The following is a 144,179-nucleotide window of genomic DNA, read 5'->3' as shown; positions in this document are numbered from 1 at the left end:
TTTAACATATTTTTAACACCTCTCTATGTTTTCGGTCGCAATGGACATCAAACTTCCACATATGAGTTTATGCTATTTTTAACACGCCCTCGCATCTTTGGGCCAAACTTTTACAAGTAAGATTGATAAGATAAAAGAAAAAAAAATATCAACTTAGATTCACTCTGATACTGTATTAGTAATGAGTCACCAACTCTCTTGAAAGGTTATAATACATATATATGCGATATAATTACTTAAGATTTAACATATAGGATTATATGAATTTAATTAGGTATAGATCGATTTCTTTATGTATTCTTTTCCGATGTAGACATTTTGAATAGTTAATTCATGGGTATCGCACATATTGTCTTATTGATATTCACACAGAATTTCAATTAATTAATAACAAGACCTGGTCATGACGATATAATATTTTAATACATGATAGTGAAATCGGATTAATCAATTTGATACGGAGTACTTAATTAAAAATAATCGTGCTAATATGAAAGTGACTAGCATAATTAATTTATGTACTTGGGTGGAAGATTTTATTAAAGGGGCAAAATCAAGGATTTGAATCATTTGATGTTGTGGTTAATATGTCATTTTAGAGCATCCAAAGATATGACCTATAGATTTAAATATTTATGTGGTCATCTCTATTTAGCTCTAACCGGTGCCGAGATTATATTAAAAAAAAGTTCTACAATTTTATGTACTTTAGTATTTTTTATTTAGATATTTTTAATCAGTAGTATAATTTATGCAGAAAATCCGCGCAATTTAATCTGCGGTACTACATTCTATAGTAAAATACTCATTTATATAGGAATATTCTCTAAAGGGTTTAACACTATCTGCTTATGATCAATTTATCAATTAAAAACAAACACCATTACTTAACACTATTTCCTTATGATGAATTTAGTAGGTAAATAAGCGGAAACTTAAAGATACATAACTTATTAGTTTTAATTTTTATAATTAATGTATTTAAAAATTTCATAAGATTTTTTATTTTAAATTTTTACTTTCTAAAAATTTAAGAAAAAGATAGAGAAAAAAGCTTTGACATAAAGTGATTGAAATAGTGAAGTGAAAAATATTATTTTAGAAAATTAAATTATAAGAAAAATATTATATCCAATACTAAAGAGATAGAGAAAATATCTTATACATCACTAATATATCTCATTTTTATGAAAGCCCAAAAATGACCTCAATGCATTTGGGGTATTTATGGTGCAAAATTGTGATGAATACTGAAAAAGTGATTACACCTTAGTCCATTGACTACCTTTTATATTTTTAAAGTCCACGGACTATTGGCGTACAAAATGCAAAGTCTAGGAACTACTGACGTGCAAAAATAAAAAATAAAAGAAATTTGACAAAAATAGCCTTTAAAGGACAAAGGGCATTTTAGTCTTAAAAAGTGCAAAAGTTCAATCCATCGATATTACTCAAAGATTAGAGACAGTGTGATAATTTTTAAAGAATAGGGGTCGCAAATAATAATATAGCAAAGTTTAGGAACTAAAAATGTACTCCCTCTATCCCATTAAAAATGAAACATTTTTCTTTTTGGATTGTCACATTAAAATTGAAACGTTTCTTAATATAGAAATAACTTTATCTCTACTTTTCCTTCTGTCTTACTTTACTCTCTCTGCTTTAACTCACAAAACAACACAGCATAAAATTTCGTGCCGCAAAGCAAATGTTTCATATTTATTGGGACGGATGGAGTAGTTCTCTCCCATAGATACCCTTAAGGTCAAAAAATATTTAAAGGGGCAAATAATTCATGAAATAGTTAAAAAGTCCTTTATTGATATTATATCAATGTCTACAAACACCTTGTGATATTTTTAAAAAGAGTGAACTAAACTAATAGTCCCTGAATTTGTCAAAAAATGCACCAATAGTCCCTAAAAACTTTTTATATCATTTTTAGTACAATAAGACTAAAGTAACCTTAGGCACCACTAGTGTGAATATTTAATGTTTGGGGGGCATTTTAAACCTTTCTACTCTCCCTTTAATTTTTATTGTTTTTTCTTCCATAATCATTTTCTTTTAAAAACTCAATTAAACCCTCAATTAAATAATATTTGATGCTTTATGATTGCAAAAATTTTAATAATAAACCAAATGTTTAAATTATGATTTATTTATTTTTATAATTAAATATTATTTATTATACAACTCAATCAATCTGTATATTTGCGAAGAAAAAATTAAATTTAATAGTTACATTTTTTTAATAAAAATATTAAAGGGAACTATAGAAAATTCAACTTAAATTTTTTAAATTTGAGAAGAAAAAAAATATTATAGTAAACTATAATAATTTTTCATTTAAAAAATATTATTTAAATAATACTCCCTAGGGAGATGATCAAAGTATAACTAATATTAAGTGTATAACTAGAGAACAAATCTTAGCCATTAGATCAAAATAATCTAGTTCACTATATGAGCGATTTAGTTCACTATAAGAGTGATTTAGTTCATTACAGTAAGGAGTGAACCAAAACACCATTATAGTGAAGTATTTAGTTCACTATAAAAGTGATTTAGTTCCCTACATGAAGGAGTGAACTAAATCACTCTTATAGTGAACTAAATTCGTATTCTCTCTCTATGCATTTAAGTAGTGGTTTCCCTAGATCACTACTCTTACTACCTATACTTAAGTGAAAATAAATATTTTAATTACGCTAATTAAAATATAGTATAGTAAAAAATATTATTTAAGTAAAATAATTAAAATTTAAGTGAATTATATCTAATGTAAATTAAAGCGAACTCTTGCAAGTAACATTTTTTACTAAAAATATTAAAGTAAGCTATAGTAACTTTTTCATTATAAAGTTTAATTTATACGTTATTCAAGTAATTATTTTAAAAAAATAAGTGAATTAATTCAAAAGGTGCTTTTGTGTATGTCCAAAAAAATTGTATAATTGAAGAGATACCAAAATTGTAATTTCTAAATACCGAAAATGCCCTCCATTGCATTTAGATTTTAGAAGATTTTTCAAATGTGAAGGGGTATAAAAGATTGTCAGGTACCAAAAATGTAATTTCTAGGGACAAAAAGGCTATAAAAAATTTTTTGGGACCATTAGTGCATTTTTTGACAAGATCAGGGACTATTAATGTAATTCACTCTTTTAAAAAATATGGACAACATATGATATTAGTATATTATCTAGGGATTGAAATTGTAATTCTCTCTATTATTTATAGTAAAAAGTAAATTGGATTTTTAATACAGACATATTAAAATGACAAACTAGAAATATTAATGACGAAGATAATATTATTTTTCTTCAATAAAAGAAAGATTATTGTTGGAAACGGTGAAAATCATTGTATCAGATGTTTTTATCCAAATTTTAAAAATGTGTATGTATATCCAAAGTTTTTATCTAGCAAACAGGCATGATCGTTTAGCCAAAATGACGACTTTTCCACTTATAAAAAGTCACATATTTACTAAGTAGATCAAATAATCACTATATTAGGAGCAAGTCACACTATTTTGCACACCACTTGCTAAAAAGGTTCCAAGCCTCCAGTTGATAGTAATACTATGCAAATAGAAATTTCTACATAAAAAGTTGTTTTTTTAATTCGTGTGCATATATTAGCCTACTAGTAACCAAAAAGTTTGAGCCCGGACCATTATGTTACGACCTTCAATTTTATGATCGTTTATCGATAATCTAGTAACTAGCACCCGGCCAAAAATTTTGAGCTCGAATCCATTATGATACGACCTTCAACTTTATAATCGTTTATCGATAAAAAAGATTAATTTCTTAACTCAACCACCAAAATCAACAATAAATAAATAAATAAAAACCCTACTCCGTATTTAATATAATAATACGAGTTAGTACAAGTAAATTAGATTAGTTAAGATCCCTTAACCCAGCTCAGTTCCTACCATGAAGGGACACTTGCTTAAAAATAAAAATTCCAATAGATTAATCTAATAGTGGGAGGTGGGTGTTCATATAAAACATCAAATGAAAATAATAATAATAATAATTATCAGAGACTTCATATTTCTTCTGTTCCTTACCAAACAGACAGATTAATTTCATTGAAAATTATTTTGAAAAGTAAAATTAGATGAGCTTCGGCGAAACTCTTTCCCATTTGTAAATAAGTACTACTAGTATAAATTTTTTAAAACAATAGCAATAAAATATTTTGTGAAATGAAAGGTTTTTTTAGTGCATATCCTCCAAAATTATGTCAAAGTAAGAATATTTTTCCGCTGATAACTCAAAAATTTGACAAATTGAAATCATGATACTTCCAATATTTATATTTATTGAAAATGTGATTTTGTTTCCGGCCTTTGAAAATTAGTTTTATGAAGGCATATATATTATCTTATATATACACTTATATGTGTTACTAGTCCCCCTACATAATTAAATTCTTATCTCTGTTTTATCATTGCAAAGAAAAAAAGTACTATACTTAATTTAGTAAATCTCTGAAATTGACAAACGAGAACAAATAAAATAATTAGTAGGTCGAAAAAAATCGATTTATTTTTTCCGAATAGTAGGTTTTATTCCAAACATTTTGTACAAGCAGACACACCATGTGAACTCGTTCATAGATTCCGTGGGCTGGGCCCTGCTTAATGAAAGTAGCTTTAATGGGCTCCGATGCGGGTCCAATGAAAGCGATCCGTTACAGCCAGATATAATGGAACCCACCTCATTTTCTTTCATAAAAATAGTATTTTAACTATTTTTCGTGCCTTTTGTTATTAGGATATTTATAATTAATGGAAATACTCATATTTAATATGTACACGGATTCAAGATAGTTTTTTTTTACGAAAACTTATATATTCTTCTGTTTAACTCTATCTTTCCCTCTTCTGTTTTATTTTCTCTCCTTTTTAACTTTAAAAAATTATTTCTTAAATTTCGTTAAAAATAAATGACTAACTACTTGTTGCAACTAAGGGAGTGCATGTTTTGATAAGATCAAATTAATAGTATGATGAGCAAATCATAATGTCACATCAACACGTTGAGGAATTCTTTTTAGTATAAATTGTTGCAAAAAATTAATCAATTTTTTTTACGACAATGATGTGCTTGGAACAAGTTCCTATATATTTTGACAAAAGTTTATCCATCTTGTTTTATACTTCTATTACTTGAGTCGTAGATTGATATATCAAGATAGGTGGATCATTTATAATTTTGATAAAAATTGACATTTTTATTTCTACTTTTATTTTTTATTTTCTTACTAATTTATTGTTTTATTTTTATTTTATTTTTCATTTAACAACTAATCATAATCATAAAAAAAGCACATGAAATGCTCCGTTTTTTTTATCATGGGAGGAGTGTCACTTAAAATTATTTACCTTCCAAAGAGTTCTGCGAAACACTATGCCTAAATTCAATATAAGAAGAGTATGAATATCATTTTATGATGAAAATTAGTTAATTGAAAATGCAACATATCATGTTTTTGAAATAATTTATTTTTATTTGAAGTTTAATTACAAAAACACCTTTTATAGTTTCTCCTACAACAGTATACAGTAGTGTTTTTTTCTCCTCTACGGTAGGTAAAAGGGTACACGAAATGGGATTGATAATTTTTTATTCGCCACGATAATCTGATACAAATTTGTATGTAAATAATGAATTTGGGTCAAGTTTTATTGGATTCATATTCTTATTGGGTTAACCAGTTAAGAATTTGATAATTTTAGATTGAATTCGAGTGGGATGCGAATAACCCCATTAAGAAATAATATTGCTATTATTTTCATTTTTTATTATTTAAAAAAATTTACTCCATGCTTTACTCTAGTATTTTATTTTTTTTATAAATAAGGTTTAAATCGTGGAAAATGGATTTTATCATGTAAATAAAGTTTAATCTTGTAATATTATATTTAATCGTGTAATATGAGGTTTTAATCATGTAACATCGGGTTCGTGTCGTATCAACTCATATTGTATCGTATTGTTAACGGATTGTGTCGGATTCAGGTCGTATTTGGGTTTGAGGGTAGCAGGTCGGGTTCATGTTCAAATTGACAATTTTCTTAACAGGTCTAACTCGAGTTAGACCTGATAATGACACAATCCCTACATTTGTCACCCCTAATAGGCAGACTGCACCCTATTTTTCCATCTCTCTTATTTTTGTTCTTTTTTTCATATTTTACTCATTTTCATATTCTTTTTTATTTTACTAATTTAACATTAAAAATAGTAATATTTATAAATATAAGATCTACATTTTCTTTTTCAAAATACTCGGAAAGCAGTAAGCTGTAAACAAGCTGCCCACATTTAAATAGTCCTCTTGCGGAGGTGGGCCCCATCAGCTGATCAGTCGCCAATCATGTTTGACTCTTTCTATATCCCTCCGTTCACAAAATGTTGTCCATGTTTTACTCGATACGGGTTTAAAAAAATATAAAAAAAAGTGAGTGGAAAAAGTTAGTGAAATGGAGACCCCATATTATATATTGGTTTTATTATAGAACATGAGTGTAATGAATTAATGAAAAGTGAGTTCTATTTACTAAAAATGAAAAAAAAGTATTTCATGGAGGGATCAAAATGGTAAAAATGGACATCTTTCACGGACGACGAGGAAGTACTATAAAAATGAAATAATAAAACTGAAAACTCAGTCTGCTGCCGGATAAGCCCATAATACCCTGAAGGTCAGACTTTGATTTTTTTAAGAGCTTCCTTTCTCAATTTAGCATTTCTATAAACATTCCGTAAATTTCAATAGACTATAGAGCAGTTTGGAATGTATGATGGCTTTGCGAGGAAGCCGAGCCACATAGGTTTCAGCCGAAACTAATACTCAAATAATAAAAAAAATATTCACAGTAATATATATAATATATCTATTAAATGCCTCGTATTTTCTTATTTGAATGAATTCTAGTCTCTCCTTCGTACAATATGAGTCATATTTAATATGTACACGGATTTTTAAGAAATATTACAAAGAATAATGGGTTTGAAAAATTAGTGGGATATGAGATCCACTTTTTTATATTAATTTTATAATATAATGTGAGTGAAGTAAGTTAGTAGAATGTGGGACCTACTTAACATTTATGGTAAAAGTGAAATGCGACGGATCGAAATGACAAATTTTGACTCTTATTGTGGGACGGAGGGAATAATAAAAATCTCATTTTGTTTTTGCTAATTTTAGTATGTGGATCCATATTCCACTGATATACTCAATTCACAAACTAATACTTATCTTGTTTCCTAAAAATAAAAACACTTTTATTTTTAGTAGTTTTCTAAAAATAAAAACTCTCTATTTTAGTAATTGGACCATACAATCAACTAACACTAATTACACTACTTTTTCTCTTCATCTCTCTTACTATATTCATTGTTTCCTCCATTTCTCTTGCTTTACCAATTTGCATTAAAAACTCGTGCCGTTTCCAAAGTTCCTATTTTTAGGAAACGAAAGGAGTATATAAATGGCTAAACGGCAAAAAAAAACATAAAGTTTAGTGAAATTCTAGTCTATCCTGTAAATTTAAAAAATGACTAATTATCTCATAATTTTGACATTTTTCTCAATTGTCATATAATAAATTATTTGGATAAAACTATGCATGCTTTTGGAAAACAAAAAATATTAGGCAAACAAAACATTCAGCTATTTAAACGACTTCATTTAATACGTTTAGTCAGTTAAATCTTTAATTTTTATATATGTGCACATTATGTTGATAAAATTAAGAAATAGAACATAATGAATTTTTTTCTATGGGACAATTGCGAAAAATATCAAAGTTATAATATGTACTTTTGAAAGTTGTGAGATAGACGAGAATTTGCAAAACTTCTTGGTTATTTTTGGCCATTTACCCTATATAAAAGTCAGGCAACACTCACAAACATTTTCCACTCATTTTTCTTCACAAAGTCAAACAATTTTTTAAAACTCACACTGATCAAATATTCAACATTTAATGGGGACCGATGAGAGTAGTTCCTAAACATTTTCTTAGATTTTAAACAATAGTCTCCTTATGCCATTTTAGTTCATCGCGTAAAATTAGTCTACTAATATTTTTGGAAAGTTTATCTTTTTGGGTCTCATTTGTCACTAACAATACTACAATCAATTTTTTTTATCTCTCTCATACTTTATAAATTTGGCATTAAGATATAAGTTGTCCACGATGTCTATATTTTTATGGGACAGAGGGATATATTTTACCCCTCGTTTAAGGCATTTACCCGAAAATAACTCACCGTTTATAAAATTATCATTTAGTATCTATCTTTAACAAACTCGTTAAACTCCCAATAGTCATGTAATTGGTTGAAAACTAAGGATTCGAGATAAAAGGCTTGACATTATGCACATCAAAGGACCAATATATAGAAATACGCGTTTATCAGTTGTATTGGTGGATCAAGAGTGGGGTGCACCAAATGAGAGAGCGAGAGTGGGTGCATCAGAGAAAAACATGAAGATATAAAGAGGGGATAGGGTGAGTGAAGACATGTGAAAGAGGACATTTGCGAGTAACAATGTGTAATACTCCCTCCGTTCCAACTAAGTTGATACAAAACTTTTGGGCATGGAGATTAATAAATTGTGTTGGAACGTACTTCCTCCGTTCTATAGTAATAGAGTCATTTTGCTATTTTGGTACGTTCCATAGTAATAGAGTCATTTCCCTTTTTAGTAAAAGTCAACACATTTTTCCACACCTACTTTACTCTCTCTTACTTTTTTTTTTCTCTTCATCTCTCTACCTTCTTCATTTTCCACTTTATTCTCCCTTTATTTAACTCACCTAACACAATTTTTCTTAATCTCCGTGCCAAAAAGAAACGTCTTCATTACTATGGAACGGAGGGAGTAGGAGAAAAGAATAAAGTAAAAAAGATAAAGAGAGAGTAAAGTAAGTAATGAGAAAAAGTAAAAGTGATTGGATGTTTTGTTTTTAGTTAAAAAATGAAATGACTCAACTTAGTTGGGACATCCCATAAAGGAATACGACTCAAATTAGTTGGGACGGAGGGAGTAGTATATATACAATTGCACTTGTTGGTGCAAATCGGAAGTAGTTGATTTAAGAAGTAGAATTAAAATGGAAGATAAAACTTGTATTGATCAATTGGTGTGTTGTGTTAAACGAATAAACAAACGATCGGATTTCGATCGAGCTGAAAACACAAAGAAAACTCTAACCTAATATGAAACAACTAAATACATTTTAAACAAATCAATAACCTAACAACTAGTTTCAATCCTACAGTTCAGATTAAATAATCCAATCAAAATCAGATCTAACTGCCCTTGAAGCTCCTCAACTGAAATGAGCTTTGGGCCTTCTTCCTTCCATAAACTCAATTCTTTCAAACCACAAAACCTCCCACAACAATTCAACAATCAATACCAATAACTCTCCACCTTGAAGGCTTAGTTGATGTCAATGTCCTTTCTACACCTTCAATTTCTACGTCTCGGTATCTGAAGGTTCTTGGATGGATCAGTTTGGGCTAACCTAACTTATGCTTTTGATGTATTGCCACTACTATTTTGATAGCCTTTCCTGGAAATTTGTTTTACTTAGTTTTTCTTTTGCTTATTCTAGTTATTGTTTGGTTTTTGATATCATGGTTGTACGCGACTTGTTAGCTTCTTGTTTTTAGTTCGTGCTCTGTTCTTGGGTTCAAGTCACTTATGGTTGAATTGTGTTTTGGATCGATATATTTTTAGTTTATTTGCGAGTTGGGGGTCTGTCTATACCCCTCACCCACGCTCGGTGTTTTTTTATTAAAAACAAATACTAAGAATTTAAACAACTAAAAGCATACTTGAAAATTATTTTATTTATTTATAAGAAAGCTTACCTTGGTCGCTTAAAGAGTTTTCTTTACTCGGACTACCGTACTCCGACCTTAAATGTCTCGTGGAAAAATATTCCTCTTTTTAATAAAAGTAATAACACATTTATCAAATCGAGAACACATCTAATTAGAATGCATGCACTAACTAAATTCCATTATTTCATAGTTAACCTTAAGAAATTTTAGGAAGGCTCGTGTCTCACGAATTTTTATTATTCACTGATGCTCCCAAAGTTGTACTCCCTTTGCACCCTTATAGTTGAGGCGAATTTTTTTTGCACGGAGTTTAAGAAAATGATGTTGAGTGTGTTAAATAAATAGATAAAAAAGTAAAAGAGAAAAAAGTAGAGATAATCAAGTAAAAAGTGAATAAAGTAAGAGAGAGTAAAGTAAGAAAGAGAAAAAAATGTTACTATATATGGAAATGACTCAACTATGAGGGAACTTCCCGAAATGGAAAGATGACTCAACTATAATTGAACGGAGTAATAACTAATCTCGGCCCAAGACATTTAACTAAAAACAGTTCTATCCAAAAACATTTAAAATTCGCAGCCCATCAATTAATTAAAACCAGCCAACTTCCCTCATAAAACTGCCAGCCCAAATCTAAATTAAATCACTTGGCCCATCTGTAATTAAATGGGAAAAAAATGAGGCCCGCCTCAATTGGGAGAAGTAGCACAAAACCGGTTCGCCGTCGCCATTCTTCGTTGCCCCGCCGATTCAGTGTGTCGTCGTCACTGTGGCCTTCGCCGCCATAAATTGGTGAATTGATTGGGAATTCAACAGGATTTAATTGCAATTCTTCACCATAAATCTGTGGCTAAATTGGGATTTAATTTGGGTATAATTGTGCACATCTACGGCTGGAGTGGTATTCCGCGCTGCAAAAGTGGAGGAAGAAATTGGACTTAAAGCATCTGCAGCGCTACTATTCCGCCAGAGCAGCCGCCATGCTCACCGCTGCACTCTTGCCGTCGGCTGGCCGTGTTCGATAGCAAGAGCACCGTCGTGCCGACGTCAACAGCACGAGCAACCGACGTGCATGCTCTGATTGGTGATTGATTTATCATTTTTTTATAAAAAAAATTCGAAAATATCTGAAAATTTCAGATTTAATAAAATAAAAAAAAATCTCACTTGCCAATAAAATATATCTATTTTTTCCACACTTTTAATTTATTTTTTCATTATTTTTATCCCAAAATTCACACTTTTATCTATAAATACCTCAATTTCAATACAAAAAAAATCACACTACACCAAACAACTCTCTCAACCTCAATTTTTAAGATTTTAATTATGTAATTTTTAATTTTTAGGAATTTAATTATGTGGTTTTTAAATTTTTAGTAATTTATAATAGTATTTCTGATATTTTTAATGCATTTTAATATTGGAGAAATGTTTTTAGTAATTGAAGTATTTAAATTGAATAATAGAATGGTGGGACCCTTGATCATGCTCTTGCGAAAGAGCATGAATGTGGGTGTTGTGCTCTTGCAGAAGAGTATGGAGTAAAAAATGAATAAAAGTGGGTCCGAGCCCACGTCCATACTCTTGCCAAAGAGCGTGGATGTGGATGATCTAAAGATGTTATTTCAAAATAAATCGTATTAAGCCCTATGACTGTATTTTTATTGAAACTAGTATCACATCCGTGCTATGCAAGATTCATTTTATTTTCATCAAAAATATGAAATATTTATTTAAAATAAAAAAATAATATTATTATAGATATACTATAAACGTATACACTAATACATTTGATAAAAATAGTAAAAAACAATTTTGACACCATAAAAATAGTAAATTTTATTAGCGTATAAATATTACTTATTCTTAAGAAATCTATTTGTAAAAAATATATTATTTAGTTTACTAATTCTAAATTATAGCTGTGTCATTTTTATTTTATTTTTATCTGAAATAATATTTATTTTTATAATTCATTATAAATAAGTTTATTTACACAAAAAATATATATAACTTATTATTTACTCATATTTTACTTTTATTGATATTGACTCATATTTTACTTTAATTGATATTGGCTATGCACGGTCCATTTTATTTTCATTAAAATATAAATATTTATTTAAAATAAAAAATAATATTATTGTATGGGTCTAAAATTGTAAATATACTATAAACTTATATAATAATACATTTGATAAAAATAGTAAAAAAAAATTGACACCATAAAAATAGTAAATTTTATTAGTGTATAAACATTACTTATTCTTAAGAACTCTATTTGTAAAAAAAGTATTATTTAGTTTATTAATTCTAAATTATAGTTGTGTCATTTTTATTTTATTTTTATCTGAAATAATATTTATTTTTATAATTTTATTATAAATAAGTTTATTTACAAAGAAAATACTTATAACTTATCATTTACTCATATTTTACTTTTATTGATATTGACTATGCAAAATGTCTATTTTTCATTATTGTCATAAAATTTAAGAGTTTTCCATACATTATTGCTTAAGATGATTCCAATGGCATTAAAAATCAAAACAAAAATTATGATATAATTCAAAAATAGATTTAACATCACCAAATTTGTAACGCCCTGTTTTTCTAAACCTAATTTTTGAACCCTAAAGTACTTGCAATTAATGAAATATTTATTACGAAGTCCGAGAATTTATTTGTTGAGTGAAATTGTTGCTGGATTAGAGTTTTACGGGTCACAAAAGCATGAAGTATTTCTTCGAGCAGAAAGATTTGAACATGCGGCAACGAAGATGGCTCGAGTTGGTGAAGGATTACGATTGTGACATCAATTACCACCCCGACAAAGCAAATGTAGTGGCATATGCTTTGAGCTGGAAAGACCATTCCTAACTGGCTACTTTTCTCACCAAGGAAGAAAGCCTGATTAGCTAGTTTAGCAAGATGCGTTTGAAAGTGGTGAGGGCACCTGAAACAGTGGAAGCCCGAATCGCCACCTTAGTTGTTGAACCTGATCTAAGGTCGAGCATCATTGAAGCACAACGGATGGATGTGAAATTGGAAGAAATTCGGGTAAAAGTGTGAACCGACGAATCTGGGAATTTTGGTGAAAAAGGTGACAATGCCCTTACTTTCGAAGGAAGAATATGTATACCAAATAACGAGGAACACAAAAACGAAGTTATGAGTGAAGCACATAAGACTCCTTACACCGCTCACCCAGGAAGTACGAAAATGTATCAAGATCTGAAGAAGTCCTTTTGGTGGAATGACATGAAGAAGGATATAGCGTCATTTGTTGAGAGATGTTAGTCTGCCAGCAAGTGAAGGCTCTACATCAACGACCGTACGAAAAGTTACAACCACTAGAGATTACTGAGTGGAAATGGGAGCACATCGCCATGGATTTCGTGACGGGATTGCCGAGTACTCTGCGAGGGAACACTGCCATTTGGGTAATTATAGATCGACTTACCAAGAGTGCGCACTTCATACCGATTCTCATAAGCTATGGGTCCAACAAGCTAGCTCAAATTTACATAAGGGAAATAGTTCGATTGCATAGAGTCCTAGTGACTATCACGTCCGACCGTGACCCAAAATTCACCTCAAGATTTTGGATAAGTCTACAGAAAAAGCTTGGAACTAAATTGAACTTCAGCACAGCATTTCACCCGCAAACCGATGGACAGTCCGAGAGAACGATCCAAACTCTCGAGGATATGTTGAGAGCCGTGTTACTTGACCGAGGAGGAAGTTGGGAGTGAGCACTATCATTGATTGAGTTCGCATACAACAACATTTTTCAGGCAACGATACACATGGCACCGTATGAGGCATTATACGGAAGAAAGTGTAGTTGAAGAAATGGTAGGAACCGTTCGGCAAATTCGTGAAAGAAAAAAAAAGAAGCTCAAGACAGACAGAAATCATACGCGGATGTCCGACGAAACGACTTACAATTCCAAACTGGCGACAAAGTTTTCCTGAAAGTATCCCCGTCGAAAGGGATAACATGATTTGGCGTAAAGGGTAAATTGAAGTCGCGATTTATTGGGCCTTACGAAATTCTTGAAGGAGTGGGCCCCGTCCCATATCGATTGGCGCTGCCACCAAGCCTTGGAAAAGTGCACAACGTTTTCCATGTGTCGCAGCTACAGAAATACGTGTTCGACCTAAAGCACGTGATCCGTTTTGAAGAAGTCGTATTGAATCCAGATTTGAGCTACGAGGAGAGACACCACTCTATTTTGGACCGAAAGATCCAGAATGTGAGAAATAAATCTGTTGATTGTGTGAAAGTACTTTGGGAAAATCATAGGCATGGAAATGAGGACAAGAAGATGGAATTGTACCCTGAACTCTTTACTTGATGATAACAAATTTCGGGACGAAATTTCTGTTAAGGTTGGTAGGATGTAACGCCCTGTTTTTCTAAACCTAATTTTTGAACCCTAAAGTACTTGCAATTAATGAAATATTTATTACGAAGTCCGTGAATTTATTTGTTGAGTGAAATTGTTGCTGGATTAGAGTCTTGTGAAATAAATTACTGCGAGAATTTAAAATAATTTCTCTCGGTGAGGAATAAATTTATTGGACTCAATCCGCGAGTTGGATAGGATAAATTGAATAAATAATATAAAAAAATTCAGTCTGTGATAAATAAATTGTGGACTGCACAATTAAATTAAAATACAAAGGACCGTGAATTAAACTAATCTAACTAAATCTTTTCTCTGTTGACTTGGACACCAAGCTGCATTAATTCAAATTTAATTAAAGTTTCTGCTGAGATTTTCCTCCTCCGTCATATATAAATAAAATGAAAAAAAACGTTGATTAAGATTGCGAAACTAACTACCCATATCCACCCCCTCATTCCACGTTAAAAACCGTCCCTTTCTTCCCCCACTCCATAAATCTCTCTCATATCTATCAACCACAACCACCTCCTCTCTGTACTACTCATTCACAATCGTTTTTTTTTCCTACTTTCAATTCTCTGCAAATCTGCAAGAACTCACAAGAACAAGGCCAATTCTTCTCAATCTCTTCTCGATCTAACTCAAGGTAATCTTGCTGAATTTCTCTCCTGCTATTCTACAATGTTTGGAAATCAACTCATTCATTCTTCTTGTCAGAAACCAAGAACTAAAGTGAGGGAGTTCCTGTTTCGTTCAGTTGCAAATCTGCAAAGTTAAGGTATACCCTTCTTCAATCCCAATTCCATACACTTGCATCCTCCATGCCTTAGATCGCTTAAGCTGTAATTATTTGAAAACAATCCAAAATTACGACAATTCGGGATTTCAATTCAGAATAAAGTTTGTAATTAAAAACTTACCAAAATTTTAGGACGGCTTTTATGTTGGAATGTGAGTTTCTGAATTCTTGATTAATATTGCAAGTGCTTGTTTTAAAAGGAAGAGTGTTTGTGTTGGAAAAATGGAGTATACGGCGTGTGTTTGGAGTGTGTCTTCTTTCTTCTTCTGTTTGTTTCTCATACTATTTCTTTGGGAGTATATGAATTGGTAGTGTTTGTAAGAACATGCGTAACGCAAGGGGCCGGGCCGCATCTCGCGAGTCCCGGCCCGTCCCATGCATTACACGGAAGGGCGGCACGGCTCAGGCCCGTCCCGGTGACGCGTGACCGGCCTGGGGAGCGTCCCGCGTCCCGGCCCGGGACGGGGTTGCACGGTGACGGGCCGCAAGTCCCGCGTCCCGGCCCAGCGTTACACGGTCTTCGGGCCGGTACGCAAATCCAATTTTGTATTTTTTTTTAAATTCGATGTCTATAAATACGAGCTTGCGTTCCATCCATTTCAATCCCGCGTTCCATTTCAATACTCTATTATACCCTTTGTTTCGGCGCCAATGGATTGGTTCAACAGCGATCAACGTGAGATGGAGGAGTTCGTTAACTCGAACAATTGGTACATACCGTCATCGCAACCATCGCAGACACAACCTAGTCCGGGAGTCGGTAGCAACGGCGACATTACATCGCCGGTCAACACCGACGAGTTCGAGGTCAGTGAGATGGAGCCCGCTCAAGAGCGGGGAAAGGAGAAGGTCGGGGAGGAGGATGGGCCGAAGATGTACACTCCGCCCGAGACAATGTGGCTTGCGAGGAACTACATCGACGTCTCCGAGGATCCTATCATCGGCAACCAGCAGAACGGCAAGGCTTTTTGGGAGCGGATTGCGCAGAAATATAACGCTGGCCGTCCGGAAGGGTCGAGCGAGTGTAGCTACGTGAAGCTGCGCAAGCATTGGGGCCGGGTCCAGGCGGATATGAGCAAGTGGAACGGAAAGTGGGCCAACGTAGTCCGTATGTGGCCGAGCGGGCACAGCGAGGCGGACCTCGTCGAGAAGGCAAAGGAAGCGTTCTTCACTGACGGGAAGAAGACCTTCAAGTACTTCGAAGTTTGGAAGCTCGTCGAGAAGAGCCCGAAGTACACCAGCGGTGCTGAGCCGGCGGCAACTGGGGCGGCGAAGAGAACCAAAGTTTCCGCCTCCGGAAACTACTCTTCGAGCGAAGGAGGTCCGGCGATCGACCTCAACGTGACGGACGACGATGTCTTCTACTCCTCTCCTAGCATTCAGAGCCGCCCGACAGGAACAAAGGCGGCCAAGAGGAAAGCAAAGGGGAAGGCAGCTGCGAGCAACTCCGCTATGGTGCCACCGCCGACCAATCCGTCTCTGGATAAGATGTCCGACACTTTGTCGGAGATGAATATTACATGGCGGATGAGCCAGCTGACGGAGTTGACAGCGAGGGATACATCGAAGATGTCGGACGAGGAGCTCGAGTTGCACCGTGAGATGATCGCCTACCTTCGCGCCCAAATGAAGAAGTAGTAGTCGTGGCCCGGGTTTCTTGTATTTTAAATTTGCTTCGTCTAGTAATGTAATGTTAATTTCGAATGAACAATGCATTTTCCCGGTTTCAATTGTTCAACGAATTGCGTTTTCGAGTTAAATAGGTTGGAGTTGTGAATAGTGTCATTTATTAGTTGCGGCCCGAGTTGCGGCCTGCAGGGTTACAGCAGTTGGGGCCTGGGCCGCAACTGTAGAGGAATGATGACGTGGAGGGGACTTGGGGCCGGAAATGGGGACGGGGTTACTGATGCCCTAAAATGAAAAGAAAGAGGTGTACGTGTAACTTGGAATTGGACTATTTGTTTCATTCATTTATTTTATCCTAATCCTTTACTCTAGTGGTGGCCGTATTTCCATAAAAGTGGCAGGTAAGGGGGTACGTGTGTTGTGTAGGCTTGGGAGTTTTGTCATGCTAACTATTGGACTAGGTAGTGTGTTTAAAAGCTGAGGCAGTACCGTGAAATAAAAAAAAGGAAAAAGAAAAGAGTATTTGTTTTTTTATATTTGATGATTGAGAGGCAGTACGTGTTCTTATAAAAAAAGTATTTGTGTTATTTGTTTTTTTCTTCCTTTCTCTTTATTCTTGTTTAATTTTGATGAAAAGTGGAAAGGGTGGAAATGGGTGTGTATGTGTTTTGTAAAGGAGTATACGTGTAGTAGCTAGGAGGGGGAGTAATTGTTTAATTGTGTATTTCTTCCAATTCTTTCTACTTTATCATACGAAAGGGATGGTGATATTTTTTTTAATGTGAGGGTGCCGTGTAAATAAATGGGAGTATATTATTTCTTTATTTAGGTCTCTTAATTTATTTGGTTTGTGCTTGTTTCTAATATAATTGGGTGGGTCGTGAGTAGCCGAAATTAATTGAAAACAACTGATTAGGAAAAATTTATAATCTTGAGCGAGGAAAATAATTTGGAGACATAGGATGCATGCATTTTATTTCTTTATTTGAAAAGTGTGTTGATTTATGTATTATCTAAATGCTAAAGGTGAATCCTCGCAAATGAATCGTGATACCAAGGGGAAGAAAGTACTTGAGAATTAAGCAGTCGAGGTGGGCTTTCTTTTACTGAAACTCTTTAACGTTTTCAAAAGTATGATTATGGTGTAATAAGGGTGGTTTAAACTGTTATGTCATGCCATGTTTGTTTTGATGATGAGATTGTCGCCTGATGCCTAGTTTGTGAGTTCGCTCCATTAGGCTATAGGGCTATGTTGAGATTGTTGCCTGATGCCTAGTTTGTGAGTTCGCTCCATTAGGCTATAGGGCTATGTTAAACGAATTCGGGTCTGAGTAGGGCCGCAAACCCTATCAGGCTGTGTACACAGGTGGGATCGTGAGCCGTCCTTGCTAGTCGGCCGGTCTCGTGGGCGAATAGTGTGGCCACACTTTCGTCGCACTATGGAAAGAGGATGTGATTGAATGATTGTTGAGAAAGTGGGGAGATTGTTTTGACTGGCCAGTCTAGGAAATTGTGTTGTGATACTCGATGATATTTCTTTTCTAAATGTAAAACTCGAGTTCACTGTGGTATGGATGACATAACTTTCATCAAATATTTTCGGCATAAGCCCACTGAGTATATTAAGTACTCAGCCCTGCATGTGTTTTCCCTATGTGCAGGTTGAGCGACGACGAACAATTGGTGGTGTTGAGCAATTTAAAATGGAAGCATGGTTTGGTTAGTTGTGAACAACGAGTGTCGTTGTGTCTCCACACATGACGTCCCTCTTTCTCTTGAACGCTTCCGCTGAGACATTGATTTTACTCTTCATTCATTTAGCTTTGAACCTAATTATTTGGATAATGTCAACCTCTTGGCCCCTTCTTTTATTTAAATATTAATTATTGGTCAAACTCTTTATTGAAACCCTAGTTTCCTTCGTCTGTTTATTAAGTTCTTTTAATCACGATCGCCCGTATTTATTAACCCTAAAGGGCGGTCGTGACAAAATTATTTCTCACGGACTTTAAGCTTTAAAATGGTCTTAGACGTACAACTTTTTTGAGTTAATAATTTGGTTTTCATATACATACAATTTTTAAAATAAATAAGTATATCTTGCTATGAGGAATTGTAAGTTTATAACATTGTATTTAAATAGGTATGTTATATAAAATTATACTTTGCAAGTTTGGGTACATAAAATATTTTTAGTAGATCAACAAAATATTTGTTGTATCCAAATAGAAGATTAAAATTGTGGTGAAATTAAAATTATGGAATCATTCTAGTATATTGTCTGTAGTAAAATTATGAGAATTACTTAATTAATATTCTATTTAAATAACCTACTTTATTGTTGGACCATTGAGTGAGAAACAATTTATTTTTCTAATAGTAACACATTCACAAGTAAACATCTGTTTGCAAGTGAATTAAATTGGTGTCACACACACATAGTTCTAGACAAATTCTTCAAAAACTTTTCCACTTTTCACTTTATTTAATTATCAAAAAGTTGAATATGGAGTAAAACTTCACTTTCTCGATTCTAATAAAAATAGTACTAATAAATTGTGTAAAGATGAGCATGTTTTAGGGATGTCCCAATTCTCTTAAGAATTGTCAGAAATATTTAGATAAAATTCTTTAATCATATACCGACGATACTCTAATTATTACTATTAAAGAAAAAATAATCGTAAAGGGAGCGAAAATTACAATATAAAAAAATGAACTATAAGTCGAGTTGAGGAAAAAACCCTCTTTGCACAATACAAATTATGTTGTGCTGGTGCTCCTCGGATTGACATATTATCTCCAAATATAAAACGACTTCCTCCTAGCATGTAGAAGCACCTCAAACCCGCTAGACACCAATAAAGTTGATGGAGCTCTGAGAATCAAGCAATACAGTAATTTTAAAATACACAATTAGTAAAGGGCTTGGGGGATGAGGGAGAATGCTTTTCTTGGTGTGTAATACATATACAATTCCAAGCCTTTTATAGGCACAAAATGAGAATATAGAAAGACATGAAATTAAAACACCATAAACAATAAAATTAAGATAATGAAGGTTATAAGAAGGGAAATGCCAAAGGGCTCCCTACTGGGGTTTGGTGCCCCTTGCACAGCGGAAGACATGCATTCACAAATAAATCAGATCTACAGATATATTTGACCGATTATGGGATCAATTTATCACATGTTAACACAGAATTGCATTCCAATAACGCACATAATTCATGTAAAAGGAATTAAAACCTAAAACATGAATTCCTACGATTTAGAATTACCGATCTGATTCTCCAAAGAATCGTCGATTGTTTGCGCCTTCTTCATGTGATGTTATTCGTACTCAACCACGAACCTTCTAATTTGTATCCCGAACTCATATTATGACCTTTGGGTGGGCAAAGCTTGTCAAAATTGAAAATGGGCTTGATTAGAAAGGAGACAGGATATCAGTTTTGTCAAAAAACCATTTTTTCGTCCACTCCCAAAGTGGAGCACGAAAATTATGTTAAATCTCATTTCTAATCTCCTTTTATATAGAGTTATGGTGGGCCAGATTAGGGATCCATAGAGGTTGGACTTGTGCCAAACCTATTGGACTATTACTAATTAAATTGAGCCCCAATTTAATTCAAATACAAACAGAATATTATTATCATCCACTATAGTATAATAATATTGACTGCCCGTCTAATCTCAAATTACGAGTAATCTGGGCTTTACCTCTTTAATTTATTATTTCCCATGTTTAAGATATAAATATCCATTAATTAATTTAAGTCTGCTATTTGACTTTAATTAATTAATATCTTTTTCCAAGAGTTGTCTAGTTCAAAATCTTTATTTATTATTCTGGAATAAATTCCAACCGGTCGGGTTTCTGAATAATAAAACATTTTTTGAACACCTCTTGATGATATTATCAAACTACACTCACCCAACACACGATTCATTGCAATAACAATATTAGAACCTCTAGACATTGATCACCACTATCCAAGATATCAGGATTTTTGGATTGCGAAAAATCTGCACCATTTGATAAAATCAAAGTAGTGCATAATCAATAGTGGTGGGGAAACGGTTCTCGGTTCTTGGTTAACCGATAACCGAACCTTATTTTTTCGGTTATCGGTTAACCGAGAACCAAAATATAAGGTTAAGGTTCGGTTAGGGTAGTAGGTTTTGGATTTAGGCGGTTCTCGGTTCTAACCGAGAACCGAAGGGTTAGAACCGAAGAACCGCGATTAGTGGATTGAAATTTAATTTTCACTATATTCATTTTAATTTATCATTTATAAAAAACTTAAAAGTAAAATGTAAAATGGTTAAAACCCTAAATTATTAAGATTCTGCTCTCTCCGCTTCTACAAACTTCACTGCAAACTAATTTTGACTTCAAACTAATTTTTGGTGTGTGATTGCAAACTCCAAAATTAGATAATGATCGTGAATAGTCCCAAAGTTTGTTCTCCCCATTTCAAAAGTAACAAGCTCACCTTGTCACTAAGATAATATGATCATGAATAGTCTAAACAACCACTAACTCACACAAGCAGCTCCCAGCGTAGGTGGTAAGCTTCTGTTGAATCTATCCTTCTTCTTCACCAAAGATCGAGCCCAACAATAACAGGCTCCGTTATTTTTTATTTTTACAGAATGTATTGCATTTGATTTCGGTTCCTTTCGTTGGAACCGAAGACCCTGTCGGTTTTAACCGATTGGTTCCTTAAGGAACCGAACCGACAAAGGGTTCGGTTTCGGTTCTGGATTTCAGAAGAAATGGGAGTCGGTTGACCGACTAATCGGTTCAGTTCTAACCGAACCGACCGAATCCCCACCCCTAATAATCAATATCGTATGTTCAATGTTATGTCAACAATGATTAAGAAATAACAATCATCGAGACCTCATCTATCAGTAAATAGCAAGAAAGAATTATCTCAACTGTTAGATCCTTTAGTGCTATACCACACCAATGTCATTTATTTCCTAAGGTAAGGAAACATGCGAACTGGCACTACAACCTTTCACGATAGGTAGTTAAAGCCTATCTAGGCTGTGAAATTATATTTATCTTCTACAAAGGACTGACTGCGTCACCTTCTGTGAACGTCGTTCACTACCAGTCTACTATGCAGAAGAATTATACTTGTTTGTTTCTTATGCATTTAAATGTTTGAGAAACATCTTATAAATGCATAAGCAAACACCAATGCGATAAAATTACTTCTTCTCGCCTTGGGTTAAAAAATGGATTGTAGAGTTTATTGTATACAAGCAATTATATCCATGCAATATGCTCGAAATATGCTTTTCAGTATACCAATTCTAACACTCCCATGATCACATACCATTACTCACGCCATTCATGCAATTTTCAATTCGGGATTCCTTTTTATTTTCATGAAACGCAGTTTAATGGAGTATTTTAGTTTTAACCGTACGTGTAACTAAGTTATTAATCATAGAATTAGGTTTAATTAAATTATATTTTTAATTTCAAATAGCAGTTTTATAAATATTTCCAAAACTCCCTTTTTTATATATTTTTAATATATTTTTAACCGTACGTGTAACTAAGTTATTAATCATATAATTAGGTTTAATTAAATTATATTTTTAATTTCAAATAGCAGTTTTACAAATATTTCCAAAACTCTCTTTTTATATATTTATAGATTATTTAGGCCCAAAGTGTAATATATTAATTTGGACTCTAAATTTTTTTATGTGATCAAACCACATATAGTTTAATTGGACTTTGATTTAAGTTACCAAATTCCAATGAAAGTTGAAGACTTGAAGTTAATCGAAGAAAGTCTCCAATCAATCGATTATCATTTCTTATCCCAAACTCTCCAATCACCTCTTCTAAACCAGCAAAAATAAATTTGCATACATAGAACTCTTTAGCTTAGGTCTCAGAGCATCCGCAACGCGGCGCGGAACCGTCCCGCGTTCCGTGCCGGAGGGACGGAACCCCCGCGCGACGCGTTGCGGCACACCGTCCCGCCCCAGAACCGTTCCCATCTTATCCCGTAACCCGTCCCTGCGAGACGCGGGACGGGCTGTCACGCCACGCGCCATGGCGACATGGCGCGCCCCTGCGCCATGCGTGACGCCCACTCGCCTGCCCGCGAGTGGGCGTCGTCACGATGACGCAATAAATCTTTTTTTAAATTTGAATTTAAAAAAATATTAAAAAAACTGTAAACGGTAATATTACCGTTTATATCCGCTTTATCTTTTTTAAAAAAAAATTATATTTTTTACTCTATATATACTCCTAATTCATCCTCATTTCACACACAACTACACATCTATTCTTCCTAAATCAACTTCATTTCCTCTCCAATTTTCATCTAACATCTCATCACAAAATGTCCGGCGACGACAACTACGGCGGTGGCGGCTCCGGTGGGTGGGGTCTCAACACGTTTAACGATTGGGAGACCATGTACAACACACTGGGTGGTTCCGGTTCGTCGACGCCGGGTGGGTACCAACCACCCACTTTTGACGTGGATGCATACGCTCGTCCCTCCGCCCCGCGGTATATGCAGGGATTATCCCAGATTCAGGAGGATTTCCCCGTTGAACCCACTCTGGGAGTAGGCCGAGGCAGGGGAGGAGGCCGAGGCGGTGGAAGCTCTAGGGCGGAGTCGGAGGCGGGCGAGGAGGAGGAGGAAGAGGAGGATCTAGGACGGTATCCGTACGGCAACAACGAAACGATGGCAGTGTACAACGCCTGGATCACCATCTCGTACGATCCCGTCGTCGGGAATCAACAACCCAAAAAGTGCTTCTGGGAAAAGGTCACCGAGATCTACCACCAGATTAAGCCGAAAGGGTCCCGAAAGCGCACATATACGATGCTTCGCTCTCACTTTGGCCGAGTCGACAAACATGTCAAAATATTCTGCGGCATCTACTCGACCGAAGCGACGCACTACCAAAGCGGAGCTTCGGGAGCCGACATTCTGAGGGCGGCTTTGCGCGTCTACAACCAGGACACCGGTAAACAATTCAAATATGTTGATATTTGGCAGGTCGTCAAGGACGAGGAAAGGTGGGCCGGTGGTGTCCGCTCCAGCTCGGGCTCAACCTCAAAGTGCATGAAGCACACGGCGAGTGGCCAATACTCGTCTGGTGACACCGGTGAGGGCAGCGGCGCACAAGAGGGTGCACCGCAGGAGTTTGCGGGCACGGCCAGCGATGCCGCGGTATCCAGCCGTCGGCCGCAAGGGACGAAGGCGGCGAAAGCGGCTAGAGCGAGGAAGGGCCGAGGCGAATCAAGCAAGGCGGGCTCGGGGGGAGGCTCGAACACCCTTATGGCGGTGTACATGGCCGCCACAATGGCGGACACTTCCCGCTTCCCGCCCTCCCAATACCAAGCCTGGTGGAACGGAATTGTGTATATGGCAGCACAACTTGGCCTTCCGCCTCCTATTGCACCTCCACCGCCTTCGAGGGATGATTCGCCCCCGGAGTAGTTTTTTTTCTTTAAATTTGTATTTTAAATTATGCAACTTTTAATTTTTTAGGATTTTAATTATGTATTTTTTATTTTTTAAAATTTTAAGTTGTACTTTTTTTTATGTTGTGTGTTTTTTAATGAAGTGTGTTTGTTTTAATTGAATTGGGTTGGAAATAAAAATAAAAAATGAAATTGAATGAATAGTAATATAAAGAACGGTTAAGGAATGGATAAGGAACGGAGGGTTGCAGTTTTCGTTCCTTAGTTAAGGAATGAAGTAAAAAAGTACAGTGGGGTCTGCAAATAATAGTTTAAGGAACAGTATAGCAACAACGTTGTGGATGACCTCAATCCAACGACCATTTCCCCATCAAAGGTATGTCCTCCTTTTCTATTGTTCTTTAGAAGATATACTCCACCAAGGCAATCATGCATACAATAAGTAAGAGAAATAGTTTCTGCCCAACTGAATTGACATAGCCAAGTATCACAATTCACAAACAGGTTTAGAAAGTGATCACTTAAATGCATGCCAGAACACGTATAATGCTAAGAAATTAAACTCTGATTCATGAAATTACTAAAAATACGACTCATATTCTACTAACATTTTCAACTCACTTTTATTACAGTTTTTAAAATTCGTGCCAAGTCAAAGCGTGACAATGTACTATACTATCATGTTTTGAAGTTCAGAGATGTATTGCTGACAAGTTATCACAACTGTCATGAAAAGAGGAATGGTTTTTGTGAAATCATACTACGACCATGGAGCATTCAAATCAATATTATGAGAATGTTAAATTGTTATGTCAAATCTGAATGCAGGTGTTTAAATTTGTAGATGATTTGATGTTTTATTAGCATATTGGGGTTTATGAGTTTTATAGTTTGTTATTAATATTACAAAATTTAGGTGTAATTTGTTCGTACTTTTGTAAAATAGAATGAAATAGGTGTTGAGGTTTTCCATTTTTGTATATGTTGGAATATAATTGAATAAACAATTGTATAAAGCTCTCTATGATGATTAATCAAGAACGATGGAGAAGGAACAGAAACTGTAAAGTGAAAGTTTACCTTAATCCATATTGAGTTGAACAGTAAAATTACTTTGCAGCATCTATGCATCTTCCAAACGATCAGAGACGTCCTTCACAATAGTCTGTCGAGAGAATATAGAGATATTGAACGTTCTTCTGACGTCTGGGGATCATAACCCTAACTTATATTTATATAAAATATAAGCTCCTTTATTTTCTATTCGTCCCTCATTAAATAGAAAATCTCATATGGTATCTACACTTATTTCCATAATGAATGAATACCCTTTTAGCCCAAATGGATAATTTTAATTGGACAATTGTAAGATAATCATATACATTAAATTAGTCATGTGGAAGCTCAAATTTCTAACTAATAGTATATACATTTTACATTGTCAAGTTGTGGTTAAGAGCATCCGCAGCGGTGGCGGTTGGCGCCACCGCCGTCCGTGCCAGCGGCAAGGCGAAGGACCGCCACCGCTGCAACCGCGCCGCTGGCACGGCGCTGCTCGATGTATCGAGCACGTCCGTGCCAGCGGACGCACACGTGGCGGTCTCCCATTCGCCAACGGCATAGCCGTTGGTTTCAAACATTTTTTTATTTTTATTTTTTAAAAAATCGGATTTTTATTAAAAAAATCGATAAAAAATAAAAAAAAAATTTTCACTTCCCCAAAAAATTATATCCGTTTATAACCGTTTTTCCCCACTTTTTAATTTTTTTTTTATTTTTTTTACCCCAAAAATACACACTTTCATCTATAAATACCCCCAATTTCACTCCAAAAAATTCACACTTTCACTACACAATTCTCATCATCAATCTCTCATATCCATTTTCATCTTCCTCTCACACCCTACAACACCACTATGTCCGGTAACGACGACAACCCAAGCGGCTCTCACGGTTGGAACCCCGAATGGTTCGGTTCGCAACCGTTTCATAGTCCGGAAACGGAATATTCGGCCCCTCCTCTCACCCAAGATTCGGGCGTTCCGAGTGGCTACCGGCCATACCCAATCGACGATCAAGGTGCCTCCGATGGGCGCTACGGGTGGACACCGGAGCCTAGGCCTCGCGCCCCTTCCCAAATGCCGAATCCTCCATCTCGCGCCGGTGTCCGCACACCGTACTCACCGGCGGAGATGGAAAGATTGTTCAAGGCGTACTTGGAAATCTCCGAAGATGCGGTGGTTGGAACGAACCAATCCGGCGATCACTTTTGGTGGCGCGTCTCTAGCCGGTACAATGCACACCGGCCGCCGGGAACGATCGAGCGCAACGAGAGTATGGTGCGCAACTGCATCGGCCGAGCCAACGAAGAAATTGGCAAGTTCAACGGCTATTTCATCCAGGAGTCCCGGAATACCGGGAGCGGCCGAAGCGAGGTCGACATCATCACCGCCTCGCTGAGCACCTACCAATCCATGAACGGTAAGTCGTTCAAATATCTTAACGTTTGGCAGGAGACGCGGACGCACCCGAAGTATAAGGGAGGCATAACATCCTCCTCTAGCGGCTCCTCCAAACGCTCACGGTCGGCATCCCTATCCGACGCCGGCGAAGAAGTGGCTAGCCAACTCGCCGAAGCTAACTTGGGTAGCCCCGATGCCCAACCAAGCGGTTCCCGACGCCGACCGCAAGGTAGGAAGAAGGCGGCGGCCGAACGACGTCGCGCCGCGACTCCATCTGCCCCTGCTCCCGAACCTGCACCCTATGTTCCACCTCCACCCCGAACAACTCGTTGTGGGCCCTTTTGGCCCAACTCAATATGGCCGATAGGTCAACTATGACCCCCACGCAACTTCAAACGCACGAGTCCATGATATTGGGTCTCCAAAAACAATTGGGGTTGGTGCCGCCGGATGCGTAGTCTTCCTCGGGTTATATTAGCCAATAATTATGTAATTTTTAATTTTTAGGAGTTTAATTATGTAATTTTTAATTTTTAGTATTTTAATTATGTAATTTTTAATTTTTAGGATTTTAATTATGTCTTTTTATTTTATTTGTAATTTGTTATTTTTATTGTGGTTTTTTTAATGAATTTTAGTATTATGAAAATGTTTTTGTGTAATTGAATTTTATATTAATTGTGCTCGTCCTTGCGGAAGAGCACAGTTGTGGGTGTTGTGCTCTTGCCAGAGAGCAGGCATGAATAGTACCGCCCGGGCCCACAACCGTGCCGCTGGCAAGAGCACGGTTGTGGATGCTCTAATGCTCTTATTTTGTGTTAAAAAATTTGGTTTGGATCTGAAGGCTAGTGTCTGATGTAAGCTTGAATGAAAACTCAAATAAAATCAAAATATGTTATTCATACATACACAATGTGATATGTGACCGAAACATGACTTGCTTATTTCTCAAATGATACTTGGTGAACTGCGGGCTCTTCTCGGAGGGCACGCTAGCGGGCATGCACACCACACAGCCAATCTCATGGTGCTCGCGCCCCAAGCCTGACTGCACCTACGCTTTTGTTTTTTTAAAATTTTTTTTTTGATTAAATTAGAATTTTGTTTTAGTTTTTATTTTCGTTTTCTTTGGCCAATTGGGTCAGGTTTTTCAGAGAAAAATTGAACCAACTCTTTTGATTGTCCCTTTTATTATTCCATTGCAACATCCAATAAATATATTTCATTTCATGATCACACCACAACTACTATTATTTCTCTGATTTTCCCCCAACTTATCTTTAAAATTTGTCTTGTAATTTCTCATATGATAAAAATTTGCCAAGTGGCAAGGGCAAAAACATTACCTATATCATTAGCAATGTGGTTATGATTTTAGTTCGTTATTTGGCGATAAATAGAAGTGATCAATTACCAAGATTGAGGATGTATGTGTGTCATAAATGAGTTCTTAAAGGTGATTTTAGTTCAATTGATTTCAAATTTATACATACATACATAGAAACAAAATCAGTCTATATTATATCAATTTGAAATATAAGTAAAATATTTTTGGTTAAATATAATTTAATTTTATTTTAAAAATAGCTTCAACATAAAATAAGTATCAAATCAAGCCATATTCAATCAATTTGTAATAGTAATGTTTAAATAGTTTCCACAATTAATAAAAAAAATCAAAGAATAAATCAAATTTATTTCTTTATAATTAAAAACAAAATCTCACTACATTCTTCAGTCTAAAATAATTAAAGAAATAAAAAATATACCCTTAATGACTTCAGGTGCAAAATAGGAAAAGAGATCACGATATTTCCATATTTCAAAAAAATTGTTACGTTATTTTTAATTTTGTAAAACCTAAATGCAATTCAGGATTTAAATTTGAAAATATGTTGTAATTAGGCAATCTAAACTTAAATATGGCAATCAATGAAATCAGTATTAGCAAAGTTAATAAACCAATTAGCATCGGTACTAAGCCATCTCGATCCGCGTCACAGAGCCCATCGGCTAATCGCAGCCGTACATATAATGCGAAGAAACACAAATTGCCGCACCCGACACCGTCAGATTTGATTAGGGAAGGACAAACGACAATGATTAGTGACCGTCAGATTCTATCCATCAACCTTCCTATAAATACGCCTCAGCCTCCTCCTACTTTATTTTAATCGTCTACTCCTCCGAGAAGAGAGAAAAGAGGGAAGAGATATTCGATTCAAGTTTGAATATTAATTGAAACACAGAGCTCTGTCGAGTGAAAGGTGAGTTTCCTGCATTCTTCTTTACGTTATCTTTGCCGGATTTTTCGATTGGTATTCAATCGTTTATTGATTCATCCTTTTTACATGATTAGGGTTTGAGGTTGTGTGGTTAGGGTTATGCATTTAGCCGTGATGCTAATTGCGAGATTGTTAGTTGAGAGAATTCGTGAGATAGTGTTGTTTATGTTTATGTGATTTCAATTTTGTTGAAATTAGGGTTTTTCTGGTGCGATGAAAGTAGTGATGATCGGGATGTGAATTAGGGGAAATACTTGAAACTAGCCTTCGATAGATTCGTGTGAGCTCTATTTTTCAATAATCGCGTTTGATTTTACATTGTTGCCATGGTTTTGGAAGACAGATGCTAGCATTTAATTGAAGGATTTACTTCCGCCTACTGATTGCTAATTAGGAATTATATTTGGTTGTATTTTTCTGTGTTGCAATTTTTAGTGTTGGCGATAATGATCATACGTTTAATCTATGAGAATTTAGTCCACTTGTTGATTTCGAATTAGGAGTTGGTGTTGGTTGTAGTTAGCTATGCTACAATTTATAGTGTTGGCGATAATGTTTTTGATCTAAGAATTTAGTTAACTTGTTGATTTCTAATTAAGAAATAGTTTTGGTTATAGTTTGCTATGTTACAATTGTCATGTTCATATGTTTAAGCTGCTGGTTTATGTTGAATTGATTTTTATTCAATCAGAGAATTTTATGTGTTTCCTATTGAAAATGGCATAATAATTATGAATTGAATTTTGTTGCAGATGGCTCGTACCAAGCAGACCGCTCGTAAGTCTACTGGAGGAAAGGCTCCCAGGAAGCAGCTTGCTACTAAGGCTGCTCGTAAGTCTGCCCCGACCACTGGTGGAGTGAAGAAGCCTCACAGATACCGCCCCGGAACTGTTGCTCTTCGGTGAGTGGGCTCAAACTGAACTGTTATTAGCTTTGTATGCTTATACTTAAGTTGACAGTCTTGTTGTTGTTTTAACAGTGAAATTCGCAAGTACCAGAAGAGTACTGAGCTCTTGATTAGGAAGCTGCCATTCCAGAGGCTCGTCCGTGAAATTGCGCAGGACTTCAAGGTAGACTGAGAACTAATAAATCTTGAATTCTTACTGAATAAGTTGGATGAAATTCTTACTCGTCAATCTGTGCTTCGTTGCAGACTGATCTGCGTTTCCAGAGCCATGCAGTTTTGGCTCTGCAGGAGGCTGCTGAGGCCTACCTTGTGGGTCTGTTTGAAGACACCAACTTGTGTGCCATCCATGCCAAGCGTGTGACCATAATGCCGAAGGATATTCAACTTGCCCGTCGGATCAGAGGCGAGCGTGCTTGAAGTTGCTGATTGATTTTGTCAAAATGTGGTGGTGGTGGTGGTGGTTGTGGGTATATGGTGGTGGAATTGTTTAGTTGGTTATGTTGGTAGATAATATCAGACTTCTAGTAGTTAAATGTTTGTGTTTTAGAAACTTTGGTATTCAAATATTCTGGTATTGTGCTTATAATGGTAAGAATTGCCTTGGGTTTTTGAAAATTCAGTCGCTCTTTTTGCTTTCTATTATATTAGTACTTGTTTCATTCTTATTAGTACTCTTCCATTTTATAATCTTGTTTGTTTCATTCAATTGTTCTTTTATCTCGACACATGAGTTGCTAAAATTTAGTATATTTGTCGTTTTAAACTGTCTCGGCACCCTAAAAATCTCGAGTATGTTGGGTCATTTGTATTCTTCATGTGTGTTTTGGTTTTGGTCTATCGTGGAATAGAGTGAATTGTATTCTTGATGTGTGTTTGGGTTTTGGTCTATCGTGGAATAGAGTGAAATGATAAAATGTGATTCTTATTATAGGACGCGAAATGATAAAATGTGATTCTTATTATAGGAAATGATAAAATGTGACTCTCATTATGAGACGTAAAATGATAAAATGTGACTCTTATTATGAGATGGAGTTAATGATCTATAAATCAAGGATATAATGCCACGAGAAGTCTTTCACTTTTGGATTTTTTTAACATATTTTTGAATTTTCTAAAATCATTGACCTTGCCCATTTTTTTAATAATAGTGCAAAATGACTTTGTAATATTTTCATTTTTTTCCTCAGTGTTGTCAGTTGTCATAGATATATGCATACATGCAACACAATTAACCAGATTAAATTAGGTATTTAAGCAATATTAGTCAGTGGCATATCATCGTTTAGTACTATTTGTTTACCATTCAAATCTAGATATATAATCTTGTCTCATTTTTAATTTAATTCATTTTCTTGATTTAAAATATTTTATAGCCCATTAATTAACTGAGCCTTTTTCTAGATCGATTTAATTGGAGTAATTATTCTTAGGAAATCCATATGGTTAAATTAATTCTATAAATAATAAATTAGCTTAGTGAACTGGACAACTTTTTGATATAAGATAAATCCATTAGTTAATGAAATCAGCTGCAGAAGATTAATACTCCCTCCGTCCCTAAAGAATATGAACTTTAGATTCGACATGAGTTTTAATACAAAATTGGTAAAGTAAGAGAGAAGTAGAGAGAAAAAGTAAATATACTCCCTCCGTCCCTAAAGAATATGAACTTTAGATTCAGCATGAGTTTTAATACAAAATTGGTAAAGTAAGAGAGAAGTAGAGAGAAAAAGTAATTAAAATATTGTTAGTGGAGAAAAGAGTTTTCAAAATTAAAAAGTGCATATTTTTGTGGGAGAGACTAAAAAGAAAAGAGTGCATATTCTTATAGGACGGCAGGAGTATATATTTATCTTAAATGCTAGATAGCTCAGATTATTCGTAATTGGGGGATTGGACGGGGTCACGAGAGATCTATTTTATTTTGGATCGTGGCACATAATAATATTATGCTTGTTCACTTGAATTAATTTAGGGCTCAATTAAATTTGAAAGTTCAAATAGGTTAGGCCTAGTCCTACCTCCATAGATCTCTGGTCTAACCCTTGTTATTCATGATATAGGAGACTGAAAATATGACGGAATAATAGAGAGAAAAAGAAGGAAAATTTCGAAAATCCCATGCAGAAACATTCAAAATTTATATCATGATAAACCCAGATATATGTAATTATAAACCTAGATATGGAATGATAATTATGGGATATTATAAATATTCAAGAATATCATTCATAGGGTTATAACTTGCATACTTTTTGTCCGCCTCTATAGAGGAAATCAACACTTCTCTCAAGTTCCAAGTCAATTCCTATTTTTATTGAAAGACTAGATCTCAAATTCAAGTCCTAATTTAATCAGCAGTAAACTCGACAGGAAGTCCGATCTCAACTCTTTTTAGTCCCTAACTTATCCTGATTGTTTATTAGCTAAGGATAAAATGAGGAAAATAATTTTGTTTTTATAAATGAGTGCAACAACAATATAGAAGAAAATAAAGTTGTTATGGAATAACAATAGTGATATGAAAAAGTAATAGTTTCTTCGTCACCACCTCCACCATTACCATTACTTTGCAACTTCATGTAACATTGTTTTGCCTCCATTTCCACACGACGAGGCTTAAAATCTTTATTTGAAAAGGCTCTCTCGGCCAATAATAAAACGATGACCCGACAGGACTCGATAACAACAAGATAACAACACAAACTCGATTTACACGATTAAACTTGATTTACATAATTAAAACTTAAGTAAATAAATTCAAAAAAGTTTGATCTAAATCTATTTAGTTTCATGTGGAATGTTCATATCATGTCGAAATGTTAGCTAATACTTAGTTTTTACATTGGTTTTGGATAGAATCGTTTGAATATGGCTACATAAGATATTGTGAAGCATGGGGGTTGTCCAATCATAAATTGGTGGGAAGGATTCCAGCCTCATCACCAACTAGTGGCCGATGATTGGTTGATCTTTCTATCACGAGAGAAAAGCCTAAAGTAGATAATATTAATAATGCCCCCACCATATCCGACCCTTCAACATCCCCTCAGCCAATGCCAATCTCCAATCTTAACTCCCAACAAAATTGTACCCTATATTTTGGGGAATCCCAAATCACTTTCTAGATTGGACCCCATCAAAATGCCATTTTTCTTTGCGAAATTGATGAAAATATTATGCTCAAAGATGACTTCACACATAAATGAGATTTTTTTTCGGAAAAAAAAAGAGAAATCGGCACAAATTATATAAGCAAATTGGGCACATACATCAGCAGAGTTTAGCAAGGAAATGAAAGGCGAAGAATCATGAAGCGAAGGGGTCGCTTCAAAGAAGAAGACTGTAAGACTACTATAGAGATAATAGCAAGACACCCAGATAAGAGACCTGAATGCAGCTATTCGTTGTCAGGCTTTGGTGCTGCGTCCTTGATATCTTCGTCTTCCTGTGTAAGTTATAAAAAAACAGAACTGGTGAATAAATTTTACTTGGAACATATTCATGATTTGCTTTAAAACTTAAAACAAGCTTACATGCATGTCTGAGGTCCACAAAGTAAGGTTGTCGCGGAGAAGCTGCATGATCAAGGTGCTATCTTTGTATGATTCCTCTCCTAGAGTGTCCAACTCCGCAATGGCCTCATCAAAAGCCTTAAAAGGATAACCAAATATTATATAACTAACAGACCAATATTCAGAATCATGAAAGCAAGCCCGATTTAGTTTATTTCAAGAACTTGTGATGGTGAGTTTTTCACTTGAATCCCCACTTCCAAGCAAAACAATACATTATAAAATTAGTGTAGCGAAATCCTTGTACAATTAACAACAATAGAGAAAGAGAGAGCATGTAAAGTTGGAATTCTTGATGATACCTGTTTGGCAAGGTTACAAGCTCGGTCAGGAGAATTGAGAATCTCGTAGTAGAAGACTGAGAAGTTAAGTGCTAGCCCAAGCCGGATTGGATGTGTTGGGGCAAGCTCGGTATTCGCAATCTCCTGTAAGACCATAAATTAGCACGATTCGTAGTTATAATCCATGTAATCCGGAAGCTTATTAAGTACTTGATAGTTTATTGTCTTTTCAGTAAATGTATAAACAGATTGAAGCAAATCTCAACATTTATTTATGTGCACACATTCAAAATAAAAGTGCTAGTTCGACTTAGGAGTATGGTATGGATCTAAATCTATAAACATAGTCCACAATAGTAACAATTCCATTTCGCTACAATTTCCAAATCAAGCATGAATTTAACATCAGATGCAGTTCTATTTAGCTAAAATTTCCAAATCGAACATCAATATAACTTATAATGATAGGGAAACTTAGCTACAATTTTCAAATCAAACATCAATATGAGTTATGATGACAGTTATAGTTAGCTGCAATTTCTAAATCAAGTGAGAATTTAACAAGTGATGCAGTTCCATTTCGCTACAATTACCAAATCAAGCATGAATTTAACAAGTGATGCAGTTCTATTTAGCTAAAATTTCCAAATCGAACATCAATTTAACTTATGGTGATAGGGCTATTTAGCAACAGTTTACGAATCGAGTGCGGAACTTCCTAAGAATCACGAAATCAACTGAACCTAATTCAATACAGTTAAAAAAAATTAAATGAATGAATCTGGAAAGCCTAACCTGAGCAGACTTGTAAGCGGAGAGAGTGTTCTCAGCGGCATCCTTGCGCTCGGATCCAGTCTTAAATTCGGCCAAGTAGCGATGATAATCGCCCTTCATCTTCAAGTAAAAGACCTTGGAGTCGCCGGTGGCGGCAGATCCGATGAGTTTGGTGTCGAGTAGGTTGAGTATGCCGTCGCAAATGGAGGAGAGCTCGGACTCGATCTTAGATCTGTAGGTTTTGATGGAGGAGACGTGCGTGTCGTTGCCGCGGCTCTCCTCCTTCTGCTCGATGGAGGAGATTATGCGCCAGGAGGCGCGGCGAGCGCCGATGACGTTTTTGTAGGCGACGGAGAGGAGGTTGCGCTCCTCGACGGAGAGCTCGTCGCCGTCGACGGCGCCGACGACCTTCTCCATGAACTCCACCATCTCCTCGTAGCGCTCGGCCTGCTCCGCCAGTTTGGCCATGTACACGTGCTCCTCGCGTGGGGACGCCATTTCGATCGGTTTCTCTACTGCTGGAAACGATTTTTTTGAGAGAGAGACTGCGATAGTATATGAATATGAACACGGTTTTGCGTTATTTATTGGTTTAATAGATTGGGCTAAATGGGCTTGGTTTTTTTTTTTGGACGTCCGCTATTGCGTCGTGGCCAAATAGGCTTCGTTTAATATGTTGGACTGCAAAATATACTTTGTTGACTTCTCAAATTTATCTCAAACTAAGCTAAAATATGGTAATACGAAATGTAGTCAATCCGTTCTACGCAGGGTCATTTTATTATTTTGGAAAGTTCCGACTTAATAGAGTCATTTTTATTTCTAAAAAAAAAAAATTATCTATTTATTTTATTCTCTTTTTATCTTTTTTATTTTATTTTCTATTGCTTTATTCGCACTCCACTTAACACAGTATTCTTAAACTCTGTGCCGATTGGAAACACTTTAATTAACAAGGAATGGAGGAAGTAAATCGGTAAGATATGGGCATACTCGAGGGATACATGCCTAAGAGCCGAAGCTAAGTAGGCCGATGGGGGAAGTAGACTCAAGGGAAAAGGTACCCATAGAGTCAATATTACAAACCATAAAACGCACATTAACAATACACGAATAAGATCAAACAATAGAACTACACATCGGTTGTAGTCTTCTCGGTGGGATCCACTCGACATACTCCGGTACTTCCTTCCTTCAATGTGTGCTTGTACTCGTTGCTACCGTCCACGTTACCCCAATGAAGGTAGGGGTAGGGCCTCGTTAAAACCTGCTAGAGTTAAAACCCAGTGGGCAAAAATCCCTAGGAGGAAAAAGAGTACCCCCGCGGTCGAGAGCAACGCTAGACTCCCAAGTGCTCGGTCACTTGCTCATGCGGATAAAGGGAGTATAAAACTGCATATGTTACCTTCTTCACCTCAAACACCAAGTCCTTGGGTTCAAATGCTGTTCCGTCGAATATAAAGGCATTCCTACCTTGCCACAACAGGCTGACCATAGCGATGGGGCTAGTCATCTTTCCTTGCAGATGATTGCCGCGCCGCTTCGTTCCTTGATCATCCACTTGATGGTGCTTGGTATAGTGGTGATGTTCCTCCGCATCCCCAGCCAAGATTTGATCTCCTTCCAAACTGCCCAAGTATTGTGGCATTTGAAGAAAAGGTGGTCCACAGACTCCGTGTGCGCCATGCACAAGGGGCAGCGTTGATCGATATTCTTGTAGCCCAGTCTGTCCCTCGTTGGAAGCCGTCCTTTAAGAGCATGCCAAGTAGTGAAGGAGTACTTTGGCGGGACAAACTCCTTCCACACGAATCTGTGCCACGGTCATCGTTCTCCTTTTGGCCTGAACTAGTCGTATGCCTCGACCGCTCCCTTGCTCCCGTACCATTGTCCCAGCAGCTTCTCCACCTCTCTTCTCGGCCGGTCGGTAAGCAATTCGTCAGGATTTCCAGCAGCCTCTTGAAAAGTGGTGATTCTCGCGACCTTGCCGTCCACTCCCATAGCGTCATGTTCTTGAGAAACTAACTATGGATCCATTTGATCCATAGGGAGTCCTTCTTGGTGTGAATGGTCCACAGGTTCCGAGCAAGGAGTGCCTTGTTCAACGCCCCGAGGTCCCGAAATCCAAGTCCCCCTTCATCCTTCGGTAGGCAGAGTTGCTTCCAAGACACCTGGGGGTATTTGGTACCCCAAAGGAACTCGCGGCATATGGAGATGATCCGGTCCCTTACATTAGCCGGCAGGGGAAAGACTTGTAGCCAGTAGCACTCGACTCCCTGCACAACAGAGCGCACAAGTTCAGTTTTACCGGCATAAGAAAGATTCTTACCTGTCCATTTCTTGGTGAGGAATGCGATCTTCTCAATCAGCGGCGAGTAGTGCATGTTGGGGTTGTTTATAATGTTGGGGTTGTGCAGCCGGAAAAATAAATAAATCAGAGTTTGATCTATTTAGCAGATTATTTAAATTAAAATTATTTGTGCAATTAATACATGAATCATGCCTATAACTTAAAATTAAATATGCTTATTGATTAATTGAAACTCTAATTAGCAGATTATTTAAATTAAAATTATTTGTGCAATTAATGCATAAATCATGCCTATAACTTAAAATTAAATATGCTTATTGATTAATTGAGACCCTAAACATGCACGAAGAGAATTGAACACCTTAATGATCAATTCTTTATAGAATTGAAGATGGCTTGTTCCTTCTCTACATAATGATTACTCAATACTAAACCACAAATCTTTTAACTATATCCCAAACTTGTATCTTGATTTTAAAGTGAGCTAAGTTTATCAAAATATATATCTCTTGAATAGAGAAGAGACAAAATTCCGAAAGAAAAAGGAACAAAATTTCGATCCCTACTGTATATGGGGGATGATATTTTCCCGACAGAATTTTAATCTCTTTCTCATCTATCAGTATAAGTTATGTAATGGGCCACACCTATTTGACTTTAAATAATTAAATTGAGTCCTAATTTAATCTAGGGAAAAATAAAATATTATAATTAGCCACTACTATAAAATAATATTGACTCTATCCAAGTCTGAAATTATAAGTAATCCAGACATTTTCTTTTATTTAATAATTTCTCACACTTAAGATATAAATATCCATTAATTTATTGAAGTATGTTATTGCTTAATTAATTAATATATTATTATTTGTTTGTTTTTAATAAAAAACACCCAGCATGGGCAGGAGGTTTAGACAGACCCCATCTTGTTTTGTTTATTATACATTTGAAAATGTAAAACAACCATTAAATAAGTGTGAAAAAATATTACTTCCGTCCCTAAAAATAGAAACTATTTCCATTTTAGTCCGTTCCTTAAAAATATAAAATTTTAAATTTTTTTATTTTAGAAATTGGAGCCCACAATCCACTAACACTATTTACACTACATTTTCTCTTCCTGTATCATACTTTATCCATTTTTCTATTCATCTCTCTTAATTTACCAATTCTTCTCTCTTACTCAAGTTCATATTGCACGCGTGTGCTTGGACAACTTGGAATTTCAGGCACGAATCATCATCTTCGTTTCTTCTAGCTCCATAGCTTAAGGGACGAAGACATTCTCTATTCTTGTTGTTAATTTCAATCAAAAGTATTGTTTAATCTTATGTTTGTTTACGCAAGCAATTTAATGTGTTAGTTTAGGGTTTTTTGAAATTAGATTAGGTATACCTTTATGTTGCACTCATCACCACTATGCACAGTAATACACCTTACCTTTGTCTTTTTTGTACTTGTTAAGTACTCCCTCCGTCCAAGGAAGATACCCCTTCCTTGGGCGGCACGAGATTTTATGCAACTTTATTTTGTATGTGTAAAAATCATGGATTAAATATGCCCGGTCAATGGATTTTGACCAAATAATAAAAGTGACGAGACATTTAATTTTGTAAAATTAAATGATATAGCGTCGATCTACATTTTACGTAGATAAATGTAGTATATTCACATTTTCAAATCCGATTTCCGGTGAGTGAGAAATGGTGGATTAAAGTTGGGCATAATTAGCTTTTAATTAAAGCTTGGAGTTGGAGCTTAGGGAATAATTAACTAGTGTTAATTATCCCACATAGGAGGAGTAACACATATTTTAATGTGTTTAAATTAAGTAACTTTATGTTACTTAATAATTATAGTGGACCAAGATGGGTGAAAGAGCCCACACGCGCGCGTCGCCCGCCCGCCCGAGCCCGTGCTCGTGCTCGCGGTCGCGGGCCTGATCTCGATCTCGGACTTGGACTTGGACTTGGACTTGGCAATTGCCCAAACTTAATCTTTTTATACCACCGCAGAGTCAGCAATCCAAGTGGCTTGACACGTCGTCAAGCGTGGCACAGTGAGAAAAGCACACGCTCCGCACGCGAAAGGCACACTCCTGCCACACGCTCGTAACCGTCGGCGGTTATGAATCTGCCATGATGAGCCTTCATGGCTTGGTTGACACATATTACACAAGCATAAGCTCTCTCCCTCTCTCTGCATTGTCTTTCTGTCGAAGCTCTGCCCTCTCCTCCATCCAGTTCTCCGGAGCTCTGTTGATTGCGGTGCTGCATCACCAGAGACGTAGCCGTTTTACCTTTGGGGATGACACGCCAAACCGAGAGCACTACCGGGGCGCGTCTTGCGGGAAGAGGCCTCCTCGACTCGGCTAAACTTATTCACGGTTACTGTTTCAATTTCAGTTGTAATTTTTAGTTCAGTTTCTCCTTTTGTATTCCTTCTTTGGGTTTGTATTACACCCGACTTTTATCTCTTGTAATCCCAGAAACCAACAATCGCAAGACGAGATATAACTTGCTTTTGAAGGAATTTGGACACTAAACTGAACCTAAAAACTTTCGAAACATTTAACACTTTTGCTGGAGATGTCGATTGAATCCAACACCGCTGCTACCACCACCACCGCACCATTTCCTCCACCATGGCGACCACTGAACCGGTCAACACTTCATCGATCCCCTCGATGATGCCACCCCCCGGCTTCCCAGCCGCCTCTTCAACTGTCCCATGGGTTTGGGACAACCCTTTCGGGGCGTCCACTGGTTCCACCTTTGGTGGTTCGGCTGGTTCCACTTTTAGTGGTTCCTTCGGATCCTTTAATGGATCGAGTGCTGGGGCCTTCGGGTCTCACACGAATGCTGGGGCCTTCGGGTCTCATGCGGGTGCTAGTCCCTTCGGGGCTGGTACGACCATGGCGGGCTCTATGCCCAACATGAATGGTGGGGGCTCTATGCCTAACCATGTTGTTGGCTCCTTCGGGGGCAATAGAATTGGTTCCTTCCATGGACCAAGTGCGACACCTTTGGCACCAAGAATGATGCCACCTGCCGAGAAACCACCAAAGTTTGGAGGATCTGACTTCAAGCGGTTGTACAAAAGATGTTGTTCTACTTGACAACATTGGGCGTCGCCAACTTCCTCACGGAAAACGAGCCGCCTGCGCCAAGCGACCAAGAGACTAGGCTCGAAGTCATGGCGGACTATGAAGCTTGGAGAAAAGGGGATTATCTATGTAAAAATTTTATTTTAAGTGCATTAGATGATAGCCTCTACAATGTATACTCCAATGTAACCACATCTAAACAAATGTGGGAAAACCTAGAAAAGAAGTATAGCCTAGATAATGCTGCAGGGACTGAACAAGTTGTAGCTTCCAAATTTATGGACTACAAGATGGTCGATTCTCGACCTATCATGGAGCAAGTCCAAGAGCTCCAAATGATCATCCACGCACTAGTGGCTGAAGGGATGACCTTGCCCGATAAATTCCTAAGGTGCACGATCATTGACAAGCTTCCTCCCAGTTGGAAGGACTTCAAGAGCTATCTCAAGCACAAGCGAAAGCAGATGACTCTTGAAGACTTGATCGTGAAGTTCCGCATTGAGGCTGATGTGCGCAAAAGCGACCAAAAGGCTAAGGGCTTTACCCCAAATGAAGCCAAAGCCAATCTGTTGGAGAGGGGCGGTCCCTCCAACAAACGCCCTCGCCCAAACCATCCAAATGACAAAGGGAAGGGAAAACAGCCTTCAAAGAAGTTTGAAGGGGACTGCTACAAATGTGGCAAACCAGACCACTTTGCAAAGGACTGCCGCAGCAAGAAAAAGAAGCCGGCTGCCCACGTCGTTCAGAAGGAGTTCAAGGACTGGGACGAGAACGACCTCATTGCTGTGATCACTGAAGAGGTTAACCTTGTTGATAACAAGGGTGGCTGGTACATTGACACCGGCACTACTGCTCATGTCTGCTCAGATAGGAGCAAGTTTGCCTCCTACACCGCGGTTGAAGGAAGGAAGATCAACATGGGGAATCAATCATCCTCCGAAGTCCTTGGCATAGGAAATGTGATCCTCATGATGACGTCTGGCGTCACAATAACGTTGAAGGATGTGCTGCATGTCCCGGACATCCGCAAGAACCTAGTGTCAGGGTCAATACTAGTTAATAAGGGGTTTAAACTTGTATTTGAGTCTGATAGGTTTGCTTTGTATAAGTTTGGAAAATCCCTCGGAAAAGGTTATGTAACCGATGGGCTTTTCAAGCTTAGTGTGGCAACTCGCAGTGTTGCAAAGCCATTGGCTAATAATAATAAAGCATCTACTTCCTCTTATTTGACCGAGTCTTCAAATTTATGGCATTGTAGATTGGGACATGTAAATTCAAAAGCTATTAAAAGATTAGTGAATTTAGATTTACTAAAGGCTAATGAAGTGGATACCCAAGATAAATGTGAAATTTGTCTTGAAGTAAAAATGACTAAGTTGCCGTTTCACTCAGTTGAACGAAACACAAAACCCCTTGAATTAATTCACAGGGATGTTTGTGATTTAAAGATGGTGCAAACTAGAGGTGGTAAAAAGTACTTTATCACTTTCATAGATGATTGCACAAGGTATTGCTACATTTATCTTTTAAGAAGTAAAGAAGAAGCAATAGAAGCGTTAAAAAAATTATAAGAACGAAGTTGAGAATCAACTTGGTTGTAAAATCAAAACGATTCGAAGCGATAGAGGAGGCGAATATGTAGCCCCGTTTGAGAAGTTATACAACGCAAGTGGTATAATTCATCAAACAACTGCTCCATATTCACCACAATCTAACGGTGTTGCAGAACGCAAAAATTGAACTCTAAAAGAGATGATGAATGCACTGCTTCTGACTTCAGGATTACCACATAACATGTCGGGGGAAGCTGTTTTGACAGCCAACTATATCTTGAATAAAATCTCTCTCAAAGGAAAAGATGTTACTCCTTATGAGTTGTGGAAGGGAAATAAGCCATCCTACAAATACCTCAAAGTGTGAGGGTGTTTGGCAAAGGTGATGGTTCCTCCGCCCAAAGAAGTTACAATCGGACCTAAAACGGTTGATTGCATCTTCATTGGATATGCACTTAACAGTAGTGCATATTGATTTGTTGTTCACAAGTCTAAAATATCGACTATCACAGTAGGAACAACAATTGAGTCGAGGAATGCTGTATTTCTCGAAAATACATTTCCTTGCAAAGACAAGGAAAAAGTCTCAACCAATTCTGAGACAAGAATTGAAGAAGCCACTAGTTCTAAATCAGCGAATGAGAAACCTGAATCGCGCAAGCGTGCAAGGCCCGATCCAAAGGATACAATACTAAGACGTGGTAATAGAGTCAGAACACCAAAAATATTTGGTCCTGACTACATTGCTTTTATGTTAGATGAAGAACCAACATCTATAAAAGTAGCCTTCGATGGTCCAGACGGGTTGCATTGGAAAGAAGCTGTTCAAAGCGAAATAGATTCAATTTTGCTAAACCACACTTGGGTGTTGGTAGATCTACCTGAAGGTGCGAAACCTCTAGGTTGCAAATGGGTGCTTAAAAGGAAATTTAAGGCCGATGGAATAGTGGATAAGTATAAAGCCCGATTAGTAGTAAAATGGTTTTAAACAAAAGGAAGGACATGACTTCTTCGATACCTATTCACCTGTAACAAGGATTACATCTATCCGAGTGCTTCTCGCTATTGCTGCATTGCACAATCTTGAGATTCATCAAATGGATGTAAAGACCGCGTTTCTAAATGGTGAACTAGAAGATGAAATATATATGGAACAACCCGAAGAGTTTGTAGTACCTGGATAAGAGAAAAAGGTATGCAAGCTCGTAAAGTCCTTATATGGATTAAAACAAGCGTCATTGCAATGGCACTTGAAGTTTGATAATGTGATGTTATCAAATGGGTTTAAAATCTACGAGTGCGACAAATGTGTCTACATCAAGAGCACTAATAACGGCCATGTTATAGTGTGTCTATACGTTGAGGATATGTTAATCTTGGGGAGCAACACTCAAGTAATTAACGATACAAAGGCCATGTTAAAGAGAAACTTTGACATGAAAGACATGGGTCTAGCCGATGTAATTCTTGGAATGAAAATTCTAAGAACGTCTGATGGAATCATCTTAACACAATCACATTATGTTGAGAAGATATTGAATAAATTCAAAGCCTATGATGGCGCGCCGGTTAAGACTCCAATTGAACTCGACGTTCACTTGAGCAAAAACAAAGGCGAGCCCGTTGCACAAGAAGAGTATGCACGGGTCATCGGGTGCATTATGTACTTGACTAATTGCACTCGACCTGACATTGCTTGTGACGTGAACAAGTTGAGTCGTTACACGAGCAATCCAAGCAAAGAGCATTGGAGAGCTCTTGTGAGGGTTTTGAGATATTTAAAACATACTCAAAATCATGGGCTACACTTCTCGAGATACCCCCCGGTACTTGAAGGGTACTGTGATGCGAACTGGATATCCGATAATAGAGACTCACTTTCAACAAGTGGATACGTCTTTACTATTGGGGGAGGTGCTGTATCGTGGAAATCCACAAAACAGACATGTATAGCCCGATCAACAATGGAATCAGAGTTCATTGCCTTAGATAAGACTGGTGAGGAAGCCGAGTAGCTTAAGAACTTCCTTGATGATATTCCATGTTGGTCTAAGCCAGTGCCACCAGTGTTGATCCACTGCGATATCCAAACGGCTATTGGAAGGGCAAACAACGGTTTCTATAACGGTAAGTCTCGACATATACGTCGACGACATAACACCGTGAGGCATTTGATCACAACAGGGGTGATTACAATTGACTATGTGAAGTCAATAGATAATCTAGCGGATTCGCTAACCAAAGGGTTAAACCGTGATCAAATGAATAAGTTGCTAGATGAAATGAGTTTGAAATCCACAAACTGAAGAATTATCATAGTGGTAACCCAACCATGATGACTGGAGATCCCAAGAACTTGGTTCAAAGGGACAACTAAGCTATGAGATTTCATGAGAAACACTCAACTATATTTATTCCCTAGAGAGCAATAGAGTGTTGGAGAACTTGCCTAGTGGTAAAGGCTAAGTCTATGACTTTTAATGGTTCTTAAGGATCTCAAAGATGGAGTTCTCAAAGAGACCAAGTATGACAAGGTACTAGATTAAGAATCACCTATGTGAGTGCGAAGTGTGGTCGCTTCATAAAACGCACTTATGAATCCAAAGTGATGTCCAAGACCGCAATGGACACAAAACGTGAGAACGGATGAGGTTGAGGTGTTTAAGCGTTAACACCATTGTCTCGGTGCACGTTGTGGAGGATTAGTTCAAAGCATCGTGCTACTAAGCCGCCTGTGTATCCGATGGTGTCGACTATGGAGGGTTCAAAGCCAACAACTACCTATCGTTATGCTTATATACCTCTCGAGGGTTGAGCTTGTGTCTGCATGCATATGCATTCGGCTATTTCCACTCATGTGGGGGATTGTAAAAATCATGGATTAAATATGTCCGGTCAATGGATTTTGACCAAATAATAAAAGTGACGAGACATTTAATTTTGTGAATTTAAATGATATAGCGTCGATCTACCTTTTACGTAGATAAATGTAGTATATTCACATTCTCAAATCCGATTTCCGGTGAGTGAGAAATGGTGGATTAAAGTTGGACATAATTAGCTTTTAATTAAAGCTTGGAGTTGGAGCTTAGGGAATAATTAACTAGTGTTAATTATCCCACATAGGAGGAGTAACACATATTTTAATGTGTTTAAATTAAGTGACTTTATGTTAGTTAATAATTATAGTGGACCAAGATGGGTGAAAGAGCCCACACGCGCGCACACGCGCGCGCCGCCGCCGCCGCCCGCCCCCGAGCCCGAGCCCGAGCCCGAGCCCGTGCCCGTGCCCGTGCCCGCCCGCTCGTAACCATCGGCGGTTACGAATCTGCCATGATGAGCCTTCATGGCTTGGTTGACCCTGCATGGTGGCTTGGCCTATAAATAGGTTAGCCATTCCACTGCATTAGACACATATTACACAAGCATAAGGTCTCTCCCTCTCTCTGCATTGTCTTTCTGTCGAAGCTCTGCCCTCTCCTCCATTCAGTTCGCCGGAGCTCTGTTGATTGCGGTGCTGCATCACCAGAGACGTAGCCGTTTTACCTTTGGGGACGACAAGTCAAACCGAGAGCACTACCGGGGCGTATCTCGTCTTGCGGGAAGAGGCCTCCTTGACTCGGCTAAACTTATTCACGGTTACTGTTTCAATTTCAGTTGTAATTTTTAGTTCAGTTTCTCCTTTTGTATTCCTTCTTTGGGATTGTATTACGCCCGGCTTTTATCTTTTGTAATCCCAGAAACCAACAGTATGTTAAGTGAAGAAAGTAAAGTAAGAGAGGGGGGATAAAGTAGAGATAAAGATGATTCCATTTTTAGTAACGAGTCATCTTGGTTGGGACAAACCAAAAAGGAAAGTGAGTCATCTTCAATGGGACGAATGGAGTATGACATTAGGGTTAAGTCTCTGCAACATGTAGTTTCCAATAGGGCAAACCATCATTCCCGAGGAAGTATACCATGCTTAGGATAGAGAATGTCTGGAAAAAAAATTGTTTCCATTCCATGCTTATTTACGTGTCAGTACAAATTACTTGATTACTTTCTCAAGTTGTGTACTTGTTTACTAGTCCTTTTACATAGCTTATCCGTGTTCTCTATGTAACCTATTTTAAGGTAGCTCACCCAAGTTCTCACTACTTAGTTGGATAGTTTATTTTATGCAAGTAGATTGTTCCCAACCCAAGTTAAAGCATGACTACATGACCAATCTTCTCTAATGTGTAACTCATTCTTGTTCATATCACCATTCCTCGTGGGATTGATATTCGCACTTCCATATACTAATTCATACTCCCTTAGCCCCATTTAAGATGTCCACTTTTTCTTTTTAGTTTGTCACACTCGAGATGTCCACTTTCTATATTTGGAAATAATCCCACTCTCCCCTCTCATCATTAAAATATTGAATTACATTTTTCTCTATATTTAGTCCAACCAACAACACCTCCTAAATTCCCGTGTCACTCAAGAATGTGGACATCTTGAGTGGAACGGAGGGAGTAGTATTTTGGGAAGCTCGGGAACTTATAAATATCTTTGTTGGGGAAGACGCGTGCACACGACGCACACAGTTCTTTGCACACCTTCACACTCTCCGCCCAAACTCAGCGGACTACTGACTTGGTTATGGACTCTCGTCGTCAAACACGGTGGACCTTTTACTTCGTCTCAGCGGACCGCTGGGAGGGATGGAGGCTCTTGCGTTTTGCCGCAACAAACTGTTGGACACCCATTGACCACTAACTTTGGGTCAGAAGACCGTTAATATGGTCTAATTCTTCCGAACTTCAATTTTGAACTTTTACTGTAATTTTCATTTTTTTAACCTCACAAATAGATTAGAAACCTGAATCATTGTGTTCATAACGTGAGAATCGACAGTAAAACTTGAATGTCACACCTCAACCCCTCCGACGTACACATTTATAATTTATAAATATTCTTTCTATCCCATTTAAAAAAAGAAACGTTTCTAAAATAGAAACAACATCATCTTTACTTTTTCCTTTCTCTTACTTTACTCTTTCTTCATTTTCTTACAAAACAACAAATACAATCATACAAAATATACAACAAATATCATAAACAATTTCATATCCATATGCATATGCCTCTTTGTCTGTTATTATAATTATGTGACGGATCAAGCTTGGTATTTGCCCGTGATTTTCATTGTATACGACCCGTAGGTCCCTTTTATTTATTTGACCTTTCCACGAAGGTCCCTCTTTGGTATTGACCTTTCCATGAAGGCTCCTCTTTGCTTTTTGTATTGACATTTCCACGAAGGTCCTTCTTTGCTCTTTTATTTGACCCGTAGGTCCATTATCATTGTATATGACCCGTAAGTCCATTGCCATTGTATATCAGATCCAAAGCAATACTGTCACATATCTTCTTTAATTACATGATACATGTACTTTCAACACGATATGTAAATCATATCAATTCTATCAATAATGACCCACTTTTTTTTGGGCCTAGAGTTTATAGGAACTTTTGAGCTATAGTTTTTTTTCTTAAATTAGAGTTAAGTTTTTTTTGGTTTACTTTATTACTTTTAAAAGGAAAAAAAATAAAAATAAATAAATAATGGGAAACCCACAAAATTGGCCTAAGTGTTTTATTTTGAGAAAGAATATAAATCTCTCTCTCAACACTCGTCCTGAATCACACTTTTACGCACACAAACACATAGTTATCTCTTATAGAACAACACCTCTCTCTCTTTCTACCTCTGTCCAACGCCAATTCACTCTCCGGCTCCGATCAACACTTGTATACTCATCTGTCTACAACCCCACATGACTAGAGTACCACTTTTCTCCCTTATTTCATCTTTACCTAGAAAAGTTTGAGGCTTAGGGCTTGAAGCACATCTAATTTGAGTTGTTGCAAAAATAAGGTAGGAGCTCAATCTTTTAGAAAATAAATTACTCAGAATTTATCATAGAATTGTTTTATTTTATTTCCCACTAGAGGATAGTTTTTGAATGACTTAAACATTTTAATATGGTCCAACATAATAGTCTAAAGATTGTATAATATTTATGACTATTTATTGATTGACCCGATTACGTGATCTACTAAGGTTATATAATTTATAGGGTCAATCGATTATCTATAAAGTATGAGGACTGTTGTGCAGATACTACTTTGGATAACTTTAATTTTGTTATGGGTGAAATTAAAGTTATAATAAAGTTAGGGACTTATTCTCTAAATACATGGTTATGGTCCCCAAGTGCAACCTATAAATAGGTTAACAGATTCCCATTCCTGTTAATCAGACGTATTTTCAAGACTTCACAGATTACAGAGAATCTGTGAGAGAGCGTTGTCACTTGGAAGACTAATTTCCATACTTCAGAATCATCAACATCATGAATCCAAATCCATGTACGCTTCCGCTTTAAGTTTATCAATCTTATTCAACATGTATGATTTGTGTGATGAATTATGTGAATCATTAATTTGATTCCAACAATTGGTATCAGAGCCAATACATGTTGGAACGAATTGATAATTCGTTGATTTATAATTCTATGTTGGATTCGGTTTATGAAAATTATGCGTTCAAATTGTTGAAGAATTTTCGAACGAAAATTATGAAGTTTTCTTTTGCAATTCATTCACAAGTTTTTCAACTAAATAGTTGATTGTTTATGTACGCACCGATATGTGTTTGGTTTATGGATTGAGAATTCATATTTCATTGCTGTGTGTTCGGTTAATCAATTCCTTTATTGATTTTTCTGTAATGAGATTACTAATTTTTTGAATGATTTGCGTGAAATTTGTTACGATTTGATTTTTTGAATATCTGGTCTCCAACTTCATTCCAGTTCCTTTGGAGAATTTCAAATCAAAATTTTATGTTGGTTTCTTCAAATTTCTGCACTCGTATGTTCGAGAAAAGGCTTGAAGCCCAGATTGAAAATTTGATAGTTTCAGTAATCTGTCAAATTTTTATTGAAATCAAAGTTTATTAATCTGTTTTCAATTAAATCTGACCACCGTCCATTTATTCCGGTGAACGGCGACGTCGCCAAGTCTCCGGCAACGTCGCAGCGGTTGACGGCGGTTGTGGTGGTGAAACAGTGCCTTACTTTGTGAAAAGACGCGACCACCGTTACAGAAAAACTGATTTCAGATTCTAGTTTTAATGTTTGGGCTCAATGCTATATTGTTTAAATAGCAACCAATTATTTCTTCTCTTGGGCCATAGTTTTATAAAATGTTTGGGCCACTTATAATCATTATTTTTTAAGGGCCGTGATTTAATTTTATTGGGCCACAAAAATTTGTTGCTATTTGATTTTAATTTATTAGTCGTTTGTTTGTATTTGTACAAACAATTACTTAAAACAATCGTATTTGAATGTTTTAGTCATGAAGTAGTAATTAATTGAATAATGACTTAAGATTTTATTGTCTATTATTCTAAATGAATTAATTAAAGCATTAACTCGCCAAAGTGGGCTCTGATGTGTAGATTAATTTTATTTGGAATGTAGAGGTTATTTGTATACTTGAAATACATGCGAATAGTTAATCGGCCCAAAGGAAGATTGTTATTTGGCCGTGTTTCTTGTGTACTTTGTGGTAATAATATGAGATTATCCTTAAGTCATTGTGGACACTAAGTCGGCACAAAGGAAGACTTATTGTTTGACAGGAAATGATTATCTATATTTGATTACTACATATTAAGAAGTCACTTGCGAGTTATTATTTTGTCCAAAGATGAAATTTTAATGTTGTGCCGACATCTTGAAATGGGAATTGTCATCATTTAATTTATTTACTTATTATTTACGTGAGCTAATTATTGTCCTACTTGTTATTTCTAAATTCCATTCCTGTACTAAAAGGCAATACCTATGCATCGTGGAGAAGCAAGGTATTGATTGGTTTGGGGATTGCAAATTTAGACTATGCACTTTGGACGGAGCAACTCGCCCCTCTTACCGATGAAAGCTCCGATGAGGATAAACGGAATTTTGAGAGGTGTGAACACTCCAATCGCATGAGTCTTATGATTATGCAACATGCCACCCTGAAAACTTTCGTGGTACTGTCCTGAAAGAAGCAACTGCTAAGGAATTCCTCGAGGCCATTGATATGAATTTCGCAAGCAATGAAAAGGCCGAAACGGCTTCATTGATGCATAAACTTGTGACTATGAGGTATAATGACCGAGGGGAAATTAGGGAGCACATTATGGAAATGTCAAACACTGCTTCAAAGCTTACGACACTAAATTTGACGATCAAATAGTGCATTTGGTTATGATATCTCTTCATCACCAATTTGATCACTTCAAAGTTAGTTATAATACTTTGAAGGATAAATGGTCATTGAATGAGTTGATTTCTCATTGTGTTCAAGAGGAAGAGAGGTTGAAGCAAAGTAAGACGGAAAGTGCTCACTTAGCAACAAGCTATAGGGCGAAACGAGGAAAGGACAAGGGAAAGAGGATTCTTTCCGAGTTCGCTAAGGGGAAGAGGATTCTTCCCGATTCCTCCAGAAATGTTGCGGGTCCATCTGCAAAACAGTTTAAGAAGGAAAGATCAGGTTCAGTTTGCTTCTTTTGCAAGAAAGATGGACACAAGAAGAATGATTGTGAAGAATATCACGCTTGGCGCGTGAAGAAGGGTACATTTTTCACTTATGTTTGTTCAGAAGTTAATTTAGCTTCTGTACCTGGACATACTTGGTGGTTAGATTCTGGTGCTACTACTCACATAAGTGTGTCCATGCAGGGTTGCCTCCAGTGCCGAAAGCCGATTGATGCTGAAAGATCCATCTATGTAGGTGATGGCAAACAAGTTGAAGTGGAGGCAATAGGCACATTTAGATTATTATTAAAAACTGGTTGTTATTTGGATTTAGAACAGACATTTGTTGTACCGTCATTTAGACGGAATTTAATTACTATTTCTGTATTGGACAAATTCGGTTACACTTGTTCATTTAGAAATGGTAAATTTAGTCTTTATCTAAATTCAACTTTGGTTGGCACCGGTTCTCTTTCTTATGGTGATAATCTTTATTTGCTTAATACTATTACTTCATTTAATGAAGCCCTGCATGTGAACTCACAAGGTACAAAGCGTAAATTAATGAGTGAGAATTCTGCTACAATTTGGCACAAACGTTTAGGTCATATCTCCAAACGGAGAATAGAAAGACTTGTATCAGATGGAATTCTTACCATTCCTAATATGGCAGACTTTCAAGTCTGTGTTGAGTGCATTAAGGGGAAACAAACAAACATTAGGAGATTTGAAGCCAATCGGACTACAGACGTCTTAGAACTTATCCATACAGATATCTGTGGACCGTTCCCTACTGCTTCTTGGAATGGTCAACGATATTTTATTACGTTCATAGACGATTATTCCAGATATGGTTATTTATATCTAATAAGTGAAAAATCTCAAGCACTGGATACGTTCAATAGTTACAAGGCCGAGGTTGAAAATCAACTTGGCAAAAGAATTAAGAACGTCAGATCTGACCGTGGTAGAGAATACTATGGTAGATATGACGGCTCAGGTGAACAACGTCCAGGACCTTTTGCCAGATTCCTAGAGGAATGTGGAATCGTTCCCCAGTACACAATGCCTGGTAGTCCTACCATGAATGGTGTTGCTGAAAGACGAAATAGAACCCTCAAGAATATGGTTAGAAGCATGATTAGTCATTCTACTTTGCCAGAATCCCTTTGGGGAGAGGCACTTAAGACCGCAACATACATCCTAAACCGTGTACCTACTAAAGCAACTGCCGTAACCCCTTATGAATTGTGGATGGGCAAAAAGCCCAGCTTAGGTCATTTACATGTTTGGGGTTGTCCAGCAGAAGCTCGGCCTTATAGGCCACACGAGCATAAATTGGACCCTAAAACGGTAAGTTGTTACTTTGTAGGTTATCCTGAGCGGTCAAGGGGTTTCAAGTTCTATGATCCCACAACTAAATCATTTTTTGAGACGAATAATGCAAGGTTCTTTGAGGAAGTTGAGTTTGGGGGGGGAAGATGGTATGAAGAATGTTGTTTTTGAAGAGGAAGTAATTTCACTTCCCTTCACTTTCTTTTGTAGTTTCAGCAAGGAAAAAAGAGACCGAGGGATTTTGGCACGATAGCACATCCGACTCTTTTTGAACTAAAACTCCAGTGGCATATACTTACACTTTTTGAAGGGGAAATATCTTTTGTTGTATAGCGTAACAACACTAGTCATCGTGCGTGTATGGAGTCGTAGCTGGTGACTAACGTTGTTTCATTTTTTTTATAAAAAACATCGATACTTTACTTTAGGGGGTAAAAGTTCGAGAGTTGTTTTCTTTGTTGTTCCTAAGTTTTTTTTCTACAATATTTCGTTTGTGTGTTTTAAAGTACTAATGATTATGTTAAAGTAAGTTTGTTTTTTTTTTCTCTCTTGTGAAGTGTTTTAATTAGGCAAATAAAAAAATTTAAATACTAATTGGAGGATTGACAATGGTCTTAACCGTATCTTCTGAGCCGGGTTTGAGCGTTACAACATGCATATTATATTTTATCAAATAATTCTAATACAATATATAAATATATCTCTTACATAAATCATATATTCATATCATATTCCATCATATAAACCAAATATTCACTTCAATTTAACACATAGAAATCAACCACATAGCACTTGTAAAATTAAAAATATAATTTATACCAACCTGATTATGACAAGAATCTAACCGAACATCTTTTTCCGTCTCTTAATTTATAACCATCGGTCCTAATTACATAAGCTCCAGCTACGCACTTTTTTTTATCCTCCATTCTACCCAGACGTCCCCAAACCGAACCGAACCGGCCCGGAACCGTCACCGGCGATTCCGAACCGGAACCGTCGGCGACAGTTCGAACCGTGACCGGAACCGCCGGTACCCTCGGGCCGGTTCAGGTTCCAATTATTTGGAAACCGTAACCGCCGGTTTCGTCAGAACCGCTGGTTCCGAGGTTCCGACAGCTTTTCAGGCCAATTTCCGACCTACACACTAGCCTTTTCAGAAACCGTCAGCCGAACCGTCGGTTTTCGTCAAAAACCGTTGACGAAACCGGCGGTTCCGTCCAAAAAACCGCCGGTTCAGCCGGTTTTTCAAAAATCTGAATTTTTGATTTTTTTTTATTTAATTTAATCACATCTTTCCCCCATAAATACCCCCTTCCTCTATCATTTCTACTCACCCCATTCTTGTGTTAACAAGTCTTTCTCTTCTCAATCTCAATTTCTCTATTCTCTATCCTTATTCTCTCTAATTGCTCAAGTTGTTTACGTTATTTGCGCTCATAATTTACTCACATTGTTTACGTTATCATATTCACACAATCACACTACTCTCTATTCTCCACTTTCAATTTCCATCAATATCATGTCTTCATCTCGCCGTGGTGGTGATCGGGGCAAGGGTATTTGCTCAAGATCTTAGTGATACTCGTCGTCGACGTGCCCCTACTAGAGCACAAGTTACGGAGGAGGTGGGAAGGCGAGCCGCTCTTCGAGCGCAAGTAAGTTCTAATATGTTTTTATTTTTTTAAATTCATTTTTATTAAATTCATAATTTCATTTTTTAACATCTATGTGTCTATGTGTTTTATTTTTGTTAGTATTTTTACTTAATTGTATAATTTTCGTAGGAGGAAGAAGATCGAAATGCGGCCTTGTTACTTGCCCTCGCCGACCAAGAAGGGGGGCATTCACATTCGGCTTGGCATTTCGAATATGATGTGAATCTATCATCGGATTCGGACGAAGGCGATGATGGATCGCATTCGCATCAATTCCCTCCTTCTAGCGCCGACCAAGTTGGCGAAAATGATGAGGAGGCCGATGCTCCTTCTCCTTTAGGACGACAAAAGAAGAAGATGCCTCCAAAGTTGAAATTCGATATATTCACCAAACATTACAAGAAGGTCTCGGTGGTAATTTCAAATCCTAATGATCCGACCACTACCATAGAGACAAATGAGTTCAAAGCATATTGTAACTATTGCAAGAAAGTCTATCCATTTGGAACCGGTGGGGGATATGGTACTCTCCATCGCCATTTGAAGGTAAAACATCCCGTGGAATATGGGCATACTAAGTCCCAAAGCCAAATAAACTTCCCTACCGCCTGCTCATCGTCTCAAACAGGTACGCCCCTATTTAAATATGATCCCAAAAATGTTACTGATGCTATGGTAAGATGGGTGGCAATGAAGCATTTGCCGTTTAATATTTTTAATGACAAAAAATATGAAGTTACTATGCAAACCGCATTTAATGTTGCTACAAAAAGAATTCCCCCATCAACTGCTCAAAGATCTAACAACCGGTAGTTTTTTGATAAAAAAAGAGAAGTAGGAAAATTTTTATCTAACTTGGGACACAAAGTTAATATTTGCTCTGATGTGTGGACGGATTCTTTCCAAAGAAATTCTTACATGGGAATTTCATGTCATTTTATAGATAATAGTTGGACTTTAAATAAATGTTTAATTGGTTTTAGACAATTTCCTTCACTACACACCGCACAAGCAATTGCATCTTTAATTATTCAAGTTTTGAATGATTATGATTTATGCAACAAAATATTTTCGGTTGATTTTGAAACGCAATCGCTAACACTGCAAGTATACCCGAATTAATTGCGGCTTGCTCCCCGGTGATAAGTGATAAGTATTTTCACCAAAGATGTATATGTCATATTTTAAATTTATGTGTGCAAGATGTTTTGTCTTTATGGCAAAGTCATATTCAACCTATTACAACAGCTGTATCCTTGATCCACTGGAAGCCTCATATTGGCAAGGCGTGGAAGAAGTATTGTCATTCGAAGAAAATAAGGTACACAACTTTTACTTTAGATGGAACTCTACATATGATATGTTGCATTCTACATTAGATCATATAAAATATTTGGTTGATTTTTATAGAACTTTCCCTGTAGATGATTTATATCTTACCTCTTCTTATTGGGATCAAAGCATGAGTTTATTTAAATTATTCAAAGGTTTTAGAAATGCCACCGTTGAGTTATCGGGTGTGTATTATTGCACATCCGTTCGTGTTTTAGAACATTTCATGTATATATCACTTGGTTTTAAAACTGCAATGAAAAATTCCGTAAATAATCCTGAATTAATGTGTGTTTTATATTATATAATTGAAAAATGGCTTAAGTATATCAATGAGATCCCAACGGTTTTTTTGCTTGCAAAAGTTTTGGATCCAAAATGGAGACTAGTTGGTACTTTAAAAATTTTAGAATTTTATTGCAACAATTTGGCTTCTATTGATCTTGAACCACTCCGAGCTTTGCAATCGAATGACGAGGACGACAACAACAACATAAACCTAGCCCAAACATTCCAAATAAACCTCCCCCACCTCTGAACCCTGCAAAGAAGTTTTGAGTTCGACTTGTGGGCTCTCTTTCACGATTACGAAGCCAAGTACAATAGTACCCACCAAGTGAGACCTAGACCCCCCGTCAAGCACATAACTTTGGCTTCTTCCAAGTTGATGACCCCGACGCCCAATCTCAATTGGCGGACCTATACGGCTACAGCAGCGGAGAAGGACGGCAAATTCGGCAAGTGAGTTAGATTTATATTTTGACTCACACTTTTCTTTCAATGATGAAGAAGGAGGTCCCGTTCCCCAACAAATCGACATCCTAGATTGGTGGGGATCACACGAGAAAGATTTTCCCATCCTTGCATCAATGACCAAGGAGATCTTTTCGGTTCCGGCTTCCACTGTCGCCGTCGAGTCCGCCTTTAGTGTTGGAGGCAACGTCTTGGACGACAGAAGAAGTAGACTCATGGGGAAAAACATGGAAGCCACCATGTTACTTGATGATTGGTGCTCCGCCGAAATTAGAGACGAAGAACCGGATTGAGACAATCAAGTAGTATAACCCGACCAAGACCATTTCCCCGATGAAGAGTAGGCCAATTCCTCCGATCAAGCCAAATAGGTAAGCAAGGTAAGAGAACTACGTGGACTTTGATTCCAAAATGCAATTGAGCATTGAGGATACGTAGGCATCTTAACTTAAAATTTTAAATTTAAGTTGAGATCAAGTCTTTTTCCTTTATTTCTTTTTTCTCCCATTTATTTCGAATATGTAATTTGTAAATTGTAATCAAGACTTTAAGTCTTTTGTAATTTATAATTTTAAAGTTGTAATTTGTAAATTTTAAGTTGTAATTTGTAATTTTAAAGTTGTAATTTGTAATATAGTTGAAATTTGTATCAATAAAATTGTATTTGTACCTCGCATTATTCTAATTTTATTTATGCAAGTATATTTACATTTTTTACTTGAATTACAATTTTAACAAAAAAAACATGAACCGTCAAACCGGCCCGGAACCGGCCAGGAACCGTCGGTTCCGGACCTTGACGTGAACCACCGGTTCACGATTCAGGAATCGGAACCGTCCAAGCTACGACGGGCCGGTTCAGGTTCACGGTTCGGAGACGCCGATTCCCGAACCGTGGTGACATCTAATTCTACCCACTTCGTCGTCTTTTTTTTCCTTCATTATACTCTCTCGAATATGGAGGTGTCCTCCATTAGCTTACTCAGAGGCTCTAATTAGTACACATAATCAAAAAGACATGCATTGTCTCTTTAACTGCCACGTATCATCGCATTTCATACACAAATATATTTATTAAAATATTATGACGGCTAAAGTCGGATTAATATGAAACATTTTCTAAGTTAGGCATCCCCCATATGTACAAATAGTCCATAATACCTATATAATATTATAGAAGATCACTACTGATGTGCTCCTTTAAGAGGTGATGAAAAGGAGGAGGTTGTCTCGTCCGGAGGAGCAAGATCAGCTGGAACAGGAACAGAGGCAATTAATTTTTCGGTAACACATTGATGACGATTGATGTGCTCGTTTCAGAGGTGACGCCCTCCACTGTTCCCACAATTAGAGGAGAGAGAGTGGAAGGTTCCAAATTTTGGGTCTTGTTGGACGTTTGGATGTGTGATGTTGGGTTGGGGGGCATATTTGTTTATTCTATTTCTATTGCGTCCATCTTCTGATTATTCGTGCTCCAGTTTTACCGAACTTCGACTTCGGAATCACTGTACCCAAAACACTGATCGCCCACCATTGCCTCATTACTGTACTCCATTTGCTGATCAATATTGTCCATTCCCTGATTGGCCACCATTCCCTGATAAATGTACTCCATATCGATTTACTCCATTTGCTGATTGGTCACCATTGGCTGATCGATATAGTTCATTGGTTGATGGATGCAGTTCATTCGTTGAATGGCCACTATTTATTGATCAATGTAGTTCATTTGCTGATTGGCCACCATTGGCATTGCACATATGCTTGTGTCGTTTGGCATTGCATTACACATATGATGTTTGTGTCGTTCTGGTGGTTGTTGTGGTTGTGGTTGTGGTTTATGACGACGTTCTGGTGTGACTCTGGGAGGCTCATTCCATTGTACAAAGATTTGAGCTCATCTTCTTTCTTTTTGCTTGCAATTTCTAAGTATATTTTGTATATTTTTCACAAAACACGTAAAAATATCTAATTGAACAAATAATGCAATTGCATAACATATTTTGCATTATTAACATTTAAAATGAGTCAAATTTAGGTTTAAAAGAATGCAAAATTCGTGTTTATCACTATACTGTACCTAATGTTAGCTTTCCAATGTAAGGAAACTTGCGGACTGACACTACAACCTTTCACGCTAGGGAGTCGAGATCTATCTTGGTTGTGAAATATTGTTTTACTTCTGCAAGGAATTAACTATGTCACCTACTGTGATTATTTGTACCACAACCAGTCTACAGTGCAGAAGATATTAAAACGCTTGACCTATTAATGAGATAAAATTATTTGTTCTCTTCTTGGGTAAAAGTGGATGTAGAGTTTATTGTATACAAGCGGCTCTAACCGTGCAAACTGCAAACAACTCAAAACATGTTTTTCAGTATATTGACCTTAACATCACCATGCTAGTGTGTGTGCGCGCGCGCGCATAACACTAAGGTAGTCCTGTCGATTTGGTGTGGGGCATTAGTCGGTGCTACGCCTTTCAAAAGCCATCATCGTACCATGTGTGTCACAACTCCATGGCCACCGATTTTTGGTTCGGGTGAGGCGATGTTGAGTTCAAGTTTGTTTTGGAATTCTGCAATGTTGTTTGTTTGGTTCGGGTGAGGCAATGATGATTTCAAATTTGAGTCTCTTTTGTTAAGATATTTTTGCCTATATTCTTTTGAGTACGTAGTGCAGTTTGCATGCCGATTTGTTGTAGCTTCCATTTTTATTTGAGTTGTGGTTTGTATTAGGTTTGAATTTGCTTGGGGTTTATGCACTACAGTTCTATTTGGGCAGAAATTGGTTTGCACCAATCCGGTTAAAGTTGTGATCATTTTAGAACTCAGTCTCTTTTTTATATAGATTTTTTTCTCAATTTATTTGACCATGTGGTTTGAATCTCGTTAAAGTTGGAATAGAATTTGACGTGATATCAACTGTGTTTCATACAAATTCCTAGATCTGATAATTTAGCACAATGATCAAGTTGTCACTAGATACCAAAGAAAGCTATCCAGATAACTAGTTACAAAAGAATCCACCACCCAACCAAAAGAAAGAAAAAGTTCAGTAAATAGTTTATCGATACCTTCTTTTGAGTTTTTGGGTGTCAGTATCAACTATAGTAGTATCTTTTTTACTTTTTTTTCTTAATTAAAAAAATAAAATTGGTAATACTTGGAAGAGGCAATATCTACATACGTAACGTGCTTGTCTCTCCTTACATGAAATCTTATATTCCAAATGAAGAAAAGTGTACTACATGATTGTTTTAATGCATCGAGATTTTGTAACATATGTATATTTATAAACTTATTTGCACTTAATTATACTTCTTCCTTCTTTTAAAATAGGGCAACACGAGATTTAATTAATGCGAAATTCTAAAATATAAGAGAAAAAAAAACAATTGAAGTTAAATATTAATACTCACCTTAGTAAAAATGTTTTTGAAAAAAGAAAATAGATTAATTTAATGGGACGAACTAAAATGACTAAAGGTAACTTTTTTTAAAGACGGGTAAAGTATTATGTTTGAATATCGATGTGTCGTATATATCATGTCGATATTACTGTCTTATGTCATACATATTTTAATACAATCATACATAATTTCTCTCCACTTCTGTCTTTAAAAATATCTCATATTCAATTGCCTTGTCCATTCATTCAAGTGTGATCAAATCACTAGTTTTACTTTAATACCTCATTATTTTATTCAACTAGACTTTAGATGAGAGATGAGTAACAACTCTGGAGAATGCGCTCTAACTCAGGGCATCGGCAATGCGCCGATGGATTTGGGGCCGCGCCACTCCAAAGATATGGGAAGAGGTGTAGTACGGCCCCTGTGGAGAAGGGTGCGGCATGAATAGGGGTATGTGTTGCACCTACGCGCAAGACTGAAAGGGAGTATTTAATTATTTTTAAATTTAAAATTTAATATTCACTTTAGTAACTCTATTAATGAAATTTATTATTTTTGATATTTATGATTTTCAAACTCTTTAAATAACAACATATTTTACTTTATAATTTTTATGATATTTATTGGAGTAATTTAGTTCTTTACCATATAGTACTACTATTATTTAATTTGGTAAAGTCAGTAGTACTTAAAAATAAAAATTAATATTAAAATTGTTTAAGTAAAGGTATAAGTTATTGATGCTTAGGTGTCATTCTGTTCCTTTGCATCAAGATACAATACATGACAAGTAAATTTTGAATCATGGCTGAAGTAGCTAAGAAATGAGCGTGTGCACTTTGATATATATATATATATATATATATATATATATATATATATATATATATATATATATATATATATATATATATATATATATATATATATATATATATATATATATATATATATCTCAATCCAATAGGTCCAGAGAATTCACTAGATCACAGGGTCTAGGAGATCATGAATTTGTCAGAAATCGGTCGTCGGACACACTTTTCTTGCTTCAAAACCTCAACCCACTACACTATTGGCTAGTATAGAGAAACAAAGGATCGATCCCACGATGACGGATGTGTTAGCAAGAATTTAGAGGGTTTGGGAGGGTTGCCTGTTGCCACACAACAAGTGGGTCGAGAATTTTAAAGGGGGGCAGGCACTGACAGAGGAGACAGAGATCAGGGAGTCAGCGGCAGCCTTCTTTCAGCAGCTTCTGACATCGGACGTTGGGGACCTTGCAGAGCCAGACTTATCTCTCATCCATACACTTCCAGATTCAGTTGACCAGGAGGCCCTGTGTGCGCCACCGCAGGAGAAGGAGGTTAGGGATGCAGTTTTTGAGATCAGTGGTGATAGTGTGTCCGGGCTGGATGGGTTCACTTCTTTGTTTTTTCAGCACTGCTGGGACACTTTGGGGAGGGATGTGATTGCAGCTGTGGCAGACTTTTTCAGTGGGGCGTTTATGCCCCGAAGCTTCACGGCTACCATGATCGTCCTCATTGCTTCAAGACTTTCACCTTTACTCCCCCTTGTCATTGCACCGAATCAGAGGGGGTTCATCAAGGGCCGCCTGCTTAGTGACAATGCTCTTCTGGCCCAAGAGTTGATACATGACCTGGGGAAGGAGCTTTCGAGTAGATGGAGATCGCCCAATCTGGCACTCAAGCTGGATATGGCAAAGGCGTATGATAGAGTCCAGTGGCCGTTTTTGCTCAAGGTCTTAGAAACGATGGGATTCTCAACAACCTGGGTGAGTATTATTAGTAGATGCATCTCGTCTTGCTGGTTCTCAGTCTTTGTGAACGGGGGTCCGGCGGGTTTCTTTCAGTCCTCAAGAGGGCTAAGACAAGGGGATCCCTTATCTCCCTCCCTCTTTGTGTTAGCGGCAGATTACCTTTCAAGATGTCTGGATAGGCTGATCAAGGGGGATATAGAGATGATATACAGATGCCGAAAAAAGGCCCCCATTATCACTCATCTCTCCTACTTGCCGAAGAGGGAGATTTTTTGGCTTATCTGGAACCAAGGGTTGACCCCTACCATCTTGGTGTTCATTTGGAAGTTGTTATTTGATAGGTTGCCGGTGGATGAGGAGTTGCAGAGGAGGGGGATTGAGTTAGCGTCTGGATGTCAGTGTTGTCGGTCTCCTTCAGTCGAGTCTCTTAGTCATGTCTTTTTCTTGAGTCAGTCGGCTTTTTCTGCATGGGAGTATTTCGATGCCTGGTTTCCTTCCTCGCACACACCGATTCACACGAGCACTGATATTGCACTTAGACTAGGTCGCTGGCGGAGGTCCTCTTTCCAAAGGGCTCCTGCCTTACATATTAGTTTTCTTGTTCCCTGTTTGATTGCTTGGTTTCTTTGGACGGAGAGGAACGGCTGCAAGCATGGCGGTCGTCCTTTTTGTCACTCTCATGTTATTTGGCAGGTCACTCACCACCTGCACGTGCTTGTCTTGGCCGGCAAGATCACCCCGACCCACTGGAGGGGATGCTCGCCGTCGGTTGATTTCATGCCTTTCTCCCCCAGACAGCGTGTTCTGCGGTCACTCATGGTCCTATGGCATCCCCCTGATGCCCCTTGGGTGAAGCTAAACACTGACGGTGCCTTCTCTACATCAACAATGGAGGCGGGGGAGGGAGGATTGGTTCGAGGCTCTGATGGAGGACTTTTGTGTGCCTTCTGTGCTCCAATAGCCGCATCATCGAGCTTTGAGGCGAAACTGTTGGCTCTGATTCGGGGGTTCAAGATGGCTATGGAGCTTTCGACACACATCTGGATTGAGCTTGACTCAGCGACTCTGGTTACCTTGTTGTCATCTAGACAGTTTGGCGCTGCGGATTTCAGATATCACATGGCTTTGATCCGGAGTATGACTTCTCAGCGACATGTTTGGTTCTCACACATCTACAGAGAAGGGAACCAAGCTGCTGACTTTCTTGCAGGTAGGGGGTTCAGACCCCTGCCCTTACTTACAATGATCCAATCTCTGCGCCTCGGTATCTGAAGGCGCTGGTTAGGATGGACCAGCTGGGATATCCTAACTTCCGTTTTCGACATAGAGATGTGGGTTGATCCAGCTTGTTTAGTGGCTGGTTTTGATAATTTTTCATTTCTCCCTCGTATATATACAGTCAGTTTTTTTCCACTTGATAGTACGGAGGATCTCGACTTGTGGGACCTCTACTTGGCTTCTTCATGTTCTTGTTTAGGTCCTAGTCACTTTTAGGCTAAGATCATGTTGTTAGAACATATTATCTTGATATTAATTATGGGTTGGAGGTCTGCCTAAAACCTCCCGCCCACAAAGGGCGTTCTTGATTTTAAAAAAAATTAAACTACTGGGTCACGAGAATTAAAAGCACTCAAGTACTAACTAACTACTAGACCTAAGAAACAAGAAAAACACGTACGCATACATGATTCGAGATATGACTTAACTAAGGATATTTTATCAAAACCACCAGGTCAAGTAAATTTTTTTTCCTAAAACGGTTAGACAAAAGAGCATGAAAAAGCAGTGGGACAGATTCCCGATTTAGCTACTGCGATAGGTAAAGCTACAAAAGCAAACAACAATGGGTCTGGATCTAACTACCAACGATCTTCATCTTCTTTAGCAAATAAACATGAACATGAACGAAACAGAGCAAATTCAGATCGGATCTCAGACATTTCGATTAAGCAAAAAACTATCAGATCTAAGCTATCAGGTCGAGTAAATCGGAAGCCACAGTAAAACTATCCATAACCATGCAGATCTACACCAGTACGTACCAGATCCACAACTTCGAATCAAAATTCCACTCCAGATCAACCTGATCCAAACTCAACCACATTCAGATCCATCTCCATCAACTCCAATTCAAACAATTCAACCACAAACCAACTCCGATTCAACAACCAATTGCGAAAAGCATCCAAATCAGTAAAATCTAGCATCAAGCATCAAGACCGAAGTAAAATAGAAAACATAAACTTCCATAACCACCGAAATAAGGTTCAAACGAAAATATCAGTCGCCGAGCTTCCGGCAAGGAAGTTCACGGCGAGGCAAAACAACAGAAAAACAAAAACGATTGTATCTTTGCCCTTGTGACGACGGTGTTACACCATAGAAACTACACTAACCGCCAAGTCTGCCCAGAATTACCCCATTGATGCCAAGTGCGTGTGAAATGAGCTAACTATAGTGAAACTAAAGAGTATGTGGAGTTGGTGTAAAGTGATCTCCTTTTCTTTAAGATAATTGCCCCTTTTATAGCTGAGGCTCAGATCCCTAGGGCTTCTTTCTTCATGATTTGTCACTTTTGCCCTCTGAAATAGGATCCTTTAGAACTGCTCCTTACTTCAGTTTTGCTCCTTCCCCCCCCCCCGGGTAATTTGTATGCATTTCCTGGGTTTGGCACATTTTTCACGTACCTGAACTTACAAACACTTATTAGTTCACTGAATTTACAGAATTTAACCCCATAACCAATGCATGAAATGATCCTTATCAAACTGCTCACACTTAACTCATACTTGTCCTCAAGTATGAAAGACAAAATAAAAGAAATAAGGAAAATTTCAATGCATGGTTATGACTTGATTGACTCTACAGAAAAGAAAAGACTCAGACTCCTAGACCTAAACAACAAAAACTTAGACAAAGAACAACACATAGACGTGCAATTAAGAACACAAACAAAACACAGAAACAAAACAAGCTTAAGGTCAATCCAATCGTCTACAGTCTCAGGTTCTCCCCCTCTCTTCTTCTATCTGGTCAGTTTCTCAGTTCGTCAAGATAGCCTCTATTTTCACCAATTGTTGGGTTCACTCGGTCACTCATTCCTCACCAGAAACATTTTTGCCATACCACTGATGCCTTGAGTTCTACTGACACAGGGAAGTTCCTTAAGGTCTTTCAATGGGTTGTAATGGGGCCAGGGGATTTTAGTATATAGGTGAAGATCCTAGGGGGTCTAAGTTCAAATAAGTGCAAGTAAAATTATGTGAAGGACATGTGAACTTAAGGACAAGAGATAGAAACAACCTCCCTTTTACAATCTATCTTCAAAGAACTAAATTGGAGTTGCTCCTTGGCCAAGGTGGCCTTATTCCCCCTTTCTAGCAGGTCAGGTTATATATCTTCCTGCGCTGATTCCCTATAAATCCCCGGATCTGGTGAAAAAAAAAATTCTGCCTTTTTTCTTTTCTCTTTTTTTTAATTTCCCTGGGTCAAGTTACAACTTTCTCCTGCTTTTTTATATTTTTCTCTTTACTTCCATCTCCCTGTTACACAACCTATTTCCTATCCCAATTGGTTAGTTGCCCCCACTCCGCCCCCTTGTTCACATGATATGAAGGCTAAGGGTGCCAAGGAAAGGACAAAAATTTTATAAGCTCAACATTGGCCAACTATGGCGTGCCTTTACAATGTGGCAGGTCTAGCGGATTCGAAAGAATTAAGCTCAATCGGTTATCCTATTGCCTTTAGTCCTTACTCCCATATGTCATTTCTCCCTAAGCATCAAGTGGCAGCCTCTCTTTTCTGTTTAGTAGAAAATGTTCTACTCTTAGGCTTTTAATTCACAATATACAAGGCTTTACAACTAGATCAAATTAAGGCCTTTCTATCGTTCTTACTTCCTTCAAACTGATTTTGATTTATTAAGGAAAGATGTCTCAAAAATTGATATGCATCATCTCTTTCGCCAGTTTATACTTAACACAAACATCCTAAAAACAACCTGACACTAAACTGACTCGAGACCAACAAAAACACATGCTTGACATTACTGCACTAACTGCTCTCCCCCTCCCACTTCACTCATGCTTGTCCCCAAGCAATCCTCATGAAGTGAAAAACAGGGCAGTTGGTGTTCACAGGCAACATAACCTTCTCACACTTAGGCCAAGCAGTGGGCTAAGTGAGAGAAGATAAACACAGAAAATAACATAAACCAACATATACCAACATACGCTATATCAACAAACTTCTCACACTTAGACCGAGAATCGGGCTAAGTGAGAGAGAGCACACAGAACACATATATACAGACACAACGAAACATGCTCAAAATAGAGAAGAACATGCATCACAGACACTTAACAAAAGAAAATAAAACAACAACTGAAATGCAAAATTTACTTGGTCACTTGGGGGGTATCAATTCTGCTTCTGACTCCCCTGGGAGCCAGATTTCTGGGGCATGTCCTTTGGGCGGTTGGTCTTCACTTCACTTTCTTAGGAACCGATGGTGTTAGTTCCTCGGCATCCTTCACTGTTGGCTTCGGTATGGTTTTCTTCACTGACACGGTTATTGTAGGCTTGGTGGTCATCTCTTTCCTCTTCTTAGACGGGGTAGTGGCAGGAATAACTGGCGCTTGCTGACTGGAGGGTTTTCCTGGGGCTGGGGGTCTGATCTCTCCACTGGACCAGGGAGGAATAATTTGCTAGGCTTGGGAACTCCTTTGCTCGACTGAGGTCACCATCCGCATCATCAAGGTAAGGGCCTCAGTCATCTTCTCTGTGTGCGCCTCCAGTGATTTCTTCAGTCCCAATACAGCCGAGGTCATCGTGCCCATTCCGCCCCAGATCTCTCCTATCTCACTCCTGACTTCCTCCATCTCCTTTCGCCAGCTCTCTCTCTCTCGGCAATTTGCACCACCCCTTCTTCTACCTTCACAACTGCCTCGGCATTCTCCACTTCATAAAATGCGACCTCCCCATCCTTCATGATCAGAAGGCCTTTGTTGAAGAAATAATCAAGGTTGAACAGCTCTGGAGGATCACACATTGCAAGGGTAGGCACCGATTTTGCTATCTTCATGATTACATTCCTCCGAAGGTAAGCACCGAGGAGGTGACATGTATAGAGGTGACGGGAAGTATGGGAAGTCATCAAGTGGCAAGCCTGGGCTAACCAGTACCCCAGATGGATCTTCACTGCCTTCAGCATACACCAGACAAAGTATAGCTCAGGTATAGTGAGGGCAGAGCTTCCCTGACCCATGTGATAATATTTGATGAAGACCTGGGTGAAGCAGATGATATGGTTAGTAATATGGACTCCCTTCGAGACGCTCATCTTGAAGGTACCACCCCGCTTGTGGGTGATGAGCTCCCAAGCCTTCTGAGTGTCGAAGCCTGGGGTCTTCTTCGGGGGCCCGATTACCCTCTCATTCCATATGTCTTCCTCATCCTTCTCCAATGTGAACAATCTCATCCTCAAGGACCACTCCCTGATGCTCATCGTTATCTCCTCATTGAATAGGCAAAAGCTGATTGAATCAGGGTCAGGGTCCACAGTGGACTTAAACTTGTACGAGGTAAAGAACTCCTTGACCAAGGCGGTTGGCACTTCCGTCTCGCTATGACCCAGCAACCATTCAAAGCCGATGGCGCTGATATAAGAGAGGAACTCTTCCTCCAACTCAATCTCCTGCAGCGAATGTGAGTGGTAGCGTTTCCCCGACTTGACAAGTTTTCCTTTCGTCCCTCGCTCCGCATATGTCAGCACTTTCTTGGGATCGTCGAATTGGGCCATGGCTTCTAGCAGCTTCCTCGTTACCAATACTTTCATCATCTCGTAAATGGCCTCCTCAGGCGGGTTAGCTCCCGCTTCTTCCTCTTTTTCACTGTCCTCCCCAGGCTTCTCCAATGCCTTAGCAAATGGTACTCGGACGGGCTCTGCGGTGGGCTCTTTAATAACCAGGGTTACGGAAGCCTGCCTGTGCTTCTTTTATATGGACTTGGCCTCCTGCTTCCCTTTACGCTTACGCTCAGCGGCAAAGCGCTTCTCAAGGACCTCACCGGAGGCCTCCTCTTCCTTCTCTGAATTCTCCTGGGTCTTGGGGGTGCCCTCCCCTATTTCTTCCTCTCCCTTCGAGGAACCAAAATGTAACTTTCATGCCCTTGTAGCAGCTACCAAGTCATCCATCTGCTTGCTCCGACGGGTGTTTCTTCTCGTCATTCTCTCGTCGACTGGCGTTTCCTCCGCCTCTGACCCATCCTCTAGATCAACAATTTCTTTCAACCCTTCACTTTCAGGGTTTTCTGCCTTCACATCGACAGACTCCTTTGTCCCAACTTCCTTACCATCATCTTCATTGACAATCTCTTTCTCCGTTTCTCGAGCAATAACAACAAGGATTTCTCCCTCAACTTCAGCAGGGATTTCTCCCTCAACATCAACAGGGATTTTTCCCTCAACAACCTCCTCATCACCTTGTCTAGTCTCTATGTTACCTTAATCACTACCAGCAATAACTCTCTCATCAACTTCCTCTCTCTCGCTACCCTCCCAGTACCTTCAGCATCTTCTCTCTCATCACCCTCATCACCTCATCAACTTCCTCTCTCTCGCTACCCTCCCCAGTACCTTCAGCATCTTTTCTATGATCACCCTCATCATCTTCTACTCGCTCATCACCCTCCACTCGCTCATCACACCCTCCCTGTGACACTCTCTACGCGTTCTCCTCTCCCTCACTACCCTGACTTCCCTCCTCCTTATCTTCCCCTTCTGCCTCCTCTACTTGTTCCTCGTGTGGGCACTCTGCCGCCTCTGCATGTGGCAAAATAGGGGCAGGGGTAGATGTCATGGTTAGGATTTTATTTTGGACCGCTGAGAAAGGGGGTTCTGTGACAGGGGCTAGGGTTTCCGGTAATTTTTAGGGGTTTACTTTATGAGAGGTTAGGGCTTGGGTTGTGGGGGGTTTCTAGAAAGGTCGGCGGTATGGGTGGAATATCAAGCGGGGTCAGGGCGGCTTCTTCCTCTTTACATACCTCCGCCAAGCGAGCATAGAATACACTTGCCTTTGCTCCACGGCCTTATATCTTCAAGAACTCCTTCATCATTTTCTCCGGATCGGACTCATCGGTCGGCTTGGTGGTGACGACGGTGGTTGTAGTAGGCAGATCGGTGGAAATCTCCGGCGGTATGGCAGAGGTTGTGGTTGCCACCGCCGTTGGCTCCGGCCGTACTGCAATCGAGTTGAGAGTCACGTTTAGGGATGAAGAAGTCGCCACCGCGTCTGATCGAGGGACGACAGGTGGCTTCTTTGCCGGTGGATTCGTAAAGGATTTTGACGAAGACTCGCCGGTCTTTGCCTTGTTGGGTTGGGGATTCTTCCTTCGGCTGGTGTTTTAGGGTGGCTGGTTCTCCATGATCTCGTGGTCGGAATTCTGCGGTGGTTGGTGGCGGTTCCGTCGGAAGCTTACATAGAGAAAGTTATGAATGGTGAGGTTAGGGTTTCAAAAATTTAATGTGTGTGTTGTGAGAGAAAATAATTGTGAGGGAGAAGTATAATAAATTAGGGGAAGTTATTTTAGGAAAATTTGAAAAGAAAGAAAGGAAAGGGAAAGGGAAATAAAAATAAAAGGAAAAGAAAAAGAGAGAGAGACGGTTGCCTGATGATGTAAGCAACCGTACGCCTCCTCCTTGGCAGTTCTTTTTTTAATTTTGAAATTCAAAATTCGAAACTTCCCCCCCAAATTTGCCTGAAAATTCCCCCTCCTCACGTAACTGCTACTTTCACGCTTCCTCTCACAATACAACACTTAGGAAATTTTTAACTAAAAACGAGACACCAGATTCCTAGGTCCAGGGGATATGAATCCCAAATAATTTCGACCTCAATTGGTTTCCCAGGTTTGCTTGGTGTTTTAAAAATATTTTTGAGTAATTGATTTTTTTCTTTGTTAGGATTTTTAATATCAAGATTCAGGAAACCTAACTACATTATTTACAATACGTGCGTAAGTATTCTTGGGAATATACTGGTTCAGTCCACAGATTTAAAAACTTCATTACTATCTACCTGACCCAGGAATTCCCAAAGAATACTTAGCAACTTGACCAGTTAGGCAACAATGGAGAGTGTGCGCAGGGGAACTTCCTCCACTACGCACAACTCTGAACTATCCCTAAATACCTTGACCATGTGGCCATTAACAAAAAATTGGATAGAGTTAGAAGTGCTTCCCTGAATTTCCATAGCTCCATTTACTCTGAGGCCAACCATCGTGTAGGGCCCTATCCACTTGGACTTCAGCTTTCCAGACATCATCTTCAACCGTGATTGGAACAGGAGCACTTTCTGACCAACCTGCAACTCCTTGACCCAGAGGTTCTTGTCGTGCCATAACTTGGTTTTGTCTTTGTACTACATCGCAGCATCGTATGACTCAAGCCTCACTTTCTCCAGCTCTTGCAGTTGAATCTTTCTTTCCTCCTCACAGGCCTGAGGTTTCATGTTCATCTCTTTGACTGCCCAGTAAGCTCTATGTTCAACACCCATAGGAAGATGGCACATCTTGCCGAAAACGAGCCTATAAGGTGACATTCCTATGGGGTCTTGAACACAGTACGATAGGCCCAGAGAGCATCATCCAACCGTTTGCCTCCATGGTTCGGTTGCAGAAATGCGTTCCTTGATCTACAACCACTGCCATGGGCACTCCGTAGCGGCTGAAAATGTTGGCCTTTATAAACTTCGTGACCTCGTTTGCTTCACACGTGGCAGTCGCCTTCGCCTCTATCCATTTTGATACGTAATCTACTGCCACCAGTATATAAGAATTTGGGAATGGACCCAAGAAATCCATCCCCCATACATCGAACACTTCACAGACGATCACTGGGACCTAGGGCATTTCGTCGCGAGTGGAGATTCCCCCAGTCTGCTGGCATCGACCACAACTCTGGCAATACTCATATGCATCTTTATTCAGTATGGGCCAGTAAAAACCGCTGCCCAGAACTTTCCTAGCAGTTTTTCTTAGGCCAAAATGTCTGTCGCATGCCAATGCATGACAGTGGTCCAGCACGCCTCTCTATTCCCATTTCGAAATACACCTTCTGATTATCTGGTTTGAACCTATTTTCCAGAAGTAAGGATCGTCCCAAAAATAATACTTGGTCTCACTTCTAATTTTCATCCTCTGGGCCTGGGAAACTTTCGATTCACTCGGAAGCTCTCACGTGACTAAGAAATTTACCAGGTCTGCGAACCAAGGTTCTGCAGTTAGTTTAAACTTCCCTTTTTCTGTATCTTCTGGACCAGTTATCGCTAGCACTTCCATCCATCTAATCGGTCTAGAAGAATTTCCCACGTTATAAAGATGTTCTTCTGGGAATGCATCTGATATAGCTTCCTCTGTATCTCCTTGAAAAATTCGGCTCAGGTGATCGGCTACCTTATTCTCGGTCCCCTTCTTGTCCCTTACTTCCCAGTCGAACTCTTGTAGTAACAACACCCATCGGATTAGTCTTGGCTTAAACTCCTTCTTCGCCAACAGGTACTTAATAGATGCATGATCAGTGAACACTATCACCCTCGACCCAAGTAAATATGGTCGGAACTTCTCAAAGGAATACACAACAGCTAGCATTTCTTTTTCCGTGGTGTCATAATTCTTCTGGGCCTGGTTAAGAGTCTTCGAGGCGTAGAAAATTACATAACTCTTCCCATCAATTCTTTGACCTAGCACTGCTCCGACGACGTAGTCGCTAGCATCACACATCACCTCGAAGGGGTGATTCCAGTATGGAGCTCTGATTATTGGGGCTGATACAGCTTATCCTTCAGGAGTTGGAAGGCCCCTTGACATGCCTCATCAAAGACAAAATCGACATCATTCTGTAGGAGGTGGGTAAGTGGTTGTGCGATCTTCGCAAAGTCTTTTATGAACCTTCGGTAAAAACCTGCATGACCTAAGAATCCTCTCACTTCCTTCTGACTTGTAGGACAAGGTAGCTTCGAGATTATATCCACCTTTTCCTTGTCGACTTGGATTCCTCTCTCAGATACAACATTGCCCATGACGATTCTCTTTGGGACCATAAAATGACACTTCTCGAAGTTGAGGACAAGGTTCTTCTCTTGACACCTTCTCAGAACACCATCCAGATGACCTAAGCACGACTCAAACGAATCTCTGTAGACAGTGAAGTCGTCCATGAAGATTTCTATACTTTCTTCTAACAGGTCGGAGAAAATGCTCATCATACACCTTTGGAAAGTTCCAGGTGCATTGCATAGACCGTAGGGCATCCTCCTATACGCATACGTGCCAAAAGGGCAAGTGAATGTTGTTTTGTCTTTATCCTCTGGGTTGACGTAAATCTAAAAGTAGCCACTGTAACCGTCAAGAAAACAAAAGTATTGTTTCCCGGCTAACCTCTCCAGTTGATGAAAGACAGGGGGAAATGGTCTTTTCGAGTGGCTGTGTTTAACTTCTAATAGTCCATACACATTCTCCACCCTGTAACTAATCGTGTAGGTATGGGCTCATTCTTTTCATTCTTCACCACCTGTATACCCGACTTCTTCGGCACCATGTGGACCGGACTAACCCATTCACTATCTGGGATCGAGTAGATGATTCTCAAGGACAGTAACTTCAGTACCTACTTCAAGACTTCTTCTCTCATATTCGGGTTCAATTTCCTCTGTGAGTCCCGGTAGGTCTTTGCGTCTTCTTCCAAGCGAATATGGTGCATGCAGAGATCGGGACTGATTCCCACCAGATCCGATAGAGTCCACCTGATAGCTTTCTTATTTTTTCTGAGCACTTCCAGTAGTTACCCTCCTGCTCCTGGGTCAGGTTGCTGTTGACGATCACAGGAAACGTCTCATGCGCTTCTAGATAAGCATACTTCAAGCCTGGTGGAAGTGTCTTTACCTCCTTTTCGCTGAACTTGTCTCCTGGGGTAGGGGTTTTTGCCCATTTCACTTGTGGTTGACTCCCCTGGATCTGATAACTTTTCCACACTGGCCAAATGGGCTGATTCCTTTGACCTGGCAGACGTCAGACACTTACAAAATTCCACAATCGCTTCTGCTAGGTCCTCATCTGTCAACTCCAGTGTGTTCATTGCTTCGCACCAACCTGCTACCTCCTTATCAAAGGAATGGCTCAGTTCTGAATTATCAATCTGTTCCTGCATTAATTCAGTCTCAAGATATTCTTGGACCAGAGGGTTAATGATATCCACAACATGAAGATTCTCCACATCTAAAGGTTTTTTCATGGCCTCATCAATGTTAAATGTGAATTTTTCCCCATGATAATCCAGACAAATGGTTCCATCAAAAACATTAATTATGGTCTTAGCGGTGCGTAGGAATGATCTACCTAAAAGCACTCTGCTAGACTCAACAGACTCATTTTCACCCATCTTGATCACATGGAAATCGGCCGGATACAAGAAATCATGCACCTTAACTATCACATTTTCTAACACACCCTCTGGACAAATGCATGACCTATCCGCTAACTGGATCACCACTTTCGTGTCAACCATTCTTACTCCTACCAACTTCTTGTAGATGGAAAGCGGTAAAACATTTATCGAAGCTCCTAGGTCACACATAGCATGCTCAATTCTAATGTCCCCAATTGAAATTGGCAGAGTGAACATACCTGGGTCAGTGCGTTTTGATGGCATCATCCGCTTCTGAATCACTGTCGAAACACTTTCTCCGATCACTATTTTGCCATTAGGTTTAGTCTTCCCGGATATGAATTCTTTGATGAACTTGCTGAATAGAGGTAGCTTCAGAGCCTGTAGGAATGGCAGGTTGATTTCCAGCTTGCCGAAGATTTCCATGAAGTCCACTGGATCATCCTTCTTTTTTCTGACTTCCCCTCGGTAGGGAAATGGCTTCACTTGTTTGACCGTGTTGTTGGAATCTCAGTTGGAAGACTCTCCAGTTTCTTTCCTTACTTCTTCTTTCTCCACTTCAGTTCCTGGATCTAGGAAAAATGGGTCAGCCATTCGGGGTACTAGTTTTCTCAAGTCACCGCTCTAGATATCACCCTCTGCTCTAGATATCACCCTCTGCTCTGGCTTCCCTTGTTTCCATTTCTTTTGTCCCAGTGTCTTCCTTCTGACGGAGCAGATCATCTCCTTCTTTATTCACCTCAGTAAGTGTCCCTTCATCCATCCCCATTGTCGGACCTTTGTACTCTCGTCCGGACCTAAGGGTGATTTGACTGATGTTAGCCCTGTCTGGTGGCTTGACTGTGGCAGGAATCCATCCTTCGTTCCCACGCATTTCACTCAGGGAAGTCGCGATCTGAGATAACTGCTTCGCCAGCATGTCCATGGTTGCCTTGTGCTCCACTTAAGTATCCTGAAGCTTATGTACCACATCATTGTTGGACTGCATTTTATTCTGCATGTGTTGCTGTCTGAAGTTTGGCTGACTGGCACTCGGTCCTTGATGGTGGCTAGGGCCATGTCCTTGATTTGAATGGAAATTCCCTTGAGGTCCCTGATTGTTGTTGTACTGATTACCGACCCTTGATTCCCATGGTAATTGGGTTGAGGGTTTGAGTTATTGCCCTGGTAATTCCTCTGATGGGGTGGCACATAGGAATTCGCTGGATTGTTCTGATTCCTGTTCGCCCAATTGGACCGGTTGCCCTGATTCCGGTTGCCCCAATTATTCTGTCCTTTCGGATTTCTTCCATACCAGTTGGATTGATGTTCCGGTTGATTCGAATAGTTGGTAATCTGCTGCTGGGGTGGTGGATTCGGGTTATCTTCAGTCCATCTAAAGTTAGGGTGATCCCTCAATGGGGTATCCCTTTGCTTCCCTGGGTTCCAGCTTCCATTCGTATTCCAGCTTCCTATTGATTTGCCTGGGCTTGGAAATCTCCTTCCGCTGGCGGACCATAATATGGTTGAGGTTGCAATTCCTCTAGACCTGGCACTTTCGCCTTCTCGGGTGGGGCAGGTTGATTACTTTTCTCTATAGCACTCAAAAGTGCCTTCTCTAATCTGTCAATTCGGGCCTCCACCTTCTTGTCGCCTCGATCTATGATTGCATTAGTTGATCCTCTTCTGAGAATGGCACGCGGCTGATCATACGCCTTCTTTGCATCAATTAATCTTCCTAGAATCTCCCTGGCCTCGCTCGCACGCTTCTTGGTGAAATTTCCCCTTCTCGAGGAGTTCATCAAATCCTTGGACTCGGGATTCGCCCCTTCATAGAAAATGTTGTAGACCTCTGCTTTGACCATTCGGTTGTCAGGACATGAGTCAAGCAGCCCTTTGAAGCGTGACCAATATTGGCTTAAGGACTCATCATAATCCTGCTTGCATGCCTGAATTTCCTTTTTGAGAGCATTAGTCTTGTTCGTGGGGAAAAAGTAGTCCAAGAAAACCAATTTGAAATCTTCTCACGTGCGGATAAAATTGGCCGGTAACCTTAATAACCATGTGTTGGCTTCACCCTTCAGCGCAAATGGGAGCGCACGTAACCTGTAATCATCCTCAGTCGAGTCATGGGGTCTCTTCTGAATACTGCAGAGCTTGCAAAACTCATGGAAAAATTCATATGGATACTCAATCTTCCGCTCGTAGAAATGCGACATCACGGACAATACGTTTGTTTTGATGTCGATAGCCCGTTGAGCCTGGGTAATAACAATGGCTTGGGACGGCTCGCCATCCAGATGGGCATTGAGCGAGCCAATCTCTGGATCGTTATCCATTACGTCCGCCATATCCCCTGTATTTTCTTCCTCTGTTTCTGAATTTGATTCTGGTTCTTTCTTGATCGGCGAGGTCGGGTCCTCTTCACTTCCTAAACTCAACTGGAGGGGGTCAGCTGTTGTGAGCCCTGATCTAGTGGTGACAGGGGCAAGTACTTCCTTAGGTTGCCAGCTGAACTGAGAGTCTCTCCAATTGAGCCTCTGCTCATAAACTAAAAACAAAAAGGGAAAAGCAACAAATCAAAACTATATACACCAAACCATTCTAAACACAAACATAAATAACGCCATCCATCCCCGGCAACGGTGCCATTTGAAGTAGCATAGGTCCAGAGGATTCACTAGATCACAGAGTCTAGGAGATCATGAATCTGTCAGAATTTGGTCGTCGGACACACTTTTCTTGCTTCAAAACCTCAACCCACTACACTATTGGCTAGTATAAAGAAGCAAAGGATCGATCCCACGGGGACGGATGTGTTAGCAAGCATTTAGAGGGGTTTGGGAGGGTTGGCTGCTGCCACACAAAAAGTGGATCAAGAATTTTAAACCACTGGGTCACGAGAATTAAAAGCACTCAAGTACTAACTATCTACTAGACCTAAGAAACAAGAAAAACACGTACGCATGCATGATTCGAGATATGAGTTAACTAAGGATATTTTATCAAAACCACCAGGTCAAGTAAATTTTTTTTCCTAAAACGGTTAGACAAAAGAGCATGAAAAAGCAGTGGGACATATTCCCGATTTAGCTACTGCGATAGGTAAAGCTGCAAAAGCAAACAACAACGGGTCTGGATCTAACTACCAACGATCTTCGTCTTCTTCAGCAAATAAACATGAACATGAACGAAACAGAGCATCAAAAACAGAGCAAATTTAGATCGGATCTCAGACATTTCGATTAAGCAGGAAACTATGAGATCTAAGCTACCAGGTCGAGTAAATCGGAAGTAACAGTAAAACTATCCATAACCATGCAGATCTACACCAGTACGTATCAGATCCACAACTTCGAATCACAATTCCACTCCAGATCAACCTTATCTAAACTCAACCACATTCAGATCCATTTCTATCAACTCCAATTTAAACAATTCAACCACAAACCAACTCCGATTCAACAATCAATTGCGAAAAACATCCAAATCAGTAAAATCCAGCATCAAGCATGAAGACCGAAGTAAAACAGAAAACATAAACTTCCATAGCCACTGAAATAATGTTCAAACGGAAATATCAGTCTCCGAGCTTCCGGCAAGGAAGTTCACGGCGAGGCAAAATAACAGAAAAGCAAAAACGATTGTATCTTCGCCCTTGTGACGACGGTGTTACACCATAGAAACTATACTAAACCGCCAAGTCTTTCCAGAATTACCCCATTGATAGCCAAGTGCGTGTGTGAAATGAGCTAACTAAAGTGAAACTAAAGAGTATGTGGAGCTGGTGTAAAGTGATCTCCCTTTTCTTCAAGATAGTTGCCCCTTTTATAGCTGAGACTCGAATTCCTAGGGCTTCTTTCTTCATGATTTATCACTTTTGCCCTCTGAAATAGGATCCTTTAGAACTGCTCCTTACTTCACTTTTGCTTCTTTTTCCCTGCCTCGGATAATTTGTATGCATTTCCTAGGTCTGGCAGATTTTTCACGCTCCTGAACTTACAAACACTTATTAGTTCACTGAATTTACAGAATTTAACCTCATAACCAATGCATGAAATAAGTCTTATTAATGGCAAAAATATTATTTGATTGAAAAGACAATTTTAATACATATGAGCACATACTAATTTACTTAAATACACCTTAATTCTTTCTTTTCTTTTAATTTGAAGCATAAATTATTTTAGCTGAATGAGATAATATGACTCCTTATCAATCTAAGATTATGTCTTAAGATTCAGCCTGATGAATCAAACATAATATATATGGGAAATATAATTTTTCAAATAGAACTGCTTTTTAGGATCCGTTCGGTTTAAAAGATTATATCTCGTGATTAAATATATAATATATTTAGTTTATGAGGTTTGAATCTCATAACTTAATCTTAGATATACAATCAAATAATAATAAGTCATAATAATCAAACTGCGTAAATAAAATCAAATAGCATGAGATGGACGGATGATTCATAATTGAAGTACATAAAAATACAATAAAATAGTATGGGGATAGATGGTTCATATGACAAATGTTCCGATGTGGTGAATCTCATTTAAAACCATAATCAAAGACAAAAATCTTGTAGTACTATAAAACAAAGAATCAAAAGCAAAAAAAAGAGGAGGAATAAATGCTGGCAAGTGGGGGGCTCACCTCAATCCAACTTGCAAGAAAGAAAGCCTTCCTTCTATCGTCCACATCATTTTCTCCATTGAAATTTCCACTCCAATCACTTTCTTCTTTTTACCTTTTCTTTGGCTTTTTTTATTTTCCAAATGCTAATGTCTATAAAATTATAATTATATGTTAAACTCTAATTTCCATGCCAGCTTTAAAATTTACATGTAAATTGCTATATTTTTTTTATAATTTTATAATTAAACTATTGATGACTTACTTACGTGACATTATCGAACGTCAATCAAAATTACATCACAATTTATGCAGCGAAACAATATCGAATCATACAATAAAAATGTTAAATTATGGCTTATATTAAGTTATTTTAGAATTGGAATCTTGATTATTTGGAAATTAGTACTTACAAATTAGTAATGTGATAGTCTAAAAGCATGTTTTAAAGTTGGTTCATGTAACCAGAATTTAACGAAAGTTTTGAAATTTACGGTTTTAAAAAATCAAATTTTGATTCGTACTTAATAATCCATCTAAAAATCGTGCAATCGAAACGAACTTGCTTCATCATGATCGATTCGACAATTCATGAAAAATTACAAATCTCAAAATTATGAAAGGTTGGAGATATCAAGTAGTTTTAAGACCATCCACGTTCGTGCTCTTGCCAAATAGCACAGATGTGGGCCTGGATCCACTTTTATTATCTTTTTACTTCATGCTCTACCCCAAGAGCACAACACCCACATCCATACTCTTCTGCAAGGACATGCTCAAGGGTCCCACCATTCCATTATTTAATTTAAATACTTCAATTACTAAAAACATTTCCACAATATTAAAATGCATTAAAAATATCCGATACCATTACAAATTACTAAAAAATAAAAAATACATAATTAAAATCCTAAAAATTAAAAGTTACATAATTAAATTCATAAAATAAAAAAAAAACACTACTCGTGGCCGAATTTCGCCCAAATGTGTTTAATTAGGTCTTCTTGTAGCTCAGTGTAGGTTCTGATATCGGGCATTGTGTGTCTTGTTTCGAACCTCTCGCCCACCGTCGTATGCACACCTCGATGTGAAAAATGGATGATGAATGTGTGTATTTATAGATGATTTTGGGGTTTTAAAAAATTATAAAAAAATAAAAAAAATTCCAGAAAAACGGTAATAAAACAGCTATATTTTTTAGAATTTGAATTTTTTTTATTTTCGGTATTATTTTTAATTTAAAAAAAAAATTAATTCCAACGGATAATCCGTTAGCGAATAGAAACGCGCCACTTCGCCTGCTCAGCGACACGGACGAGCTCGATGCATCGAGCAGCGCCGTGCCAGCGGCGAGCAGCGCGTTACCGCGCCACCGGCACGAACGTCGTCTGTCCCAGCGAGCACCGCTGCGGATGCTCTAATGTTTTGATCGATACCAATCAGCCACCACCGTACCTCTTTCTGTCATTAAGGAGTGGAGTCCCATAATGTGGTAGGTTAAACTTAAAGCATTATTGCATCTTTTTGGGTGAATGCATATCGAATTATCAATGGCAATAGCTTTAAATGATCGCACCAAGAGAAAGGGACACATGCTTGCCAATTATCACCTTCATTTCCTCATTTGTATTTCAAGTTGGAAGAGTTTTTATCTCATTCATGCTTTTTTGTTGTCTTACAATTTTAGAATACTCCATCTATTTTTTTGAAAAAAAGTTTAAAAGAATCTTATAAAGAAAGTTGACAAAATTACTTCTTTTATCTTATACTCCCTCTGTGCCATAACAAGAATATATACTCTTTTCTTTTTAGTCCGTCACATAAGAATATGCATTTTCTAATTTTGGAAAGTATTTTCTCTCTAATAAGGTGAGACTCATTCTCCACTAACAATACTTTAATTACTTTTTCTTTCTACTTCTTTCTTACTTTACCAATTTTACATTAAAATCAATGTCAAACCCAAAGTGCATATTCGTTGGGTTCTTTGGGGGCGTATGGAGTAACTCATTGTGGACAATATGCAAAGTTATGTACTCCCCCCGTCCCATAAAAATAGGAATTTTAGAGATGTCACGGGTTTTAATGCAAAATTGGTAAAGTAAGAGAGAAATGTAGATAGATTAAGTGATTGAAGTATTGTTAGTCGAGAATGTGACTCATCTTATAAGAGAGAAAAACTTGCCAAAAACGGAAGATAACTATTTTTGTGGGACAGCTCAAAATGGATAAAAACTATTTTTATAGAATGGAGAGAGCAGTACTGATTGAAAATTAAACATTTTAAAAAAAAATAATTTCACATTTTTTTGTATAAAAAATATATACCACTTGATTAAGGGAGTGTATTTAGTTGGAACCTTCTCGAATTTAAATCCTACTACTATACTTCCTTTTTAATATTTTGAAAAATATATCATACAATACTTATTTATCATGGAGAATTAATCTTTTTGGTGGATATATGATGGAGTTGGTGGAGCATTCACTATGCCAGTGAGTCGATGATACCTCGGAATCATAGGCCAATTTTTCATGCGTACACTCACACGACCACTTGCCCAACATATATGTTCATTTATGTAAAAGATAGAATATGAGATACCAATTAATTAATATTAATAATAATAAAGTAGTTAAAACATAAAGAATCATATCCAAAATATTCTCTCGCCACTAAAATGTGTTCGTAAAGGCAACGAGAAATGCTACTAAGGCAAAATATAATATTCACTCCGTCTCTGAAAAGTATGAATTTTTTTTAGTTTATTCTTAAAAAATATAAACTATCTAATTTTAGAAACTTCTTTCTTTCTAATGAGGTGTGACTCATTCTCCGCTAACAACACTTTTAAAAAAAATTATGTTTCTTTTACTTTTCTAATTATGCATTAAAACATATACCAAACTGAGTAACAACCTCTAATAACGAAATTTAGTTGGTCAACTAGACTGTGTCCAAAATTATTTTCAAATAACACTAATGGTGACACAACATAACTACAATAATTGTCTTCCCTTTTCTTTAGTATTTAGGTGTACTATTTGGGAAATAACGCAATCAATTAAAATAAATTGTTAACTAACTTATTTACGTGGATAGCAAAATCCACGTCAGCTAAGCTTAGGAGTTAAGACCTTTTTAATGAAAAAAATTGGGCCTAAGTCAAACTGTAAATAAATTCCATCCACTAGCATCCCGCCACGTGTCTCCCATCCATTTCCATATCCCAATATATAGTATAAAATGAGGCATCATTGAACCTAACTTAGGAATTTCCAGTTTGCAAGAATTCAGACTCTTTGATCATTCCACAAAGATGGTTTACACAAACAAGAAGTGATATATATATTTCTCTCTTCTTTTTTTTTCCTTGTGAATTCAGTATTTTTTCATGCAATAAATGGAAATGGAAAGATATGATATTTTGAAGGATTTGGGATCTGGGAATTTTGGTGTGGCTAAGCTTGTGAAGGATAAATGGAGTGGTGAGCTCTTTGCTGTTAAGTACATTGAAAGGGGTAAAAAGGTAAGTGTGTGTGTGTGTGTGTTTTATAAAAAAATACTATGCAAGTTTTTTCTTGTTTAGCTCTTTAAATTTGATGTTTATTTTAAGTTGTGACTCTTTTCTTTATGTAGATTGATGAGCATGTTCAGAGGGAAATCATGAATCATAGGTCACTCAGACACCCCAATATTATCAGATTTAAAGAGGTAGTAATAAACTCAAATTTTTTTTGTCTGAAAACACACACACACAATCTAGAAACAGAGGAAAACAGAGTTAGAAAGAATTTCAAATTGAAAACAAAGGTTGCTCATTTTTCAGGTATTGCTGACTCCAACCCATCTAGCCATAGTAATGGAATACGCAGCGGGAGGAGAGCTCTTCGAGCGAATATGCAATGCCGGGAGATTCAGTGAAGACGAGGTATAAATAGTCTAGCTTCGCGCTTTCTTTATCTACACAACTCTTGCTTTTATGAATCAACAAATTTGTGTGTTGTAAATAGCTTTCTTGACTAACATTTTTGGGTGTATTTAGGCAAGATTTTTCTTCCAACAGCTGATATCTGGAGTCAGTTGTTGCCATTCCATGGTAAAAACAGAGTGTATTCATAACTTTTTGGCTTTTTGGATACATGATATTTTGATCATTTTTTTACTAAAAAAAATGCAGCAAATTTGCCATAGAGATCTCAAGCTTGAAAACACATTGTTGGATGGGAGCCCGGCGCCCCGCCTCAAGATATGTGACTTCGGTTATTCTAAGGTAGTTTCGTTTTTACATAATCACATATTTCGAAGAATGTAATTTTTCTTGATTGTAATGTAATGTGTGTTTTCTATATTTGTAGTCGGCTGTGTTGCATTCTCAACCTAAGTCGACGGTCGGAACGCCAGCTTATATCGCGCCTGAGGTGTTGTCGACGAAAGAATACGACGGCAAGGTTTGCATTCATGTCTTAACACTTGTTTTTTCCTAGTAGCTTTGTCTCTTGTGAGTTGTGATTGTGTTGTTTTACCTACTTTGGTCCAATTAGATTGCAGATGTTTGGTCATGTGGTGTTACACTATATGTGATGCTAGTTGGTGCATATCCATTTGAAGATCCTGATGATCCAAGGAATTTCAAGAAAACAATAAATGTGAGTTTATACTCTCATTTTTGTTGGATCTAAATCTCACAATTGACATGTTTGATTCTTTCTCGACAGCGCATACTCAACGTCCATTATTCCATCCCCGACTACGTCAGAATCTCCAACGAATGCAAACATCTTTTATCTCGAATATTTGTTTCTGATCCTGAAAAGGTAATGTCATCCACCTATCTTAATACAAACCAAACATGAGAACTCAGTCCAAAAAGCTAGCCTGTTAGGAAAAAGAGCTAATTTAGTCTATATACTACATACCCGTTGTTCTGATAACCGAGGTGAGACATTGAGTTATAACATATCTTTTGAAATATAAGTTAACCATTTGGCTAACATTGTTGATGATGTTTTGAAACAGAGAATAACCATTCCAGAAATAAAGAAACACCCTTGGTTTCTAAAGAACCTTCCAATTGAATTCATGGAAGGAGAAGAAGCTAATTTGGAGATGATAAATTCAGACAACTACTCTACTCAAAGTATTGAAGAGGCATTGACAGCCATACAAGAAGCTACGAGAACTTCCGACGCCCCTAAACCGGGCGGTCTGGTACTCGAAGGGAGCATGGATCTCGATGACATCGACACCGATGAAGATATAGATGAGGTAGAGACAAGTGGGGATTTTGTGTGTGCAATGTGATCTTCAACTTGGATAATACTACCACTTTGTGGTTAAGGTTATGAGCCACTAGTTTATTGTACAAACAAAAAGAGAGGTTGCCATCTTCTAATAATAAATGTATAAGTTCATATATCAGGTTGCCATCACAAGTTTATTTAATTTCTATATGATCAAGATTGGTAACATATTATAATGGATTTGGTGTTGCCAATGGAAAAGGTCTTCAAATACTCCTCAATGTATGACACCATGGAATCCACAAACTTGTCCATCAATACCTTTTTAGTTGTAAGTGTAACAAATCTTGTCATTGGCTAAGAAAGTGGAAGGAAATGTAATATAGTTCATCAATCGGTGGTTTAAATAAAACAAGAATGCAACAAAGTTTAATATAAGAGAATTGGCAGTTGATGTGGACAAGTCGTAATTCAAAGGTGAAGTAACATTGCAAACTAATTTTATCTCTTATAATTAATCATTAAAGTCGTTTCCTTTTTTTTCTTTATTAATCGTTTAATAGCCGTTTAAATTGGAACTAATCTTTGTTAGACACCTTTCCCTCATTGATTTGGCAAGAATAGTGACATCTTCGTTTAGTATTAAAGTTTATTGGTGACAACTTCTCTTCTACACGCCGCATTTTATTTAATCTTATTTTCTTCATTCCATATTCAACATTATCTAGATAATATTATCATTTTTAATATTTTGTAATTTCTTCATTTAAATATGATAAACAAAAACATATATGAAGATATTTAGGATAATCATGAATATAAAATTATAAAAAAATGAAGTGATATCAGCGGTCATTATTAAATAAAAAATGTAACAGCTTTGCGAGTAATAATATGGAACAGTCTTTTTTAAACAAAATTACTAATTCAATTTTGTCTTATGACAACCTTGACGTTAGGAGTTAGACCATCTCCAACCATACTCTAAAAATGAGTTTTGGTATAGAAATCTTCTCCAACTATACACCAAACTCAAACCCATTTTTAGTGTTTTTTGTGAAACAACACCAAATATGGTGTTACTGCAAAAAAAAATGTGAGACAAAAAATCAAAACTGGTGTAAATTTTGAATTTGGTATAAATGATTGGAGTAAAACTACTTTTTGGTGTGACGTATACTCAAAAATGAATTTAAGTTTGGTGTAAATGGTTGAAGATGGTCTTATGAGAGCATCCACAATGGATGCCCTAGTGGAAGCCCTAGTGGTTGCCACATCAGCATGCCCCTTCTTTCTGCAATGGTTTAGCCCTAGTGGGTGCCCTATCAATTAAACTCAATTTGCTTTTAATTTTTAATATTATTATTTTTTTATTTTTTTTGTTAATTAATAAAATACCAAAATATATTATATTAAACATTACAAATTTGAAAAAACACCTACATTACTTAATTAAAAAAAAAACTACATCATATTTAGTAAAAAAAAAATATTACTAAACTAAATTACTAAATTACTTAAAAAAAAACTTTAAAAAACTTAAAAAAAAACTTTAAAAAACTTAAAAAAACCACATTGCGAAATTAATAAAAACTTAAGTAGTCATCTAAGTTCAACTTCTGGCTCAGGTTCTTGATCATCCTCTCAGTCCTCCGCCGGGCATCCAGATCGGATTCAGTATGAAGGTTGTTTTGTGCGTCAAGTATAAACATATACTCAACCACCTCGTGAAAACCACCGAACTCCTCGATCGCGGAGGCCACGAGCTGAGTAGATGGAAGAGGCGCAGCCTGCGGGGGAGCCGATCTAGACGTGGCCGCCTTTGCCTTCCCTTTGGCTTGGGCATTGGCAGCCTTGGTGCCAATGGGACGTCTAAAAGTAGACGTAGGCGTGCCGGAACTCCCTTCCGGCTCAGCGTTCAGATCCACATGAGATGGGCCGCTGCTCGTGTAACCGCCAGCGGCAGTGTTCTTCGTCCGCTTCGCAGCTGAGGAGGATCCAACCGATATCCCTCCGTTGAACTTCCCCTTGTCCTTTAAGATCAGCCAAACGTTGTACAACTTGAACTGCCCGAACTGCGAATGGTACTCGGACATCAACTTCTTGAGGACATCCTCCATGCTCTCACCGCTGCCCCTTGCGTCCTTGTTCCTGTTGTAGATATAGGAGAAGTTGTTGACGTGGAGCTTGATCCGATCCCAACACTTGCGAAGCTGAACCTTGGTCCGCTTGTACGCCCAACTCGGTTTCACCTCGTTGTATCTGGTCTCAATGCGATCCCACATCCTAGCTGAAGTCTGGTTGTTGGAGTATATCGAATCCTCTGATATATCGACCCAACATTGAGCCACCTTCACGTACTCCTCCAACTCGTAGTCAGTACGCCCTGTTGCGTACTCTTCGTTGGGCGTTGGATGGGAGTGGGACTGGGATGGATGGCGCCTTTTCCTTCCGCGCCATCTTCTTCATCCTCCTCGGCGGTTCAGGGGCAGGAGGTTGCCCACAACTAGGCTTCATGTCCTCAACCCGATACGCGTCGGTGTTGAAGAACTGATCGAACTCAGAGTCCGAAACAAAAGTGGACCCTACAGAGTGAACTCCACCGCCGCCAAACATCGGCATATCGTCGTCGACACTATGGGGGTTTGGGAATTGGCTCGAATCCATTCTTGAAAGTATGAAAATGAGAAAAGAGAAGAGAAAGTGAGAGGGGTAGAGTGTGTGAAGTGAAGAGAAAGTTAGGTATTTTTATAGTGGTTTAATTAGGGTTTAAAAAGTTTTAAAAATATATAAAAAAATGAAAAAGCGCCCGATCGGGCTCGGGCACTGGGCTGCAATGGATGCCCAATCTTTCGGTCACGCCCGAAGATGCCCTATCTCTGCTATGGATGCCCGACGACACCCGAGCCCGATCTCGGGCAATCGGGCGTGAGATCGGACATCCATTGTGGATGCTCTGAGCCAGTAGCGGGAAGGTGACTCGGCGACTCATGCTGTCGGCGCACATCACGGACACGAGTCTTTGTCGTTTTATTTTCACATCATATATCGAGTTTCATTATATTAGTATGGCATGCAAGATACACGTCTTACAGCAATAAAAGCATCAGCAATAAAAGCATGTGCAATACTTTGATTCTTAGTTTGGGCCTTACATTATTTATAGGGCTCACTATTTAAATTTTTATTTAATAATTAGTATATAATATAATTAAATGTATACTTTAATTAAAATATGAAAAATTTATTAATTTTTAAAAGTACACATTGCAGCTAAATATACATAACGAAAATTTAAATACAAAAACTTGTTAAAAACTATATTCAACTAAACTCAGAGGAAATTTCTTAAATCAATATCTTAATTAAATATACATTATTAAAGTGACAACCTCAAACATTTTGCTTAGCTGACATTTTATTTGTCACGACAGATTAATCACTATATCCGACTAATTTATACTCCTTTTATTTTATTTTATTTTATTTGGCATTATTAAACATAGTTTTTTACGTAGTTTTTTATCCTACTTGTCACGAACTTAAAAAGTGGTCTAAAATATCATTAACATTTCACGGTTGCCCATATAGAATGAGTTTTTTGCTGAAGATATCTTATTGAGGGAATATTATTTTTGGTCTGCGAGCTTTGACAATGTATCAATTTTGGTCCGTGACATTTGAAAATATCTTTTGAGTTCCATTAACTTAGATGTAATATCGTTTAAGCTACTTTTCATTGTTTGGAACTTTCTTTTACCCTCAAACCCATGAAGGACATTTCAGTGTATTTACTCTTTTTTATTAAAATATTTGATTTATATTTTTGATTTTCTTTGCTCTCTCCCTTTTTTTTCTCTTTTCTTTCCCTTTTTCATTTCTTTTTTCTTCTTATTTTCTCATTCACCTTAAGTAACAGTATAAATAGAAATAAATAAATGTGTAACTACTTTAGAACTGGCCTTCTAAGATGCATGAAATGCCCTTTATGGTTTTGAGGATATTATTCGCCCAAAATAAGTTTGAAACAGTACAAAAATAACTCAAACAATATTACATCGTAGTTAATGGATATCAAAAGATATTTTCAAATGTTACGGACCAAAATTAATACCTTAGCAAAGTTCGCAGACCATATAAATGTTCCCTATATTTAGCTGGATTGGGAAATAGAGTAACAAACAAAATGTAAAACTTGTGATATTTTAGATCAATTTTAAAATTCGTGAAAAATACCAATAGTTAACCCGACACTAACTCAAAATATCACGTTACAAATTAAATTGCTTTTCGGGCCAGAGCCCAATCCAGTAAAAAAGCCCAATAGTTAAACCGCGTCTCCTTCCCCTAACGCTAAAATGAGCGCAGTTTCTTTCTCCATTCAAAAGCAGCAGCAGCAGCAGCTGCGCCACATTTCCAACTACTGAAACTGAACACAGAATTCAAGCAATCCAATTAAACAATATGGGAGGAAGGGGAAGATCTCGCACTCAGCGAAAGCACTTCAGCCAGAACAGAGAGAACCTCTGGAAGCGCTCCAAATCCGACGCTTCTGCTACCGACTCGCCCGCTGACAACAACAACAACAATGCCGCCAAATCACACTGGGAGCCCTTCAAGACGCAGAACCCCGCTTTCGACGAGTATTACAAAGTAATTATCAGATTTTTGTGGCGGAATGAATAGTGTCGTTTCTAGCTTTGTTTTCCCCCTTTCGGATTGCTGAAAATCGGATTGATTTAGGTGTGTGTTTGATTTGTAGGAGCAAGGAATTGTATCATCTGAAGAGTGGGATACCTTCAATAAGTTTCTCAGGACGCCGCTGCCTGCTGCTTTCAGAATTAATTCCAGGTTCTTCGTTGTTTTTATGTGTTAGCGGAATCGAGTAGCTTGAAGTCGAAGCAGCGTAATTTGAGTTTTTCACCTAGGGATTGGTGTTAATGATGTTTCTAATTTATCATATGCAATGCTTTTGGCACAATATTTTGTGTTGAGTGTTAATTTAGGTTTAAATATCAATTTATGTCCCTGGCTGCCAAGCTCTTGATTGATGATACATTTGGTTGATAGATTTAATTAGCTTTGAAATAGTGTTGAATTGAAGTGTTTCAACAGATGGATTGCCAAATCTAGATGTGGTTGTTACAGTACATGCCACAAAGTTTGAGAAGGATAATAAGTTGAGCTATTTGTCCATTCTCTTAACTTCAGATGTAAATGACACCCTGGCCAGCTCTACTTCTCTGTAGTTGTGTAGTACTATGTAATGGCGAATGCAATCTGTCTGCCTTTCATTAACAATCTTGATGTATCTCTGTTTGCTCTCATCTGAAGAAATTGATCTTCAAGTCATTTCTCTTAATGTAGAACTGTTTTCAGGTTATATGCTTAGTTGTTTACTCTTGATCTATTTCTGCAGTAGCCAGTTTTATAAGGATATTCTGTTCCGGTTGGAGAATGACTTCATGAAATCCCTTCCGGCAGAGGTAGATTGATATGTTCGTGGTTTTTAGTTGCCAGTGGAGAGAGATAATCACGAACTGAAGGATGCTCATGTTTTTTTATCAATGCAGGATACTGATGGAAATGCAGTGAATGCAATAGAGGTATTGCCATGGTACCCTGATCATCTTGCTTGGCAGTCATATTATTCTCGAAACCAGTTGAGAAAAAATCAAGCCCTTGAGCAGTGAGTTCTTTATTTAATATTTACACTCTGTTTTATACCGGACTCTAAAACACAAAACTGAGAATGCAGTTTATTTTGCTGCGAGTCAATATATTTGCCTCTTCCCTAGCTAACTTAGTTGATCTTGGTTCCAGCACTGTGAATATCTTTTGTTTGAATATAAGTTGGAAAACAGTGTACATTATTGATAACTATGGCTTCAGCACAAACATTGATATGAACATGAGAAGGAAGAAATTACTTTGCTTAGTAAATTGTATGAGTTTTGTGTATGTTCTTTGAGATGTACTTCCATTGTATATCAAGATATTGAGATTATAAGGGATCTATTGATGAATGCATAAGGGATCTATTGATGAATGCATAATTGATGACATGCTTGATTGATTGACTGCTTTTGCATTCCTATTCATTGTAAATAATGTATGGGACCTATTGTAAAACTGCTTGTTGAATTAATGAACAGTTGGATGTGAAACTTTTCAAATTCTGTCCATATCTTTAATTTGTTGCAAGCCTTTCATGAACAATATACATCATGTTTCTTCTCACATCTTGGTCGTCCTATACCTATTTAGCATTGTGCATAAATTGCGCTGCCTATGGGGGGAGCACAGTTAGTTTCTAAAGGTCATTTATTTTATTATTTTCTTTCCAGCCTCTATTGCTTCTTCAAATTATAATATCTTTGATTGCTAAATTCTGAGAAGATCAACTTTTTAAGAATTCTTAGATGTTCTTTTGAGGATTATCATTTTATGACCTTTTCTGTATTCTATACATAAACTTTGCCAGGTTTCATGAGTTTCTGAAGCTAGAAAATGAGATTGGAAACATAACGAGACAGGAGGCCGTGAGCATGGTGGGCACTCCTCATGATATTCATTTCTTCTGTTGCAATTTCAGTTGAAGTTTGTAATAGATATATTTGAATCACATTTGTCTCATTCATTCTATTATTTTACATCATAACAGGTTCCTCCTCTGTTCCTTGATGTACGTCCAGATCATTTTGTTCTTGACAGTAAGCTTCATCAATGACTTCATAACTATCTATGGATCCTTTCTTTTGTCGAAAGGGTGCCTCTATTCTACCATTAGCCGAAACCAGTTATACATCTCAGTTGAATCTCCTGTGTCTAAACACTGTCAATTTGTTATATGTGATATGCAGTGTGTGCAGCACCAGGGTCAAAAACATTTCAGTTGCTTGAGATGATATACAAGTTGACTGAACCTGGAACTCTCCCCACTGGAATGGTATTATTCCTTTTTTTTTTCATTCTTGTAGTGGCATGATCTCTTAACACGGATGGGGTTACCCAATACCCATGCACATCTACGTATGTTTAGAACTCATCATCGGACAATGTTGTTGTTGTGGTCTCTTTTTGTTACTTCTTTCTGATTATGTCCTATCTTATGCTTCTGTTATAGATCATAGCAAATGATTTGGATGTTCAAAGATGTAATCTTCTTATTCACCAAACAAAAAGAATGTGTACTGCAAACTTGATTGTCACAAATCATGAAGCACAAAACTTCCCAAGCTGCCATTTGCACAAGAATGGTGAAAACATTAACGGACCTGCTCTTCGTCAGCTTCAGTTTGATCGTGTCTTGTGTGATGTCCCTTGTAGTGGTGATGGAACTTTACGCAAGGCTCCTGATATGTGGAAGAAATGGTAATTGTTTCAGAATATTATTTAACTCTCCTTCTCCATCTTCCAATATCCTATTATTAACCATACTTCTTCCTGTGCACTTCTGCATTTCAGGAATGCAGGGATGGGTAATGGTCTCTTTGGCCTACAAGTTCAGATTGCAATGCGAGGTACCTTTTTCTTACTTGAGGTCTCTTTCTCAGTAACTTGCAATATTCCAAATGAGAAAGCAGCAGCTCATTCATTTTTTCCTTAAATCAGTAGAAGCTAGCTAGTTGGTGTCCAACATATTAATTATGCCATTTTGCTTTTAGTTACTTGTATGATGAGTACTGAAAATGAACTAAAGAAGTGTTGTTATTATCGTAGGTTGCATTTTTTGCATGTGTTTATGAATGCACTTTAGTTACAATGTTCCTGGCAGATTTTTTTCTGTTTTGTGTAATAGCAAAGGTTCACACTTTTCGGACGTGTGATTATTTCAGGTCTAGCACTGCTCAAAGTTGGTGGACGGATGGTGTATTCCACTTGCTCGATGAACCCAATGGAGAATGAGGCCGTAGTTGCCGAGGTAATTACAAATTTTTGTAGGAAATAGTTCATTCGTTCAGATGGGATATTCCCAATATTAAGCTACAGCTATGGATGACTTTTTTTGCCAAATAGTAAGAGTTAGGAATAGTCAGAAGAGACTTTGGGGAAACTATTAATCAATATAATTTCATTTATTGCAATTTTTCCTCTTAGAACTTTATATATCTCCTTCCACTCGAAACTGTTTTATGCTTTCTTAGGATCTTATAATTGTCCTGTTCACCTCAGCTTTTGCGGCGATGTAAAGGAACAGTCGAGCTTGTTGATGTATCCACTGAGCTTCCCCAGCTTGCTCGAAGGCCTGGTATTAAGACATGGAAGGTTAGTACTTTGAGGCCTGTTGCCGTCATACAACAGAAATCGTAGTCTCTACTACATTATCTGTGCTAGGGCAGGTAATTCGTTCATCGGTTAACCGATGACCGAACCGAATATCACACTTCTCTGTTAACCGATAACCGACAAATTCGGTTATCGGTTCGGTTCCAAAATTAAGGTGTCTACTCGGTTATCAGAACCGATTGGAACCGAATTACTCATTTAAAGCTATGCAGATGGATAAGAGGGATGTTGTTTCTTGGAATTCCATGATTTCAAGCTATGCAGTTCACGGGCTCGGATCAAAGGCGCTTGCGACCTTTCAGGAGATGGTGAAACGAGGTGTATCGCCTACTCTAGTAACGTTAATCAGTGTGTTGGGAGCTTGCAGCCATTCTGGACTCGTTGATGAGGGAAAATCGTTGTTTGATTCGATGAGGAGAGAGCATGGGATTCGCCTTAGTGTGGAGCATTACGCTTGCATTGTGGATCTTCTTGGCAGAGCTAATAGACTAAAGGAAGCGGCTCGGATCATAGCCGATATGCGAGATGAGCCAGGGGCGATGGTGTGGGGCGCTCTCCTCGGATCGTGCATGATTCATTGCAACATGGAGCTTGCAGAGAGGGCGAGCAGGATGCTGTTTGAGCTCGAGCCCACGAATGCAGGGAACTACGTGCTTCTTGCTGAGATATACGCGGAGGCGAAGATGTGGGACGAAGTGAAGAAGGTGTTGGAAGAGAAGGGGCTGCAGAAGGTACCGGGATGCTGCTGGATTGAAGCGAAGAAAAGGGTGTACTCGATTAGGTCTGTGGACGAGGTGAATCCTCAAATCGAGCTGGTCCATGCTTTGGTGGTGAAGCTGTCGGAGGAGATGATGGAGCAGGGGTACGTGCTGGAGACGAAATCGGTGCTGTACGAGCTTGATACGGAGGAGAAGCAGCGGGTGCTGTTGGGGCACAGTGAGAAATAGGCTATGAACTGCATACTTTTTTTTTAATTCGGTTCCGCTTCGGTTAACCGGAACCGAACCGACCCTATTCGGTTAGGAACCGAACCGAACCGAGGCCAATTCGGTTTCGGTTCCGGTGCTTCAATCTTGGTTACTTTTATGCTCGGTTAACTGTGTTGTCGGTTCGGTTCTAACCGAACCTACCGAATTACCTGCCCTAATCTGTGCCACCTTAGAGAGTCTTCCAATCACCATTTTAGTTGATTTTCTAGCTTTTAACTTGCCACTCCAAATTTTTGTGCAGGTTCGTGATAAAGGAGTATGGTTAACATCTTATAAAGATGTTCGTAGAAATCGCCAAGCTGCTGCAACTCCGGGCATGTTTCCTTCTGGAAAGCTGTATGATGAGATATCAGAACCAGATCAGGAGACAGCTAACGGACAAACTTGTGAGAATAGTAATGGTACTGATGAAAATGGTGGAAAGTTGATTGATGATTCAGTGGCTCCTACAAGCAACGTGGAGGCAGAAGTTTCAGATTTACCTTTAGAACGTTGTATGAGGATAGTACCTCATGATCAAAATTCCGGAGCTTTCTTTATTGCTGTGTTCCAAAAGCTTTTGCCCCTGCCTGGTAAGCATTTTTGTTTCTGGACCAGCAGGCACTTTGTTCTTTCTTTTCAATAAACAGGATCTTGTTAATTCTTACCCCGTGCATCAAGTCACTTCTATCTTCACTAGTCATGTGACTTTTTCCCCCTACATTTCTGTAACTTGCTCGTTTAATTGCAAGTTACCTAATAAATATGCATGTTGTGCAGCCCCTACGCCTGTTCAGAGAAAGGGTACAAGAGGTGAATCTCAGAAGCAACTGAATGAGGTGAAAGAAGATAAAAATGGGGATGATATTGATGTAAGTGGTGAGATGGATGTTCAAATGTCTGAAGCAGCTCCTGCCGCCAGTTTACTTGATACTGGAATTTGTGAAATCCCTTCGGATGCTGACCAGAATAAGAATTTGGTTGAAACTGGAACTTGCGAAACCCCTTCGGATGCTGACCAGAAAAAGATAAACGAGCAAGAAGAGAAAGAGGAGAATAAGACTTCTGATGACAAGGCGGATGCCAAAACTGTTCCAGACAAAAAAAGGAAGCTTCAAATGCAGGGGAGATGGAGAGGAGTAGACCCTGTTATTTTCTACAAGGATGAAACTGTTGTGGGCAAAATACTGGACTTTTATGGAATAAAGGAATCCTTCCCAATCAAAGGCCATCTTATTTCAAGAAACGAAGACACGAGTCATGTGAAAAGAATTTATTACGTATCAAATTCTGTGAAGGAAGCTCTTGAGCTGAACCTTCTCGGTGGCCAGCAGCTTAAGATTGCTGCAGTGGGACTTAAGATGTTTGTAAGTTATCATATACTTGAATCTTTTGTTATTTAACAAACATTCTTCTTCTTGATTCTAACCTTGAAATATGCAAAAATAATTGTGCGTTCATCGTCAACATTTGTATCTACAGGAACGCCAAACTTCAAAAGAGGGGACATCTGCGCCATGTTTATTCCGTATCTCATCTGAAGGATTGCCGCTGATTCTTCCACACATAACGAAGCAAATACTATATGCTTCTCCGATAGATTTCAAGCACCTCTTGCAGTACAAAAGCATTAAATTTCCAGACTTTGTCGAACCTTCATTAAGAGAGAAGGCCGCAGAGCTAATTCTGGGTTGTTGTGTGGTTATTTTGCGTGCAGGTTCGTATTCTTAGAAAAATGCGGTGACGTGCATTTGGTGAAGATACTAATAATTTGTCTAATTTTCATCTTGTGTAGAAGGGTGGGTCCAATCAGGTTCAGGGGAAGATGCTATGCCGATAGCGATTGGGTGTTGGAGAGGTAGAACTAATGTGTCTGTAATGGTGAACGCAAATGACTGCCAGGAACTGCTCGAACGGGTGTTAGCTCTCCGCTCAGACGAGGCTTCGGAGCCAGTCGCTGATGCAGTTCCTATCCAAGAATCGACCAATGATGTTACTATCCCAGAAGCCAACGGTTCTGATAGCACTGTGATGGCACCGGAAACCTCATGATTATTGATTATAAGCCGCCATTTTTGGAGATTGTAATCTAATTATTACTAAAACAAATTTGTGGATTAAATCCCCGGGTATCTTTTACTTATTTTTTTCTTTGTCATATTAGAAGTTGCATCTCATATCTCAATCTGTCGAGTCAAAATTTAGTCATGAGTTTTTTTACTTTAAAAAAAATTTAGTTGCTCCCTTCGTCCCCGCGGATAGGAGTCTTCTTTTTTCATTTTAGTTTGTCCGCGAATAGGATCCGATTCATTTTTATCATAAATGGTAATAGGGTTCTACATTTCACTAATTCATTTTACTCACATTTCATTTAAAATTAATATATACAAGTGTGATCCATATTCCACAAACTTTTTTCCACCCATTTTCGTTAATAATTTTTAAAATTCGTGCCGCCAAGAAATGAGACTCTAATGGTGGATGGAGGGAGTATAAGTTAATCTCTCTAGATATAGAGATCTTTTAGGCCATCCACAATGGGGTGCATCGGGCGCGCTATCGTCCGCCACTGTGGCACCGCGGACGACGAACGACGGACGATGCGTCGTTCGCGCCCGGCGCTTAGTCCGCGGACGAAGCACGGACGATAGGGCATCATCCGCATCATCGTCCGATCACTGTGGGCAATGCGGACGATGCAACGCGTTTTAGTTTTTTTTTTTAATTCGAAAATTTTGTTATATATATACCCCAGCTTCACTTTTTATTTGTAACTTTTCGATTAACTTTTAAACTCTCAAATTATACTATAAAATGAATTCTGGTGGATACTCAAGTCCTAGTATCCCAATGTTTGGAGATGGCGCACGGTGGCCGGGTACACAACCTGGCGAATATCGTTCGTACGACGCCAACACGCAGTACGATCCAGACTTCAGTACAGATTCGTACAGTCACTTCGAAATGGAGCCATCTCCAACTCGCCCTGACGCCGCTTCCCGTCGCGCCGCCGCCACTGACGCCGCCCCCGCCAGAAAGAAGCGGACCAAGCACCGGGCGCACAAGTTGCCACCTCCGACAACTTGTGAAGAGTACACCCCCGGCCGTACGAACTACCAGTCGGATGAAACCCTCGTCTTGGCGAGGTGTTGGGTGGATATATCGGAGGACCCGATATTCGCGAACAACCAGAAGCAGCTCGCGTACTGGGAGCGCATCCCCGAGCGCTACAATGAGGCAAAGCCGCCGAGCGCGTACAAGCGCTAACGGGAGCAGCTCCGCAAGCACTGAGATCAGGTGAAGAAGCAAGTCAACCCTGTTCGCGACGGAGTACGAGAAGTGCTCGAGGGATCAGGGAAGCGGCGAGAGCTTGAGCGACGTGCGCGATAGAGCGTTGTTGTCGTACCAGTCCATGTACGGCGACTTCAAGCATTTCAACATCTAGGCGCTCTTGAGGGACAAGCAGAAGTTCCAAGGCGGGATTCTGCACACCGGTGCGACGAACAGGACGAAGACCACCGACACTGGTGGTTACACGACCAGCGAAAGCGGAACTCGTCTGGTGGACCTCAACCAGACGTGCACGGAGGAAGAGAGTTCCGGCACACCGATGTCCTCCCGGCGGCGTCCCATAGGCGTCAAGGCTGCGAAGAACAAGGGGAAGGCGAAGGCAACCTCCTCCTCGGCCGCCGCCCCCCATCGCCGATCCCGACCTCGACCCCGACCCCGACGACGATCCAGGCGACACTTGCCTACGCGGATTTGGCAACGGCCTCGATGGCACGGACGTTGTTGGATACGCACAACGCCCTTATGAAGTGTACGGATCCGGGCCAAGCCGAGCGCCTCCAGAGGTTGAGCGATGAGTTGAGCCGGAAGTTGGGGCTTTTGTAGGATAGTAATTTTTTTATTATTTCTAACTCGTGTAACTTTTTTTAATCAATGAATTTTTTGTCGTTGTGTTTTTTAATAAGTTTGCATTTATATATTTGAAAACATTTAAATTAAATAACAAAACAATAGTAAAATGCTTATGGCGCGCCTTAGGGCGCCCCACTGCAGGTGGAAGGGCAGAAGAATAAAATGTTGATATGGCGGTGCATAGGGCGGGCTTTAGAGCGCGCCTTAGGGCGCCCCATTGTGGATGGCTAGTCATTTGTTTTTCCTTGAGCGCGTGTACACTTTTTTCATCTTGATTTTATTCATTGTTACTTTCTTTAATATGTTCATTGTTTGATAGTTTCTCCGTCCCTTAAATTTGTTCATAGTTTGATCGGGCACAAGTTTTAAAGTATTAGTTTTATAATAAAATGTGAGTGAGAATAAAGTAGTGGAATGTGGAATCTACTACTAAAAATTGTAAAAAGTGAAATGTAACAAATTTTGTGGGACGGGCGAAAATAGAAGTAATGTGAGATCTATTGCCATTTATAATAAAGATAAACCAGGACTCCTATTCGTAGACGGGGAAGAATATATTAGTACTCCTGGTGTTTGAATTAGTGTTGTCTTTCGAATTATGGTAATTAATAGGAAAAAAAATGAAATGAAACAAGTCCAAAGTGTTTCTTCCTATTTCTCATGCGTTTTAAGCACAACACTTTGTAATGTGTTTTATTGAAGACGGTGCACCTTTTTCAAACTGTTTATATCAAGATGAAGAAGTTTGGATTATTGTCATTTTTATTTAGTAAGATTAGTTAACATGACCTTTATTTATAGGGTCCATATCTCTGTTTCGCTTGGATAATATTAATTATCCTAGCTCTACTTGTTGTTTGGTGTATAAGTTCAACTATCACTTGACTCGTGTTATTCGTTCAATCTGTTTTATTTTCTTTGTTTTGACATGTTAAAAAAACCCATCAAATATACTTCATTCGTCCCTAAATAATATGCACTTTAGGTTCGGCATGAGTTTTAATGCAAAGTTGGGAAAGTAAGAGAGAGGTAGAGAGAAAGTAATTAAAGTATTGTTAGTGGAAAATGAATCTCACCTTATTAGAGTGGAAAGTGCATATTTTTATGGGACGGACTAAAAAGGAAAGAATGGTGGGACGGAGGGAGTATGTGTTAATTAATCTACATTAAAATTTTAATTATGACAACTAATTCGAGTTACCTTATTGCCTTCAAATTTTCACATCTCTTATTTTCATTGAGATTTATTAATAATGTTATTGTACAATTTCAATTTAAACTTAAATACAAATTATTATATCAAATAATAAATATAGACTTACAATATTTGTTTAATTATCTAATCAAACACCATCTCATACTTGTTTATTCACACAAAACTAAATAACTTATCCTATTTATTACTGTTGTGATTTTTTTTTATCTATTTAAATTAGCAACGTGATTTAAAAAAGTAGCAGTTCTAAAATGAATTTGAAGTACAATATCCAAATAAGTACTACTACTATTATTTCTTAACACAATTAAAGAATTAATATGAATTCATACATTTGTCATTTTATTTAATTTTTATATAAACATGATCACCCTTCATTTATAAAATTTATTTTGCTTATTATATCTATTATAGTGGTAGTATTTGTAATGTGGGTGTGTGCTTTTTTCAAATGTTTGAACAAATACTCCAAATATAACACAATCTGTTTTGTTTGAGAGAGAAGTGAATTAAATTAATCAGAGAGCCAAAATTTCCGACTCACTCAAAAAAACAAATAATTCAAGAAAAGAAATCATGATCTACAACACATCCTATTACTTTCTGGGATTACTTGAGCTGGCCCAGGAATGAGGATATTCTTCCTGGCTAACGACGCCGGATTGCTGTTCGCTTCATCCGCAACGAGACTCTTCTTTTTAACAATGTTGAAAATCTGTGTCAACACTGTCACGAAAGCCTCCTCCACGTTGGTTGCTTCCAACGCCGAGGTTTCTAAGAAAAATAAGCCTTCTTTTTCAGCAAACTCCTTAGCATCCTCTGTCGGCACTGCTCTCTGGTTTTCAAGATCAGTCTTGTTCCCGATTAGCATTATCACAATGTTTTTGTCAGCATGAGCACGCAGCTCTTCTAGCCAACGGGGGATGTGGTCGAAGGTCTGCCGCTTAGTTATGTCGTAAACCAGCATAGCCCCCACCGCACCCCTGTAATAAGCACTCGTGACAGCTCTGTATCTGTGGATAATGGATATTAGTACCATCACATTGACATCAGATCAGAATCAAATAACGGCATGTTCGTGATACGAGATATTGGAATGACATTTGATATCAAAACCCGAATACTAGCATTCACACACACGCATCGTCTAACGACACAAGAGAGGAAGGCAAAGGAAAATGTAAAATCTCATTTACCATACATTTTTATAAGGTGTTGGTCGAGTTTCTTACACAAGGTTATCGAGGCTTCACCTGAGAGCGCCCTAGGCTCTATAGTTCAACTAAGCCAAAAAAAAGTTACTATAATACCCTCGGTTAAGGGTAGTGATAAAATGCAAACTGCATCTTTCCTACAAACTTCAAACTATGATTTGGACCGTTAGATTTTAAGATTTGATGTCAGATGATAAATAAGATCAATAGAAAATGTCAATCGGTTGACAATGTTGACGTTATTTGTCATTTGTTGACATCAAATCTTGAAATGTAACAGTCCAGATCATAGTTTGGAGTTTGTACAATATACGGAGCTTTCATTTGATTACAACACCCCAGTTAAACCCTATTTCTAAATAATTTGATCAACGCACCATTAGTATATTTTCTTCTTCTAAAAAAGGGCTAATAATGGTTCACGGAAACGTCTTACCAATCAAGTTGTTCTTCATCATCTAATACATAGAATATCTCAGTTTCATTTATACTACAATTTGCAATAATACAGAATTTAACCTTTGGTAGAATTTTTCCCTATTGTAACAACCAATCTCAATGATTTTCCCCGTCCTTTAATTCCCTTTACTGGAAATTCGTGATTTCTATAGATTTATTATACATATAAAATAAATTCAAAAATCTATATCAAAAAAATTGGATTGCATTCCCAATCAAACAGCTTCACAACTAACAATCAAGGCTACGAAACGGACCTCAGCCGCTTGGAAATCGTAAATACTGAAACATCGAAGTTAAAAACCTAATCTAAGAGCTCAATTTGATGCATAAAATCGTAGTAATGGAGTAAAAGTGAGAAAAAGAAATGGATCGAGAAATACCTCTCCTGGCCGGCGGTATCCCAGATCTGAGCTTTGACGGACTTGTGGTGGATAAGCAGGGTGCGAGTTTGGAACTCGACGCCGATAGTAGCCTTGGAATCCAAGCTGAACTCATTGCGTGAGAAACGCGAGAGAATTTGAGATTTGCCGACGGCGGAGTCGCCGATCAACACCACCTTGAAGACGTAGTCTGTTTTCTGGGAAGAGCTGCCGTATCCACTTGCCATCTCTCTCTCTATTGTCACTGTAAAGTGAGAGAGACGGAGACACACCGAAATCAATGGGCATTAATCTCACTCTATCAATTTATTGTTAATGTAATCCTCATTTTTCATATTCAATTCAACCACTAACCACTGGTGAAGATTGACATATTTTTATGAGACAGAAAAAGAAAAGAATTGTTATTATATTAATCTATTGTTAATCTAATCTAATTAGGTTTAATCAAAATTGATATGTTAAAAAAATTTTATTGGACGGGCGAAAATGAAAATCCAGTCTATTTCTATGGACGGAGGAAATACATAATACTATCTCCGTCCCTTAAAAGGAGTGTTTCGCTTAGCGAGGAACTGAGGGTGTATTCATAATTATACATTGTTTCAGCTTGTTGCTCCTAAGAGACTACCCTACGCTCATACCTGGTTCAACCAACAACACCTCCTGAGTATTCCTCAAAGGAACAGCTCCAATGGCGGAAAACTCCATCTATTTGTATCTCAAATAAAACTGGAAATCATAGAAATAGAGACGAAGATAAACAAATTACCCAATTAAAAAGAGAGGCGCCGTTAAAGACTTAAAGTAGATATAAGAATTCGTAATACTTTTGATTGTTTTTTAGTTACATGTTATAAGTATATTTTTTATACAGTATTTTAAATTTAATTAAAACATGTTATATGCTTGATTAGTTGTTTAAGTTTTCTATTGATTCCGATTAAATTAATTCAATCAATATATCATAAATAATTACCTAATGAGTACTATCGTTCATTGATTTAATTTTATTTATGATTAAATTTGAAGTAATAACAATATCTTTTGTGAAACAACAAATACTAAAAATATCATCCCACCTAAGGACAATTAGGCTACATAATATATTACATACTTGAACATATTCAAGTATCAAAAAGATAAGTACGCACGTTACAAAAAAAGAAGAAGATAAGTATGCATATTTCAGATTCTACAAGACAAACAATAAGACTCTGTGATTCAAACAAAATAGATGCGGAGCAAGTACAACAAATCTCACATCGCATCCTCCACCACATGATGGGGCTATTGGAGTCACAAGAGTACGTTGAAACCTTAGGTGGGATGCGATGCGAGGCTTCACCTGACGAGAGCCTGCCCCATTGTCGTGTTCATTTTCCTCTTTCTTGGACATTTTCTCATCTTCACTTACCCCGGCCGGACGCATGCAAGAACGAGCTTTGCCGGGGAAATTTGTGAGCCATAGCTTTTTTTTCGTATGATTATGCAACCGAACAAAGGTGTGTGAGTTGTTGAAATTAGAAATGTGTGTATATATAGCCGAATTTGGATGTGTATGCTTCTTATTGCTGCCTTCCAAATTCAATACTGATGTGGGTTGATGAATAAATGCTACACCAACCCCATACTTTGTCAAATAAATTAATGTTTTATTACACACTACGTACTACAAAACCATATATTCTCTATATTTTCAGCCGTATTCATACAACACTACTAACAATTTTTGCTCGTTTTTTGTCTATAAAAAATTAGGCAACTTTCTTTATTTGGTAAATATAAATACCAAAGTTACGTTATAAATAATTGTGTACAAAATGATCGTTTTATTAGTACAAGATTATCGCTATATTAGTCATATTTTAAATTATCAAAAAAACATAATAAAATAAAACTCGAATTATCTATATATTAGTTAGATTAGGCAAATAAAAATACAACAATATTCACTAATTTTTCATATCATAAAAGAATGTGTACAAATTGTATTAACAAGACTGTGAAATATTCCAAACTTAGAAACTCCATAATTTACCCCTATTACTGAAGCATATGAGAAAATATTGATACGCCATTTGAGATTATTTTTATGTAGAATATGCTTCATTTTAGTATAATTAATTGACTTCAAAATCTAAACAAATGTCAAAAGTTGGGTAGCTTCAGTCTTTTTTCACCATGAAGCACACAAAGATGGGTCTTATTCACTTTGAATCAACATTAATATGAGAGCTGAAAGACACCCTCAAAGCTCCAACTCAGTTGCTGATTTCACCCATATCTTTCCACAACTCTCTCACAACCTTCAACTGTACTACCCTTAGCAAAAGATAATGCAACACGTAATTCCAACAATATAATACATAAATCTCACACAAACAACATTTCTAGTGGAAATCTCGACTGCATTTTGTAGCAATAACAAATATCTGAAATGGCAAGACTAATATACCAAATTGTAGAGCATAACAAGTAACTGAACCTCTCAAATATACCGTTTTCAACAACCTATTAAACTCCATAACCTAGGCACATAGACAGAAGAAGTTCAAATACATCCATATTTTTCAATTGATCCAGAGGACCCTAGAAGCTAGAACATGATCCCAACTACAACACTCAAAATAAATAGCATTATCTCAATGAAAGCCAAAACGATGTTCATGGCCGACATCAATGGCATGATCCACAACCTACTTCACTAGAGAACACCCTTTTTTCCTTGAAAGTGACCATGTCGAGAGCAGCTTTATCTGACCGGTATCCTTGATTTAAGACGAAATCCGAGATACGACCATCGTCAAGTCTACTATGTAAATCGTCATACCACAGGAAAGAGCTAGAATGTTTGATATTTGCTGGATATTTGTAAAAAAACGGCCACTGTGTTTGGCTACTTTCTCTACACAAAATAACCTCATCTTAGCCCCGACCACAAATGCAGTCTAGTATGAGCTCACCGTCTGCAGTTGATTTCGACATTCCCACGCCACATAACAAATAATACAAGGCTCAGTCTACACACAACATATAATAAACGAATTGAAATTTATTTTACAAGAATCGAAATTATTCCCAAAAAACACACTCCTGGAGGGTAGAAGATTATTGTCCCTAACATGAGGAAACACACATTTAACCACAACAAATTTTCCATATATTTCCGCATTCGATTCCAATCAGATGTTGGTTCCACATGGTCGATGTATTCTATGTCACCGTAGTCATCGTGTTCAACAGCATCATGTGTCCCTATATCCAATGCCTCCTCAACTGGATCGCGTGTCATTTCTCCTTGGATAAAATTATGCAATAAGAATCAGGCCATGATCTGTGTTTTAATTAGAAAAAAGTTGGCAATCTGAAGCACATCCCATCACATGTTTAACACAGCAAAAGCACGCTTGATTATATTACGTGCTTTAGTGTTCCGTAGACTGAACAACTCACGGGTATTCTAGAGTCTCTGGGTGCCTACTCCTCATTCATTGAAATAATAACGGACACCTTTGAAGGGTGGGAGAAATCCTTCAGCATTTGCATATCCATTATCACATAAAAAATAATTCCATATATCAACAAGTAGAAGCATAATCCAATCAGTTTACAGCAACAAAGAATCACCTTGAACGAGGAATATGCAAGTTTTACATAATGTAAGACATATGACAACCTTTAGGAATCTTCAGATCATCTTCCCCTGGTGACCTTATCTCGAAGCACCCGAGCAACCGGCTGAGCCTTTCAACCCAGGTAAAAAAACATGAATCTTATTTTTCGGTCACAAACAGAAAGGGTGTTAGTCGCAATTTGTCCTGTTCGATTGCGGTAACGTGGCTTGTCCATGTTGCCGACAAGGACGTTGATATACGTCCCGTCTAAGGCTCCAATACACCCCTACGCATCATTACAAATAAAAACAAAAAGATGATCGTACAATAGAAGTGGATACATGTAGCACTGTATTATCCATGCATTACTAAACTAAATTATCCTCGTAGGGAACATAGTACCTTAAAATATTTCCACCTTCGGTTGTCATTATCATCCGTGACAGGTTCTGGTTTAGGAAACAAAATGGTGTGTAGTCTGATAACAACTAACAGAGCACACAATCTCTCAAATGTATTCCTATCCATACGGAGGTTCACTAAGCAATCAATGTCGCTCACGGATACAAGGCTGTTCATCTGCTGGACTTGTGGTGGAATTCAATTTATAAGTGAGTAATGCCTAATAAACTGTCTACCGTGCCTCAAATAGAAATACATAAGTATGCTACTTTGTAAATGGAAAATGTTTATTATGTCTTCTAACAAAACGTAAATGGGTGTGGAGGTAGATAACGTAGGTGCCATAAATGAAACATTTCAGAAATGACGCGTTAAATTTTCTGCACAGAAAACAAAGGAAAAAAATCGTCGTTATCAACAGAACGAATCTCACAAACTACCGCTACAACAAGCAAGTATATACGCTACTGTGACATATACAAATGAGATAACACAACTTCAACAAATATGTGATTGAGAAAGAGAGAGGAAAGGGCGTTACGGCGAATACAAATTGTTCTAACCAATATATAAAACAACAACATAATTGCAAAGGAATGACATCATATAACAAAGAACAAATTCTCTTCATACACTCACATCGGACATCGAAAAATACTTATATCAGAAATTGAAGTGCTCTAAACATATGCACTCTTTCCTTTTTAGTCCGTCCCACAAGAATATGCACAAGCCTCCTCTCTCTAATGAGGTGGGACCCATTCTCAATCGGACACAGGTGAGTAATACTCCATTTCGGTCTACCAGGAAACATTACAACTGAACTCAAAACAATCGATGACCAACAAAAATTAGAAACACACAATGAAGCAGAAAAATTCAAAACTTACCAGTCATTTTTTTTCGTAAGCACCTGCGCCGTTTTTGTTGGCAAAGCTATTTGTTCGTCCTTTCACCACGAATGTGTAGATTGTGGGAAGCTTGTGCAGCAGGGTTTTCTTCGATGTAGTAAAGCTTCAATTCTGAAGTTAGAAGATAGGAACTCAATACACCAGTGAAAAAGGAAAAGTGGAAACATTCACCCAAGCGAAAAAATCAAAACTAGCCGTGGATTTGTTTGTTCGCACCTCGGCCATCGTTGTCTTCTTGTTGCTGTGTCACTCATTTCACCGATTCTGGGAAGCTTGTGGAGTAGGGTTTTCTTCATTGAAATCAAATTGAATTTGATTCAATTTGAAATTAGAAAATGGGAGGGGGCAAAGGGGAAGAATAGAATTATTGGTCACAGAAAGCGAGGGCAATTAACTCAATCGGTGGGTATGCAGTTAGATATACGAAACTGGACGAAATCGAGTGAACATATGGCAAACAAACACAAGATTTAACATGGTTATGAATCCTTATCTATGTGAAAAAATAAAGTAACTAAACGACTCCTAAGAAAAAAACCTCTAAAGTTGATTGAAAAAATAGAAATAAAGTTATTTCAAGTTTACTTAGACAACTACGTTTGAAGTACTGATGATTTTTCTACGGGGGAAAATTCACTTCTACTCAATCGCCAAATGAATTCAATCAAATATTATGATTTAAATAATTATTTTTCTCAAAAGAAAAATAGACATGAGATAATATGAATATTAGGGATTCAATACACATGTGTTTGCCACGGACTTGCTCTTGTAAATATTTCAATAACCTAACAACCCAAAAAGAAATGAAACACTAAAAAAGGTGGAAAAGAAAGAAGATGAAGGTGTTATAATTTAGATAGATGCTTCGAACCTATAGACCTTCTACAAAACAATGAAGACAACACAATATAACTTTCACCAAAGCAAAAATCTAAGAGCATTCCCAACGGTGAGCAGCAGCTCACCGTCCGTCCTTGCCGCTGGCAAGGACGCGCTCCGCCACCATTGCGCTCTTGCCGCTGGCAGGGCGCTGCTCTATGCATAGAGCACGTCCGTGCCAGCGGCAAGAGCACAGCGCGTCGACGTGGCAGCTTCCGATTGGCCCGTTGATTTATCATTTTTTTATTTATTTTTTTAAAAAAATTGAAAAAATCTGAAAAATTCAAAATTAATAAAAAAAATATTGTCTCACTTCCTAATAAAATATATCCATTTTTTCCACACTTTTAATTTATTTTTTTCATTATTTTTACCCCAAAATTCATACTTTCATCTATAAATACTCTCATTTCAAACACAAAAAATGACACTATACTAAACAACTCTCTCAATCTCAATTTTTAGGATTTTAATTATGTAATTTTTAATTTTTAGGAGTTTAATTATGTAATTTTTAATTTTTAGTATTTTAATTATGTAATTTTTAATTTTTAGGATTTTAATTATGTCTTTTTTATTTTATTTGTAATTTGTAATATTTATTGTGGTTTTTTAATGAATTTTAGTATTATGGAAATGTTATTGTTTAATTGAATTTTAAATTAATTGTGCTCGTCCTTGTGGAAGAGCACAGTTGTGGGTGTTGTGCTCTTACCAGAGAGCAGGCATGAATAGTACCGCCCGGGCCCACAACCGTGCCGCTGGCAAGAGCACGGTTGTGGATGCTCTAATGGCTCCACAAAATTAGCAACACAAGAACTAGAATTACATACATTAACATTTAATCTAAGCCCGACAATAGATTCAAATGCAACCACAAGAGATTTTGATAAACCTTAAAAGATGAAGGGGGTGCTCAAATTTGAGACTTTGTTTTACAATATCATTCAAAAGCTCTCAAATGAAGAACCCTGGTTGGGTATTTATACTAGGGTGGAAAAGAGAGTTCAAAATAATAAAAATATAAGTCTTTTTCAAACTGTCTGACACGGCTGGCGAGTGGCTAGGTTCGTATGTGAGCGAATCTGGGGGCTCGCTGGTCTTGCTCTTGAAAACTCTCATAGGCAGCTGGCGGGTCGCAAGGTTCGTAGACCGTAGTCTTGCGAACCTTCGTTAGCTCTGTTCCACGCAGTCTTTTTCAAACTGCCATATCTTCTTCATTCGGACTCTGATTTAGGCGTGCAAGGTACGCACGCGAAGCTTTTTCGAAGGCGGACACAATGGTGGTCTTTGAAGAGCATTTGAACATCATATGGATAGGCAAATTGTTGTTCGAATCTGACCCCAATTATGGTTTGGCTCATTGTCACTTCTTCGTCTCACTTCCTTGGTTCAGCGCTAAACGGATTCGCATCATGGGACTTATATACTATGGAGTAGGGATGTGATCAAATCCAAACTCTATATATTGTACAAACTCCAAACTATAATCTGGACCGTTAGAAAATGTCAACATATGACAAAATAATAGCAACAAAAAATGTCAACACAATGTCAACGGTTGATGTTGTGTTGAAATTGTGTTAACATTTTTTGTTACTATTATTTTATCATCTGTTGATATTTTCTAACGGTCCAGATCATAGTTTAAAATTTATACAATAGATAGAGTTTGCATATTAACACTATCCTTATAGAGTATAATGAAAATGAAATGCAATTTAAGGTTTCTGCAACATAGTTCTCCCTCATCCACTAATAAACTTCCTATTTTATCATTTTCGTCCTTACAACAATAAATTTTTGTACTTTTTACTATTTACATCTCACTCATATTTTATCACGTACTCCCTTCTTCGTCCACGAAAAATAGGACATATTATGAATGACACGGGTTTTAATGTGAAATTGGTAAAGTAAGAGAAAAGGGAGAAAAAGTAAGAGGGGAGTAGTGTTAGTGGAATGTGGGGTCCATATTATTAGTAAGAGAAAGGGAAAAAAGTAAGAGAGGAGTTGTTGAAAACTTTCCTTTTTTAAATATGCTCTATTTTTTGTGAACAACCAAAAATGACAAATGTATTATATTTTTTGTGGACGGGGGAAGTATAAAACTACTCGCTATATAAAAATAGTACTCTCTCCGTTTCTCCATAGTTGAGTTATTTTTCCATTTTGGAAAGTTCCCTCATAGTTGAGTCATTTCCCTATATAGTAATTTTTACTCTCTCTTACTTTACTTTCTCTTACTTTGTTCTCTTTACTATACTCACTTTCTATTTTATTCTCTCTATCTTTTTTTCTCTCTTACTTTTTTATCTATTTATTTAACACATTCAGCGTTCCCGGAGGGAGTACTCACCCACCAATTTTTTACTCGCCTTCCAACTTTTAGCAGTTTGCAGCGAAGATAGCAATGAAGAAAGAAACAGTAGAAAAATACAGTACATATTTGTAGAAAGCATCGATCCTTTTTCCCTCTCACAGCTAGAGGTCCCCAAACCGAACCGAACCGGCCGGAAACCGTCACCGGCGGTTCCGAACCAGAACCGTCGCGGACGGTTCGAACCGTGACCGAAACCGCCGATTCAGGTTTCAATTTCATGCAAACCGTAACCGGGTGTTTTTGAACCGCCAGTTTCGTCGGAACCGCCGACCGACAGCTTTTCAGACCTATTTCCGACCAACACCCTAGCCTTTTCAGAAACCGCCGGTTTTCGTCAGAAACCGTTGACGAAACCGGCGGTTCCATCCAAAAAACCACCGGTTCCGGCGGTTCCGCCGTATTTTCAAAAATTTGAATTTTTGAATTTTTTATTATTATTTAATTTAATCACATTGTTCCCCTATAAATACCCCCTTCCTCTTGATTTCTACTCACCTCATTCTTGTGTTAACAAGTCTTTCTCTTCTCAATCTCAATTTCTCTATTCTCAAGCCACCATTCTCTCTAATTGCTCAAGTTGTTTACGTTATTTGCGCTCATAATTTACTCACGTTGTTTACGTTATCATATTCACACAATCACACTACTCTCTAGTCTCTATTCTCCAATTTCAATTTCCATATATATCATATCTTCATCTCGTCGTCGTGGTGATCGGGGCAAGGGAATTGCCCAAGATCAAAGTGATACTCGTCGTCGTCGTGCCCCTACTAGAGCACAAGTTGCGGAGGAGGTGGGAAGGCGAGCCGCTCTTCGAGCGCAAGTGAGTTCTAATATGTTTTTGTTTTTTTAATTCATTTTTATTAAATTCATAATTTCATTTTTTAACATCTATGTGTCTATGTGTTTTATTTTTGTTAGTATTTTTACTTAATTGTATAGTTTTCGTAGGAGGAAGAATATCGAAATGCGGCCTTGTTACTTGCCCTCGCCGACACCGACCAAGAAGGGGGCATTCACATTCGGCTTCGCATTTCGAATACGATGTGAATCTATCATCGGACGAAAGCGATGATGGATCGCATCAATTCCCCCCTTCTAGCGCCGGCCAAGTTGGCGAAAATGATGAGGAGGTCGATGCTCCTCTTCCTTCAGGACGACAAAAGAAGAAGATGTCTCCAAAGTTGAAATCCGATATTTTCACCAAACATTACAAGAAGGTCCTGGTGGTAATTTCAAATCCTAATGATCCGACCACTACCATAGAGACAAGTGAGTTCAAAACATATTGTAACTATTGCGAGAAAGTCTATCCATTTGGAACCGATGGGGGATATGGTACTCTCTATCGCCATTTGAAGGTATAACATCCCGTGGAATGTGGGCATACTAAGTCCCAAAGCCAAATAAACTTCCCTGTCGGCTCATCGTCTCAAACAAGTACGCCTCTATTTAAATATGATCCCAAAAATGTTACCGATGCTATGGTAAGATGGGCGGCAATGAAGCATTTGCTGTTTAATTTTTTTAATGACAAAAAATATGAACTTACTATGCAAACCGCATTTAATGTTGCTACAAAAAGAATTCCCCCCTCAACTGCTCAAAGATCTAACAACCGACAGTTTTTTGATAAAAAAAGAGAAGTAGGAAATTTTTTATCTAACTTGGGACACAAAGTTAATATTTGCTCTAATGTGTGGACGGATTCTTTCCAAAGAAATTCTTACATTGGAATTTCATGTCATTTTATAGATAATAGTTGGACTTTAAATAAACGTTTAATTGGTTTTGGACGACAGAAGAAGTAGACTCACCGGGCAAAACATGGAAGCCGCCATGTTACTTGATGATTGGTGCTCCGCCGAAATTAGAGACCAAGAACCGGATTGGGACAATCAAGTAGTACAACCCGACCAAGACTACTTTCCCGACGAAGAAGAGTAGGCCAATTCCTCCGATCAAGCCAAATAGGTAAGCAAGGTAAGAGAACTACGTGGACTTTGATTCCAAAATGCAATTGAGCATTGAGGATACTAGGCATCTCCCATAAGTTGAGCTCAAGTCCTTTTCTTTCATTTCTTTTTTCTCCCATTTGTTTCGAATATGTAATTTGTAAATTGTAATAAAGACTTTAAGTCTTTTGTAATTTATAATTTTTAAGTTGTAATTTGTAAATTTTAAGTTGTAATTTGTAAATTTGAAGTTGTAATTTGTAATTTTAAAGTTGTAATTTGTATCAATAAAATTGCATTTGTACATCGCATTATTCAAATGCAATTTTATTGATGCAAGTATATTTACATTTTTTACTTGAATTACAATGTTAACAAAATAAAATACATGAACCGCCGGACCGGTCGGCGGTTTCGAACCGTGAACCGCTGATTCCTGAACCGTGGTGACGTCTACTGATAGCTGAAAAAAGTCGACTCCCTCTTTCAAAGTAATGCAATTCTCCACTTGAGTTGAGTGATAGCAATGGCGCTCACACTTCAAACCATCTTCACAAACAATAATCCCACCAAATTCCAATTCCCCCCGACCCATTTCTCCAACTCCCCCAAATTCACATTCCCGCCCCCAAATTCGAGGTCCCATTTCCCCAATCAAAATATCTCCACCCGCCTTTTCGCCGCCGCAAGAATCACCGATTCATTCCAAGAACCCTCACAGCAGCAGCAACCCAACGCCGACGGCCTCGACGCCCTTCTCTCCCTAGTAGAATTCGTCAGCCTCTCATCCTCCGCAGCTGTTTGCGTTTATGCCGCAGTCAGATGCGGGCTTCAATTGGGCGCCGCTTTGGGGAGCAGGGTTTTCGCGTGGCAGTGTGTGGTTCTCGTGACCGGATTGGCTGCCGGGGCGGCGATACGGCGCCGCCAGTGGAGCAGAATGTGCGGCGTTGGGGTCTCCAGTGCCCCGGCTAATTTGCTGGAGAGGGTGGAGAAATTGGAAGAGGATTCGCGCGCCGCCGCCTCCATCGTTCAGGCGCTGGCGAGGCGGCTCGAGAAGCTCGGGATTCGCTTCCGGCTGAATCGGAAAGCTCTCAAGGAGCCCATTGCTGAGGTAATTCCTTGTTATTGCTTGGATCATGCTACATTTTGGATGCTGAATTGTTGATAGCATAGTGTATTCGCTCAATTTTCATTGCAAATTAAAGCACGAAGCGATTGCGAGGAGCAAAAAAACGCACGAAAATTGGTTCGATAACCCAATTTATGTCGAAACTTTTCAATTTAAATATTTCTTGCTTGGTAGCATTTAGGGTGATAAGTCATGTTATCGACTCTTGACTGAATAGGTTTCTTGTTAAAATTATGTAGGCTTTCTAGTTGTTTGTAGTAGTGTGAAAAAGTTTCCCGTTGATAGACTACCATCTTAGATAATGTGCTTCTTGATTGTAAATTTTGAATGTGTATATATGAAGATGCTGTTCTCACTTCCGGAGCGTGTTGTTATTGTGTGTGTGCGTGTTTTTAAAATTGGTTATTTAATCAAATGAAGGTTTTTTTGCTGTTGATAAAGTTCAAAATTGTTGCATTTTGTATCAGACAGCATTGTTGGTCCAGAAAAACTCTCAGGCCACCCAAGCATTGGCTGCAGAAGGCGACGTTTTGGAGAAGGAGCTAGGTGAAATCCAGAAGGTTCTACTTTCTATGCAGGTATCTATATTTTTTTTATTGAATATTAACCTTAGATAGGTTGATCATTATGTTGAAACTAAAGCCTTATACTACCGTTATCATCACCGGCCAAGCAGCAAAATGCAAGAAAAAAGAACTCTTTTTTTTGACTCCTTTTAGCTCTCGTTATCAATGGAAATGATAAAGGCAGAAGAAAAATTCTCCCTTCTCCTTTTTGTTCTCTGCAATTTTACTTGGATTGGTTATATTTAATCTTTTAAAAGGCTATGCTGGGAATTTCTGCACGAAGTTCGTGCAACTTTGTTGAAAATCAAAACCCTCCTCGCCTCCCCGTTTCAATCTTGGAAGGGAGAGCATCTATAAGACTATAATATGCCTTTTGGTTTGCTTTACCACTTCATGGTTGTGTTTGTGCTGTCTTTGCATCGTTCTTGGATATTTTTTTGGCAGTGTTGGAATTTTCGAAGGATGATACGGAGTACTTTTTTTAGGTAAAATATGCATTCTAGCATAGATTTCCAATTAATGATAAGCTGTTTAATGTAGATGACTCGTCTAATTTCCTTTACATATTAGGAAGAAATGTGATGATTTGAACAGTTAATTCATTTAGATTGTTTACTAATTAAAGTCTGAATCTTACTCCGGTTCTTCGACTGAGTTTCATGTAGGAGCAGCAGCGAAAACAGCTCGAGCTGATTATTGCAATTGGGAAAGCCGGGAAATTGTGGGACGGTGCCAAACGCGTAAAAGCCCAAGATCCGAAAGCACCCGAGGCTCCGATCAACAAGATAGAAACAGTGGCGTGGCAGAAAGAAAGCAACAACGACATCCCGTAGATTCTGACTGAAACACTTGCGACTTCATCCTCAATCTCTTTTTGATGTGGAGAGCTGCAGAGACAACAAGCACCTTGGCTCAGCTGCCGGTGATCCAGAACTCCAGCGGCGTGCGAGTTTGGTGGCTGAGCAGAAATATGTCGCCTTTGCCACCTAAGTTGTTCCAAAAACATGAGTTATGTTAGTTTTGTTTGTAGATTTTGGAAATCATTTTTTTTGGCAATTTTAGCCGTAATAATTGTGACTACGAGATAAAAGTTGACTTGAAATTGTAGTAGATGTTTTAAGGGGGATAATTTTGGACTCTCGAAATTATAACAAAGTCCGCGCAGGGATGTGTTATATTGCTAATTATTTAAGTTGCTAACTCTGCTAACTCATCAATGCAGTGTATTAAAAATGTCAATACGGTGACATTAAAATATCAACATATCAACACAGTATATTGAAGTTCAACAAAATTCAACAAAATTATGTGTTGATATTTTAATGTCATCGTATTGACATTTTTAATACACTGCATTGATGAGTTAACAGAGTTAGTAACTTAAATAATTAGCAATTTATCACACTCCAACCCACATAAAATTAATGGGTGGTATTAAGTCTCATTTGATTGTTTATTGTGTCTTTTTAGGTTTCGTGTAGTCTATTATCATTAAAATTATTTAGACTTTCTATGGCTATCGTATGGGGTTATCAGATTGTTATGGTGTTGCTAATTTGTTTGTCCTGTTTGTGTTTGAACGAAGTGGATTTGATTGTGTTTGTGTTTGTATTTGTGTTTGAGTATGGGCTTATCAGGTTGAATCGACATGATAACAAATCGGCTTGCGTGATTTGTCAAGCCAATCTTTTTGGGTATCAATATGTTAAATTTTTTTATGATATCTTGCAAGGAACATGAAGACATTGAATTAAGCTAAAAAGGTTTTGGAAAATGCAAGAAAGTTTCATACGATCTGGGGAAATATCAAGAAGTTTCAAAAGTTTAAAGGGAAAAATGTAGAATATCTCAAATGTTTGTGTATTTACAAGCAAATGACATCATTGCACTATAAATGACGTCGTTTTGACTACCGACGTTCCTACCATATTAGCACTTTCTGGTGAAAATACCAGAGTTAATCTGGGAAAAATCAGAAAAGTCAAAAGTTTATATATTTTTAGCACTTTTTGGTGAAAGTACCAACTTTAATCTGAAAAAAATTATATTTTAAGAAAAAATCAGAAAAGTCCAAAGTTCATATATTTGTATGCAAATAACCTTTGATATATATACATAATGTATTAGTATAAAGAATGAAGAAAGCCATATTTCATAGAGTATTATTGTGATATCCACGTCATATGATTGTAAATCTCATAATTTGTGTTAAATAGAACAACAAAGCTATACGAATTTAGTTGCAACATTCAGATTTCTAATAATTGCAAGTTCTGCATAGAAAAATTGAGTGTTATTATATGAATGTGATGACTTTGGTATTCAACTCTTAGAGCATCCATAATGGTTTTCGCCCGGTCATAGCCCAGTCACAAACTCCTCCTGCCACATCATCAGCACTAAAAATCCTCATGCCACATCATCAGGACAAGCAAATAGCCCAGCAATAGTCTAGCCACACCACTCAAAATTATATAAAACAAATAATTGACAATCACACAAAATACGGAATTAAATTTACGACACAAATACTGGAAAATCTAATAATTTTATTTAAATTAAAAAAAGTACATTTAAAAAAATTACATAATTTGCCAGCCGCATCGTGCCTGAAGTGGAAATACAGATATCGATGCTCCAAGGCGTTAACAATACGCATAAACAGAGCTCTGCTCATCCTAAAACGGCGCGTGAAAAGGTTGGCGTTGAACCGCGGCTCCTGTGCGAAGTAGTCTTCGTATAGGCGCTGATGTGCAGCTACGTGATCACAATCAATCACTGTTCGGCGGTGGACAACTGGTCGTGGTCGAGGTACTGCCGGCTGCAAGGCCCTCTGCATCAGCTGATCAATCTCACAGTTCGTATAGGCCTCTAACGCTTCGTTCATTCGACGTTCGTACTCCTCAGCATCCCCACCACTACCACCAACGTTGCTCATTTCCCGTTGTTGATCTTGTACAGAAATTAAGATAGAGAGAGTACTCGTTAAAACAAGTGGTGCGAATGAAAATGACGTGCAAAGCGCGTATATATAGTGTTTAGAAAATTAAAAAAAAAATCGCTAGCCGATCGCTCGCCGGTCCGGAGCCTGCAATGGCGGCGAGCGGACCACGAGCGCATCGGCCAGCGTTCGCCGATTTTTTCGCTGAAATGGCGCTCACCGGTTACAATGGTTTGGCGAGCGAACCGGTGAGCGCCGAAGATCGGCTAGCCGGTCCGCTCGCCGCCATTGTGGATGCTCTTAAGGATTCTTGAAAAAATATCAAGAAGGTAGAGTATTACATGATATCCAAGTAAGACTCACCTATGTAAGTCAGAAGTGATGATAATTTCAATGCAAGAATACTTATGAATCCAAAATAGTGTTCCATGGCCAAAGCAGACACAAACGTGATAAATTGTACTCCCTCCATTTCATGTTAATAGAATCGTTTTTCTATTTTGGAAAGTTCCAAGTTAATTGAGTCATTTCTATTTTTGGCAAAAAGTAATTGTGTCTTTTACTTTATTCTCTTTTCACCTCTCTTACATTATTCTCTCTTACTTTATTTTCTCCTACTTTTTCCACCATCCATTTAACGCACTATTCTCAAACTCCGTGTTGAAAAAAAATTGTCTCTATTAACAAGGAATTGAAGGAGTACTAATGTTCAGGTATCACATCCACTAGACAACATGTATGGACTATTGTAGTGATTAGTGGAAGGTTCAAAATGCTAATATGCTATTCAAAATGCAATATTATTCATCGAGAATTGAAAAAAATTAATTTAAGCTTATCGAGCTCTAACCAATATAGGGATTATTGGAAACGCCAAAGACTTAGAGAATTTCCGAAAAAATATATTTCTAAAAATATGAAAAAGGAGGGAATAAAAAAGGAAGGAGAGCTGAGGTAGTGTAGAGTGTAAAATGGAAGGGTTAGAGAAGCTGGAACAGCTTCAGTCGAATATTCATTTGCTTCATTCTGTTGGAGTTTCCGATGCCAATCCCGACGCCGAACGCTTCCTCGCCGATTTCACCTCTTTTCTCGTAATCCAATTCCACAATTTCATTCACAGATGCTATTCAATTTCTCAATTTTGTCTTTTCAATTGCTTACAGCATGTTTCGATTTCGATTTTGTTCGTAATTGTTGTTTCCGTTATGTCATTTGATTTCCGATTGCGCCGAAGATGCAACACAGTGGTCAGCTTGAGCTCTCATTGAAGTGCCATTTGATTTCTAAACACATTTCAAAGGTTTGTAAATTGTTTGCTTTCTGTTTTTTCCAACTCTAGTATGCTAGAATGCATCTGATCTCTCTCTCCAGATAACGGATTTACTCGTCCTGGATGCAATGCAACGCTATGAGAAAGGTAATTGTAGAACATCTGTTACTGTCTTATGGCTTATTGGTTGATTTGGATTAATATATATAAGGATTTGTGTAATATGTGATGCTGTGGTTCGATTATGTAATACCGCCTCCGTCCATAAAAAGTAGACACAATTGTATATGCCACAAGTTTTAATGTGCAACTGGTAAAGTAAGAGAGATGGGGAAAAAAGGTAAAGAGAGAAGTAGTGTTAGTGGATTGTGGGTCCTCATTATTAGTCTCATTATTAGTACTCCCTCTGTTCCTTGTTAATTGAGGCAATTCTTTTTGGCACGGAGATTAAGAATAGTATGTTAAGAGCATCCCCAAGGGGAAAGGTATATTGAGAAGTACATTTCTCATTTATCTTCTCAAAAAATGTTATTATACCTTCTTAAAAAGTAATGGACTCCAAGGAAAGAAGGTAAATTAAAAAAGCAAACAAAATAACTAAATTTATACCTTTTCTATCAAGAAGAGGTAAAGATACCTTCTCAAAATGAAAGAATGTATAATACCTCCTCAAATACCCTTTCTTTTTGAGCATGAAATTTTATGAAGGAGAGGTAAATATGGTAATTATTTCTCTTTACCTCTCCATTTACCCTCTTCCTTGGAGATGCTCTAAGTGGATGATGAATAAAGTAAGAGAGAATACAATAAGAGATGAAAAAAGAATAAAGTGGACGATTACTTTTTGCAAAAAGTAGAAATGACTCAATTATATTGGAACTTCCCAGAATAGAAAAATGACTCTATTAACATGGAACGGAGAGAGTGGTATTTGAATGTTAAAAACTTTTAAATTAGTCTAATTTCGGTGGACGGCCCAAAATGGTAAAACTGATCTATTTTTGTGTGGACGGAGGTAGTATGTATCAGAACATAAATTGTGTATAATAGTTATTCTGAACCTGAGGTTTCGCAGATCTTCATTGTGATGATGATAAAAGAAATATGGATCCTGTGCCGAGCCTCCCTTATGGTGTTCCTGTAATTGGGGTGGATGCAATGATACGTTCTAATTCTACTCTTGAGGATTTTGTAAGAATTCTTCTGCTTCACTGAAATTATTGTGGAAGCCATTTTTTTATATCAGCTGCTTGGTGTTTCATTTCAGTCAGGCATTTAAAGGCTGATATCGCACAAGATTTGTGTTTCAACTTTTATATGAATCTTATCATCAGTAATGCTGACATATTTCTGATTAATATCCTCAGTGCCGATCATATTTTGTGTTTCACAAAATGGAAGCAAACCAGCCACAATCAATTTTCAAGAACCTACCTATGCTTTCATTCACAGAAAGTTATATTTATCAGGTAAGTTGTCTTAGAAGATTATAACTTTTGCAGCTTTAAATCTATCGAAATGTAAATAGTTTCATAATGCTTTTACTCGTTCTTTTTGTTAAATTGCATACATGGGCTTAGATGAATAATTCTATTATGCCAATCTTAATTTGCCTTTGCTCTTATTTCACTTGTTTCTTGTCTAGTTGGACGACTTAAACGAGAAACTCGTACAGATCCCAATGGGTGAAGATCCAACTCCTACAGGCTTTGAGGTGATAGCATAGAAATCCTTACCAAGATTAATCACTTCAAAATTAATACTATCTATTTGACTGTTTTAATTTTGACTGAAGTTCAGGACGATGAGCCAAACCCATGTGCAAATTCTGTACATGCGTTCGAAAAGAATCCATTTCAACCACTCTTTAGTGTACTAGAACGCTATGGGCTTCTGACAGAAAGGTTCAGCATTTCCGTTGGCACTTAAGTTCATGATATTTTCATTTCTCATTCTCTATAACAGGAATTGTGACTGTTGAGAAAGTCATTGAAATATTACTTTGCAATATACATAAGGATTCAAGAAGAGTTGAGATATGGCGAAGAATATTGGCATCTGGAAAGAAAGCTTTGCTGTGCAGTGGCGAGAAACAAGGAGGTATACTAATACTATCATTGAGAATTCGAATTGTTTCTTATGTAGCACACTTGAAGCACTAATGGTTCTATGACCGTCACTCACCATGCTTTTGTTGCTTGTTGGAGAAAAATGTGGTCCAGCTCACTATTACTATATTTAACAAGTTGAGAAAACAATAATGGCTTAACTTTCATTTATCAATATGAGATCATTGCCTTACATTGGTTTTTCTGATATGAGGTACTTCCAGATATCAATTGAGGATGTGACGAGGGCCATTCATCTGAAATCCTTCGATTATCGGGTGCTAAACCTTCTGTTATATCAACTAAGAGGAGAAAAGGTATCCTCTTAGATGCCATCAAACATTTCTTTGGTATATTTTGTTATTATTTTTTTAGGAATGTCTTTTCAGTTGGCTTTAAATATAAAATCCATATTAGTCACATGGATCACATTTTGATTTTCGGTAATCCATCATGAATCAAAGTGAAGCAAAGCAAGCTGTAGGAGCCTAGACATCTGTTACCAGATTGTTAATGAGCTATCAAACAATCATATTCTTTGCTGTGTATTTATTAGTGAGTGATCCTTTATTTGTCCAATGTATTGAAGAAATGCATTCTCTCTAATTAGAATGCAAATGAGTTCTCTAGGTGTGATATTCATTGATATAATTTCTTCAAAGCTGTTTTGAAGGTAAACGAACTGCATATGGAATTTCTCTCAATCTCAGAGTTGCTCGTTGAAGTATCTGATGATCTGTAAGTGATATCTCTTTGTAAATACTTATGTTTTGTCCGTCTCTCGGTGGGAGAAATGGCCAGTCCTGTTCCATAGGATTGATTCATGGGAGTTTTTCCATTTCTTGTGCATGTTGGAACAATAAAACTTCATCTTGAGTTAATCAAATGCTGCAACAGGTTTGATTATGAGGTCAGTCTCTTTTAGCTGTTATTTACTTTTGCTAGGTGGGCATTTGTTTGGAAATAAGTTTCTAGGGAGTATAATTTTATATTTTTTTATTTGGTAGGACGACGTTGCAGAGAATAGTTTCAACATTTTGCGCATGTTTGTAAACTGTTACGGGGCTTCTACAGCGCCAATCGTGCTGGTTAGTGGATCTTGACATTTCTTCGACTGAGAGCCTTCTTTACTAAGTTTCACTTGCGCTCCCCCCCCCCCCCCAAAAAAAAAGGAAGAGAGAGGAAAATCAGCATACTGTTGTTATGTTGATATCCCTGTTTTTATGTGCTGGTGCAGGCAAAATTCATATCTGAAGCAGAAGAAAAGTATGATCTGTTATTTAAAGCATTAGATGAAGAACTGTCGGTGAAGTACCGCGAAAGATGTGAAGAAGCTACAAGAGAAGGTTAGGTCCAGAGTCAGAGATACATACACACTCTCCATCCCACAAAATAGTGTACACCTTGGTTTAACACAAGTTTAAATGAAAGTTAGGTAGTGTATTTTGTGAGCTGAGAAAGAGCCCCACTTTGCATTATTTTGTGTGACATTTCAAAATGACATAGTGTGCATTATTTTCTGGGATGGAGGGAGTATCCAAAAGCTGTATTGTTAATTGAAATTGTTCAGGTGGGAAGACATTTGGCCCTTCTCTCGGAACATGGCACATTCCACCAGTTATTGAAAATGAAGCAGAATACCGGAGACGGGTCGTTTCATCTAAAGCTCCATGAATGGCGGATTCGATATTCCTAAATGGTGCTAACAGGTTCCTTCATCTCTGCATTCGAAGTTCGTTAACCACCGCAGGCAGACAATTATCTTTGCTAGTGAGCTGTGCATGACGAAGATAATGTTGAGAGATTTGGCCCATCATTTTTTGTTACTTTTTGATATAATAGACGAAGATAGTTTGAATATGTTGGATTTCACATATTTTTGGTGCCAAAATGTATTGGCTTTCAGACTGTTTGATGAAGAATTTGGAAGCATGGTTTTGCCAAATTTTGGGATATTCTTATTTGTTCTTATTAGTTGTTCATTTTATATATTATTGGAGTGTAATATATTACTACTAGTTGCAAATGATTCATGGTTTAGGCATTAGAAACTTGCACTTGCCAATTACCATCCATTCATACACATCCAAATTCATTACACATTTATAACCTCACTTTGTATTATCACAACCACACACACACACCAAACACCTTCATATCACATTCACATCCAAACCTCACTCAAGGCGACTGCGGCCAATCGTAGCCAGCGTCCACCGCGTGCACGTCGTCATAGAACCACATCTCCACATCGTCCATCGGGTTCTCGTCCCCCCACAGGTCATCAAGCATGTCCCCATACTCCTCGTCATCGTCATCAATGTCGTCGTCGCCGGCGACAAAGTCCCAAGCCAGGTACCCCGACGAGCCCGAGTAGTCCGAGCAGTTGTCCCATCCGTTCATGTCGTAGCAGTCCACCACGAGGGGCCCGACCACCTTCAACTTGGGGAACATCTTCACAAATTTCTCGTCCAGCTTCACGCCCCAGCACCCGCGCACGTCCAGCAGCTCGAGGTGCTTGCAGTTGCTGAGAATTTCGACGATACTGGCCGTGTCCACGAGCAAGTATGCAATCTCGAGATTCTTGAGCTTGGGCATCGTGGAAGCAATGGCCAGGGCTTCATCATCTTGGGAGAGCTTCTCGATCACCTCCAACGGGTGCATTATCCGCCTCAAGCTGCTCAGAGACTTGCAGTTCTTCCCTAATGCCTCAAGACCTTCAGCTCCAACACTAATGCAGTAGCTCAAATCCACAAATGTGAGACCACACAGCATTGCAGCAGCCTTCCCCACTACTGCGTCGTGTATTTCGCTTCTCGGCAGTCTCAAACTTCGCAGAGATCGACCACTAGAAACCAAAATCGCACGAATTAAGGAACAAAGAGTCAGAAAAACTAAACTCAACATACTTAAATACTCACTGATCTGCTATGAACAAAAGGGTTTTGTCCAAGGAGAGGCCGGAGACAGTGAGCTTTCTCAGAGAGCCACAGCTTCTAGCTATCAGCAATCGGAGCATTCTATCCACGACCTCAGGCTTCCTGTTTCGACTCCATTCCTCAACGTCGATCTCTTGCCAGCAGTAAGGCCCCGTGGCTGCTCGTCCCCACGATTTGCAAACCCTTGGAACAACTGTTAGAACCTCACATAGTGAGAGGTTCTTGAATATTAGGCCTAGTGCATCAGGTAGTAATTCATCCCATTTTCTTGAATCCTCACCTTCCTCCATCTATATATAGATTCTTTTCCTGTGATTTGGGGGATAATATATAAGAAAGGTTGTACAAAAAAGCTAATACTACAAAATCAAGACTCCATTTTTATAGTATTTTAAAATCAAGCTATAAGCTGGTTGTGAATTACAGGACTTGGAAGTTTCCTTCAACCAATAAACCCAACTCAAATAAGGTGTAAAGTAGTAATCTTTGGATCCAATTCAAGGAAGTCTAAATTTCTTTCACCCTTCAAGAATCAAATCAATTCAATCCGGACTACTCTCCCCCACACTCATTTCCATAAAATTAAGCATCAAAAATTCATATTTGAGTAATCCCTCCCCCCATAAACAAAGAAGAATGTAAAGATTCAAACTTTTGTAAAGATTCAAACTTTTTACTTCATGGTAAAATCCCAACATAAAAAAGCACCAGAATTCAAGAGCCCACATCTTCATAAATCTAAAAATTCCCAAAAAAAGCATATAGAAAGAAAAATAGACAGCTAGAATCCACACAAAAACAAGAGCAAAGACGTAATACCAAGAAGGCCACTCAAAATTTAGGGGGGAGAGAGAAATGTTGGTCATGATAAGAGAGGAAACTTGTAAGAGCAAAAAAAGGAGACAGATGGAAATGCAGAGATAAAAATGTGATCTTCACACTTTAGAGGTAGATAGTGTCTCATCTCCAAAAAGAAAAAGGGGAAAGGGAAAAGGAGGTGCAAAAAATTACCAAAGCTTTTTGTAGTAGTCTTGGATCTGTAAACACACAGCGGCTATCCGCCTGAAATGAAGGGACCTAAAGGAGAGCTTGTTGAGACAGAGAGAGAGAGAGAGAGAGAGAGAGAGTGAGTGTGTGGAAAAAGGTTACAACAAGAGGAGAACCAAAAGCAATATAGTACTCTTGTATCTTTGTGTTGTGTATTTATTCATCTAAATATACATCAAGATTCTTCCATTTTTTCTACCATAAGTGTTCAGTCAAATAGTACTATTTTCGAGCTGCGGAAACTTTTGTTCATATATAATCTTCCTAAATATTTTCAGTATAGTTTTCTTGATTATAAATTGAGTCTATTTCGTTATTAATAATATTTTAATTATTTTTTTCATATTTTACTAAATTGGTAATCTTTTTGTTTCGATTTAAGTGAGAAGTTTTTATTTTGAGACATAAGTTTAGATAGTTGTTTAATATAAGAAAGATAAAGACATAACAAAATAAGATACATTATAAAGTACAAGACATAATATGTTAAAATAGGAGAGATGTGTGAGTTAATTATTGTTAAAATATAAAACGTCTAATTTAGATTGGAACGAACCAAAAAATATATATCTCATTTAAATCGAGATTGATGGATAATTAAAATTTGTATTGTCATATTTACAGAAGAGGGAGAAAGGAAGGGTATTATTTTGTAGGTAGACGTATTCACCAATTCTTTCAAAACTGCATCAGTTGAGCGAATGCACGATTTAATAATTATTTAATGAAATATTATCCACGAAAATCTTGAAATTTGAGATGAGAATTGCATAACAAGATTCGGCGCTGAAACCCAATTCAATTGATTCAATAATATTCTTTCGACTAATCAATTACTTTATTTATTTCTCAAAAATTAAGAATTATTTTTTTAAATCTATTCTTGAAAAGTATAAATTTTTTAATTTTAGAAATTCGATTATAGTACTAATAATATGAAATCTACTATCTACTAACACTACTTATACTATTATTTCTCGAATTTTTCTTACTTTACCAATTTCTTTTTATCCCATTAAAAATGGAACATTTTATGAAATGAAAACAACACAGTCTTTACTTTTTCATCTCTTTTAGTATATTCTTATCTTATTAACTCACAAAACAACACTATATAAACTCTTGTGCCAAAAAGTAAATATTTCATTTCTAATAGGACAGAGCAGAGTACATTTTAATACGTGTTTAACTAAATGTTCATACTTTCGTGACGGATGAATTACTATACATCAGAAATTGAAATAATTATTTTTTATTCGCCAAAATTTCAAAAAAAAAACTTTAGAAGATTCTAAGTTGAAAAAAGACATAAAAAGTATGCCCATTGGGAAAATAATGCAGCCCAGCATATCAAAAGTCACCACCACGACTCACATTTCACATCATTAGTGAAAAATTGACAACTTTTTTTACCCTCACTTTTTAAATGCGACTAGTGACACTTATAAAAAAATAAATTTTCAAATGAACAATAATTATTGAATGAATCACGTACACACATACCCATTAATTTCTCTAGATGACTTAGAATATTAAACTTCGACACAAATTAATTTTAGATATAAACATAATATAGTTACATCATATATTATAGTAGTTTGTAAAAAATATATACTCCTACAATAATAAATTCTCCTGAAAATGGGAGTGTGAAATAATTTGTATCTAAGTGTTTCAAACTGTATTTCTTTGTATAATAAGCAATTTTCCTAAAAATGGGAGTCTGAAAATAATAGTAATAAATTAGGTCGAAGAGTTTGGTGAAAATAATAATTGTCATCAAAGTGAGTGAGTTTGAATTTTGTACCCAATATCATTTGAATTCTATGGTGAAAGTTCAAAAAATTAAGACCCACGTTCTCTAAAAAATATTTTATGTAAGTAAAAAGAATGTTTGAGTCAATGTGTTTACTCAAAATCCATTTAATATTTTATTAATGTACTACCTCATTTCACTTCAGAAATATGTAGCTAAGGTGATTGTTATGAACACGAGATTTAGAAAATGATTGTTCAATAATTGAGTGAAAACAAAATAAAATAAATTAAAAAATGAAGTATAAAAAGAATAAAATAAATAATTAAAATGAGATTAAAATAGCATAGAAGATAAAGAAAAATAACAGTGGAATGACAAAAGGACTCAACTAAATTAAGAGAAATGAGTACTCCTGTTTAGGGGAAACTAAATAACTAATTAATCCCTCGTGCTCACAATAAAAGTCATGTTTTGATATTTTGATCAGTCCCACAATAAGAGCTACATTTTACTTTTATCATAAATAATAAGTAGGTCATATATTCCACTAACTCACTTCAGTAACATTTTATTATAAAACAAATATAAAAAACTGGACATCATATTCCACTAACTTTTCAAACACACTATTCTTTATATTCTTAAAACTCATGCCTACACCCAATATGACTCCTATTGTGAAACAGAGGGAGGAAGTAGTATATTTGTATATAAATACTTCATCTGTCCGCGAATAAAAGATAGTAGAAGTACATTTTTTATATTTTGGGACGTATGCACATACATTCATTTTTTCCACTTTAGTAATTAGATTCATACTCCACAAACTCATTATAAATATATTCTACTATAAAATTAATATAAAAAAAATAACTCACGTTTTACTGACTTTTTAATTCATTTCTTTATAAAATAAGTTACATGATTTCTTAAAATTTGCAACTGATTAAATTTGTCCTTTTACCATGGACGAGAATTTATTCAGAATTAGGATAAATGGACAAATGCTTAATTATTTGGGTTTTGAAATACAATAATGTTATGCAGCCATATTATGGTCAGTCATAAAAGGGTATCATAGTAATTATAATTTTTAAAAGAGTGAACATCTTTTTAGGTCTACAAACTTTGCCAAAATATTATTTTAGGTCCGTGAACTTTGAAAATATCATTTTAGGTCCGTCAACTACAAGTTAATATCATTTGAGATATTTTAAACTTTTTTTCTGGACGAAAATGCCCTTAGGGCCTTCAAAGGGCAATTTGGACAATTCTTTCGCCACGCATCTTGCGCCAAAGACCTATAGTCCAACAATTTTTAACGGCAAATTTTTATATTTAAATTTAATTTAGATGGTAATTGATCTCATTCTGAAATTCATATAAATAATACTCCGAATCCAAATTAATAGCTATCCAATTTCAAAACAAATAAACTAAATATAATTCACAAATCACCTATAGTAAGTTCTTAAAATGCAGTTTAGATTAAAAAAATAAAATAAAGTATCTAAGTCTCAATTCACTATCCTTATATAATTGGTCATCTAATAATTGAAAAATGTACTATTTTTAACGGAAATTTTAATTATATTTAAATTCAATTTGGATGGTAATTGAATTAAACAGTAGTAAAAAAATTGTTGGACTCTAGGTGTTTGGCGCAAGATGAGTGGCGAAAGAATTGTTCAAATTGCCTTTTGAAGGCCTTAAGGGCATTTTCGTTCGAAAAAAGTTTAAAATACCTCAAATGATATTAACTTATAGTTGGCGGACCTAAAATGATATTTTCAAAGTTCACGGACCTAAAATGATACTTCGGCAAAGTTCGTGGACCTAAAAAGATGTTCCCTCTTTTTAAAGTATTAAATATATTAAGTTCAGTTGTGAGTCGAGCATCCGCAACGCATCTCTTTACCGTCTCTTATCTCTTCTCTCCGAGACGAGACGGTTAAGAGATGCGTTGCAGCGTCCCGTCCCGTCCCGTCTCGTTCCTGTCTTGCCGAGACGCTTGTCCCTCCGAGACGGCTGGCGCGCGCTGGCGCTAGGCGTGACGCCCACTCGCCAGTCCGCGAGCGGGCGTCGTCACGCTGACGCAATAAATCATTTTTTAAAAAAAATTCGATTTTAATAAATAAATAAAAAAATTAAAAAACGGTAATATGACCGTTCAACGATTATTTTTTTAATTTTATTTTTCTTTTTTTTTCTATAAATACTCCTCTTTCATTATCATTACACATACAAATACACATTTATTCTTCTCAAATCATCTCTCTTTCCTCTCCAATTTTCATCTCAAATCATCTCTTTTATCCTTCTCCCAAATTTAATCCATCCATGGATCCATTCATGGATCCATTTGAGCAAATCCATCTCAAATCAACTCTTTCTTCTGTTAGGGTTTGTATACTAGAAATCATCTTTCGAGTGATTGAATACTGTAAAACTCTAATAATTATTTTCCAATGAATGCAACAGATTATTTTTGTCGTAATGTTATTATGTTTTACATTTAATGGATGTTTAATGCATATTTAAATGTATAAGTCAACATAACAAAGTCTAAGTCTTTGTTTTAGTAGACCGGTTGTGGGCTGCGCTCAATTTAAGGTACGCGGTCAGTTCTGAACAAAGAAAAATAAGAATTTCACAACCTAGATAGGCCTAGACTACCTATTGTGAAAGGTTGCAATGTCAGTCCGATTATTTCTAAGCCTTATGGAAATATGATGACATTGGTGTGGTATAGCACTGAATGGATCTAACAACAAGATGCGTCTTTATGCTATCTACTGAAAGACGAGGTCTTGATAACTAATTTCTTAATCAATGTACGTTAGCATTGAGCATACGATATTGAGTATCTACTACTTTGACTTACCAAATGTGCTAGTTTTTCATCACCCAACGATGCAGGTATATTGGGTAGTGGTGATCATTATCTGGCGGTGCTAGGATTGCTATTATATTGAATCACGCTCGAGGAGAGTCTCGTTTGATAACATCCACAAGAGGAGCTCGAAACAAGGTTTTATTATTCGGAACCTAGCTAGTTGGAGTTTGATTATTCTATGAATAATAAATAAGAGTTTCATGCTAAGTCCACTCTTGGAGATTAAAATATGTTAATTAATTAAGTCCGTAGCAGACATTAATTAATTAATTGATGTTTCTATCTTAAGCGCAGGAAATGAATTAAACAAATTAAAGGAAACCCGGAACACATGTAATTTCGGATTTGGAAAGGCAGTGCAATATTACTTCTGTTGTGGCTGCTTGTAATATTCCAATATAAGCTTGTATTAAATTGTGGGTTCAATTTAATTAGTAAAAAGCTAATTGGGTGAGGCCATGTCCAAATTCTTTCTTAGATCCCTGACTGTGCCCAATATGTGACTTAATATAAATAGGAGAATAAAGGAGACAGAAAATATAATTATTCTCATTAAAATTTTCGTCCCCTCCTTTTAGAGAGAGAGAGTTCGAAAATTGCTTCTTCCGTGAGTAGAGTTCTGTCTTCGTTATTCGAGTCCTAGTATTCTGGTGAGATTTGCCCACACAAATATCAGTATACAGTCTGGGACACCAGTTAGAAGATCCGAGGTTGAGTTCTGATGATCTTCACGTGGAGAAGACGCAAGCCATCTTCGATTCTTTGGAGAATCAACAAGGTAAATTGGCTGACTCCGTAGTATGCATGTTTTAGGATTTATTTGTTCTAAAGCATGATTTAAATTCAAGTTACGAGCATGATACATGTGATAATTGCGCGAATAGAATTTGTGTAAATAATCTGCTAAATATATCGAATTCATGTGATCGGTATTTCATGCACGCTTCCGCTGCCAACCCCTTTATCTTCTGCTTCTTTGAGTTTTAAATTATGTATTTTTTAAATTATGTATTTTTTATTTTTTTTAGGAATTTAATTATGTATTTTTTTAGGATTTTAAGTTGTAATTTTATTTTATTTAATGAAGTGTGTTTTTATTAATTGAATTTGTTGGAAATAAAAATAAAAAATAAAATTGAATGAATAGTTAAGGGATGAGATAGTTAAGAGACGGTTAAGAGATGGAGGGTTGCAGGTGATGTCTCTTAGTTAAGAGATGGAGTGAAAAGTACAGTGAGGCCCATGAATAATTAAGAGATGAGACGGTTACAAGACGGATAAGAGACAACGTTGTGGATGACCTTAGTGGTTTTACTTAATTGTCCTTTTATAGGAATATTTTATGGAGTACTAAAGGTCTTTATGCATGTACTTATCCAATCACTATTGAATAACTACCAGTCTTTAATTCATTTATTCATCCTTACTTCTTCGCCGGAGATTAAAAAAGAATAGCTTCTCCACTGGTCTATTCTCACATATCCTTCAAGTATGTGCAAATTCCCACCTTTTATTCTTTTTCTCATTTCTTCTAAATTTTAGTTTATCTAGCCTATCTCAATTAAATAAAGTGAATATTTCATCACTATATCGAATCAAGTAAAATAAAATTTTAAAAACTTATTCTATTTTTTAAAATCAGTCAAAAGAGAAATATAAGTGTAAAATAATAGTAATAATAGTATTATTTCATTAACATATACGCTCTTTTGTATTCTTATAATGTGATATATTAGTAAGGTCCTGTTAGGTTGAAATTTTTGGGCCTAATTGAGAACTAAGATGCATTTTTATCCACTCATTCACAATTTTTGCGCGATGTCAACTACTGAGACATTATGTCAATTAGGGGGCATAATTGTCATTTTCGCGCGATGTCAACTACAGAGGCATTATGTCAACTACGATGTCAATAACAAACGTTATTTGTGTCAACTACGATGTCAACAACAAACGTTATTTATGCCAACTATTATGCCAACGACAACATTTTACAAATAATTAATGTCAACAACAAATATTTTCATCTCAACGACCTATATTATTTATGTCAACAACAACGTTTTACATATAATTCATGTCAACAACAATGTTTTACATATAATTTATGTAACAACATTTTTCATAAAATTTATGTCATCGACCTATATAATTCATGTCAACAACAAACGTTATTATGTCAACGAGCAATATAATTCATGTCAAGAATAAACATTTTCATGTCAACGACCTATATAATTAATGTAAACAACAACTTTTTACATATAATTAATGCCAACATCAACATTTTACGTATAAATTATGTCAATAACAACATTTTACATATAATTGACATTGTATATAAGTAGGTGACAAGGATTATATATGTAATTGACATGGATTGTACATATAGTTGATATTACATGTGTGTAGTTGATATAAATTTTATATGTAGTTGACATGGATTATATATATAGTTGACATTGTTTTCGTACTCAACAACAAACATTTTCATGTCAACAACTTATATAATTTATGTCAACAATAATATTTTAGGCAATATCACAAACACCTTATCTACACAACCCACAAATTCCAGCAACACAATCGAATTAAAAACTACATCCATATATTTCACAAATTAATCGTGATTGTTGGACGTCAAATAAATCGCTTTCTCAAATCATCTACATATTTCACAAATTCATCTACAAGTTCAAAGGGGGACCCACAAACCTAAAACTGAGAAGAAATAGGAGAGATTTCGATTTGAATCAGAGACAAAATCGTGTGAATGTCGAGGAATCGTTGAAATCCGAGAGAAATCTCAAAGAAATCGCCCAAATCGCCAAACACAAGAGGGTGAAAGAAAGTGAAGAATTAAGGGGCTACTATGAGTTAGCACATCAACAGAGGCTTTAGATTGGGATGGAAGTAATGCCACGACGCTGAATTCGCCGTGAAGAGACTGGAGGCGTGAGCCGACGTCACGAGATCCGCCGTCGGAAGATGACAAGCGGCGATAGCGCCACGGTGGAGCAAGCATGACGTTGGATCACGATCTCACGGCATACAATGACAGCAACGACGTGAAGAAGGCAGCGGCGGAGCAGCAATGTCAGTTCAGCGGCAATGATTGACGGATCGAACAACGACAGGGCGGCGCTGAAGCCTTCGTGATTCGGGCAGAGACTGCGGCGGATTTGCAGCGACGATGAGAGAAGAAGATAGGCGAAGAGCTGAGCCTTCGAGCTCGCCGATGGTGATGACAGAGTTCAGATCGGAGGGCAGAGAGAGCGAGATTTGGCATAGGTGAGAGTCCGATTTATTTCGAGAAGAGGAGAGGGAGAGAAGGGAGTGGCTGCTCAAATATTGGGGAAAATGATGAAGAAGATTAATTAAAACATGAAATTACCATTCTGCCATTTCATAATTAATTAATCTAAAAATATTTTTTATGTGGCAAATTCTGGACCACTCATTTAATTAAATAAGTAGTTGATAATGCATCTCAATTCTCAATTAGGCTAAAAAATCTCAATTAATCACAACTCTATATTAGTATATATAGTGCATTATATTTCTATTTCATATTTTAACATAATTAACTTAGTAATCTATAATATACATTATATAATACATTAACACATATTAATCGATTGATTTCCACTTATATTCGATCTCCCCGATTAAATTAAATTTGATTGAACAATTTTGAATACAGTGGGTAATATATTTAATAAAACAACTTAACAATATTAACTAATGACACTCATTATATACTTATATAACAATCATAATCGTAGAATATTTAATACAGTATCATTAATGAAAGTTAAAAAAATTAAGCCTTAATTGGTATAACCATTAATGAATAAAAAAACAAAAAAAAACAAATAAGGTTTTGATTTTTATGAATTTTGTAGAATAAAAAATATAAATAAAAATTTTAATATATTAAAATTAAATTAAATATATAAAATAAAACAAATAATACTAAATGTGCATTAAAAGAAGAAGACGTCCATATGAGATTTGACATAAAATATGTAGCATATCATTTCTACTGCATTATATATCAATAGTTAGTATAAATAGATTTTTTTGAATAACTGATTGTTTCAATTGATTTTGGACTAAATTGAACAATTAAAGGCGCCCATCGATTAGTTGTTATTTTTATAGGTATAGTTATCGTGGTTATTATCTTATACTACTATAATCTTCTAGGTTAGTATGATTTCTATCTATATTATATATGGTATGTATTACTTAGATAAGTATTAAAATAATTATATAATAATAATAATTAATCCAGTACTTCAAAAACAACTCAAGTTAAAATAATTACATTCTTCCAACCTTATGCTATCACATGATACGTGCAATGCAAAATAATAACGTTGTTATGCAAAAACATTAGTAGGCATTGTAGGTGAATTTTCCGTAGATTGCATTGTATACTGTCTATTTTGCATTATAAAGTTTATTTTTACATTATAGACATAGACAGTATATAATGCAAAATAAATTTTCAATAATGCAAAATACTACCTTCGTCTCACATTAAGTGTCACATTTTGCTATTTTAGTCCGTCCCACAATAAGAGTCACTTTTCCTTTTTACCATAAATGGTAAGTAGACCCCACATTCCACCAACCAATTCTACTCACATTTTATTATAAAACTAATACATATAACTGTGACTCATAATCCACTAACTTATTCAACTCACTTTTTTTTACATTTTTTAAAACTCGCACCCACACTAAATGTAACACTTAATGTGGGACGGAGGTAGTAAACTATCTATAATATAAATTGTAAGAGATTTTTTTTCACAGATTGCATTATAGACTTTATAATTTGCATTATACACTATTTATTTGCATTATATTGTTGTTATTTTGTATTATATGTAGGGGTGGGTCGATACGATATATCGTATCGAAAATTTTGTATCGTTATCGTATCAAAAATACCGATATGAAAAAATTTCATATCGTTACAGTACCGAAAGTTTCGGTATACCGAAATTTCGGTATGGATAATATCTATACCGTTACCGTATCGAAAACTCGGTATATCGTACTGAACTTCGGTATACCGTTCTGAACGGTATATCGAAATAAAATGGATATCTATTTATGATTTTAGAGTTTCCAATAAATATTTTTTGAATATATAAATAATTTAAATGGATATCTATTTATGATTTAACCTTCTAATCTTTAAAAAATAAATTACATTATTATTATTATTATCTGTATAAACGATATGTATCGATAACTCAATACGTATTGATTTTCGATATATTTCGGTATACCGATATATATCAAATATTTGATATAAAATGGTATACCGCGGTATAAGAAAATTCATATCGTTATCGTATCGAAACTTACGATACGGTATTGTATCGTACCGAAAATTTCGGTATACCAAAAATTCGATATTTTTTTATATTTTTCGGTACGATATGATCGATATACAGTTTTTTCGATATATTTACCCGGCCCTAATTATGTGTCATGTTGTAGAACAAAGTTGGGACAATGTTATAACTGTAACGGTTGTAACGGTGGAAGGACGCACACCTATACATGGAGTAATAATCATGTAATAAAAATTAGTCGGTCACTAATTAGTCTCATGATTTAATTTTATGCTATTAATTTAAATTGATTCTTGCTTCATTTGAATAATTAAGGATTTCAATTGACTACCGATTTAATTTCACAAATGAGTATCCCAATTGATCTTCAACTCCAATGGTTTTTTATTGAAGTATACAAATAAGAATTTTAATTGAGTTTTAGTTCAACTCATCACTTGGATATTTCAATTGATATAATATATGGTTGATAATTAAATTGATTTTTCAATTGACTTGAACAATTGAGAATTCTTATTGATTTTTAGATTTAATTGATTGAATTTGAGATTTTGTTAATTCGTTGATTCCACTAAATAATTGGAAATTTCAATTGAACGATTAAGTAATATTAATATTAAATTATAAGTATCCAAAAAAACAATATTATTATTATTATTGTTATTATTATTATTATTATTATTATTATTGCAATTACATTGATTTTCCTTTTCAACAGCTAATTAAGTACTCCCTCCGTCCCAGAGTATTAGACTCACTTCTTTTGGGCACAGGAATTTAGGAGGTGGTATTTAAATAGTTAAAGTGGAGAGAGTAAAGTATGAGAGAGAGAAAAAGTAGAGGAGGGAAGAGAGAATAAAGTAGGTGGATAATGATGTAAGAGAGATGTTTTTTTGCCAAAAGAGGAAATGGGTCAAATAGATTGGGACATCCCAAAAAGGAATGCGAGTCTAATAGCTTGGGACGGAGGGAGTACTATATTTCACAAGTATATTACTTGCATCTGTATCAATTTGTTAATTATGTAGTGCTATTTCATAGTTCCCATTGTATACTTTGTATCAATTTATTATCATTATGTTTATATATATTTTTATCCATATATTATTCGTGTATTGTTGAATAAGATTTAATTAAATTTTTTAGTATTATGAAGATATTTATAATGTAACCTTTTAAAATTAAATAACATAATAATTTAATAAATAAAAAAAGAAAAGGAAATAAAAAATGAAAGAAATAGAATGGGTTAGCCATCTGCAACTTACCGCTACCATTCCCTTCAGGCTTCAACCTCACCGCCACACCATAATTTTTCCTTTTTTCAGGTTCAGTTTTTGGATTTCACATTCACAGCCTACAACAAACTATTCAATCTTGATGGGATAAAGATTCATATTTGATTTTAATTCTTTAATTTTGAATTGTCCATTTTTTGCTTCTGTCTGAGAGAAATGGAGGAGATCGGAGAAGAAGGATCGATGGAATTATGAGGGGTAGTCATCGGAGATTTAAAAAGAGAGTGGGTTAGGGAAAAAAGGGGTCGAGTTATATTTAGATCTGGATGAAGTCTTCATTTCAGAATATATTCATTCCTCTTTGGAAATATGTGATCAGTAAATTACTGTCAATAAAAAGAGATGGAGTTAGGGCTAACGATTTTTGATACGGCACGATAACACGACACGGACCGGCACGAAATTAACACGACACGAACACGTACGTTCAGAATTTGGGTCCTTATAGGGTCGACCCAATAAGAACACGAAGATAGCGGGTTGGGTCGGGTCGTGTTTGGGTCGGGTTTGGGTTATACGTTTAAGAATTTTTTTTATTTTTTATTAATTAAAAAAGTATTAAACTTTAATTTTTAATTATTTTTGTTGATTAAAAATATTATACTTTAATTTTAATTAATTTAAAAATATTATACTTTAATTTTAATTAATAAAAAATACTATACTTTAATTTTATTAATTAAAAAATATTAATTAATTTTTTAAAATTATTTAATTTTATTATATAGATTTAATATTACTATACTTTAATTTTATTATTTTGATTAAGAAAATAATTATTCTAATTTTGTAATTTTTTATTTTATTGTGTAATATCATGTTTAAATCGTATAATAACATCATGTTTTAGTCGTTATCGTGTCGTGTCAAGCTAACTTACTATCATTAATAGAGAGTTGACTTTTTTCTGGGTACACGATAACACGCACGAACCCGACACGAACCCATTGGGTTGGAACACGATAAGAACCCGATGATTTCGGGTTGGGTTGGATTCGGACACAATTAGGTTGGGTCGATAATGGGTTGACATGATAACGATCCAACCCGCACAATTTGATAGCCCTAGATGGAGTGCAGAGTAATTAAATTAATATTCTTAGATAATTGTTGATTTTAAGGTGAACCGGTTTTAATTGGACCAGACTGATTTTTTTTCAAAAAAGTCGTTTTATTTAGCATCACTCTTTCAAATATCAAATCAATCTTTTACGCCATATATTTAACCAACACATGTAGCCAGGAAGCTAACACAGGCTGACACGATTTTACGTAAGATTGATGTGAAGTAACGGAACTTTATTTCAGTTATACATGTATTCAAATTAATACAAATAAAATAGGTATATATAATCATTTACATAATACTCCCTCCTTCCCCTAATAGGAGTCGCTCTTTGACCGGACACGAGTTTTAAGAAATGTAGAAAAAAGTTGGTTGAAAAAGTTAGTGGAATGTGGGACCCATATTTTTATATTGGTTTTATAATAAAATGTGAGTGAAGTGAGTCAGTGGAATGCGGGGCCTACTACCATTTATGTTAAAAATGAAGAGTGACTCTTAATGGGGGACGGTCCAAAATGTAAATTAACGACTCTTATTCGGGGACGAAGGGGGTACTATATAAGATAGATAGGGTTGTTCATAAAAAATAACTAATTTTAAAGTTATACTACCAGTCCCGCGTTGTCACGTAGCATGTAACATATTGTAAACACAAATATGCAAATATGCATTTATGGAAGTTATAGATGAATTTCCACATACTGCATTTTAGTTACAGGTAGCTGATATTTTTTATTGTTGAGTTTTGCATTTTAGACATAGAATGCTTAATTTGCATTATATATATAGATGAATTGATTTATATATAGTTTGTTTTGCATTGTAGACAATTATTTATGTTTATAATGCAAAGCTCAATAATATAAAATGCAATATGCTTATAACTAAACAATCTGCGGAAATCCATTTACAAGTTCACAAACATATATTGCATTTTAGTGTTTACAATATAACATCTTTCATGGCACGTAGCAGTACGAGATTGAAAGTATGTTGTGACTCTAATTAAGGATCCGCTTAGGGTTTTGTGCTCAGTGTTTATAGGCCCATAAAATGAAAAAGGAATCATTGACATTTTTTCATTTTCTTAACCACACAAGTGAAAAAGAAAATTAATCCTTAAGAAATGGGTAAAGTTAGCTTGGGATAGTGTAATGCAGAGGTAGATTAGGGAAAAACTAGCAGGTAAAAAGCAACGCAAACGTATAGATAGAAGCAAATCAAGAAAAGCGATAACGTGTATCGTGTAGACAAGCAAATTTAATTGTGTGAGTTTGGAAGCCTGCAATTTTCAACTCTTGTGTGAGGAAAAATTCTACCATATATATACGATTAATGTGAAAAATGATTTTAGAAAAATAGTATTCACTTTCGTATTATATTATCTCGTATTACAATATTAGACTAATACAATGAATAGTACTCTCTCCGTTTCCTTATAGTTGAGTTATTTTTTCATTTCGAAAAGTTCCCTCATAGTTGAGTCATTTACATATATAGTAGTAACATTTTTTTCTCTTTCTTACTTCACTCTCTCTTACTTTATTCTTTCTACTTTATTCATTTTTTACTTTATTCTCTCTACTTTATTTTCCCTCTATTACTTTTTTATCTATTTATTTAAAACAAATAAATAGAATGTTGGAATATATTTTGAGAATGAATTAAAGTTACAAAATTAAATTACGATACCAGTTATTAATCGATTAATTAGGTTAACTAATTGAATTTATACTAACTGATAACGGTCTTGCATAAATTCATCAAATCAGAACTGAAAATTTCAGTTATCAATTAATAAATAACTGACATTATTTGGTTCGATTATCGGTTAATCTTTAATCCAAAAAGGGGATAATCACTCTAAAAATATATACTCAGTCAATTTGTTGAAATGTGATACTCTAGTTGTCATTTTTATCTCTAAAAATATATACTTAGTCAATTTGTTGAAATGTGATAGTTGTTATTTTTATCACAGCAAATTCGAAAATATACTTGCATATACCTTTTTTAGCATTGAACTTATTCTATTATTGAAATTGAAATGAAGCATCATAGCACTACAACATACCCCTCTGTCCCACTAAAGATGACTTACTTTCCTTTTTTGATTTGTCACATCCAAGATGACTCATTACTATAAATGGAAACACCTTTATTTCTACGTTATTCTTCTCTCTTACTTTACTCTCTCCACTTAATACACAAAATAAAACTGCTTAAAACTCTGTGCCGCCCAAGAAAATGGCCATCTTCTTTGGAACGGAGGGAGTACATTATACTGAATGTTGGCACTGATAGATACAAAATGTATACGGAGGGTTGTCTTTACATTGACATATGATTCGCAAAAATATTTAATCGATACAGTTATACTCCTACAAAATTTAAATTTTATTAGATATTTTTTTTATTATCAATACTCAATTGTCATATAGAAGAAAACGTCTTGGAGGGTGTGTGATCAAATACTAACTTTTTACAGTAATAACTAATAGCTAAATATCAATTTTGTATGTTAAAAATATCAACACAAATACATAAATTTATCAATCTTTCTTGTGTTGATAATTATGTCTTTGTATTGATATTTAAATTTACATGTTGTATTGATATAATTATGTCTTTGTGTTGATAATTTTAATACACAAAATTAAAAGTTATTAGTTATTATTGTAAATTAGTTAGCACACTAACGCAACCCCGTCTTAGAGTCTATAAATATCCCATAATTCATCATTGAGGGAGCTAAATTTAGATTTGAGAATTCATTCTACAAGATATTCATATATCAATTCCATAATTATTCATTCTCATTTCGCACTTGGAGATTGAAGCAAGCCAAGAAGAAAATATCAAAGACTTCAAATTCATCCTTTGGGTTTTATCTTTGTTGTTTATAATATTTTCAATTTGAATATGGATTTTGTTACCTCGTATATGGGTAACTAATTTGTTGAATTTTAGGAATTTGAGAATAACTCTTTATGATTATTTAAATCCTATTTTGACGTCCAAAACTTATGTTTACTTCGTTCAATTATATTCAATAATGCTTCTAGTTGCGTGACACAACTTATATGAAGTAATGACGTGTGTGGAAATCAAGAGATGATCCATATGTTAGATTATGATCGATGATACTATAGTTAATATCCCAAAAAGAGTAAATCTAAGAGTGGGGACTTTGTAAAGGTCTAATTAATTTGTTTGGAGTTATTAGCTAAGATTGACAACCTTAATGCTACTAATCAATGTTGTCCGGTGATAAGGCTCATTTCATGCATTGGTTATTATTTTTTTTTTACTCTGTCATTTCATGCATTGGTTATGGGGTTAAATTCTGCGATTTTAGTGATCTAACAAGTATTTGTAAGTTCAGGTGTGTGAAAAATATGTCAGACCCATGAAATGCAGGCAAATCAACCGAGTAGACGAAAATGAGGAAGAGTGAAGTGAAAAGCGCCAGTAATTTACCTGACTGAGGAAATGACGAAAACGCTGGCAGGAAGCAAAAGTGGAACAAGGAGCAAATTCTAAAGGATCCTTTTTCGAGGGAAAAAATGACAAATCATGAAGAAGGAGAGCCCTAGGGATCCGTGCCTCCACTATATAAAGGGACAACCACCTTGAAGAGACAACACTTCTCACTCTGCTTAATCACTCTCCTAGTAGTTTTAGCTCACTTCACACATATCTCACGCACTTGGTTTTCGATGGAGAAATTCTAGGCATATCTGTGGCAGTTTAGCTTAGTCTGTGGTGTAACACTGTCTCCACGGGGGTGAAGATACAATCGTTTTACATTTCTGCTGTATTTGCTTCGCCGTGAACTTCTTTACCGGAAGCTCGACGATTGATATTTTCGTTTGAACCTTATTCCAGTGGCTATGGAAGTTTATGTTTTTTGTTTTACCTGGTGTTGATGCTTGTTATCTGTATTTACTGATTTGGATGCTTTTCGCAATTGGTTATTGAATCGGAGTTGAGATCGTTTGAATTGGAGTTGTTTTGTTGTTGAATTGGTTGAATCAGAGTTGATGGATGTGGGTCTGGATGTGGTGGAGTTTGGATTTGATTGATCTTGTGTGGAATTGTGATTTGGAGTTATAGATCTGATACGTACTGATTTGGATATGCATGGTTATGGCTGTTTACTGTTGCTTTCAATTTACTCGACCGGTAGTGTAGATCTGGTAGCTTTTTCTGCTTAATCGTAATGTTTGAAGTCCGATATAAGTTTGCCCTGTTTCTTTGTGTTTGATGCTCTGTTTCGCCTGTGTTCATTCATATTAATGTCAATTTGCTGAAGAAGATGAAGATCGTTGGCAGTTAGACTCAGATCCGTTTGTTTGTTTGCTTTTGCAGCTTTATCTGTCGCAGTAGCTAAATCAGGAAATCTGTCCCATTGCCTTTTCTTACATATTTGTCTAACTGTTTTGGGAAACATTTTACTTGACCTAGTAGGTTGATAAACCTTCCTGAGTTAAGCCGTTTCTCGAGTCATGCATGCGTACGTGTTTTTTCTTGTTTCTTAGGTCTAGTAGTTGGTTTAGTACTTTCAATTCTCTGCATCCAGTAGTTGGGTGGCAGCAGCCGACCCCTTTTACCAAATTCTCTGAATACTTGCTAACACCTTCGTCTCTGTGGGATCAATCTTTAATTCCATATACTAGCCAATAGTATGATGGGTTAAGGTTTTGAAGCAGTAAAAAGTGTATCCAACGACCATTTCTGATAGATTCGTGATCTCCTAGACCTTGTAATCTAGTGAATCATCTGAATCTATTGGATTGAGAAACACCTAGTGCACAAACTTTTCATAGCTACTTCATCCGGTCAACGACAATAATTAGGTGACTCGTCCTAGTATCCTAAAGTCATATTTAGATGTCTTAATTGTGTTTTAAATAATCTAAAGTAGTGAAATATTATCTCTAGAATTCCCTTATATATTTCTACTGTTTTCTTATCCAATATGATCTTTTGTTTTGTTAATTGTTTTGTTTACTTATTTAATTGGTTTAATTAGTTTAAAATCCAACTAAACTTTGTTTCTCTAAACAGTATATGAAGCTGAGTATTTGGTAGACTATCTGTGAAACTATTATTCCTTGTGTTCGATACCCTACGCTTACTTTTAGCTATACTATTTCTGCTTTGTATATTTGCAAGTAGTATTATGTTAATAAATTGTGCATATTTTAATATGTGAATGAAATGAAGGATAATAAAAGTATCTATACGAAAGAATTCGATGATTAAAAGACAGAAATTAACGTGTCTTGGTTAAAAAATGGGAAAAAATGAAGATTAGATAAAAATTGCTCATTCAACCTCACTAGGGGATTGGCGTAAGGGCATTAGCAACGAAAGGGCCATCCCACTTGTTATTAAGGGTAGGGGTGGGTGGATACGATATATCGTATCGAAAATTTTGTTTCATTATCGTATCAAAAATATCAATATGAAAGAATTTCATATCGTTACCGTATCGAAAGTTTCGGTATGCCGGATTTCGGTATACCGAAATTTCGGTATGGATAATATCTATACCATTACCGAATCGAAATTTCAGTATATTGTACCGAACTTCAGTATACCGTTCTGAAAGGTATATCGAAATTAAATGGATATTTATTTATGATTTTAGGGTTTCCAATAAATATTTTTTGAATATATAAATAAATTAAATGGATATCTATTTATGATTTTAAACTTTTAATCTTTAAAAAATAAATTATATTATTATTATAATCAGTATAAATGGTATGTATCGATAATTCAATACGTATTAATTTTTGATATATTTCGGTGTACCTATATATATCAAATATTCGATATAAAACGGTATACCGCGGTATAAGAAAATTCAAATCGTTATCTATCGAAAATTTATGATACGGTATTGTATCGTACCGAAAATTTTGATTTACCAAAAATTCAATATTTTTCGGCATGATACGATCGATATACTATTTTTTCGGTATATTTATCCATCCCTAATTAAGGGCATATCTCTTTGCATTGGAAGGGTCTATCTCAAGGGCCTATCCCACTTTTCATTTCATTCCACATCTTTCAATATTTGTATATTTCAGTTTTAGTTGTTGGTATCAAATAAAACACAATAAAATGGTAAATAAGAATAAATTCAAGACAAATAAATTATAAAAAAACATACTTAATTAAAAAATATCCTACATGTAAACAAAAAAATATAGAAAAAAATCCTACTAAAAAAACACAGATAAAAACCTAGAAGTTAATGATTCAAGTGTCGTCGTCATCGAAATCCAGACCCAATTTTTTCTTCATCTTGGTGATTGTTTTCCAGATGTCTTGTCTTAACCAAATCGTCCGATTCATCTTGGTACAATTTGTAAAGGGGTTAATGTAAAGAATGATGTATGGAAGGGTTAAAAATAAATTAAAAAAGGAGTTCAATCATAAAGCCGATGATCGGCCCTATCTCCACAATGGAGGGCTGTCGATCGGCCAAGGCCGATACAACGATTCTTTGGGGGTTTGGGGGAGAGCCGATGATCGGCCCCTCTTCCACAATGAGGGGCCAATAGGAGGGGGGTCGATTGTGGGCTCGGTTGATCGGCCACCCACTGCTAAGAGTGTCCACAATAGGACCGCCGGGGGGGGGGGGCGCCGACCATTGTTTTTTTTTCTTTTCTTAATTTAACTCTATAAATACAACCTATTCCTCTCATTTTTTTCATTCCATTTCAATTTCCAATCTAAAATTTGACTCAAATCCAATCTCCGACATCCAGTTGGTCCGAAGAAATCCTATTTCGCGTAACGTTAAGAGGGTGCGAGGAAGGATGTTGAACTAGCTTTTGGTGTGCTCCAAGCGCAATGGGGCATTATATGGTTCCCGACATAAGTTTGGCACGAAAACGATGTCGCTGATATCACGTATGCATGTATCATATTGCATAACATGATAATAGATGATGAACGACCGGCTGCAGAGCTTGGGCATCGGACGATGATGCCAGTTCAAGTCACAGTGTTGCCATCGCGCCCCTGCAAATGGGTTTACCACGTAGTGATGATACTTGGTCCAAGCTTTCACCGATATGAGCAAGGAAAGAGAACATATCCAGCTCCAGGCCAATATGGTTGAAGAGATCTGGGCAGGTAGGGGAGCGGGCATATCGTGATATGAGCGGCGGCGATGTTGTTTTAAGTGTGATTCGATAATTTTCGTTGTATGATTTTCCAATATTTATAATACAACGAAGATTTGGTTATATTTTTTTAAAAAAATAAATGATGTTTTTTTTATAAATTACTTTTGTCCGATAATTTTTATTTTAGTCCAATTAAAATATACCAACAATTGATAAGATAATGTAATTTGTGGTTGTGGTGCAACTGTAGCGTGACTGTTATTAGACTGGACAAATTTTTGTGGTTGTAACGTGGTCGTGCCAGACTATTGTAGACACTCTAATGCTAATGCCTAGTGCAATGTGTGCGGCTTCTTGCGGCCATGGCGTGGTAGCGTATGCCTTAATTCAAGTCGGTACATTCAGGTTCATAGAAATGCTGAGAATTGGGTTTATTTCTACGCAATAAATGATGTTCAAGTTTCTTGGTAGAATTCTCACAAGCTTGAGTATATAGTGAAGGCCCACACTATAGCAACCTGAAATGGCCGAAATTCAATTCTCTGAGGTGGTTTATGGAACAACATTGATTATTGTGTCAAGATATGAAGTTAAAAATACTATACTACCCCTCCGAAAAGTGAATTCCTTCCCCGCACAAATTGTATGCTTCCTTTTCATTAGAGGAGGGTGTTTCTGACAACCTACCAAAACACCACTGTCATTTAATAAAATAATAAACGCAAATATATGCAATCTTGATTTACTCTTTCATCTTGAACGGCAGATTTGTTTTTGGAAATCTGTGGGACAACATGCTTAAATCTAATCCTAATTCATTTCTTTGGTTCCATATCAACAAACCTGACAATAGTTTAAATGAGCAAAAAATTGCATGGTTCAAAATAATTCGCAGTCTTTCCTACTTCAGAGAAAGCTCTACCTAAAATTGCATCACTCAAAAAATTGGATTACAATTGCTCTATGTTAGGACCCCAACACCTTTCACTTTCCACTTACCTACTTATGGCCATAGGCACGATAGCGTAAACGACCCAACATTGCTACGCCTCTACCCCCCTCCTATTCTTTTTTAATTCTACTTTTTCCTTTTATATTTTTCTCACTAAGAGCATCCACAACGAAGAGCATGTATTCATCCGTCCGTCCGTGCCAGCGGCGCGAAGGAGCTGTCCGCCGCTGCGCTCTTGCCGCTGGCACGGCACTGCTCAATGCATCGAGCACGTCCGTGCCAGCGAGCAGGCGACGTGGCAGCGTGTGATTGGCCAACGGCATATCCGTTGGAAAATATTTTTTTATTTTTTTTAAAAATCGAAAATAATACCAAAAAATAAAAATAAGAATATTTTCCCAATCCCAAAAAATGGCCGTTTTTTGCCTGTTTTTCTGTATTTTTTTTTTTATTTTTAAATTTTTTCCCCCAAAATAATCTATAAATACACACATTCATCATCCATTTTCACATCAAATCATCTCTCATTCATATTTTTCATACAATTTAATATCTACACATTTACCTCTCACTCAAAACCTCAAATGGATTTCACCCATCTCATTGCGGAAGCGGAGCGCGAAGAACAAGAAAGTAACTGTGACATCCCTAACCCGAAACATGCATTATTTTGCATATTATCATATTATATTGTCATTGCATATTAAATTGTCATTTTTACTATAGTATATTAAGTGTGTCCCATAGAAGATGTATTTAGTGTTACGATCAATCAGTATAGTCGAATAAATAGATAGTTCCTTTCACGAAAATTTTTATGTAAGTGTATATAATATATAATTAGTATCGATTATTTCATTTATATTAAATGATTAATATAAATGTGTATGCATGTGTTGTAACGTGTGCATATGTAAATGGGATTATAGTACTATTCATGTATGTAATTTACATATATACATATTAATAATTTTAGTTTGTGGATAGACAAAGATTACATACATTAAAAAAAATAAATGTGTGTACGTGGCGTAGCAAATGCATTACTATGTATTATTTTGTAGTCTAATTTTTTTTCAAAGTTACACGTTTCTAAATTTTCCTTTTATACGTGTTTTTAGTATAAATATAAAGTACTATGATACTAAGTGACTCACCTAGTTTTGCAGCTGACTGTATTAGGACTATATAGTATATTCTTTTTTTTTCATGAGAAGGGAAAAAAGAGGAGATTGGAGGAAGTTACAGTATACATGTATTAAAAGGGACGAAAGTTAGAAGAAAAAAAAAAGAGAAGAACAGCAGAAATAGAAAATAATAAGGAGAAGAATATTTAGAATTTAGACGTAACAACTATGTATAATTTGTGAGTGCAAAAACGAAGAGAAGGGGGTCGAGTTTTTGAGCAATTTATCTATCGTGATAAGGTATGTATAAATCACACTTTTAATTCTACATGTTTTATTTGCTTCTTTGCTAGGTGTTAAACAAAATGAATGATTTGATTATATGATGAGATCCAATATGATTATGTGTTATTTGATATAGATGGTGGAATATGACATGGATATGTTATTGGTGCAAATGATATGTTTATGATACTGATTATGTGAATCATTGGATTAAAGAGGATCTGTGACAGCCTTGTACTGGATCTGAAATTTTAGAGGGACCTATGAGTCCAAATACAGAGGGACCTTCGGGTCAAATACAGAGGGACCTATGAGTCCAAATACAGAGGGACCTTCGGGTCAAATACAGAGAGACCTTCGGGTCATAGAGGAATCCCGGGCAGATACCAGGCTTGACTGTTACAGAATAATAAATTGAATAGAGTGGCATATGCATATGAATATGAAATGGTTTGTTTTTAAATTATGTTATATATTGTTTCTGATTATATGTATTGATAAAAGAATATGCTTAATGTTTGTATCATGTGAGACTAAAGGTGGAAATTTATATATACTGAGTTGTGGCTCATATAAACCACTAAATTTTTCACGAATAAGATAGCAGTAAAGTTTTGAGTGACGTGGGTCATAGGAACTCCACGTGTTATCAGGTTCGGTGGCTGACGCATATTGGCAACCTTCTCCTCCTCATCATTTTGCATGTAGATAAATGTATAGTATATAGAGTGGTGAGAGGGTTCCACTGCTTTACAGGATATTTTCAAATATGTATCGGATAAGTGTTTGCTTGAACTTATATAATATGAGTGTTCTACGAATTAGACACGTGTATTGATTGTTTTTATGTTAAGGGATTTATTTATTAAAAGAGTATACGTCAGAGGGGTTGAGGTGTGACAGTTTAGGTGGTATCAGAGCAGGGATAAGGATCCCGCTGGGACATTGCATCCATGCATTGCATATGATACGTATTGGTTATAAGTTGCATTTGCATTTGAATTATCAGGAACATGGATATTCCTGAACATATGTCATCGAGGAGAGAAGGGTCAGCCGCCCCGCATAATTCATTAAGTGCAGAAGTATCTCATTCACCTGTTGCATCATCTGGGGGTAGCCAGCCAATACATAGGCGGGTTGAACAAGAAGTACAGGGACTAGAAATGAGACCAAGGGGTAGAAATTTTAAAGAACTACGAAAGATGGGAGCCGTTGACTTTGTTGGGACTACTGATCCTGCCGAGGCTGAGATATGGTTGAAGAGGACATAGCGTGTGTTTAATCAGATGGGTTGTATTGCAGAAGAACGTTTTGAATACGCAGTGTCTCTTCTTCAGGGCGATGCTTACTATTGGTGGGAGACTGTCCCACGAGCTATGATACATCCTCCAGTACTCAGTTGGGATGACTTCTTGAGAGAGTTCAGTGATAAGTATATGCCACCAGTGTATCGTGATGAGAAGCAAAGAGAGTTTTTGTCCCTTAAACAAGGATCTATGTCAGTTGCAGATTATGAAGTGAAGTTTACTCAGCTTTCTCGTTATCCATCGGCATTGCTACCTACAGAACAAGATAAGTGTAGACGTTTTGAAGAAGGATTGATATATGAGATAAGAAGCAAAATCACACCTTCAGACCTTCGTACTTATAATGATCTACGTGCAGCAGCTATACGAGCAGAGAGACTAGTGAAAGAAAGGCATGTGTATATTCAAAGACAAAAGAGGGGACCACAAGAGTATAGGGGTGAATCAAGCTCGAGCATTTCAAAAAGGCCTAGTTCTTTTTCTTCGGCATCGAGTTTCAGTAGAGGAGGTCCATTGGGTCAAAGAGGCGGACGTGCACCACCTTTCAGTTATGAGTGGGGACGAGGATCTGGTATGACAGCACGTGCACGACCTTTATGCGTGCACTGTGGACGACCACATACAAGGGAATGTCGAATAATTACAGGAGGTTGTTTTCACTGCGGACTGCAAGGACACTATTATAGGGAATGCCCACTGGGGTCTAACATAATATCAAGTGGAAGAGCAGCAACGGAACCAACAGTACAGAA

General features: G+C 37.1%; 9 protein-coding genes and 2 long non-coding RNA genes across 18 annotated transcripts; 7 read left to right on the top strand and 4 right to left on the bottom strand.

Annotated features, from left to right (window-relative positions):
* The first annotated feature begins 14,468 nt into the window (after positions 1–14,468).
* Positions 14,469–25,049, top strand: LOC121770348 (glutathione S-transferase T3-like). Its single transcript, XM_042167092.1, has 3 exons — positions 14,469–14,954; positions 15,026–16,491; positions 25,042–25,049. Exons 2-3 carry the CDS (start codon positions 15,759–15,761, stop codon positions 25,047–25,049), a joined length of 741 nt encoding a protein of 246 aa, XP_042023026.1. The 5' UTR covers positions 14,469–14,954; positions 15,026–15,758.
* Positions 25,050–28,838: 3,789 nt separating this feature from the next.
* LOC121771562 (histone H3.3) lies at positions 28,839–30,482 on the top strand. The gene is made up of 4 exons (XM_042168375.1): positions 28,839–28,942; positions 29,713–29,861; positions 29,940–30,030; positions 30,114–30,482. The coding sequence occupies exons 2-4, from the start codon at positions 29,713–29,715 to the stop codon at positions 30,282–30,284; spliced, it is 411 nt and encodes a 136-aa protein (XP_042024309.1). The 5' UTR covers positions 28,839–28,942; the 3' UTR covers positions 30,285–30,482.
* A 2,582-nt stretch (positions 30,483–33,064) lies between these two features.
* Positions 33,065–35,063, bottom strand: LOC121772676 (14-3-3-like protein 16R). The gene is made up of 4 exons (XM_042169868.1): positions 34,522–35,063; positions 33,748–33,870; positions 33,407–33,523; positions 33,065–33,318 (listed from the first exon to the last, which is right to left on the bottom strand). The coding sequence occupies exons 1-4, from the start codon at positions 34,996–34,998 to the stop codon at positions 33,271–33,273; spliced, it is 765 nt and encodes a 254-aa protein (XP_042025802.1). The 5' UTR covers positions 34,999–35,063; the 3' UTR covers positions 33,065–33,270.
* Positions 35,064–47,164: 12,101 nt separating this feature from the next.
* LOC121771411 lies at positions 47,165–49,411 on the top strand. The gene is made up of 3 exons (XR_006044031.1): positions 47,165–47,375; positions 47,761–47,869; positions 49,345–49,411. It is a non-coding gene; the product is annotated as an uncharacterized LOC121771411 (long non-coding RNA).
* Positions 49,412–79,645: 30,234 nt separating this feature from the next.
* On the top strand, positions 79,646–81,781 carry LOC121772000 (serine/threonine-protein kinase SAPK2-like). Of its 2 annotated transcripts, XM_042168913.1 has the most exons (9): positions 79,646–79,894; positions 80,005–80,079; positions 80,195–80,296; positions 80,411–80,464; positions 80,546–80,638; positions 80,724–80,816; positions 80,910–81,014; positions 81,084–81,182; positions 81,385–81,781. In XM_042168913.1, exons 1-9 carry the CDS (start codon positions 79,769–79,771, stop codon positions 81,667–81,669), a joined length of 1,032 nt encoding a protein of 343 aa, XP_042024847.1. In that variant the 5' UTR covers positions 79,646–79,768; the 3' UTR covers positions 81,670–81,781. The 2 variants fall into 2 exon arrangements, with proteins under 2 accessions (XP_042024847.1, XP_042024848.1); XM_042168914.1 differs by lacking the exon at positions 80,411–80,464.
* Positions 81,782–85,984: 4,203 nt separating this feature from the next.
* Positions 85,985–93,050, top strand: LOC121772257 (RNA cytosine-C(5)-methyltransferase NSUN2-like). The gene is made up of 15 exons (XM_042169279.1): positions 85,985–86,261; positions 86,371–86,459; positions 87,028–87,094; positions 87,182–87,297; positions 88,093–88,159; positions 88,273–88,321; positions 88,472–88,557; positions 88,735–88,982; positions 89,076–89,131; positions 89,447–89,532; positions 89,784–89,876; positions 91,128–91,458; positions 91,646–92,232; positions 92,348–92,582; positions 92,661–93,050. Exons 1-15 carry the CDS (start codon positions 86,073–86,075, stop codon positions 92,915–92,917), a joined length of 2,556 nt encoding a protein of 851 aa, XP_042025213.1. The 5' UTR covers positions 85,985–86,072; the 3' UTR covers positions 92,918–93,050.
* A 3,439-nt stretch (positions 93,051–96,489) lies between these two features.
* On the bottom strand, positions 96,490–98,784 carry LOC121770080 (ras-related protein Rab11D-like). The gene is made up of 3 exons (XM_042166884.1): positions 98,703–98,784; positions 98,059–98,302; positions 96,490–97,015 (listed from the first exon to the last, which is right to left on the bottom strand). Exons 1-3 carry the CDS (start codon positions 98,767–98,769, stop codon positions 96,577–96,579), a joined length of 750 nt encoding a protein of 249 aa, XP_042022818.1. The 5' UTR covers positions 98,770–98,784; the 3' UTR covers positions 96,490–96,576.
* Positions 98,785–101,084: 2,300 nt separating this feature from the next.
* On the bottom strand, positions 101,085–103,569 carry LOC121770930. Of its 4 annotated transcripts, none has more exons than XR_006043886.1 (3): positions 103,205–103,569; positions 101,689–103,099; positions 101,085–101,592 (listed from the first exon to the last, which is right to left on the bottom strand). It is a non-coding gene; the product is annotated as an uncharacterized LOC121770930 (long non-coding RNA). The 4 variants fall into 4 exon arrangements; XR_006043887.1 differs by having other exon boundaries at positions 101,085–101,358; positions 101,738–103,099; XR_006043888.1 differs by having other exon boundaries at positions 101,085–102,457; positions 102,717–103,099; positions 103,205–103,568.
* A 5,147-nt stretch (positions 103,570–108,716) lies between these two features.
* Positions 108,717–111,087, top strand: LOC121769968. 2 transcript variants are annotated; one of them, XM_042166754.1, is made up of 4 exons: positions 108,717–109,319; positions 109,805–109,915; positions 110,348–110,388; positions 110,569–110,703. In XM_042166754.1, exons 1-4 carry the CDS (start codon positions 108,735–108,737, stop codon positions 110,594–110,596), a joined length of 765 nt encoding a protein of 254 aa, XP_042022688.1. In that variant the 5' UTR covers positions 108,717–108,734; the 3' UTR covers positions 110,597–110,703. The 2 variants fall into 2 exon arrangements, with proteins under 2 accessions (XP_042022688.1, XP_042022686.1); XM_042166752.1 differs by lacking the exon at positions 110,348–110,388 and having other exon boundaries at positions 110,569–111,087.
* A 2,629-nt stretch (positions 111,088–113,716) lies between these two features.
* Positions 113,717–118,211, top strand: LOC121772006. 2 transcript variants are annotated; one of them, XM_042168920.1, is made up of 14 exons: positions 113,717–113,935; positions 114,079–114,144; positions 114,216–114,261; positions 115,190–115,305; positions 115,482–115,583; positions 115,760–115,828; positions 115,915–116,018; positions 116,133–116,214; positions 116,447–116,539; positions 116,896–116,960; positions 117,120–117,132; positions 117,230–117,310; positions 117,460–117,568; positions 117,793–118,211. In XM_042168920.1, exons 1-14 carry the CDS (start codon positions 113,816–113,818, stop codon positions 117,894–117,896), a joined length of 1,170 nt encoding a protein of 389 aa, XP_042024854.1. In that variant the 5' UTR covers positions 113,717–113,815; the 3' UTR covers positions 117,897–118,211. The 2 variants fall into 2 exon arrangements, with proteins under 2 accessions (XP_042024854.1, XP_042024855.1); XM_042168921.1 differs by having other exon boundaries at positions 113,756–113,935; positions 114,090–114,144.
* Positions 118,212–118,258: 47 nt separating this feature from the next.
* LOC121772007 (F-box protein FBW2-like) lies at positions 118,259–120,335 on the bottom strand. Of its 2 annotated transcripts, none has more exons than XM_042168922.1 (3): positions 120,173–120,335; positions 119,144–119,470; positions 118,259–119,070 (listed from the first exon to the last, which is right to left on the bottom strand). In XM_042168922.1, exons 2-3 carry the CDS (start codon positions 119,449–119,451, stop codon positions 118,404–118,406), a joined length of 975 nt encoding a protein of 324 aa, XP_042024856.1. In that variant the 5' UTR covers positions 119,452–119,470; positions 120,173–120,335; the 3' UTR covers positions 118,259–118,403. The 2 variants fall into 2 exon arrangements, with proteins under 2 accessions (XP_042024856.1, XP_042024857.1); XM_042168923.1 differs by lacking the exon at positions 120,173–120,335 and adding an exon at positions 119,981–120,136.
* Between the last annotated feature and the right edge of the window lie 23,844 nt (positions 120,336–144,179).

Source organism: Salvia splendens, chromosome 16, assembly GCF_004379255.2.
Source record: "Salvia splendens isolate huo1 chromosome 16, SspV2, whole genome shotgun sequence".
Classification (NCBI taxonomy): Eukaryota; Viridiplantae; Streptophyta; class Magnoliopsida; order Lamiales; family Lamiaceae; genus Salvia; species Salvia splendens.
Note: the sequence above shows the minus strand (reverse complement) of the source record. Positions and strands in the feature narration are given on the sequence as shown.

Coding starts and splice junctions, on each gene's coding strand:
- LOC121770348 (XM_042167092.1), top strand. CDS start 15,759: ATGGATTGGTTCAACAGCGATCAACGTGAGATGGAGGAGTTCGTTAAC.
- LOC121771562 (XM_042168375.1), top strand. CDS start 29,713: ATGGCTCGTACCAAGCAGACCGCTCGTAAGTCTACTGGAGGAAAGGCT. Junction 29,862..29,939: donor CCCGGAACTGTTGCTCTTCG/GTGAGTGGGCTC, acceptor TTGTTTTAACAG/TGAAATTCGCAAGTACCAGA. Junction 30,031..30,113: donor AAATTGCGCAGGACTTCAAG/GTAGACTGAGAA, acceptor GCTTCGTTGCAG/ACTGATCTGCGTTTCCAGAG.
- LOC121772676 (XM_042169868.1), bottom strand. CDS start 34,998: ATGGCGTCCCCACGCGAGGAGCACGTGTACATGGCCAAACTGGCGGAG. Junction 33,524..33,747: donor CTTGTAACCTTGCCAAACAG/GTATCATCAAGA, acceptor TATCCTTTTAAG/GCTTTTGATGAGGCCATTGC. Junction 33,319..33,406: donor TGTGGACCTCAGACATGCAT/GTAAGCTTGTTT, acceptor TAACTTACACAG/GAAGACGAAGATATCAAGGA.
- LOC121772000 (XM_042168913.1), top strand. CDS start 79,769: ATGGAAATGGAAAGATATGATATTTTGAAGGATTTGGGATCTGGGAAT. Junction 80,080..80,194: donor ATATTATCAGATTTAAAGAG/GTAGTAATAAAC, acceptor CTCATTTTTCAG/GTATTGCTGACTCCAACCCA. Junction 80,297..80,410: donor GGAGATTCAGTGAAGACGAG/GTATAAATAGTC, acceptor GGGTGTATTTAG/GCAAGATTTTTCTTCCAACA.
- LOC121772257 (XM_042169279.1), top strand. CDS start 86,073: ATGGGAGGAAGGGGAAGATCTCGCACTCAGCGAAAGCACTTCAGCCAG. Junction 86,262..86,370: donor CTTTCGACGAGTATTACAAA/GTAATTATCAGA, acceptor TTTGATTTGTAG/GAGCAAGGAATTGTATCATC. Junction 87,298..88,092: donor AAAAATCAAGCCCTTGAGCA/GTGAGTTCTTTA, acceptor AAACTTTGCCAG/GTTTCATGAGTTTCTGAAGC.
- LOC121770080 (XM_042166884.1), bottom strand. CDS start 98,769: ATGGAGTTTTCCGCCATTGGAGCTGTTCCTTTGAGGAATACTCAGGAG. Junction 98,303..98,702: donor GGTGTTGTTGGTTGAACCAG/GTATGAGCGTAG, acceptor CTCACTTTACAG/TGACAATAGAGAGAGAGATG. Junction 97,016..98,058: donor GATACCGCCGGCCAGGAGAG/GTATTTCTCGAT, acceptor CATTATCCACAG/ATACAGAGCTGTCACGAGTG.
- LOC121769968 (XM_042166752.1), top strand. CDS start 108,735: ATGGCGCTCACACTTCAAACCATCTTCACAAACAATAATCCCACCAAA. Junction 109,320..109,804: donor TCAAGGAGCCCATTGCTGAG/GTAATTCCTTGT, acceptor ATTTTGTATCAG/ACAGCATTGTTGGTCCAGAA. Junction 109,916..110,568: donor AGGTTCTACTTTCTATGCAG/GTATCTATATTT, acceptor AGTTTCATGTAG/GAGCAGCAGCGAAAACAGCT.
- LOC121772006 (XM_042168920.1), top strand. CDS start 113,816: ATGGAAGGGTTAGAGAAGCTGGAACAGCTTCAGTCGAATATTCATTTG. Junction 115,829..115,914: donor CAACTCCTACAGGCTTTGAG/GTGATAGCATAG, acceptor ACTGAAGTTCAG/GACGATGAGCCAAACCCATG. Junction 117,311..117,459: donor CTACAGCGCCAATCGTGCTG/GTTAGTGGATCT, acceptor GTGCTGGTGCAG/GCAAAATTCATATCTGAAGC.
- LOC121772007 (XM_042168922.1), bottom strand. CDS start 119,451: ATGGAGGAAGGTGAGGATTCAAGAAAATGGGATGAATTACTACCTGAT. Junction 119,071..119,143: donor CTTTTGTTCATAGCAGATCA/GTGAGTATTTAA, acceptor TTTGGTTTCTAG/TGGTCGATCTCTGCGAAGTT.